At 42.2% G+C, this 121,896-nt stretch overlaps 7 protein-coding genes and 3 non-coding genes across 21 annotated transcripts in view; 3 read left to right on the top strand and 7 right to left on the bottom strand.

The window, feature by feature from the left end:
• gjc1 (gap junction protein gamma 1) overlaps positions 1-39,120 on the bottom strand; it is a 44,355-nt gene extending 5,235 nt beyond the window's left edge. Inside the window, exons 1-3 of one of the 6 annotated variants that reach the window (XM_051388373.1) lie at positions 38,373-39,120; positions 21,829-21,918; positions 1-464 (exon numbers count right to left, since the gene is read on the bottom strand). The exon at positions 1-464 is cut by the window's left edge and continues 5,235 nt beyond it. In XM_051388373.1, coding sequence (XP_051244333.1) covers positions 1-410 — 410 coding nt within the window. In that variant the 5' untranslated portion in view covers positions 411-464; positions 21,829-21,918; positions 38,373-39,120. Of the gene's footprint in view, positions 465-1,407; positions 1,629-6,702; positions 6,927-7,461; positions 7,762-21,828; positions 21,919-35,128; positions 35,160-38,372 lie in introns of those variants that run through there. The other 5 variants (XM_051388376.1, XM_051388371.1, XM_051388372.1 and 2 more) reach the window with 5 other exon arrangements.
• Positions 10,176-10,247, top strand: trnac-gca (transfer RNA cysteine (anticodon GCA)). The gene has a single exon. It is a non-coding gene; the product is annotated as a tRNA-Cys (tRNA).
• trnac-gca (transfer RNA cysteine (anticodon GCA)) lies at positions 14,678-14,749 on the bottom strand. The gene has a single exon. It is a non-coding gene; the product is annotated as a tRNA-Cys (tRNA).
• Positions 21,590-21,661, top strand: trnac-gca (transfer RNA cysteine (anticodon GCA)). Its single transcript has one exon. It is a non-coding gene; the product is annotated as a tRNA-Cys (tRNA).
• A 4,362-nt stretch (positions 39,121-43,482) lies between the features above and the next one.
• Positions 43,483-55,586, bottom strand: eftud2 (elongation factor Tu GTP binding domain containing 2). The gene is made up of 28 exons (XM_051388364.1): positions 55,429-55,586; positions 54,803-54,919; positions 54,561-54,723; positions 54,326-54,404; positions 54,074-54,149; positions 53,846-53,911; positions 53,714-53,749; positions 53,506-53,596; positions 53,320-53,402; positions 53,042-53,208; positions 52,821-52,945; positions 52,680-52,743; positions 52,486-52,576; positions 52,213-52,348; positions 51,869-51,996; positions 51,382-51,575; positions 51,183-51,294; positions 50,947-51,087; positions 50,577-50,678; positions 50,304-50,386; positions 50,000-50,086; positions 48,737-48,863; positions 48,049-48,136; positions 47,760-47,878; positions 47,355-47,449; positions 47,105-47,258; positions 44,201-44,308; positions 43,483-44,114 (listed from the first exon to the last, which is right to left on the bottom strand). Exons 2-28 carry the CDS (start codon positions 54,905-54,907, stop codon positions 44,019-44,021), a joined length of 2,916 nt encoding a protein of 971 aa, XP_051244324.1. The 5' UTR covers positions 54,908-54,919; positions 55,429-55,586; the 3' UTR covers positions 43,483-44,018.
• A 977-nt stretch (positions 55,587-56,563) lies between these two features.
• phospho1 (phosphoethanolamine/phosphocholine phosphatase 1) lies at positions 56,564-61,330 on the bottom strand. Of its 2 annotated transcripts, none has more exons than XM_051388383.1 (3): positions 59,333-61,330; positions 58,829-58,923; positions 56,564-58,429 (listed from the first exon to the last, which is right to left on the bottom strand). In XM_051388383.1, the coding sequence occupies exon 3, from the start codon at positions 58,302-58,304 to the stop codon at positions 57,450-57,452; it is 855 nt and encodes a 284-aa protein (XP_051244343.1). In that variant the 5' UTR covers positions 58,305-58,429; positions 58,829-58,923; positions 59,333-61,330; the 3' UTR covers positions 56,564-57,449. The 2 variants fall into 2 exon arrangements, with proteins under 2 accessions (XP_051244343.1, XP_051244344.1); XM_051388384.1 differs by having other exon boundaries at positions 56,564-58,255; positions 59,333-59,572.
• Positions 61,331-61,464: 134 nt separating this feature from the next.
• On the bottom strand, positions 61,465-77,997 carry znf652 (zinc finger protein 652). Of its 6 annotated transcripts, none has more exons than XM_051388365.1 (6): positions 77,797-77,997; positions 71,765-73,341; positions 69,689-69,836; positions 69,049-69,164; positions 66,955-67,099; positions 61,465-65,031 (listed from the first exon to the last, which is right to left on the bottom strand). In XM_051388365.1, the coding sequence occupies exons 2-6, from the start codon at positions 72,830-72,832 to the stop codon at positions 64,409-64,411; spliced, it is 2,100 nt and encodes a 699-aa protein (XP_051244325.1). In that variant the 5' UTR covers positions 72,833-73,341; positions 77,797-77,997; the 3' UTR covers positions 61,465-64,408. The 6 variants fall into 6 exon arrangements, with proteins under 6 accessions (XP_051244325.1, XP_051244327.1, XP_051244326.1 ...); XM_051388367.1 differs by lacking the exon at positions 77,797-77,997 and adding an exon at positions 77,550-77,696; XM_051388366.1 differs by lacking the exon at positions 77,797-77,997 and adding an exon at positions 77,541-77,696.
• A 912-nt stretch (positions 77,998-78,909) lies between these two features.
• Positions 78,910-82,661, bottom strand: phb (prohibitin). The gene is made up of 7 exons (XM_051388382.1): positions 82,501-82,661; positions 81,921-82,014; positions 80,907-81,068; positions 80,452-80,594; positions 80,226-80,342; positions 80,038-80,133; positions 78,910-79,900 (listed from the first exon to the last, which is right to left on the bottom strand). The coding sequence occupies exons 1-7, from the start codon at positions 82,576-82,578 to the stop codon at positions 79,688-79,690; spliced, it is 903 nt and encodes a 300-aa protein (XP_051244342.1). The 5' UTR covers positions 82,579-82,661; the 3' UTR covers positions 78,910-79,687.
• A 696-nt stretch (positions 82,662-83,357) lies between these two features.
• On the top strand, positions 83,358-89,329 carry si:busm1-163l24.3 (uncharacterized). The gene is made up of 6 exons (XM_051388362.1): positions 83,358-83,473; positions 84,492-84,675; positions 85,065-85,168; positions 85,264-88,038; positions 88,529-88,737; positions 88,829-89,329. Exons 2-6 carry the CDS (start codon positions 84,492-84,494, stop codon positions 88,914-88,916), a joined length of 3,360 nt encoding a protein of 1,119 aa, XP_051244322.1. The 5' UTR covers positions 83,358-83,473; the 3' UTR covers positions 88,917-89,329.
• A 57-nt stretch (positions 89,330-89,386) lies between these two features.
• On the bottom strand, positions 89,387-120,620 carry vat1 (vesicle amine transport 1). The gene is made up of 6 exons (XM_051388377.1): positions 119,949-120,620; positions 113,433-113,640; positions 102,143-102,313; positions 100,848-100,937; positions 98,890-99,131; positions 89,387-95,067 (listed from the first exon to the last, which is right to left on the bottom strand). Exons 1-6 carry the CDS (start codon positions 120,372-120,374, stop codon positions 94,795-94,797), a joined length of 1,410 nt encoding a protein of 469 aa, XP_051244337.1. The 5' UTR covers positions 120,375-120,620; the 3' UTR covers positions 89,387-94,794.
• Positions 120,621-121,896: the final 1,276 nt, after the last annotated feature.

Here is a 121,896-nt window from a genome sequence, read left to right on the forward strand (position 1 = left end):
CGGTGCTGCCGTGCTCCAAAGCAGATTTTCCTGGGCTTCCTGTGCGTGTAGCCCCCTCCTCCTGTTCTAACTGCAGCAGAACCACCTCCTCCTTTGGCTTCATCTAATCGTGCGATCTTATTCACAGCATAGCCCATGTACATGAGAGAAGGCATTGCCACCAAGATAATCTGGAAGACCCAGAAGCGGACGTGAGAAAGAGGGGCAAAGGCGTCATAGCAGACATTCTCGCAGCCCGGCTGGCCCGAGTTGCAGACAAACTTGCTCTGTTCGTCGTAGTAGATGGACTCTCCCCCAACGGCAGTGAGAACGATGCGGAAGACGATGAGCACGGTGAGCCACAGCTTCCCCACGAAGGTGGAGTGGTTGTGGATCTCCTCCAGCAGCCGCGTGAGGAAGCTCCAGCTCATGGTGTCGCTGGACAGTGGGGCAGACAGTGTCCCTCTCTCACCTTTTCACAGACTCTGGAGTAAGTAAAGGAGGAAGAAAGAGGGAGAAAAAGAAAGACACCATTAATGCAAAGTAGTAAGATTCGTGCAGATTTTTCTAGTCAGTTCAGTCCCTGAGGAAACAGTATTAGTTCTGCAAGTTCAGTGACAAAATGTGAAAAGGGGTGACATAATAATTGCTTTAATTAAAATAAGTGTTCCTCTCTGCGCTCAGGCAATCAATATATCTTTAATTTGATCTGTTGCTTCTTGCAGCACAAACACACACACACACTGAATTAGGAGCTCAGTTCCACAGTGAGCTTGCTGTCAAGTTCGGGCTTTTTAGGGAATTAGAAGACCAAACAGGGTGGAAAGAGGATATCGGTATTAAAAAATACCATCAAGCAGCACGGAGAAGGAGACGAAATAATCCAAATAGGGAATTTGCTATCATCAAATACACACACACTTTATTTAACAGCCTATCTCTTTTTGAAGAAATAAATCCTCTTAGCGAGCCTTCTTCTGTGTGAGGTGCAGTTTTCGGGATTGTATTAACTTGACTGGTTTGTTCTGGTTGAGAGGTAAATGGCATTGTGCTGTGCTTATGTGCATGTCTGTATGTGTGTGTGTGTCTGGGCACAGTTTAGGAAGAGGGACATGTTGCCTATGTAGGTTAGGTTTGGGCTCCAGGCAGTCCATCCAAACCAGCAGAATCAGCAGGTGGCCGGGCACAAACCGTTGGAGCGGGGAGTCAGACAGCAGACCCACATTAGCTCGGGCAGTGGAGCTGAACCCAAACACTGCTGTCCCTCAGGGCGGCTTTGGGGGATGAGTGTGACACCTCCACAGAACTTTTCCCCTTATGAAGCTGCAATGGTGCAAGGCTTATTGTCAGCTAGACTGAGAGGAAAATCCAACCATGAATACTAGCTTAGTTTGGGGTTTAAAGGGCTTCCAGGGACGATATCCTTACCAAGCAGGTTGAGAGCTTAGTCGGAGGGAGCTGCAGCGAGAGGGAAAATTTCACCGGAGGAGATGAGAAGGAGCTCCCAGCCCTCTGCTTTGTGTCTCCAGTAGAAGCAGAGAGGGCGGGAATGTTTTGAAGGAGGCTCGCGATGAAACATGTGTCATATTGATCACTTTGACCATATAAGGACATGACTGGGACGCAGGAGGTGGATGTCAGGAATTTTTTGTGTGTACATGCACTCTCCAGTACGCATATTACCGACATGCACTAAGAGGCCTGAGCTGTGTTCAATCCTGCAATCAGACCAAGCAGAAAAGTCCATGTGAGAGTGTTAACTGTGAGTGTCTGTGACCGACATGTATGAGTAAGCAGCAAATGGCCGGAGCTGAGTGAAAGGTTGCCACAAGCAAACAGAGTCATAACGGTGTCCTTCCATGATCAAGCTCTGTCTCTCTTTTCCTGCATTACATCACTGTATTTATTTACATAACTCTCACTGTGCTGCACAGTTTTCCTTCCAATAATAATATCCATATTAACTTACAGACACACAGCTGGCTGTTTTGCTTTAATTCTGCTCTGATTTAACATAAGTCTATTCTGTTGTTTAATGCTCTGGGTTAAGAAAAGTCTTTTTCTACGTTTTCTATCTACTGCATTTTTTTCTGTATTATTTTTATTAAAACTGCAATTTAAGAGGTAATTTATTGGACTTTATGGATTATTTGTTATTTGTCATACAGTATTTTTTGTATTGACATTTTTATATCAAATAAATTGTTATATCTATTCTGATTTGTTTAATTTGGGAGTAGATTATGAATTTTGTACATAACAATAACATGAGTAATAAGTGTGTTTGATTATATATTGCCTTACATTACATTTTCCTCATATAAAACATCTTTTAACTTCTTCTGAATCTACTCTGGGTGTATTCATATTAAAGGCAAAATATAATTCTTAACATATAGTTTTCTGCATGTTCTGTCTATATGTTCCAACTCTAAAACACCATGTTTCCATGTTTTTGAGGCTACACCACTGGCTTAAATGGAAATATTTTACATGTCTTGTGCATACTTTTATACATATTTCTTCAAAATTCACAAAACCATTGGATCTCTATTAGAATTTAGAAGCTCTGTGTGTTCGATAGGCACTGAAGACACTGGAGACCCAGCTGAATACAGTCCTTAAGGAAATTCCGTGTGTCCTTTAATTAAGCCTTGTATTAACTTTGTAGAGTTCTTAGGTAGATTGTGCACCAGGAACTGTCACACTCCCACCTGACCACAAGGGATGCTCCAGCCAAGGCGCACGGCTACTTCGGCTTAATACTCCTCTGCTACCTCAGCCACATATAACCTGGCATTTTGCTTTCTCATCCAATTTATGTCTGCAGGAGCTAGTGGGGCAGTTAGGGGTAAGGAGCTGACTCTGTGCATTAAGTTACTGGGGTGAGTCAGCCCCCCGAATAGCACCGCACAGACACAGCAGGCAGGCTTTCTGTCTCTCACTCTGATATAAACGATGAACAGCAAATTGGTGGAAATCATGTCCCACGTGAAAACATCAAAAAGCACACCATGTTGCTGAAGTCAGGAAAGGAAATAAATCTCCCTTCAGTGTAATCCCACCGTGATTTTATATAATAGGACGCTACTAATGAGTGTTGAAAGAGAATAACTTTCAGGATCAATGGCTCTATAGCCATCAGCCCAAAAGGTCACGACTGTGTAATCACGGGTCATCAAACTATCATCCTCTCTGATACATCTGAGCCTGTGACATTGCTCATAGCCCTACCAGAACAGTACAAGGTCAAGGGTCAACAAGATCAGTTCCTAAGGGGCGAACTCTCCACATCACGACCTCACGCGCCGAATCAAACAGACACTTACAGATACAGTTAGCGTCACTAGAGGGATCCCCTCAGTCACTGGCTTTCATTCCTCGGGATCCACAGAGACTCGCGTCCAGATATAGTACATAGACAGACTCACACACGTGCAACAGCCTCAAAAAGCATGCAGAGTAGAGCAACAGTGTCCCGCTACAAAAAAGCACCATGACTATGAGGAACACGGCACCAGGGTTAGCTGAGGTGCTCCTTATTCACAGCAGTGACTCATGATGTGGACACAGCGCTCCAGCTGGAGGGGGCCCCCGGGCTTGGGAGGGACACCAGGGGAATGAGCCCACTACGGGACAAACCCCTCCCCCCCACCCGTGCAGGGGACCACTGCAGGTGGATGAGGGCTGTAATTGTGTAACAGGGAGATGTGCTGTAACTGCATGCATCATCTAGGGGAGTTCTGTGCAGCAACAGGTGGAGGTACATAACAGGTGCACCAGGTCATGGTTTCTGTATCGGTTGGAGTTGGAGTTTTAATGCTATGTAATGCACATGTAGATGTATATATTAACCAGAATATGTAGTTATATTTCTGATTATTTAGTGGTGTCTTGTTATCTCATGTAGAATGAATAGATTTATTTTTGTGTAATTTAATGTATTTATTTATTTGGTGTTACTGCGTGATCTGTTTGATCAAGATTTTAAGGTTTTATTTGTCACATCCTCTTGCAAATGAAATGCAGGGTGGCATACTCGAGATGTTGTGTTAAAAACGGCTAGTGTGTAGAGTCTCTCTGTGTTGGACTGTTTGCCGGACTGTTAATAAACTGCACTGTTAATGAAGGGGAGTTTGAAATTAAAATGATTTGTCTGTATCTCCTCTCTCTCTGCCTCTAAACTGTTTGTCTACATATTACATATTCCTGCGTGGCTTTGATATATGCAGATCCATGTATAAACACATACGCACGCACACACACAAAGCCACATTTATATTAATAAACACAGGCTAAGGGCAGTTTGGATAATGAACATAAAGTAAAGGGAACACAAAAGCTCTAATGAGAGTATGTAAGGGTAGCTTTATTAGCCTCTGGATGAACTTTCATCAAGTGAAGCATACTAACATGTACATTTACAGACAAATGAAACGCAGCATACGTAAAACTATTATTGTACATAACATCAATGAACGTATTGTGTGGTCACTGAGTTATTGAAACATTTCATTGCTATTTTTAGGATTATTTTGTCTCTGCTTTTCTGCTAACCTCGTATAAACATCCGCACAGATGCGGCAGCCGCTATCTGTCAGTCAGCTCACAGCACAGATGTTCTTTTTCCACTATGAACGTCAGTACAGCACATTTTCTCAGTCTGCTTTTATCATCATGCTAATTATCAATTAGATGTATTTTACAGTTTTTAAAGTAATTGTAAAAGATCTTAAAAGCAGATCCAGTAAAAGAATCTGTCAGCGCTTCCTTCAGCCAACATTAATTTCACCCTGATCCTGCTGATCTGCTGCCTGTAAAGCACTCTTCATCTTGACTTTCCACTTTTATGTGAATATGATTGCGTCTTTGCTTCAGTACAGTGCTTTATGAGGCTTGTCTGCAACTTTTAATGATTTCGGCTTTCCCTGCAGTCTCTCACTTGAAAAAGATTGTCTGCATCACCATGGTGGTACAAAACATCCCGTTAAATGACCACTGAATTATATTAAGCCCTTCAGCATTCAGTGAGAAAACTTCGGCAACTACAGTAGCAATTACTTTTTTAGCTGTGTTCGCTACCATCACTTTGATCCTTTAAAAAGGGAAACAGGAACGATAGTGTATGGTTGATTGCTACTGAATCGTTTTGTCACATGTTCAGAAGTCCCATATGCAGTTTTGCCTAATGGCCACATGTTACAGTATTAAGTTGATTAACTTTTTTGCTTCAGTGCTTTTATCTCTCGCTATAGTATCTCAGAAAATGGCATGAATGTTGCACAATATATTAGCTTGAGTAACATAAAAAGAGATTATTAATTCAGGAAGAACTATTAATGTCTACTCTGGATGTATCGGCTTTTATTACTAAAACACCTGTTAACTCAAAACTTTTCGATTCACAGAGAAAAGGGTTTAGACATTTTATTGCTGAAACATATTCAGCAGTCAAAGTACAATTTTGTGGCCGACAGTGAGGCAAAGTCGGAAAGTGAGGGTAGAGAGTAAATGAGAGTAAGGTTAATTACACTGCTTTTTTTTACTTTTGATCTTAACAGAAACCCTCAACGAAAATTTAATCGGTGAAGCTCCCGACCAAAGGAAGTCCCAAACCGGCGGCGGCAGTTTGAAGCCGTCCTCACCACCGAGATTTTATATGCTGTCTTTAATCATAAAAACACCTTCATTGTGAAAAATGGACAATGTAGCTAATAATTGATTGAGATGAAATAAAAAAAATCTGGCACGATGAAGTCTTGTCTGAGTGACATATGTAGCCAATAGTTCTTCTTTTTTATTAATTAAAAGAATCTGACATCAGTGTAACCCCAAGCCAATGAGAGATACATGGATGATTTTGGTGTCTATAACATTATCTCATTAAAGTTAATGTCACAACAGATCGAGTCACCAGAAGCCCTAATACTCTCTTTTAGCACAATGTAAGCCACAGATATAAGAGGAATGACTGGGACCTCTGACTGTGTTCTGTAGGGGCCGATGTTCCCCTGACTGTCCTTATTTGAGGGTCATTCCCACAGTGCCCTGTGCCTCTGTTCTGCCAGCAGCATCCTCAGGCTTTACTGATGCCCTCCACCTTGTCCCACACACACACACTGCAAATCAAATTAATCTGCTCGCTGGCCAGACATCTGTGCACGATAACCCCCTGGATCGTCATATGTGGGTTAAATCGTGGCTGTTTTGATGCGGGGAGAGACCTCATATAAAACCAACACATTTATGTCACAAAAAGGTCACCAGCCTCCGCCTGTGAATTCACGATGTGAGTAGAGATAACAACTATAACAGCGGCGTGTGGAAGACCGACTGCCGGCAAATGCTCGGCTTAAAAAGCACAGGGGGTTTCTTATATTGTGGTTTCCCTTCTCCTACTCTGAAGGGGCTGGATAAGCTCCTTTGTTAGGCACTCAGAGATATTCAAATCACCCCAAAAAAAATAATCCAGCATAGCTAAAAGTGGATTTCTTATCAACACTTTCTGGTTGTCTGCTTTTTTTTGTGCTGCAACTTTGTTCAAAAGAGTCCTTGAAGTGATTAAAAACATGCATGCCAAAAGTGACTTTGCATTAAGTTGACTTCACTCACAAAGAAGGTTATCAGTGTTGTTAATCACATCCATTTCATAAACTAATCCCTACCAGATTGTATGGTGCATGTATTTACACAGACACACACAAACACAGACATGAAACTTACTTGCAGAGTGATCAATGCATGCAGCCATGAAACACAAATAAACTATAAATTCCAAAGTGTTGAGTAGACAGTTGCACCCCATTCTGGGCCTCTGGCTCATAAAATGTGTAGCAGAAGACGTAAAGAAATTCAAATCAGAAAAGCTCACTGGTGAGGGACAAAAATAGAAGCTGCTGAACATTTTGGTTGCGTGGTCAAACATGAACCTCGGCCTGTGAGAGACTCTTGAGACGAGGAAGTCTTTGCTGAGATGGATGAATGAGCTATTCTTCTTCATTTCGCAGGGGGGAGGCGGGTTCTGAAGGAGCATTTCTCCCTCTGTATTCGTGGGAAACTAAAAAATTCCCTCATTAACAGTGTCCGAAGGGAAGAAACGCAACGGCAAACCAGTTCCATATGTTACAGGATGAATCTCTGAGGCAGGAGCAGCCTCTCCGGGTGCATCTGTGCCTTTTATTCAGCTTCATCCCGAGAAAGAATACACGTAAATGATCTTTTTAGTGTTAGTGATAATAAGTTCTCTGAAAGATTATGAACAAGTTCAGGAAGACATTGCAATGTCTCCTTACTTAGGAAATATCTGTCCTTTGGTCACAAGATCTGGGGTTTGACTTCCTGATAGACCTGATCAGTTACAAATGAAGCTTATATCCTTTTGTCATCAGTTAAAGTCAATTTCAAATGATTAAATAAAAAATAAACAAGCAAATACAGTCAACAAACAAGCAGAGAAGTAAAGTGATGAAGCAGCATACTCACTCTACTCCTTCTCTCCCAAATGCCAGGTACTGTGTCCTTTGTCTCTCAACCTGAGGCCCCTCATCTCTGTCTCTGTCTCCTCGTCTCACTTAGCCTCCTTTACATACCCCTTAACCTCGGCTGACATCAAACAGCCCCGACCTAAAATCATCAGCGGCATCCCGGCAGCAAAAAAACTCAAAACAAAACACACGTCTCCACGGCCGCTCTCTCGTGAAGAGCCTCAGTGTGTGTGCTTAACCAAGTGTGAGCTCTTCCTGAAAGAGAGAGGAATGAGGGAGGCAGAGCATCTTGCCTCTCTCCCTGTGGTACTTACAATGGTCCTCACTTACCCCCTTATCCCCTCCAAACTGGGTCATGGTTGGGGGTGGGGATGGGTGTGCGTTTGTATGTGTGGTGGGGATGAGGATGAGGAGGAGGTGGTGGGATTTTAATACCCCTCGGAGGGCAGAAGGGAGGGGAAGTCTGGGACCGACAGACAGCTACAGGGTGGGAGGAGAAGGACGTGGTTTTGGAGGTGAAAGATATTCAAATCACCTCGACAGGACGAGGCTCAGGAAAGGATAAGGGTAGCAATTAGAAATCTGGCCTTTGTGCTTTCATAACACTGTTAACGAACATCCATAATGACGTTTATAAAGGTGCTTCATGCAGCCATATGACACCAGGAGACCCTGAATGAATAACTTAGTATTAGTATTTTATCAGCATAGTGAAAAGCTTTGTGATTGGTTGATGTGTGTTAAATTGAAGTAACCAAGCTCAGATGTTTTTAGTGAAACCAAACTCCCGATAGAAGCATCAACGAGATGATTTTTAGTCTCTATAAAACAAAAGGAGAAGCTGTTTTTGCAACCCCCTTACAACATGAAGCATGGGAATATGGGAAATGTGGTTTTAAATTCCGATACAAGCTAGAGACGGATATATTGGCTGATATTAGCTTTCTGGAGATATGGCATACATACATATGTCAGCCAATGAAGAATTACCAGAGTTATGTTTGCTATCGTTTAACAACAGTGATGCTATTACACATACACGTGTTTCTAGGGATGGCAATGACGGCCCATCACCATCAACTATTTTGAAATTTTGCACAAACTAGTTGCTTTATGCTGTATTTTTGCTCATACAAACATGCAAAAACATCCACAGGCATAAGTTGGATAGTAAAGTGTGTACGACTGATATGATTAGACTCATGAGACAGAAGTGTTAATTAACAGAATATTGGAAATATCTTGGATTTGAAGGTCAGGTTTGGTGAGGTTCTTCTGACTTTCGTAGTTGGGAATCCAACCTCCGGAGACTCTTGTTCAATTATAAAACCCCGCTCCGTACACATCTCGCTCATAATACCTAACTATAAACTTAACTTTATGTGACCTATATCAGGATCAGGATAAGTTATGTGCTTATGTGAAAAAATTAGATTGAACCATAAAAAACTTTTCTGTATTTTGTCTCAAAAATCCATTGTCAGATGGGTAATACTTACAGTATTCTACACACTGGCACTGACTTTCATACCAAGTTCAATGAGTCAACAAATAATTGATGCCCAACATGCTGCATGTTGTGAGTGCCAGTGGATTTGGGTCTCCAAACTGAGCTGCCAACTATAAAATCTAACGACAGAAGTTCATCAAGAAAGTTGTTAGTAAAGTCATGAGAGGACACTGTGAACTTTTTCTGAGATAAAAGTGGGGAAATATCCAAATAATCAGCTGACCCTGTGCTAAACAACCACATGTAGTTTCCTCTAGCAGTAATATGGACTGTTGGTCATAATCCTCCCCATCAGTTTCAGCCTCTGCATGCCCTTCTCACTCTGCTCCCTCCCTAATGCCCTCACATAAAGTCATAATCATGCCACGCTCCAAACAATGCTAAGATGTTCGTTTGATATTGTCCAAATCCACTCACCAGCGGTGGTTGCTCAAATTAATACTGCACGCTATCTCAGCCTCTTTTTCTTATCTGTGTCTTATGAACGGACCAATGGCTATCTCCACATTTCACAGATCATGTGCTGAGAAATCAGAGGCTATAAATCCTCTTTAAATTTATATTGTGTCGCTCAAAGTCCACAGCTTCTGTTAAATATGTTTTTCCTTAATGTAAAGCTATCGCAACGTTAGCATTTTTTTCAGAAATGTGAAGTTGATAAGTACTGATTTTTTAAAAACATTTTTGGATGTGTCATCTTGGTAATAACCTTGAATAATTTGACCCCTTTTGATCTGAGTGGTTTTATGGAGCACTTCAGTCTTCAGTCAGACTGATTTTTATAGGCAAGAGCACTAAATGTGATGATAATAATGATTATCCAAAACCATCACAGAAAAAACAAATTTGTGTTGGCCTTGCGAATACACACTCATAGTTATAACTACTAAAGAGTAATGATGGCGGCTATTTACAGTTAATCCCATTAAGGGCCTTCCCCATGTGGCTCTGAGTGACGGCAGAATAAAAAGTCCACAGTTCAGTTCTTGTTACCCCGCTGTGTTCAAACTCTAACTTGTGATTAATACACACTAAATCGCTATGTAAGTCACTTTTTTTTTATCTGTCCGTGTGTTTGTTTATGCCACAGTCGAGGTCGTGTTTGCAGACTCAGCCGGCACAGGGGTAGAAATGATTTATCGCTTTCATTTTCTGCTGACATAAAAACTCTCTGTTACTGTCACTGCTTGTTATGGGCACAAGGGGGTATAGCTCAGTGGCAGAGCATTTGACTGCACATCAAGAGGTCCCCAGTTCAACTCTGGGTGTCCCCCTTTAAAAAAAAGAACTTATAGTGCAGAAATATAGCCAGATGTACAATATATAATACATTAAAACTTTGACTTGTTGGCCAGTCCAATAGAAATTCTCTTTCTTGCTTGATCATCAAAGGGTCACATTGTTGATGCAGACTTTTCAGCAGCAGATGCTCCTTGGATGCAGTTCCACCTCAGCCAAACCAGCTCTCTTATGCTGACAGACTCAGTGTATCCCAAAATCCACACTACAGACTAATGCTAAGCAGGTTTTTAGTTTGTAAAAGTGACACAATGAAGTGTACTCAAACCAGACATTATACACACTATATATGGTAGATTTCTGAGCGTGCTCTTACTGGATACTATTCTCCCACAATGCAATGTATAAAGAGGGGAGCTCATAGCTGGGAGAAAAATAAATAAGCAGTGGGTGGATGTTTTTTGAAAAAGTGTTAACTCTTAAGGAAGACATTTAGCTTTTTGTGTTTGGGAAGTTGTTAAAGTTGCAGTTTGATGGACGTCGGACAAATTATATAACTTCCTGTGAGTATAAAGCAGTTAATTATGTTGATGTTTTGTATTAGTATATGTTGTGTGGGACTAGTATGTAGTATGGATTTGGGATACTACTGAGTATGGAAGTAAATAAAGTTACCATAATATGCTTGGAACCATCTTGAATAATGTTTGTGTAATACAATTAAAGAGTGCTACGCAATATTTGTGCAGTTCATCCGTATCAATATCACATACAGCATGCATGTAGAAATATGTATATTTATGCATATATTATTATTTTTGAACAAGCGTACACTGCTAAGCCTGTACATTATGATTATTTAAACTCAGAGTCAAAGTCAGAGTGGGGCAGGTCATGACTTTGCTATCCTGGGAAAAAAAGGCAAATGAGACACTGCTGGGAAGTAGTGTGGTCCCATTTCTGGACTAATAAATGACATGGTATTAAATCAGTGCACAGGCCCGCATACTTATCAGTCTCAGAGGAATTTTTGATACTGGTATTGGTATCATAACTCTAATTATTGCTAATTCATCATAGTTTCACTGCTAACACGATTAGCTGTTAAGACAACTACTATATACTGTATAACTATATTTAACCACGCTGTAGCTTCTCCTGCTGTCATAGTTGTCTCCAGCAGAGCCATATCATGATACCTTTGTCTTCAGTGCAGCATTACAAAGGCTGTTAATATTAGATGTCTGTGAGCTTTGGTTTGTGTTGTGATGATCTGCTGACTTCCTCCCAGAGACAACATCCGACAGAGACTGGAGTTATTCTGTTCACTCTTTCATCGGACTCAGCTAAGACTGATCAGATGTCACTGAAATATTCCCCAACAAAATAACAAAGTATGAAAGACAAACTGTTGGTGCCGGTTTGTTTGTGCAACCTGGTGACCACTTACTGTAAAGGCTCCCAGATTACAGGCATAAAAAACAAAAAAGACACTTATTTAGAGTCGGAGTTTGAATTTTTTGAGTTCATAATTGATGTATATTATCCTCCTTGGGGATAATGTACCATATAAAAACACATTCAGTGGGTGTGACTTGCCCTTGGTGAGTAAATCTAGGCCTGCATGAAGTGTGTATATTAGATAGATTACATACAGAATAAACTGTATACTTTATATAGTGTGGTTTGACGCCATGAGGATAGTGTCATATTATGTTGCAAAGAAACCTTTAATTTCACAGCACTGCTTCATATTTGCACCAACTTATCAAAACTGAAGGTCTTGTAAATCTTTAGCATTAAAAATTGTATATTCAGAATGCATATAAGCAGCCTTAAAAACTCTATATATCAGCATGTCATAAAACAGACAACTCATAGATGGATTGAGGAGATTGGGATTGCTTAACTCCCATAATCCTTCAGCCTGTCTGCATAAACCAAACGAATTTGGCTCATTTGACAGTGGATCATCCATGTAAGCATCAAAGCATTTTCAAGAAGAGGCTTGAGTGAAAGATTGACGTCTACTTGTCATTTTATTTTTTTTTACAATATGGTTCCGCTCAAGCCATTACAGCAATTTCTCTATTTCCGTTTGCAGACTGACGGGTTGCTATGAATGTGCATTAAGCCTGAGGCATTTCATGGAAAAGCTGTGGGAAGTAGTGCATCTTTAAAGATGACAACACAGTAGATTTGAGTGGTCCTCATCAACAAGTGAAGTCAGGAATTTCCAAGTTTACCACCAGAAAGTTTGAATAGCAACTAACTTTGACGAGACTCCAACCAAAACACTTCCTCACCTGCACTCAAGTTAACTTACTGTAACATACTCAGTGTTGTGTTAAATGAGCAATGTGATTTGTGATTTCCACCTCTAGTTTCAACATAAAGTATATCACATTGAGAGAGTAAAGACAAAAAGGGGGACTTTACTGTAAGTCAACACCTCCTACCAGTTCTGATGTTTAGTCAAACAGTAACTGAACCTCTTGACTCTGTCTGCATATGGTATTTCATATACAGAGTCGCAGGAGCAGCTGTTCCTATAAACTACGTGTGTGGTATAAATATTAAAGTGGCAACAGATGTAACATTACAGTGTCAGAGAGGCAACAAGTTGGGTGAAGCTTCCTCATCTCCTTTTTAAACCAGCTGTAGATTTAAGAGGTAGTATAGAATAAACTGCGATAAAGCAACCAGAGAGAAAGAGACGTTTTTGGTGTTAGGGTTGGGTGAGCAGCTTCCATTGGAATGAATGTTTGGATGCCATTTAGCCTCATTTCATCCACTGGTATAACTCATTGGCCAAGTATTTGAAAGCAGGCCCGGAGGTCTCCTGTTTAACTCTGTCCCTTTTCTTTACACAGGGATAGTAGGTAGGTAGTTTCTATTTCTGTGCATTCAAAACAAAAAGTGTGAGCAGACACAGAAGCGCATCAGTGAGAAAGAACTTCACTCAATAGGTTATTTCACTGACTGATACAAAGAGGTGAAGAGCTTCTTCTTTTATCTCAAGTCTACAGACTTTAAGTAGTTCAAATCTGAGTACCAATTTAGCTTAAATGTGGTCGGGATAATGACGGATTTGCATTTTTTTGCAAGTCATGAATTCAGTCGTGATTATGTATCTTAAATCTTAGGCGCACTTGTTCTAATTGTGTTATTTTGATTATATTCATTTATAAATACACCGTGTGCAGGGGCGTCACACAAGTCGTCATATACGGCAGCTTGGTCATTGGCCCAAAATATGATATCCCTCTAGTATCTTTTCTGGACGCACCTGCTGTCAAAGTCAGGTGCTGTACTATAATGAATAAGACAGTACACACATGGAGGTGGTGGGGTGGGGTGGCTGTTTGTGCCCCACATGAAAGCAAAAGTTAATATTTTCTTTGAAGTAACATACTGTACTTTAATTATTTCAGGTACGTAATGTAATCTAGTTCTTATTGTGCCTACATCGAAGGAGTAGTTTTTATGGCTACACTTAACCCAACTGTGACTGTTTCAACCACACCAGCTTTATTTGGAATAACAGGACGTTGCATAATTATTATTGCTAGAGGAAGGAACGAACTGGGAGTGAGAATGTGTTGACCTGTATTTGTTATGGACCCCTTCCCACATCCACTGCTATTTCAGTATCTCCTCACATGAGGGACCTGTATAATCAGTCCCCCTTTTTCCCCCCAGTCCCTGACCACGTTAATTATCTATAGCGCAGTCAACATGTTCTACCATACTGCGGGACAGAACAACTAAGTGATCAGAATATATAAAGTAATGGTGCATCGGTTAATTTAAAGTTTAAAATTCTTTGTATAAAAATAGTTCTGGGAAGTTAAAAAGGTTGTAAAGTTTCTTTAAGACTCCTTTACCTGTCTACAGCTGCCCTTGAAGTCACATCATTTCATTCTTCTCAGCCCTTAATCGTCAGCCATAATAATAAGCATGAAGGAAATGAGTCTGCAACATTAATTATATGTGAAACGTTTTACTGCCTTTATAGATCATTAAGGGCATCTTCCACAGCTTAATTGCTCACACTGTTGCTTCAGTACAAAACCACTTCAGTGAATCGATATTAGAGCAAAGTGCTCGCCGCAGGTTAAACAGCGTGTTTCCGATCACTTTATTTAGCACCCTGTAACTGCAGCCACTGATTAGAGCTTCAGGCAGAGAGGAGGAATTTATAGGCACAACTACCTGCAGTGTCGTGTGTGGTGTCTGGCTGGAACGGAAACCTGTAGACTTTCAGAAGACACTAGTACACACTTTTTGACACCTGTGGCTGTTACATAATGTTCTGTGTTATATGCCAGTGGTTCTCATTCTCAGTGTCAGGGCTCGGATTCCTGCTCGTTTCATTTGAGCCTTTCCAGCCTCAACGGAAAGAGACAACAGAAAATCATCAGTGAAATAAACAGCATAAAAAGGATCAGTATAAACTCTCCACAGGGGGCACCCAGATTTGAACTGGGGACCTCTTGATCTGCAGTCAAATGCTCTACCACTGAGCTATACCCCCCTTTGCATGGTGGGCTTGTGGAGGTGGCTTTGTTTTGTTTTATCTGGCATGACCTCTTCATCCCAGAGAGAATAGTATATGAATAGAGACATGTATGCTTCATAGGGTGATGGATGAATGGATGGATGGATATAGGGTCTAAAGATAGCACACCATAAACAATGTTTACTATAAATAGTGTTGCACTCTAATGAAAAAAACAATCTAAACAACCATATCATGCAGTCTATGGAAATCATCCTGCTGAGACTTAACTAATGCACACCAGAGGACAACAATAAACCAAGTCCAATAAATAAAGCTCACAGTGTAGATCATTTCTAAAACGCAGCACTTCTTTTCAAGTAATTAAATTTGATTAATTGACCAATGGCAAGACAATTCGAGAAAAGTACATTTTGCTAAGTGTGAGTTCACTGGAGGGTTCATGTATCTCCGTCTCATGTACACCAGTTTGAAACGCTTTGTTTCACCCTTAACTGCAAGGAAAGTCCTTGGGAATATTAAGCCCTTGTTGATTTTTGTCCGTAATTAGCATGGAGCAAATTAATTAACACGGGGTGAATCTACAAGGACATGTTCATTATCAAACACAGTGCTAAGACATTCGGAGGCTCACGAGTGAACCCACATATTCGAGATATCTGTGACTGAGAGGCGAGGCGATTCCTCCTTGACTCGGGTCTGGTTTGTTGTAGCTCTGATCTGAGGGTCTCTGGGTGAAATTCAGCATTAAAAAGAGCCAACCTGATACATGCATACACAGTACATGCAAGAGGAGTATAGCTCAGTGTTAGAGCGTTTGAACTGCAGATCAACAGGTCCCCAGTTTGACTCTGGGTGCCCCCTGTGTTTGTAGCCAATGTAAACAGTTCTCAGTGCACGTGTGACCTTGCTGTGTGTTCCAGCAAACAATAGGGGAGCTTATAGCTGTGTGAAAAGGGGCTTCAAAGTGTAGAGCTTTAAACCATATGAGAGCTGTAACACACACACACTGTCTTCTGTAGAATACAATCATGTTGGTGCATGTTTATTTAATCTCTGCTCAGTTTTTTCACGTACCCGTAGTTATGTATTTTAGGTACAATTTGTTGCCCAAAGACGGCAAAACAAGACTATAAGAGCCCTGTATCACGCCACCTTACGATAAACATACATTATCTTATATTGTTACTGTCACACTCATGTGGTTATAGCTCAGGAACATGCAGCTGCAGATAAAGAAGTCCCTTTTTAAACTCTTAGTAGCCCCTCTGTTAATAATACACAATCCTAGCTGTGAGTCCGTATGTGGAATGTTATCCTCGTTCGTATTTATCTGCTGCGTTGCTTTAATCTGGAGTTCGTTGGTTAACACACTGACCATGATTTATTTCCAGTAATGTAACTTCATGTAGAAACCAGCTGAAAACTATCAGAAGTGCCGATGTGGGACTTCCACAAACTATCTCACTCATGTCTGTAGAACATAACATCTACATGTAAACAGAACGTAAAAAGAGTGGAATTTCTTTCTGCTGTATAAAAACTGATCTCAAACTGTTTGAGTTAGTTACTTGTGCATTTGTAAAGGCCTCTGTGTCATTTTTCTTGTATTTTGAGTTTATACCAGCTTTATGTTTTTTATACTTGTTACATTTTTTACATGTTTGTGCTGAAGAAAAAAGGATACCATGTAGGGTAGTGTGGACAGTTTAAATTAGAAAGAACAAGTATAACACTTCCTGGCAGTGTATGTTGAACATCATCTACAAATGGAGCATAAGAAAACAACCCTAGCAAATGTGTGTTGTTATGTATCGCTATTAAAGTGGAAGATAGAGCAGCAGGTTGTAGCTCAGTGTCACAGACTCTGACAGCAGATCCAGAGGTCTCCAGTTCAACTCTGGATGGCCTCTCATCAGCAGAACTAATGATAACTTTCTGGCATAATAATAATTGATGATACTATTATGATAAATAGTTTTCCCTTGCTCAGCATTTGTTTGTGCATTTAATTTATTTTGCTAACCTTTTCTTTTGAACCCCATATAATTAATTGCTGCAGACAGATGACTACACGCGCTCTTTGGACCATCACATGTGGAGCAGCAGCAGCAGCAGGACTAAGCTGCACTTCATTTCATACTTTGACTCATCAGCCTTAAGATTCTCATCTCTAATTAGCGGGGAGGAGAGGAGTTAACCGGAGGTGAACGGATGCTCGGGCATCTCCATGAGCATGTGTCCATTATCATCCACAATAATGCAATGCCAAGACACACGTGCACACACGTGGAAGCTATCGCCTCCCTGGGGTCAGGCTCACCTGCACTCTCAGAGACTCATTAGAGAAGGAAGGAGGAAGGAGCTGAGGCAGGGAGGGCTGACAGAGGAGGAGTCTGAGGGTCTGTGTGTGAATGAAGGCAGTTGTTTGTGTGTGCAATGTATTGACTTAGTATGAGTATATAATATATGATGAATTACAGATAAAATATGTCCCAGTAACCAAGTTAAAGGGCATTGGTAAAAGCTAGAGCTCCTGGGGGAAAACTGCTCTGTGGTTGTGTCTGTGTATACATGTGAGTCAGGCTTAGAGTGACTCAGAATTAGATGTTTCTTGTTGAGTCTTCAGGCGGGGATGGAGCGTATTCGACGTGTGGATGTGTGTGTGTGTGTCTACATGTGTAGGTGCATGTGCAGAGCACCTTTGCCTTTGGTGACAGGTTTAGAGGGCAGAGGGAATGGGCGTGTGTGTTTATGTGTGTTTAAACCTATGAATGTGTGCGCTCGCAAACTACTGTACATGTGTGTTATTCTTATTCATATTATTCACATTCTCCAGGGAAGTGGCCAGTCTTTCATTACAGTGTGGGTTCACTTGTCTGACAGATCTGTTCCCGAGGCAACTGCTGCTGCTAAATATCACACACCTGGATGCACAGCGTGTGCCGCTCCCTCTCATTCCATGTCTTCTAAGACCCTATTACCATGCTAATAATATCCAACAAATCACACAGCACTTTCACCTTGATGAGTCTTCGTCAGGGGGGCCATACAGCACATACGGGATTAGGGATGACTTCATTTACCGCAGCGTATCTTTAATACCACAGGAGCTGAAAAGCCGGGCAGAGGGAAGACGGATGAAGGAGAGGAATGCTTCTTTAAATAACATCCCAAATATGTATAAATACCACAGCTGTTTCCAAAATGATCATCATGTGTTTATGCTGTGAAAGGGAGAATGTGAATGGAAGAAGTTGGATTTAGTAGGCCTTTGACGATGCTTGTACGTGCATGTTTGTGTGCATTTTTCATCTTATATGAGACAAAATATGAGAATTAAAGAGCTAGAAAGCATTTTGTAGTGGTTAATATCCTATGATACTTATGATTTATACATGTATGATGTATGAAAAATTATGTCACATGATATCAGTCACAGCAATTGTTTAGATCTTTTGCTATTAACATAATATAAAACGTTCTGCATTTACAATTTTAAGTTAAAGTAGAACATTTTTACCATCAAAAAGTCAAACAATAGACCTATATGAGATTATTATATCATATTGTATAAATGGTTTATTATATTATTGCAGCGTTATTATTGATGCAGCATTTTAATGTTGTAGTAATGTCTTGGTGGAGTATAAGTTTAATTTATAAATAAATATATTTATGGTTGTTGTTCAAAAGTAGGCATTAGCATTTTAACTCTTTTTTATATTTTCAGGAGTAAATCATTTTTCAAATTAAACTGTGCTTTCATTATTTATAGTTTCATCAGATTCTGTCATCGTCAGAGCTCAGATCAACTAATGTGCAATGATGCTCATCACCTTGAGCTCGGGTCAAACATAAAGTACAGGATCTTGGAGTATAGCAATAGTGATAAATCTTCTTTATATACTGTCATTTAATCTCTGACAATGTGTCGTATTTTATAAGATGATTTGTATGCTTTGTGTGGAAAATCTTAATCTGCAAATAAAATAAATATCAACAACAGCTGTCAAATAAATAACAATGAAATCACTGCATAGCTGATAATGATCATTAGTAACACAAAGCCCAGTCGATGCTCATATATCAAGGTTGTGTGAGATATAAAACATTAATCTCTTAATTGAAATTCTGGAAGTGAAAATGGCTGCACAATCATTTTGAAATGCTACTTTGGAGCTTAAATGATTTTTAGCAGCATGCAAAACGATGCAAATTTCAACAACCTTCACGTAGCAGATCTTTCATGTTTGATTCCTTTATCAGTAAATAAAGTTGAACTGGCCGTATAGGCAACGCTGCATTCACTGCCCTCGCCTGTGTGTCAGTAAAGGACTTTGGTAACCCACTTATGCAGCTGGATTTGCATTGAGTGAATTGAAGCGAAAGATTTAAATGGCATCAGTCTTGCTATTAAAGCAAAGCAAAACATCAGACAAACAGGGAGGAGCAGCTCTCTCTCTCTCTCTCTCTCTCTCTCTCTCTCTCTCTCTCTTCTGTGTGTGTGTGTGTGTGTGCGTAGAGGAGCAGGGGGAGTGCTGTCCCTTGCCTCCGCTCAGTGTGTGCAGCAGCTGCAGCTTTCAGCCTCGGTCTACACTGTAGGGGCCATTCTGCTGTCTGAAAGACTGATAGATACAAAGAGTAGAATGGTGATGAGAGATGACTCGGAGGATAGCGCTGATGGTGCGTTTCAAACACAAACTCATTCGCCCTCTGCATGTTGCAATTCAACATGTGTATATGAAGTGAAAACAACAAAAAAAAAACACGCTTACGGGTCAAGGATTCGCAGCGGGCTCTAAAATAAGGTTTGCGAGCTGTTTTTGGACGAGGCAATCCCGAAGGGGAACGCGGCCATCAAAGCGTGTGTCGATTTCACAACAGGCCTGAGGGCGGGAAAATCTTGACTGAATTTGGAGAGAGTAGTCCACCCCCTCCCTGCTTCCCTGATATTAGGTTCTATCCTTTGTTATCCTCTATCTGCGACACAGGGAAGAAACAAAATTAAAATACAGATGTTGACCTAAGCCTCATGCACACATATGTTACAAAGGCAAACCCCTACGAGCAGAGCGATCCCTTCTCACACTCTATAGAAACAAACAGGAATGCATGTATACACAAACACACAAAGGCGGCTCCACACGCATGGCGCCCACAGTCTAATGAGACAAACTCGCCGAGTGTGGGTGAATGGAGCGCCCTGTTTCAGCACATGGCACCGAGCGCTGAGCAGAGACAAAGCTCTCATGCAATATCCCCCATTCATAGTCTGGCACTGAGGGCAGAAAATGGAGCTCGCTCACTAGCCAGCTCGCAGTGTAGAGGTATTATAATATCTGAAAGTGTGTGTGTGTGTGTGTGTGTGTGTGTGTGTGTGTGTGTGTGTGTGTGTGTATGTGTGGGGGGAAGCAGTAGTATCCCCTCGTTCCTCACCATCCCCCACCTTCCTCCCTGTGGGCCCTCGCTTACCCGCCCCCACGAATCCCAACACACTCGCACCCTTCCGCCAACCTCCCTCATTCTGCTCTTGCTACTGTTCTCTGTCGACCATCCCCCCTCTCCAAAACCTCCACCTCCTCCTGCTCATCATCATCCATAAGGAAAGACAGTCTCTCTTTACACATCACATACACCGCCTGCCACTGGATGAGAATAATGGCTCATTCCGTGTTGAGTTGGAGGTCACGTATAGCGGCCTATAGTACGGTGCCTGCGGGACAGTAACCACCTATTACATCCCCACCATAACTCATGGAGAAAAAAGCTGGTTTTGAACGATATTGCCGTTCAGATTTGACCTTGATTACTAAATACACTGCAGGACTGCAACTAATGATTATCTTCATTATCAGTTAATCTTATTAAAAGTAAAAAAAAATGCCCAAAGTTATGTCTTCAGAATGCTTGTTTTGTCTGACCAACAGTCTGAAAGCCAAAGATATTCAGAGCAAAATCATATAACACAAAGAGAAGCAGCAAATCTTTACAATTAAGAAGCTCAAAACAATAAATATTTTGTCCACTGATCAAGTTATTAATTAATTAGTTGTTTCAGCTTTTAAACCCAGCTTTAACTTAAAGCCTCCAAATGGTACAGATTAGGTTGCCAGGCATATGCAAGGTTTAAATCGTGACTACTGCTTTATTAGTGGTTAATAAATCATTTATTAATGCTATATAGACTTCTAATAAGCCAGAAATCGGTGCAACGTTAAGCTGTTCAAGCTTTTAAACAGTTACTTACTATCTAGAAAAGTTAAAATAAAAAATAAATACATTATTAGGAACTTACTAAGACTTACAATGCCAGACTCAATGGATAACTATAATGAAAGAAGCTTTTATTAACAATTTACTAACATCTATATATGTATTTCCCTTTATTAATGACTGGCTTGCCTTCTATTTTTGCCGCTTTAACTGTAAGTTGTAAAATTATGCAGTAATGGAAGGTCACGACCCCCCAAGTTGGAAACAACTGCTGTAGGTTATGACCAAAGAGTGATTCTTTTATCTCTCCCTCTTTTAATTGAATACATTTGTAGTCCGGTAACATTTTCTATTAGTTCAAATTAAAAAGTTTAAAAGAACATCTAAGACATGTATCTGTTAATTGCCTGGTGGTTCCTTAGATTTGAGTCTGCAGTTGTAAATATCAATAGTCAGTTTTTACCTTTAATAAGCCTTCAGTTAGCTAGACAAAGCAAGTCATGTTAGTATAATAACTAACTATTAAATTGTAAAAATGAAAAAAAAAAAACTGAAACCCTTCATAAGGCATGTTTTAGTATGTGAACATCCATTTATAATGTGAGATCTGCTCAATCAGAATTAGGGAACAAGGTGGAAGGGGGTATAGCTCAGTGGTAGAGCATTTGACTGCAGATCAAGAGGTCCCCAGTTCAACTCTGGGTGCCCCCTGTTCCACTGTGGTGACATTAATACTTCTTTTGTCCCGTGCTGCAAGCTGATGCCAAATATCAAACAGTGCGCGGGGAATGTGGTGTAGAGAAGTGCAGCTCAGACACCTTCTAGCTCAACTCCAGATGCCCCCTGAATCTGTGTACAACTCAAGTACCACTTTTTACCTTGTGCTTTCCCACAGTCCAGAAGGTGGAGCTTTGCTCTGGGAATGGTGTTTATGTACATAGCTCTGTTTTGAGTGTCCATGGCAGCCACTGAGAAGCAAACAGAGAAGAGATAGCGGTTGCCAAACACAAAGAAATAACTACACAGTTTAAAATTTAAACCTGCTTTTCAGAGATGACACCTTTTTATCTAAAAGACTTCTATGTACTGTACTGTACCATCGAGGGCTATCCAACACTTTATGAATAACTAGCATAGATATAAGAGGGTGATATAGTAACATTTAAATGATTATGGTCTCCTATTAAACAGCACTTGAAGGAGAACAAAGGTGGCTCTTCACATCCTTTATTGGTGTTCCTCGTACAGGATTTCATATTTTTTACCACTAGCTCTTATTTTGGAGGGGCACGACATACAGAGGGCAGCTTTAAAACAAAGGAAAAGGTTAACAAAGCATTCAGTTCAGCACAGAAAAAGTAAAACAGAAGAAGTAATTAATGTCTGTTTGGTGTTAACAAATCAGAGGTTTCTCATGAGGGCGAAATGACGCTGCTTAATTTCAATGTAGCTATGACAAGAATACAAATGTGCAACCCCATCTTTTGTGTTTGTGCGGCTGTAGTCCAGTGCACACATACAGTACCATCTTGCTCTTATCCAATACAGGATTTTGTATGCTTTCACAAGAGGAGTGACGTAAAACAAAACGCTTACAAGCAGAGCAAAAGATTTACTTCAACACAAGGGTCAATTACTGTACGAGCGCGCACAAAAACGCAAAATTTCTTCATTTATTGATGAGATTGATTTTTTTTTGTGCTCAGGGGTACGTCCCTGCCAGCTGTTGTGTACAGGAGCTGATTAGAGAGAAGATTTATGACTGACCGTGAAAAATGGCTCTCTGAGCTCGGCTAGATTGACCTCAGAGGGAGGCTGCATGGCGAAAAGACAAATGGGTTAATCGAGGTAAAGCAGGGACAGAGGGAACGAGATGAAGGGGGACATAAGAGCATTAGGCTGCTCCTGTGCGGAAGCCTCGTTTTACTGTGAAGCTCATTGTCTCGAGCCAAAGCGGACCTGAGACCTGCCAACTGCGCTCATCCCGCTCTGCTTTTGTCAGGGTGGACTCTTTCAACGCTCACCTTACAGATGACAAACAGATTTAAAGTGAGGTATTAATAGAACATAAATCACAAACAGGTCCCTGAGGATGTAATACAATGCAACAACACTAATGAGTGACTGATTAACAGCTGTCCTATTAAAGTCGACCCTTTCTTGGCACCTGACATTTCACTTTAAACAAGTTAATAGCTTAACTTCCACCCCTCTAGCTAGCGTGAAATTGGCACTTAGAGCATCACGAATCATGGACTTCTATTTAGGGTGTGACAATGAGTCAATCAGTTATGAACACGCATGACTTCCTCCTGAAATTAATTAGCATTGTGTAATGAAATGTGGCTTTCGCCCTGCGGCAGCGGGCTGTTTGAGTCAGACATCTTAGAGGAGCATCGGCTGACTTCGGGATCTCAGCTCCGTGTTGCTGCGTCCGATGGCAGCAGCCCCACACACACATGCTGCCAGGAAGGAGAGCACACACAGGCCAAATGCCACTGCCAACCGCAGTTGAATTTGTTTACTCCAGATAAGTAGAGACATCCTTGCCATCACAGTGACTGAATGCTGAGAAGATGATTTTGGCTGAGCTACTGTAGAGGAAGGGGGGGGGGGGATGTCTGTGTGCTCAAGGCTCATGTTTGGCGTGAATGCATGTCCTTTAACACACTTACATGTTCCCTTATGATGCACGGAGCAACTCTATATTCTAATTAAGGTTATATTTGGGTTAAGCCGTTGACATGAACCCCTGATAATCTGCAACTGAGTCTCCCTGTTGACATGAATGATTCACTCAACACCAATATCCTTGCCCACTTGTGGTGTCTGGTCTGTAGGCCGAGCAGTCTGTCCCCTCCCTCTTGGGTGTCTCTTTCTTTTTGATTGCAATTTCTCATCTATCAATTTTTGCAATAATACATGGGAAAGAAAGTCCAAAGTATGTAATCTCTCAAGAAAGAAGTTGTTTCCATGTAATAAATATAAAGACATGGTGTTGTAAGTCTTTTATGGGAGATAACCTAACTAACACATTTAACGCTGAGTTTGAGTTTGTGCAGTTGGTCAAAAAGTGAAAGTAAAACAATTTTCTCACAGAGGAACAGGAATTATACAGTACCTTCTGTTTCTTTCTTTCCTAAAAATGTGCACCACATACATCAGAGGAGAATATCTCAAAACATTTTCTCTTCTTATAGCAGCCGTTTGTTTCATGCCTCGGGGGAATAATTAACCCTCTGCTGGGAGCTGGTAGGGGTTAAGCATCTTGCCCAAGGATGCTTTAGCACATCCTTCCAGTTGTGGCACACCCAATCACAAAAAAAACCTACCAATGTGCGGACAGACACTGACCCTGACCCTGTTTCTTTTGATAAGTCCACAGGACAGCATTTATATTTATATCTGGCCATGGCTGGGACATGAATGACAGGGGACAAGGATCTCCCAGGCTATTATACTTTAATATCTGGGTAATAAGTCAGTGCCAGTGCATAGCATTCATCAGCCATCATCCACTTTCATCTGACTGCACCATGGACACTATCACTGCACTGTACTCCCCCTGAGGAGCAAAGCAGGCTGACTGAGGACCCCAGCTGCAGGAAGGGCCAAGGTTTATCAAACCAAAATACTAAGAGACAGAGTTGATACAGAGTTCAGCCTGAATTCATTCAAATAGCGACATACATGTCCCTATAAAAGGATAGTAGTGTGTGGCAATAACCCTACTTCTAGCCATACTACTGTATAGATCTACGGATGGCAAAGTCGGTCCGCTTCAGTCCAGACTGAAATATCTCTACAGCTATTGGATAGATTGTCACAACATTCGGTAAAGACATTCATGGTTCCCAGGAGAGGAATCCTAATGACTTCCTCTGACCTTTCGTCTAGCACCACCATGAGGTTTTGGACATATAAAAAGGTCTTCACAACCACTGGATGGATTGCCATTAGATGTGCTGCAGATATTCACGTCCCGATCAGGATGAATTGAACTTTGGTGATTTTCTTAATATAATATAACAATAAACCTGCATAATTTTATGTTTTTTATGTGTTGCTTTCAATAATTGTGGCCAAAGTACATAATGACTTCCAAGTATTATAATATAATATGTGAATTATATTAAACTAATTTGGTGGCACATAGTAAGAGCATCTTTACTTTATACAATATCAGCATCTTCTTATTGCCCATTATTACTAAAGCAATTCTTCTAATGGGAGGTGGTAAGCGACGAGACGAATATGGAGGCGAGAGAGAGGCAGCCACTAGAGGAAGTGTATCTTTGTCAGCAGTATTGAGCTGAGCTTCTGCAACTGAGGATGACAGTCAGAGTTTGGATGGTTAATATGTGAGGAGAATTGAGTGAAATATATATATTTTTTTTCACATGCATCCTTAATTAACTCATGTGTCAGTGTCATGTGGCAGTGTTTGAAACCAACCTCCATCACTGGGTTTATTTTACATTTAAATATCACTTTAACAGTGTCACAAAAGTAGTCTCTCGAGGCATTTATTTCTTCATTTCTAGCATCCTCTGCACATCCCCGATCAGCATGCTAGCACTGTCATTGTGAATAGGTTAGCGTTTAGCTCCAAGCACTGCTGTGCCTAAGTAGAGGCTCATATTGCGACTAGCATGGCTGTAAACTCTGATCCTCCAATTATGAATAGGGCTGCATGATATGGTAAAAAATTGCGATATGATTCAAGATTAGTGGGAATTATTATTCTCCCTGAAATTATTATTTTCTCTCACATGTGCCTCTTTATGAGACATTGATTAGAAGAAGTTATTTTGATTATTCAACTGAAGATATATTTTGTTTCTACTTTTCCTATTTGTTTTATTTTTAATTATCTCTTTGGGAATAGAGTCAACGTTTAAATTATTTGGTATGGTATAGGAAGGTCTGTATGAATATCAATCAGCTAGTTGTACCACTGACTGAAAAACACATACAGTAACTGCACTTGTCTTTTGCTCTCCTCCTCAGTCCATATTTTTTATGCAGAAACACACTTCTTCTTTATTATTACTGGTTGAGGTGTTTTCTCTGTGAGCTGTCTTTTATTGAGAGTCATTGAACTGGTGTTTTGTTTACTGTTTACAGATCAAAACATGCCAGAGACCACAAAAAAATAAAAAGATTAAATGGAGGCTCAAAGAAATGTGGAGTCAAGTCAATGCAAAGCTGCCAACATTAAGAATTGATTCAGAATTACAGCCAAATTCAGCAGATGGTGAGTGAATTCAAACGGTACTGAGTAAATCAAATTTCCTACAAAACACTTAAAGGATGCAGAAGAGGGGTGGAAAGAAAAGATTGAAAAGGCATATGAGTGCTGGAGGAGAAGGAAACATACTGAATGACTGGAGAACAAAAAGAGCCCTATTGCAGCAATATGTTCTCGCCTACGGTTACACTTGTTCCAATGCAACTTTAATCATGCAATCACGCTTGCCATGTCAACTGACAGGTCTGGTTGTGCAAAAATGGGATTTTGCTTACAGTGACATTGGGATCTAAAACCCAGAAATGACAGAAGCCAGGCTCACATTGTCATCAGCACAGCCTGGATGCCGTCCAGATACAACGAGAGGAAAAGCAAAGAGAAGAAAAAGGACAGAGAGAAAATAATGGGGGGAACAGATTTAAATAGGCACAGGATCTGCACAAAAGCTATTTTGAGGCCAAGTGTAGACATAAAGCAATGTGATGTTTAATGTTCAAATCAGATTGTTATGGTCCTAATGCAAAAAATGCATTACAATACAACAACAGCAATTCAGAAATGATAGAAAAAGATGTGTCTGATTAAGAATTGCCTAAAGAAATAAAGTACACATTCTCTAAGCTGAGGGTATGGACTCCATAAACCGAATGTTGCCTGAGACAAATCCCTCAGGCCGCCTCACAGCCGAGGCGCCCACTGTATACAGCAACCTGATGAAATCTCCTACATCACATTAAAGACCACACAGTGCTGTGCTTACATTTGCCCGCATCAAGATACGGACACAGTAAAGTCACTTCTTGTTTAGGGCTATGTATGGCTTCTGTTACAATAAGAGATAAACATGAATATATAAAGTGAGATAATGTAATCATGTCCAAGGTTAGAGTCCATTGTTTTGTATTCATATATCATAATACATAAAAGGGTTTACCTGCTATGCAGCCAGCCTATACTGCGCTTTAAATTTGAATCCTTTTCATCAAATCCAACCCCACTTTTGATTTCTGACACGTAGTCGGCATTTTTTCTTTAGTAGCCAGTCTGTGATTATCTTTCTCTAAAGCAGTTTTTATTAGTAGTGGCGGAGTCTGCCACTCTGGCTCTAGATTCAGATGCCTACTTAAGCACGAGGTATTCACAAGAACTGATGTAGTGCAATGTCACAAAATTGATAAAAAGCCTCGCTGCGTACTGCTTTCTCTCTCTACAGTGTATCAGAGCTGTATTAAGTTACAGCTAACACCCTACTCAGGCTGCTACACATTAAAAGCATCCAAACTGCGAAACGGCTTTAATTGTGAAGCAGTCAAAAGAAACTTAATGTATATTTCAAAGAGAAGACATTTTTAGCATGTTGTTTTGTTGTTGCAAGGGAGTAATGAACAAGAAAGGAGCAGCCGCAGTGAGCAGCAGATGAGAGGTTGCACACTTCCAGTTCCTCAGTAAGGTAACCAACTTTACTTTACTGTATCCTGCTCATGGAAAAAAACATACCAGCATGAATTCAGATCATGGTTGTATTTTTGTTCATACAACAACATAAGATTGTTTGGCTGCACTGTAAACCGATACCTAAGTTGCTCTTCTGTTGTATTCGGAGAAAGAAGCTGCTCAAGGAGAGTTTGCTGTCGTATTAAAACGCTGCTATCACGATAACAAGGGATACAACTTTAGAGACAAAGTGAATAAGAACATGTACTAAAAGTAGTAAATCATCAGGGTTAGTACACCAGACAGGTTGGCTGACGTCAGGGGGGAAATGTGTGTATCTGCTCTGGGGGTTGGACAGAAAGGTGGGCTGAAGTTGAGGGGTCATGACTGCTCTTGCGCTACCATGCCAAACCAGAGGCATTAGCAGTGATGAGATCCAGAGACAATTGCAGTGTGCCAGCCGAGGAAGCTGCTGCTCTCCCCTACGGCGTGCGCATACAATCACTAAGTCATTATCATTCCCAGAACAAACACGCACTTTATGTAATCTTTATGTAAACGGTCTGTCTTAAGGCTTCTTTAGGGGAGAGGCTCAGATCCCTCGAACCCCTACACAAGACGGTCTGGTGCAGCAGAGGCCCAAACCAATAATAAACAGAAAGGAAAAAAACAGCACAAAGCTATTTAAAGTTGGGCCTTGAGCATTTGTGTCAAGTAAATCTTTTTTTCCCCGTTCTTTTTTTGTTTTAGACGTAGAGTCTCAAAGTGTTAGCCCGTAAGGATATCATCAAGGCTACACTAGTAGCACGAGAGCATCTGTGTGCGCCTTTGGGCTTTTTCCTACCCATCACACCATGGTGGGCTATGGCTCAGATAATCCTGAGGCCTTGTGGCCATGGAAACCCATTCATGTATGAATGTTACTTGTTTAAACATGACTCCAGGAGAAGAGACAGAGAGGACAGGACTGTCCTGGGAGACACATCACGTGTTGGCGATGTAACAGGAAAGGAAGAAGCAATAGGAGTCGTCCACAAATATGGAGACAAGAGCGGGCTGACAGGTTGTACTGTATGTGGGGGACTTCCCTCTCTTTGCTGGTAATAAAGCATCAGCAACTTCTGTATTCACCCGATTGCAATGTCATTGAATTGTGTAAATCAATCACAATCAAATCACCCTGTCCCCTGTCTAACAATTAATTTTATCACTGAATAATCTGCTGATTATTTCCTCAATTAATCGATTTTATCCACATTCACTGTGGTTCTCTTTGTCAAACTTTCTCTTGTAGCTTGCACCTTCTCAAAAAATAAAATGTGCTGCTTTTCTCTGTTTTATATCGTTATAAATAATTAACACTTTGCAGTTTTTTGACTGTTGGACAGATAAAATAGAAAATTTACAGACAGATCACTTTCAGGCTCTGGGAACTGGTGGTCTTGTGTAAAGAAATGATCACTAAATAATGAAAGGCATTGATGTTTAGAGCCCTAATGTGAGTTTCGAAGTAATACATTTATTAAAGTTAACTTATTTCAGTGGTAAATTAGGGCTGCAAAGATTGGTTTCCTCATAAATGAATCTATTATTTTCTTTAATCTCTTGTTCGTCTTGTCTATAAAAGGGCAATTTAACTTTTTTCATCCAACCATTAGTCCATAACCAAAAGACACTGGCTCATATCTTCACATATGACAAAGAAAAACTTCATATTGTCACGTTTGTGAACATTTGGTATCAGAGGATGTTGAAAAGTACCGGTTTGTTTGGAATAAAACTTAAAGCTAAAAAATATGTGATACTGAAGGACGGACAGACCTGTTATTACTGAACCATCTGAGCCACACAGTCTATAAACCTCTATTAGACTTGGAAATAAGTCAGAAAATAATCCCTTATTAGAGCGTTAACACCAGTCATGGTTACAAATTACATCTAACCTTAATCCAGACTCCTGCCTGCAACATATCCTTAAAACCTACCCTATTATTTCCGAAGCTCCAGTAAACATCCAGTTAAATCTAGTCAGGTATGAGGTTTCCATAGGAGACTGTATAAACACTTAGCATGACCCCAGAGCATCTTTGTGTCTGGAGGAACACGTTGTATATGGAACAGCGGCTATAAATAACCCTGTGCTAGCTCGTCTCTTTCTAGCTTTTTATTAGTGTCACCTCTCGTATTTGCTCAATTGAGCGAAATTATTCTCTAAGACATTTAAAGAGCCAGACCTCTGCCGGGTCACATGGATAAAACACAGTCAAGAAAGAGACGTAAGCTGGTGGGTTAAACATGGTAACATGACTCAATGTCTGTGGTATTATTACACAGCTAATTCTGTGATGAATGTCCTAAAAAAAACAAATTCATTTTTGTACTGGGAAAAAAAATATAGTGTATGCATTTATCATGGGCTAAATCATTAGCTCTGTGACCCAGTAATGGAGGTCATTCGTTTTTGCAGTACGGAGGGAGGGGGGAGAGGGTGGAGGGCCTGCAACAGCTGACACAGCACTGATGAAATGGGAGTAATATGAGCATTTGGTTATTGTTGCAATGAATCATCACAACATGGGCAACAAAAATACCTCCAAAAAAGTCTCCTTTCCAGAATTACATTTCGGACCTTACGTCATCCTCCCCGTGTCCTCAGATACTTATGGTTTTCTCTGCTCTGTGTTCCAGCTTTCTTCACATTTCTGCATGTTTCTGTACATCTGTGTGTGTGTGTGTGTGTGTGTGTGTGTGTGTGTGTGTGTGTGTGTGTGTGTGTGTGTGTGTGTGTGCCTCAGCATGTGGCGGTTTGTGCCAGGCAAGGCGGTGACAGGGTGTCGGCCGCGGTCTGTGAACCTGGCTGCTCTGCTTAGCTCCGCCAGTGACAGAGAGCGAGGGGGACATCGCCCGACCGTGGCTGCCCCAGCTGGGCCAATCAGGCGTGAGTGCTCGTGGACGGATCAGCGCATGCCTTCCACCGTGTGCAGCGCTGTGGCACAGATCCCCTTATGGATTCTAATATGTTCTCCACAGTGTCAGTGGCGCTCTGCTGATCACTCGTGAGTGTGTTTGTTCTGATAATGAAGGTGACTCTGTGTGTTTAATGAAATCTCTGCGCACTCCTTCACTGCACCTATGTTGATAGTGTTTCAAAGGATTACACAGAGCAACATGGCTGAACACTGTGGGTTTGTGAAAACTTTTTACACTTGAAATGGATCTCTGAAAGTTGAAACCAGTAACTGTATTATGGGCCTGAGGCGGATTTTTTATTGTGTCACTTTAAAAATATCCAAAATATCACACGTAATAAGTGTTCCCCCAGGATGTTGTTGTTACCAAGCTGGAAAAGTCTGTTCAACACCATTTAAACCTTTAAAACTCTCCCAGAAAAACTTAAAGCTTTCATGGGGTTAGCAGCTCTGGACCACTGCAACTGTTAAATACATGGGGTGTGTTCAAGCGTGTAAATTGAGATTAAATTACTTGAATCAAAACATCTGTAAAGAAAATAAAAATGTTACTGAAGCATTTATAAATTGGTGGGGACGTACATTCACCAACTACGGTCCAGTGTGTAACATTGGATCTATTGGCAGAAATTGAAAGTAATATTCATAGATATGTCTGTCATTGTGTTTTCTTTTGCCTTAGAATGAGCCATTTCTATCTAAAGAGGGAGAAGGTCCTCTTCTACAGAATCTGCCATGTTGAACCGCCATGTTTCTACAGTAGCCCAGAACAAACAAACCAAACACTGGCTTTATTGGGCCTTTTTACTCCACAACATTTATTTGACAGCTTTAGCAACTAGTTACTAGTTGAAAATCAGTTTATCACTGTACATCGTTTACAAAGTAGTTTAAATAAGTTCCTTTTCGAAAGCAACATTAAAGGCCTGCTGCTTAATGCATCTGTAATAACAATCCAATAATATAATATGCAAAAACATATCACTCACGGGGGCTAATCTGCAGTATAATGGGTACTTTAAGTATATTTTGTTAAGAATACCGTGGTAAGATTTTCAATACAGGACTTTTGGTTGTAATGCAGTGTTTTTAAATTGATATTACTTACAGTTAAGTAACAGAACTGCATACTTCTTCCACCAGTGTGTATCTTGAGGAACCTCCCCCATACAAGAGATTCAATTTCTATAATGACTTTTTCATGTTAAAATATTAAACTTTTTTAAGTTTTACCAATGTTGTTGTTTACTCCTGCAAGATGTAATGAAGCATTCAGTGTGACTGACTAAAGAGCCGTGAGAGTTACTTACTTCTGACATGTGGTGCCGACTTTGGTGTTCTGCACAAGAAGTGATGGGTTTTCTTTTTGTTTATACTGACTATAACAGAACTGTTCAGTTTGTTTATTGTCTAGTGTCATTAAAAGTGTACAAGACAGCAGCTGCACATTTGGACCCAAAGTATAACACAGAGCTTTAAAGGTGCACTTTTTTAATCCAAATGCAAACAACAAGTGTAGCTACGTCACCACAATTCAATCCAATGCGAGATTTTAACAGGACCAACAACAGACAACAACAAAATCTGAGTTATTAGTGTTTTCCAATGCTGCTAAATGTCATTAACTAGAGTATATAGATATCAGAGAGTTAATTTTCAAGTAAAAATGTAAGGATCTAATTCTTTTCTTTGATAGTTAATTAAAAATCTTTGGGTTTTAGACTGTTGGTTGGATAAAACAAGCTATTTGTATCCATCATCTTGCGCTCTGGAAAATGATGGTGGGTATTTTCCAATATTTATACATATGACGTTACAGACAAACCAATTAACCACTGAGAAAATAAACAGCTGACAACAGAAATGTAGGTATAAAAGTGAAATGCATCGATGTGAATATAACTGTAATTCATACACTCAAAAAATAGCAACATGAGGAATCCACTTAACCTACTCTGTGAACATGAAACGAAGCAGGGCGGCCACAGATGAAAGTGAAACAACAGGTATGAGTCACATGAGCACACAGTCAGCTGTGTAGAAGCCCACGTTACCTCACCACTACTGAACGCAGGAATGTGACTAAAACAGAGAAAAAGGTTGTGTCATTGGAGACTGACAGTTGAATGAAAGGCATTTCTCTGCCTTCACTCCTGTCACGTGGTGACTCCGCCCCCTCCGGTGACCCGAGGGAAGTGGCATAAGACCTGTCACCCCGAATCACAGCCTGGGCCACGACAGCCAAGCTCATATGTAAATGTGTCAGCATGCACAGATTCATGAGTCTGACATATCAGTTTGAATATGCATGTGCAACACTGACTGGAGCGTAAACATCTCTGTACGTGCAGGGCTCAGTACGTCTGTGTGCGTGTGTGTGTGTTTCCGGGCGCACAGTGTGTATGTCTGAGCTGATCCTGGTATGTTATAGTGACATTCCCGGTGGGAAGGAGCCTCATGACTGCTTTCATTTGCTAGAATGCCCATATCTCTTCATGAGTTCAGGCTGGGTGGAAGTGACATCTGATTTCATCCACACTCAGTGGGGTTCTCTCTGTCTGTCTCTATCTTTTTCTCTTACTCTTCATGTCCATGCTGCTTACACCTTCTCCAAGTGAGGATTCACTGCTTTTCTCTGATTCAGATCGTTGCAAATGATTTATACTTTTCAGTTTGTTTGACTGTTGATCAGACGGGATAGAACATTTACAGACATCATTGTGGTCCTCTGGGAACTTATGATGATACTTTGTCATTTATTTTAGCTAGGACTAATGCATAGAAATGATCACTCAGTCATGAAAATAATAATTACTTGGTTTGTTTCATATCATATGTCAATTTATTAAGGTAAACTTAATTACTTTGAATGAATAGTAAATTAGGACTGCAACTAACGACTGTTTTCATTATCAATTCATTTGTCTATTACTTTTTCAATTAATCTATTAGTTGTTTAGTCTCCAAAATGTCAGCAAATGCTTAGAGTGACATCTTTAAATTGCTTGTTTTATTTGACCAACAGACCAAAATGCCTTCAAAAAATGCAATTTATACTAATGTAAAACAGAAAAAGCTGCAAATTCTGACATTTGGGGACCTGAAACTGGAAAACGTCTGGCACTTTTGCTTAATAAATAAGTTAAAATGATTCATCAGCTATCAAAATTAATGGAAATTAATTTTATGTTGACAGACTAATCAATAGACTAACTGTTTCAGCATTATGCCAAATAATTGCAATTGGTATGGATACACTTTGAGTTTAATGTGTGCAAGTACAACACTATATAAAACTGTACAGCTGTTCACATGCTGTAGCAGTGCTACACGGATGACACGAATCATGGCGGTGAGGATTCCCTTTGTCACTACAAAAACAGACATTTCTCTTCCATTTTATGCAATTAAAGACTCAGAGATCTGCTGTGGCGTCACGCCGACACGTGCACCGACACAACTGGGAGCATGCCTGTTTGCGAAGGGTCAGGTCCGACTGCGGGGCTCGTTTTCCTGAGGAGTCATCCTGAGTCACGACACAGCCCTCCCCCGCTCATCGTAATATTTGGAGTCTCCCCTAAAATATCAGCCATTTTGGACACGAAGCATGCTCAGTTGTACACTACAAATGCACACATAAGACACCACATAGCAGACTCATCAATATCCCAACTGACTAAATTGGGGAAATACATGAAGGTCAAAATCTTTTGTCATTTACGGCTCACACCGTGAAACTCTTAATTTCTCAATTTAATGACAATTTAATTACAATCCAGTTTTAATCTTCACAATTATCTAAAGACACGCGGCACATCTCAGTAGTCTCATCAATTATTTTCATACCAATCTTACGGAACAAATTTCACTATATTCAATCTTCTAGATGAAACTATTCTCCCAGAAAATTACCACTTGCTCAGTCCAGAAATAATTCCATCACATCATCCAAATCCATATAAATGACATCCATACTGTACTTTCAAATGGCCCCATCAGTACACCCAAATCAAAGGTCCTACTTTTAAACAAGACGTTGTACTGCTAGGGAGTAAAAGTAGGTGTATTTGATGACCTCTAACAATCCCCATCACCTGGTAATTACACCTTCCCTCTGCTCTTACTTTAATGTCGTTTACAGGAACTGGCAACCAGAAAATGCAGAGGAGAGTACACAGTGTCAAGCAGAGGGAATCCAGACTAGTTGGCAGGCATAAAGACACAGTTTTCCCTCTGTGTGCTGCACTCTGAGGATTAAGGCTGGCAGTGTGCTCACATCTGCTAAACAAGATATAGACATAACACCTTGATATTTCATGTTGCATAAAGCCAGTTAAAGCCGCGGCGGTGAACGATCTCCCATCACCTTCACATATTCCTCAACTCATCCACAGCAGTCAACAATTGCTCACATATACTTTTTTGAGATGGCAGTAACATGTGGACTATGTTGTTGCAAAACACCTGCTCCTCATATACAAGTGGGTATGTTTTTGATGTAGTGGCTAAAAGCATAAAATTTACCTCTTACTGTACTGGCTCCACATGACACATTCTGAAGGGAAGAATTGGGAAAAACAGGAAGTGAATTACTCCAATTATTCAAAAGAGCTGCCTATAAAGCATTTAATTGACTTAAACACATCCCGCAGACATTTCACGTGACAATTATGATAATTGTAAATGCCTGATTTAATTGCAAGTGATTAACATAAGAAAAAAAAATACTTAAATAAAAGCATAAAGGTAAAGAATTTGATACACATAATATATTCTGATGATATTTAGAGATTAAAGGAATTTTATGGAGCAAATGAAGCAATTTAGGACTCAAAACTATCATCTGTGACTGACGCTGGTGAATACTGTATGTTACTGTATTGTGCACATCTGGCTGAGAGTGGCGGAGCTTTCATGCTGATGTTATCTTGACTGGTTAGCAACAAACACTGCAGTTTAACGTGGCAATAGGAACCCCAAACCTTTTTTTATTCCCATATTTGTACATGAATATAAGATAAAACCACAATGCTCTATGCATTCTGCTCCTGAAGATTGCAAGCAAAATCCACTGCACTCTTAATTCAATATACTATTATTGATTACAACCCCCAAGGAGTATTATTCTAGCTTTTAAGTGTAAAGTCAAAGAGGAACTGAATAATACATTCTACAATATATGGCAATATTGATTTTCCTTGGTTCATACGTCATTATGAATTCAATCGTATGGTTTTTAAGTATCACAAAGCGCTGTCGATGAAAATCATTGAACTGCAACAGTAAAATGCCAGACAATACAAACTCCAATAATATAATATATAATAGTATAACAAACACACAGGACATTTTTCTTTTGCTAAGTACAATGTGTTATTAATAGTTGTATATTTTTTACCTGAGTGACCTTTTTTAATTCAGTACTTAAAGATAATGATTATGGTATTTTATATTGCAGTATTGCTACTTAACCTTTAATAACCTACTTAAGTAAAAGATCCGAATACTTCCTCCACCACTGGCGCTTTTTCCACTTTTTAGCCAATTGTTTACATCTGTGTATGTGCTAAATTGTATTCTTCCATCATGCAATTTGTAAGCCAAGACATTACATTGCTTGCTTTGTCAGTGGTGCTATTCTCTTCTTATTAAAGAGTCACTCTTGGACACCTTTTCTTTGATGTACTATTTTCGTATCACTAAAGAAAACACAATGTCCTTCCTGTATACTATTGGATATGTTATCAATCAACTTTCCAGCCAGTTTAGCGGCTATGTAGCATTTCTCAGACGTTTCTAGGACGTCCTCTGATCATTTAATAAACATCCATGCACAATTCATTGCTCATATCTGCCAACACAGAAATATGCTGTATATTTTAAATGAAAAGAGGTCAGGAGCACATCGGTCATGATACTAACTGAAGTGATGGGGCATTTCCTTGCTGCCACACAGAATCTGCTCCTCATCTCTCTCTCAGAGCTGGAGTGCACAGGGGTTGACTTCCCCTCCTCCCATATTGGTACAAGTTCCTCATCCAATCCACAAGGGGTGAAATAACGGGGGGGGAGATGGTAGGGGTAACAAGGAGGGAGGGGTACCGGGCAACAGAGATGGACCGCCTCGAAGAAAATAATTTCACACAGAAAATGTTCATTGAATCTACAGTAGCTATGTAAGGATGTGAAATGCCAAAACCGCACTTACTGGATGGAAATGAAGAAGAAGGAATGGAGGGCAAATGGAGGTAGGTATGCTTCTACTGGCAGCTGACCAAAGAATAAATACATAGCATCCATATGTTATGTAGAAAGCCAGCATCGTTCACAAGCACTAAGCTCTTGAAGTTGGCAATAGCCCAATCCATCCCGATGACTTTACATATAGCAAGGATTTTCGAAAGCACAGAGGAGAAACTCATTATCGTGGCTCATATTTGAGCCACTGCTGCAGTGGCGTTGACAAATGCTCCACACAGAAACCAGTGTGTCATATTTCAAAGGCATCCAGCACAATGAAATGGTTTCTCATCAGGGTGAATAATGCCAGGGTGCTGGTCGCTCCTCACAGGTTAACCGCTCTCAATGGTGGGAGGGTTTCCTTTGATATATTGACTTCAGAAATGATGAGATAATCACTGAATCAGGGGATGAGTGTGTGTGTGTGTGTGTGTGTGTGTGTGTGTGTGTGTGTGTGTGTGTGTGTGTGTGGAGGGGCTGTCAAAGCAATAGTTAGCCCATTCTGTTGTAAGAGAGCTAGAGCACCATGGGTAAAAACACCAGCACTATAATGGACAAACCCAGGGTGTGTTTTTATACGCAGAGCTGCACAACACCAGCACATTTTGAAAATGATTTTAAGCTTAATTATTCACACCTGTAATGGTAATTGTTGGAAATGTGACATTGTTGTGTTCTTCTGGCAACTATTTAGTTTCATTTATTAAGCAATTAACCTGTTTTATTATAAAAAAAAAACTACTGCTTCAATTAGCACATTTGTCGTCCTATTTGAAATAATTCAGTTGGTTAATTCAACAGCTTTTGATAATGTGAGTCTGCACGCTGTATTACAGCACTGTTCAATACTATTCACTACAAAAAGCCCTGTAACTAAAAACGCTTTGTAGGCAAAGCTTTTCAACTCCGGTGAAATATATTCATTACTAATTAATCTCTAGAGTTTACCAATAAAGTCATTATAAAGTCTGCGTGTACTTCCACTAATTTGAGCAGCTCCTGCAGGATTTAACCAGATCCCGAGGAGAACCCCTGCACCGCCCATCTACACCATGTTCCTGCTGAAATGATTTGAGAACAAAAGATTCTGAGAGACTGTGGCTCAGTCTCAAAACTTTACGGTATTTTTAGGGCTAAAATTGTGTTTGATTTGAACCTGATGGGCGGGAATGTGGATCCCAAATTAGCAGCTTATGTCAATTAGACGCGCCGCTCAGTGCTGCTTCCCAAAAACCACGTTTGTACAGAGAAGTTGCTCTCTTGTTGCTCCCAGCTTGGCCTCGACCAGCGTGTTACACATGCAAAAATAAATAAATAAATAAATTGAGAAAATCCAATGCAAATTAAAACAGAAGAGAACCACAAATATGAAACCGTGGTCTGTGCGCTATGGTGCCAAATGGTGCGTCCGTGAGCCCCGACGTTCACACTCACCAGGGCTTCCATTGGGTTCGAAATGAGCCACATCAAGAACATAGGTGGAAATACACATCATTACAATATTGGGAATCAATAGACAGATCCTTACCGCTATGCGAGTCTGTGAAGATGCTTTAAGATATAAGATGATCCTTGTTTGGTTTTTTTTTTTTTTTGGGAGGGGAAGGTCGTTCTGGACTTGGTGTGGTCCAAACTTGAATCCCGCCGTTGATGATCTGCTCCGCTTCTCGGGAGGAACCAGCAGGCTGTTTCACTGATGTCTTTTTATTCTAATCTCATAGCATCACTACGAGATGTGTAAGCATTCTTTGTCCATGCCCGCCACACTATTCTGTCTTCGGTCGAGGAGACGTCGATTAAACTATGTGGTCTGCTGCGTAAAACCGGTGCCAAAATTCCTGCGGGCCCATTCCGTTACAGCGATGCTAGACAATAGTCTGGTCATTTTGGCACGGGCTGAACCTTCTCCGCTGCCAACAACAGTCGCATTGACTGATTAAAACCAAATCTTGAGAGCTAATTGGTTCATACCTCTGCGACTGGCTCCACAATTCGCTGATAAATATCGCTCACATGTGCCAGTTGTCTCCGGTATTGTCCGTCGGGTCCCTCATCCTTTTTTCCTCTTCGCAGGAGGAGTGGACAGTGGAGTTGCCGATCTGTTGATCACTGAAGGTCCACCGGTGTCTTTGTCTCGTATTTATCAGGAGCGGGCTTTCCGCCGTGTGCCACATACAGTCTGACACCGGCTGAATGAGGGTCTCGTTGACTGACAGCTGGATCCTCTGACAGAAAGCTCGGCGACCCGTCTTTGCAGGGGAGCTGTAAAGCAGGAGGTTGCGCGTACGCGGCTTTGACAGTGCGCGCCCCCGACAGGTCACACATCTTGGGTCCACAAACATCTGCCTAAAAGAAAGGGCAGTTACGCCTATTTTAAACCGAATCTTCCCTTTGTGTGTGTAGCTTCTATTGTGCAGCCTCTCATAAATCACTGTTATTAATTATAACAGTTTATTATAGCATAATTATACTAACTATAGACTATAAGATAGGGTAATAATCATATATTTTATAGACTAATATTTGCATAGTATTTATTAAAATATAGGATTATTCTGGTTTTGTGTGTTCGGCATCTGCTTCAGGTTTTACCTTCAATTAAACATTGGTGGTTATTCTGGTTTATAATTACAGTATTCAATCAGTCGAGAGGCTGTTTTATGGTACGCAATCTTATTTCTAGTGCAGGTTTTAAACAATTTATTGCAAATTAAAAAGAAAATGGGAGAGAAAGCAAAGAATAAAATGACATAAAATAGAATAAATACTGACACTTTCGAAAAAAAAAAAGATAAATTACAGTGCAGTCAGAGAGCTGCTGAAATAACAGAACGGTCTCTTCTATGAACACAATTGGCTTTGGTCCGGTTCCATCTGGTCTAGTTTGGTTTGTGGTGGCCCTCAAAGATGCAGTACTGGGAGTACTAGTTGTTCTCGTGGAGCCCACAAAGCTCGGATAGAGTGTAGATTTGATGAGTTTAGGCCCATTGGACGGAAAAACCGAGTGACACAACCTGACGACCCGTGACAGAAAAGGACAGATTTCACCACCAGGCCGCAAACCATATTCCAAGGAAACGACTGAAGCACCCAGGATCATTCAGTGGATGATGTCGGTGATTCCATACAGTCAGACGGGCTTCCTGCTGAGAAATGAGTGGAAATGATTTGGCTCATTCCAAGGTGCTTTACCGTCACTGCGTGAGGGCCCGCGTCTGGTCCCAATCTGCTTTTGTGGAAAGCCTCGAGCAAAGGGAGCACACATGGTTCATTTGGCAAATTGAAACGGCTATTTGATTTAGGTTTGCAGCTTGATTGTTCTAAAGCGGGAGGGGGTTGCTCACTAATTCCTCCACCAACCCTCTATTCTGCAGCCCTCTAAGGCATCCATGTATGTGCAGCCTCAATCAGTCTGTGAGTTAAACTCTCTGATCTCTGTGATTAGAGAGTGATTCAGTATTTTGGGTCCTTCAGGTGCCCCCAGGGTGCAGGAGTCACACAGTCATGTGTTTGTGTTTTTTTGTGCGTTCGCTCACAGCTCTGACCTTGCCAGACCTCAAATTGTCACTGACCTGCTGGGCGATGATGGCGCCCTCCCGTGTTTCCGTCAGATAGGCTACATCTGACTATCCAAGAGGGAGATGTCAGAACATATATGATGCTGGTTGCTAGATGGAGAAAGCGAGGATGGATTCAGGGCTGGCTTTAGAAACTTCTGAATGGGAGGGGGGGCACATTTGTAAAATGAGTAATAAATATGTTAAGACTCAAATTCAAAGCCTGGATTCTGAGTAATAATAAACTGTACAATATCAAGTCACATTTGTATTCAGGAGAGTCAATAAATGCCCACTAAATATTCTATTAAGAAATGACATCATCAAATAATAACAGCTGCTATTTGTAACTTCAAATATCCTACAGCCATGCAGAGATTATGAGACAACGGCCCCTGGACACAGACATGTAAAAGGCCCCTTCACCCCTCCTTCAAAGGAGCAAGACACTCAGACTGAAGCAGCAGTGCTGTTTTGTAGTCGTTTTATGTTTCTTTGTGGTTGTTTTACATCATTTGTGGTTGTTTTGCATCATCTTCTGGTCATTTTGCATTTCTCTGTTGCTATTTTGTCTCTTTGTGATCTTTGAGTGTCTTTGTAGTTGTTCTGTGTCTTTTTGTGGATGTTTTGAGTCTCTTTGAGGTCGCTTTGCATCTTTTTTTGGTCTTGTGTCTCTTGGTAGTTCCCGTATTCAATCTCTCTAGTCATTTGATTGACTTTGACTTCCTACGAAGGCTTTGATAAACCTGTTCAGAGATCAATCCATGATACTAACAAGTCAACTTCCTATCACTCCCTGGCTCTGGTAGGGGGGAGCAGCAGAGAGCCACCCCTGGATTAATTCTGACATTACCACATTCACATTGACTCAACCTTCATCATCTTCATTCAGCCCATAGATCTATTAATGAATTGTATATCTGGCCACTACTTCGCTATAAGCAGAGCGTCAGTGTGAAATTGCCTGAGTGGGCTCTCCCTGCTTGTAGCTTGGCTGGATGTTCTGGAGGGAATGGTCGGCTTGTGATGTTAGCAGGAAGAGACAAGTGTGATTGAGTCACAGACACATGACAGAGCCAGAGAGGTGTGTATGTGCAGAGAGACAGGACAAGATGAAGGAGAGGTAGGAGCAGAGGACAGATGCATTGCAGGGAAAGGTGACTGATGAGGTGGTTGAGAGCAGATGGAGGTGGAGATAAAAAATAAAAAAAAGAAAAGGTCTGATTAGCAAGAGGAGGGAGCCCCTAGCTGGCCCTATACAATTTCAGAGTCCTGCTCCTGTCTATATTTAGCACAGGGACCACAGATTGTAAAGAGTGCTCCGGGGCCTTGTGTTCAGACCGGCAAGAACTGCTGCCATCCGTCAGCGCCCGGGGCCAGGCACGATCCCGGCTCACGCCAGCGCAAGGGAGGAGTGATGGGACTGTGTCGTCTGAGTGCACGTTTACTTAACAAATGTGCAGAGTTGATTCTGTCAGAGCAGCAGATGCCTTCAGAGCGGAGGTGAGAGAATACAAACCCTGAAAGGAGCCGCACGTCAATGCCCTAATGAGTGGAGTGCCATCACTGCGCTTAGCTCTCCCTAATGGTGCGTTCATGTTTACAGCAATTCCTCAATCTCTTCATTTGTCCTTCCCTTAAGCACTGGAAAAGGGCAGAGTATCCCCCCATCACCATCTACCCACGTCTTGCCTCTCTGGACAGGATTGACATTCAGTCCAAATGTCAAAGCTGCTCAAGCCATTTTTGACTCTTCCTGTCCCTGTTTTTACCTTCCCCATCTCCACCACCTCCAGGACTGTTGGGGGGGTTGTCAGTGGCGACTGATGAAGGGCTGAGCAGTTCCGACACCACAGTCTTCTGAAGGTGTGGCAAGACTCACGCATCAAGCCGTGATGAAGTGTAGTTAAGAGCTGCTCTTTAGAGTGATTGTCCACTCGATCCATATCAGTCTTAAAGATAAAATACCACACGCTTTAAAGGCTGTCAGTTTCATCTCTCACAGAGCACAGTGGTTGTGGTCAGCCTGAAATCGTGTTGGTTATGATGCACGGCGACAGGTTTCACAGCAGATAGTGGCTCTCGACCCGCTCCTGCAGGATTATCCTCTTCTCGTCTGTACATTCGAACAAAAGGACTTTGGATGATGTAAACACTCGAGGCCCTTTGTACAGTGTGCACTTTTTGTTTAGTTTTCATCCCTTCCTGCCGGTGACATCTACATGGGTACTTTCATTCATGCAAACAGGACAAATGGTGTTACAATTAAGGTTAATAGGAATATTAATTTTTATTACCAAGACCACGATTAGCTTAAAGTCCTTCATCATCACCATCCACCATGCTCCAAAAGGATTCATATAAGTTGGTGTTGCTGGAATTGTCAATAATTAGGCCCAGGTTGTTTATTTCCAGTAGGTTGTGAATTTGCACTACTTCCGTTTGAACAGGTTATATTTAGCTGTGTATCTTGAGTTTTCTCCTTGCTTGATACTGATTGAATCTGAATCACAGCATGTGTTACAACTGGGTCAACCTGAGTCAAGAGACGGCAGCCATCTATTGTCTTTGGTACTTTTATCATATATTTTGGTCTTAGCTAAGCTACACCACAATCTTTCCACATACCCCTGGAGTACAGTTGTAAACACTCATTGGCATTCAAGAGATTCATAGACTGACTCAAAATACGGAGAAAGAGCAAACTTTTCATTTTCAGCTAACTCAGATGTCAGTAATAAGTTGCTTTAGTGACATCTGTCATCCTTGACATGATGCATCATTCCTCCATTTTCTTTTTTATTCGGTCATGTGTCCCTAACCTTTGGTTCCTCTCCGCCTGCCTCCAACCATCCCAAAGCCTGTCCATCAGTCACTGCCCACACAGCACCCCAAACAGACACACCACTCACTCAAACCATCAGCACAGGTCCAACTTCGCACTACTCTCGACCCACAGACGGAGAATTGAGTCCACGACGCTCCACCTTCCCAACTGACAACAACATACTAACTCCATCTATATCTCGGTTACTGCAGGAGCCCTCAATCAGTCTGAGAAAGTAGGGAACAAGAAACATCTTTCTTTGTATCACAAGGACTTCTTTTATTCAGACTTACACCAGATCAATGACATCCAATTACTTTTTTTTCTTAAAAAAAAGGATTCCAAGTTATTTTATTCTACAAAAACAATTTGTACATATAAAGAACAAAAATACAAGAAGAAAGATGTGACACAACAAACTTCTGCAATGTTTGACAAATACAGCTGCTTTCCAAAAGGAAAAAGCAACAACTCTCCTGAGACAGCAAGGGCTCTGTGTTTTCATGGTTTCCATCAACCCGATGAATGATCCATGTAACCTCCACTTTAAAAAATGATGGTCGGGAAGTTCCATTAAAAAACGGGAGACAAGCTAATAAAATAGCAATGGAGTCTTCAGAGATCCAGAGTAACCATCGTCTAACCTGAATCTATGAAAACCTATGCGTTCTGTGTTATTCTGGCCGGATTATACCCCAAATATCCTTAAAAAGCAGGATTTGCTGTTGAGTGACCAGAGGAGGTTTTGGTGTTGGGCTGCAGTTATGGTTTGCAGACAGTGTTGGCCGTCTCACATGGGGTAGTTCAGCACCACATCCTGTTTGGCCAGCTCCAACAACATAGGATCGTCGAAGAACTTGCTGATACTCACATCCTCGCTCAGACCCTGCAGAACAACAAGCGCACGATATTAGTCATGCAAAAAATACCTACGATACACTAACTGACAGACAAGGTGGACAAAAGGCTCACCTTGCGCCTTCGGGTCTTGATCATGAACTCTCTGGCCAGGTGGGGGGCAGGTTGAGGCTCAAGAGGCCTGATCACAATACTCTTGTCCAGAGGGTCACCGGGGACGATCTGAAAGGAAAAATAAAATCTAGTTAACCCAGAGAGGAGAGAATGGCAGCTATGAATAGTCCACAGAGGAAATCTCCCCTTTTGTATCCAGCCAAGCACAATCTGACAACATGAAACACATCAAATGTTGAGCTTTAACAAACTGAGTGGACACTTCTAATAGTGGCTCTGACCTTTCACTTAATATGTGATTCAGTTGCAAGTCTGTCCCATTGTTACTGAGTCAGGAGTGCGTCCATCAACATGATGGAAAGAGCAACGTGTACGAGCTGTCACTCCTTCAGTTTGTGACCAACGCAGCAGCAATGCGGTGTGAGCAGGAGTTAGAAGAAGTGTTCGCATGGCTTTTCAAATGACCCACTAAATCCATTATCTTAAGGAACTCATAGTAGGACCTTCACAAAGGGAGGAGGAAGAGGAAGAGGGGGCTTGTTGGGAATGCTGAATCTGAAGTAAGTAGGGTAGAGCGGAGTAAATAAGACATTCCCAGCCGCAGGGAAAGATTAAAACTGGAGGAAAAGGGGGAAAAAATAATCAATAAGTGGCTGAAGCCCAATCAACAGATGGATGGGAGCTGCTAACAACAGAAACTCAACACTGTGGCTGTTGGCATGCTAATACTGGCATAATCATAGTAATGAGGGAGGCACAATATGGCCTCTTTAGTTTAATGGGGCGAAAAACACAGCTCAGGGACTCCTTGGTTATTCTTCTTTTCTAGGACAGTTGGGACTTGATTGTATCAGGTATAAACTCTGTAGCTGGCCATTAAGAAAGTAATCGGAGGAGAGACGGTCAAAGAGATTGGTATGGTACCCCGGGGACGCACATGATGGTAACAAGAAGCCTAAATAGCTGAATTTTAGGAATAAGGACCAATAGTAGGAAACTGAGAGAATGTACCAGCCATAAAATTGCATCATGGATTTGAGCTTCACATTTTAAGCAGGATCTTCACCTTCGTCACCTCTAGCAAAAACGCTAACCTCTGTGACTTCACGTATTCTTCTGGTTAACTGTGTTGCCACAGCTCTAACAACATGTAATCAGATGTTACTTACGGCTAAAATACAGACATTGAGTAGAAAGCATTAATGGTAGTAAGCTGCTTTGATTCGTTTCGCTGACGCCGTGATCGGTACGGTGGACAGCGAGGGTCTAGTCGCTGCTGGTGCACATAAAAAAAAAACACAGCCATGTAAACCTTGCCGCACGCTGTGATCCCAACCTATTTACCAACCATCTGGCTGGTGACCCCAATTTATTTTCCTGCCAAACCTAAAATGTACCAACATCTGGCAACTGGCGGGTGTTCATTTCGCTGATGCTGTATGTCACGAACTTTAAAAAAATCCCATGACACAACTACAATGACAGACAATTAATAATACATTTCTATACACTTCTCAAGCCCTAACAACATTTGTGTGAAATACACGCTTGACCCATCTGTGGTTCTACAAAATAAAAATCTGTCACTTCTCATTTATTATGCATGTCCCCAAAGGATCACTCTATAGCTACGACAAATATTGTTTCCAGTGTTGGACAAGCATGTAGATAAATAATTAATGTCGGGTTTCCTGTCTAACACTTCCATTTTGACCTCAAGGGGATAAAGCACAAATTAAGACGATAAAACATATTCAATATTTGCACTGAGGGAAACCTTTTTTTCCTTCCACACGAGTGAGTTTGTTGTAAAGTATTAATTCTCCCTAAGTGGAGTTCATTTTCACTGACACAGCTCTGCAGAGTGCAGACACAAACACACGTCAGACATGGCAGGCGGAGACAGAGACAGCCACATTTTAGTTAAAACTTAATGACTCAACACTCCACTCTAGTCCACATCAAAAGCAATTTAGCCAGAGTGGCAGACATGTGCACGAGGTTGGTCACTCTGCTGCACAAGCTGCCACTTTTGTGTATGCGTGAGTTGGTGCATGTAAATAAACGTGCAACAATATTTGTTCATGTTAGTTTGTGTAAGGGTGACAGAAGGACAAATCTGATTTGGCGTCTGAATAGGTTTTTAAAAATATATTAAAAACAAATGTGTAATATTCAGAGTGCTATTCATAAGAGATGTAATAAATTCCCAGTACACGGCTTTCTTTGAATTGTTCTAGCTGCTATATATTCATTAAAAGATCCACTATCGCTTGAGAGGAATGGTTGTATTTTTTTTTTAAGTCTGCCTCAAAACTTTACTGCCATGGGCGCCCGGTTAGCTCAGTGGGTAGAGCTGGTGACCCATGTACCGAGGCTGGGTCCCTGCTGCAGCGGTCCAGGGTTCGAATCCGACCTGCGGCCCCTTGCTGTGTGTCATCCCCTCTCTCTGTCCCCCTTTCCTGTCTCTATCATAAAGGCAATAAAAAGCCCCAAAAAATACTTTACTGCCATGTCAATATGTAATACTTAATTATGAGTTGCTGGAAAACATCCTCCAAACTGGTCATGAAGAGATCTCCAATGGAAGCAATGAAGGTCAAAATCCAACATACCATTAAATATGAAGCATCATGGTGTTTGAAAATTAATTTAAAAAACATTTCCATTCCCACTAAAATAACTCCTATCGCAATATCTGTCAAAATAATAGTAATATGCTTTTTTTTTGCATATTGTTCAGTTACAGTGTTTTCAATACAAAATTCCCCCATTGTCTCTACCGACAGTGTTTCCTTAGAGGGTCAGTAAAACAAAGAAAGAAAGAAATTTGGTTAAAATCTGATTTGTGCAACATTCGGTTGGAAACCTGGCTGATATCAGAAGGAAAGCTGGTCTGTGTACCTGCCAGTGGTGGAATACAGACAGAGCAAAGGCCTGTCCTTGTGTATGTGTGCGAAGGTCAGTCTCAAAGCCGAAGGAGTCGATGGCTGGGATGAAAGCCTTAATGGTGTAGAGAGGAGATCCAGGAATAGGTGCATCCTGGGTAACATGACCCCTGTTAAAAGACAAACCAAATGTTTAAAAACGGGAATTCCTGTATTTAAAAAAAAAAAAAAATGACTCGATATTGGGATAAAGAGAGTATACAAACCTTCTTCGAGCCAGCACTGTGTAGACAGCAGACACACAATCAGCTGGAGCCTGAACCTCCACAAAGTAATAGGGCTCCATCAACCTCGGAGTGGCCTATGACACAAGGAAAACCACAGATTAGAGTGAGGACAAAAGCCTGGAGACACACTAAGGCTAGCCCAATGTACAGCTGACCCATGGATTTCTGATAAGCGCAGTGAAAGAGCCAAATGAGAGAAGGAAAGAAGCCAAAATTGTGAAGCGGGAATGTTATCGCACTACAATTAAAAAGAAACGCACGTCAGCAAAATCCCAAACCGTAATCACGGTAATGGAACATTAAAGAAAGTGGGGAAGAAAAAGGAAGCCTGGAGGAGCTAATGGAAGATGAGGAGAAGAATAGGCTTAGAGAGGATGATCTCACCATGAGGAAAGCGGAGTACACCACTCTCCTGGCTGTAGGGATGACCTGGCCTCCTCCTCTGTGGAGGGGCTCCTGAGCGATGACAGCGTCCAGGATCTTAAACTTGACATTCCTGATGGCTGAGGGCAGCAGAATGAATGAGTTATGGTAACTTAACGCTAACGAGGATAATTACATTTTCCTCGCGCACAATACATAACGGAAATATAAGAGGAAACTCCAGCACCAATGGCAGTACAGAGAACAAGGGTTTATTCCTATAACGTGATCCAGGGAAGAGAGAACTTACGCTCATCGCACAGAGGCCCCTCTCTGGTGCCCCACTGGAAGCCCTGAACGATGCTGTCTTTGACTGAGCCGAGAAGCGCCTTGTCCACCTAACGAGGAAAAGAAAGACACCACGAGTTAGGCACAAAAACAGTTATTACAGCGGTACTGACCCGCGCTTTCATGAATGGATTTGTTCCTTTTTTACCATCTCAAACTCAAATGTTTTATGATGTGCACATCGTTTGAGGGGGCAACAATGGCCTATTTAGTGTTTACGTAATATCAATTATAAATTATATAACTATTGTTATAGAATCAGAGACGTGTTTGGCTCTGGAGCCAAAATAATGACTCAACCATTACTTGTCACGCAATATTGTCAAACATTTTCAGGATCCAGCTTCTCTCGTGTGAGGATTTGCTGCTTCTACTGTTTGCAAATGGAATATTTTGGGGGGGTTTGGTTGGTGATCTAATAAAATTCAGTAATTTGAAGATAGCACTTTTTCGGACAATGGGATGTTTTATAGAGTAAATGTTTACAATTGAAGACATAGTCCAAAATTAAATTAATTTAGTTTCCCTGTTACTTTATGTTTTCCTTATTCAAATGTACCAATTGTCAAACAGGATAATAAATATATCTACAGACAAACAAACAGCCCTACTTAGCTGTGATTCGCCTGCCTGGCTGGTACAGAACTCACCTCCGAGGGCAGTGTGTCGTCTACAAGGATGTTCGGTCCCGTGGTGTCCGGTCCGAAGGCCCAGATAGACCTGGCAGCCAGCAGATCCCAGTCGTACTTCGTCTGGAAAAACTCTCCCAGCTTCTTCCTGCGGCGAGGAAAAAAAACAGCCACCGGTTGAAAGGAGGTCTGCACGTTATGTCAGCTGGAACATTAAGGAGATTGGTTGATCGGGGGGGCAGAGGGGTTAATGGAAGAGGAGGAGTAGAGCGAAGGTTCGGTTTAATGGCGTGTGAAGTGTGTCACTTCTCTGGCATCGCTACTCCATGCTGGCACCGCTGGGTCCAGATGGCCTGACGGATGAGCCGAGCACTGACAGGAAGCTGCTCTCAAGCAGGACACACACGTGCACGCATGCTTGTCGTGTCACAGCGACGGGGAAAATTCATGCATGCTTTTAGTGCATGATTCAATTACTGTGAGTGAGCTGATCGATATACCGGGGAGGGCTTTTAATGAGCACACACTTGGACAGATGGCTGTCCTTTCTCCTTTTACAGAAATCCTCCACTGTGTATCTATATTGCAATTTTTCCATAAAGATATACATCAGTGATTAACATTCATTTTATATTTAGCATTTCTTACAAGATTTTCTAACGTCCTTCTAAAGCTGACCAGGTGAAATAGAAATCCATGATTGTTGTCTCAAGTTGACTTTTAAACTTTAACACGTTATTCTGTTAGTTTTCAGAAAATCTGATCTAAATTAAACGAATATCAAAGGAAATTAAAAGACACACTGACAGATTTACTGACTGTAATTTAATTGTTCTTAAATTGCACAAAATGATTGTCTTAAAAATTAAAATTGATGGTGGGCACTTCAAAGAATGCACACCTCTTGGTCCATGCATGATAAGTTGCAATGGATTTAAGAGGAATATTACCCACACACCCAATAACTGCACATTTTAAATGACTATTTCAGCCCTGGGTACTTCTATACCTCTGTACCTTCTTCAATGACAGCATTTAATTAAAGAACCAATCATTATTCTTACTTGCTAGCTCATTTATCTTGACAAACCGAGGGAATAATGAGAATGAATGATCGGTCAGAATGGCTCTGAAATGTGGGGAAATTAATAAGGCTACAACAATATCAGACTGAACTGGAGAAAATCTATAGATACATCTAACATGAAAGGGACATTATATCATTTAAATTAATTAAGAGAACTGCAGTTCTATAGTGTGACGGTAATATCTTTTACATCATACCTGTTCCACGTGATCTGCACCACTTCGTTCTCGATGTCCTCAGCCAGACCCTTCTCCAAGGGCTCAGCAATCATGGTGATCTTATTCCTGTCAATCACATCACACAGCTGTCAATCACATCATTCTGGGCAGGGGAGACACTCGGCCAGAGGGAAGGACTCCGAACAGTGCACACATTTAACTCCCTGACAGTCTCAAAAATAGTCCATGTTAGAAAGAGAGGTGAATTTTAAATCACTCAAATCTAGCACTCGCTTCATTAAATTTGTAGATAACATCTACAAATGTTATGTCGCACACTCACTTTTTGTTGGGCGTTTCAGCAAAGCACTTAAGTGACGATGTCTCTACAACTGTTTCACAGAAAGTCACAACGGGGTCAGCAACCTGTGGATAGAGATAAGCATGATTACACAGAGAAACATTACAGTATACTGTTATCTGCCTTTTAATAGACTGAAATTTCAACTACAGCTGGGCAGTAATTAAATTAGCTTCTGATGTTTTCTTATTTTCCTGCACGAAGGGAAGCTAAAAGATTGTGTGATACAAACAAAGCAGCAGTGAGAGAAATTACTTTAATGTCGATCTCAGAGTACATCTTTCGCAGGTCGTGCATGACACAGTCCAGGTAGAGCTCTCCTGTCCCCAAGATAACGTGCTCTCCAGACTCCTCCACCTGAAAGACACAAACACACACATATTTATTGTTGAGATCAGTTTTTACCTTCTATATTTGTCTTTCCTTCAGGATATTTGTATTTTTTTAACCCAGAAAGAAAAAAAAACGTTTGTAATCTCAGTTATTACTCAGTAGATTATAATTAGTAGATTATTCATATGTAAATTAAAATCTCTGCAACGTACGTATTACAAGCCCAATACCTTTTCTAATCTCACTGCATTGCACCACTGGACCTACTTCTGTACTTGTTGTGGTGACATACCTTTGTGGTGAGAGATGGATAGCTCTTGTTGACCTTCCTCAGTCCGTCCAACATTTTCGGTAGCTCTGATGGGTTGACGGGCTCCACTGCAATTTTTATGACTGATGCTGTGTTGAACTTCAGCGGCCTGAAAATCTGAGCCTGTTAGAGAAAGTGAAAAGGGTAAACTATACTGTTTCTAATACAATATTTTAAAAAAAAGAAGGTATAAATGGTATTTTTCTATTATGTCTCACCTCTTCATTCCCTCTGGGCTCTGTGATTGTGGCGGTCTTGACAATTGGCTGGTCACAACCTTCAATGAGAACCCAGTTGCCAGCCGGCACTCTGTTCACTTCTATTTGGTATCTAGGAATGCAGATGGAATAGTAACATTTAATACAAACAATGACTGATTACTCTACAAACGTGGCTAACCAAACCCCTGCGGCATACCTGGCAACTGAGATCCAGAGACGGCCCACAGTGCAGACCTGGGAGTCCTCCTCATCTTCCAGGGTGTAGTTCTCTCCTAAAACCTTGACAGGTTGGCCTGCCTGAATGGTCCCGCTCAGCACCCTGCCAAACGCATGGAACTGAACCCCATCCTCTGTGCTGTACATCTTAGTGGTGTGGCACATCAAAGGACCCTGAGGGCGAGAGACACGGGGTGAGCAGGAAAGAGGGTTAAGAGAGAGGGACAGAAAATAGGGCAGGAAAGTCTTACCACAGTTTCTCCCTCCAGAAATATAAAGAGGCAGTAAGACTTTCAAATGGAAACTGTGATCAGTGGCTGCACTGTTTTAAATTGGCTTATTAAACAGCTCGTTCAAGTCAAGCCAATTAAAAACAGGCTTAATTTGTTTGAATGACACTATTGATTTCTCTGCCTTGACTAGGAACATACTGCAGGAGACTCCTGCTCTGTCTCCATTATACTCACGTCAGGGTCGCACTCTGCCATGGCCTCCCCCAGGTCTGAGTCCAGACCTCCTGCGTATGTGTGCTCTATCTTGTTCTTAGCACCCTCTTGTGGTGAGGGGATGTGATGTATGCACATGTCCACAAAGCCTGCAGGGAAGAGATTCATGTCTGGCTTTACATGTTCACGAGGCAAGACCATTTATCTTCAGATTAAGATTGTAATCTTGACATATTGCGTAAAGCTGTAAAATGGATACGGTGCCTCTGTAGTATTTACAGTTATTATTTATTTTTTCTATACAAAATGATAAAATACTTAATCAATAGCACAAATAAAATAAATCAAAACAAATGAAACCGTACCAGTGAACTCTCCGAAGAAGCGGTTACAGACCAGCCTCAGCAGGGGTCTGATGTTCAGCTTCAGTTCCTCTTTACTCAGGTGGATCCCCAGCTCATCCAGAACTCGGGGGAGAGATGTGTCCACATCCCCAACCACCTAGACACAAAGAGGATTTGGGTGAGGATTACACAATGAGGTTGGCAACTCAGCCTGAGCCTGATGGGGCCTGAAGGTACTGAGCTAGCTGTGTAGCCTTGTTACACATTTGGAAAATATATATATATATCTCTGACCTGTGAGAGGATCTTGTAGAGAGGCTCCAGAACAAATTCCACAAAGCTGCGCTGAGAATTACTGCTGGGAGCTTTCTTTGTGAACTTGCGGCTGAACAAAAGAAAAGACATTGACAAATAAGATTATGTTAAAAGAGGAGAATGGCTTAGCACGTAATATTAGCATTCTGTTGAAATCCAAATGAGTGACTCACGTTTTGGGGTTGAAATAAATGTCTCCCCAAAGCCTCTTTGAAAACTCATTATAGTTGATGTCACCTGCAAACACAAAGAGAGGCGTTAGTTAATACCTCACCAACTGTTTGTGAGAGCATTGTGCCGAAGAGCTGTCTTACCGTAGGTGTCTGAGTAGATCTTTGCAAAGGACCCCAGGGTGAAACAGATACTGTACTGAGAGCTGGCGAAGCACACGTTTCCAAGGAGGGGAGAGACCACCAAGTTCTCATCTGTGGAGTATGTGCTGAAGGAGGACAAATAACCAAACCATGAAGTCTCACTTGTAGCGCTGCATCGCGCTCTCCAGACAATGTGGACATTATGGATTTTAAAGCATTACCTGAGCAAACCATTGACCTCATCCACAATGTGACGAAGTTTATAATAAGCGTCTGTGGGAGGCAGTTTGAGCTCCACGATGAGCCGGTCCACCTTGTTGATGCAGATGGTGATGGCCATACGCTCCTGGACTGCGTGTTTGATCAGACGCTCTGTATTCAGCATCACCTGGGCAGAGACACGCAGAGGTCGGGGTTATATGGGAAGCTGAAGAACGTCAACATATATGCATAAGTGCAGGATTGGGAGAAGACCTAAATAAATAAATAAGTGACTCACTCCTTCTGCTGCATCGATGAAGAGGACAACACCATCTGAGATCCGGATGCTAGACGTGACCTCGTCAGAGAAGTTGACGTGGCCTTTGAGGGACACACAAGGTTTTACATCACTTTCTGCTATTAAAACATCAAAACCCCAAACACACACATTCAGGAATCAAAGCATCCAGCAGACAAACTATACCTGGTGTATCCATGATGTTGAACAGGTAGGATTTGCCTCTGGAGTCTGGCAGGACCATTGTGACAGGGGTACTCTTGATACCAACTCCTCTCTATGGAAAAAGTACAAGATATAATATAATTCTAATCCTATTATTTCAAAAGGTTATTTCCTTAAAATTATCATTTCTGGTGACACGGTCCTGCAACCTCCTCACCAAACCACTCACCTCCTGCTCTGTAAAGAGGATGTCTGTGTATCGCAGCTGGGGGGGGGAATCAAAAGTCATGTTAGTTTCTGTTGTCATACCCACAAGTGTAATAAATAATACTGTGTGTTTATTATTACAGTCAACACTCACATCCACATCATCTCTCTTCCTGATTTCTGGGTGCGTCTGTTCAATCAGGCAGTCCACAAAACAGGTCTGAATGGAATAAACAAATTCATTAAATCCCCAAATGCTCCAAAAGATTCATTTTAGAAACACGTGTCCTCTTTTGGCTAAATGCCACAGAAGAGCCTCGACTGCAAACCCGTGGCTAAAAAGAGAAACTGAGCCAGAAGCAGCCGTCGGGCAGACGCTAACCTTGCCGTGGTGAAGGTGACCACACAGGGTGACGTTACGGATTAGCTCAGGACCGTCCATCAGATCTGCAAGGAATCTGCCAACAGACAGGAGGGAGATCACAGCTTGAGAGACACTCAGTGAACACGTGTAGATGGAAGACATGAACTGAATACTCAAGATAAGTCAAGTGCTGTTAATCCAGCTACCACCTGGATGAACGATCGTATAAAGAAAACAAACATCATGCACATATTGCTGCAGATGACTCACTCCATGTCGTAAACAGTGGCAGGTAACTCCTGTTCCATCAGGGTGAACTGCTTGTTCTTCACAGGCTTGATGATGGGCTCTGGAGTGGAGAGAAAACAACAGCGTTTGTGTGTTTACCTCAACTGCATATGACTTATTAGCATCACACACTATTATAAACATGCGAAAACATGTGGATGACGTAACCAAATCCTACTTTAATGTAAACTGTGGTGCTCTTTTCTTTGAATCTAACCTGTAAGAGGTTGTGTGTCTTCCTCTTGAACAATCGTTTCCACTTCGGGCCCGTAAACCTCCTCCGCTGTAGGATAGTACTTCTTGTCCTCGTGCAGGACCACCTCCATACCCGGGACATCTTCATCCGCATCAGCAGGCTCGTCGTCCTCATCTTCATCACCCTGCGCGCGGAGAGAGTTACTGTTGCCGTCCTAAAAGCACTACCTTACAATAACTGTCTGTACTGATTTTGAAGAGTACCTCGTCAACATCTCTGTCCTCTGCATCCAGATCATCTTCATCATCATCAGAGTCCAGCTCTGGACCGATGTAGTTTCCAAACTCGTCGTAGAGATCAGCCTCCATCTCAGTAGAGAGCTGAAAGAGGGCTCATATATTTATATATATATATATATATATTCACATCTTTCATTTATTGCAAACACAATATCTAAACAGGATCCAACATTTTATATGAGACACACATAAAGTTAAAGACCTAAAGTCAGCTACCAGCAGTTGAGAGCAAGTGAGAACTTCTTAATTCTTTCTGTTTCTGACTCTAACCGGTCAACAACATGAAGTTTACCACTACAGCCAATGCTAACTCCGCATGCAGCATAAACACGAACAACCGGTTTTAAAATAGATATTTATTAAACTTACAGAAAAGTTGCGTCGGCAGAAAAAAATCTGACTAAAATCTGACTCAAGTAAAAACTCGTAGATGATTAAAAACTGCTCTTTTTCTTGTGTTAACGATACAATGAGCGAGCACAAAGCTAACGATGCTAACGATGCTAACGATGAATGACCGGCGACGTTTTAAAGCCTTTAAGCTAACGATAGCTTCCCGCGCTGAACTAACGTTACAGCACGTAACTTACCTGTGTTCTGTTTTAATGCACTCGGCGAAAAATATTCTCAAAATAAGATAAAAGTTTTGGGGAAAATCTGTTCAGAAGAAAAATAATGTCCTAAAAAACCGCCATGCGTACGAGATACGACGTCCGGCTTTCTTCTTCTGTTGCTCTGAAAGGTGTTGCGCGTTCGACGTTGCGCTCACTATCGCCCCCAGTGGTGGGCCGGGTACGCGTGAAACAGACTATTAGACAAAGTATCGAGCTTTTAATACGCAAATATCGCGAAAAAAAGATAGAATTTGCCACCAAATGAAGTTGCATATTTAGTTTATTCTTAATACATTCAATATCTGGCGCCTCAGTCGTGGTAATAGTAATTCACCGCTTTTGGTTTTATTTTGAATGCCTGCACCGGAAGTGTTAGTATACTATCACGTCTGCCTCTTGACGTTCGTGTACAAGTTTTAATTTAAACGGGTTCGCCGAAAGGTTGTGAGTATGTCCTGCATTTAACTGCATATACAGCGTAACCATGTGACAAATTAAATTAATAAATTACAACACGGTGCGAGAATAGGCATGAAATAAAGTGAAGGTAGCCGCGATAGCATGCTCTGATTTCCGGTAATGCCTTTAACAATAAAAGCCTTTAAATAGGGAGCGCTGTAGTTACGCACTGTGACCACTGGAGGGCGTTAAACATTCATACATAACATCCATAAACTCCAGTTGGTCATAAAATTAATAAACCTGAAAATAATGCGTTTGGGGAACAAGGCAGTTTGATTACTAAATAAAAATTAAGTCGTAGTAGTACCTAGTATACTCTATAAGTAGGCCTAACAGAGTATTTTATTAGAACCATAAACTTATAAACTCATAAATCTTAAACTAAAAACCCCAATATGGATAAAACCAGGGACTTTATAAGCAATAATATGACTTAAACCAATTAACTTGTGCTGGGTTGATATAGAGTTGTAGTATACATTGCCTAAATTTCAGATAAGTGAAGTATTAAGTATTTGTAAGAAGTACTGATGTTCAAATATAAACTGTCCTTTCTGTGACACTGATTGATGATTATCAGGGAGATGGTTATGGATTATTGAATTATTGATGAGGTGTAATGACAGTATAAATTCAGACACAGGCAGAGTTTCAGTTGATGGCTTTATTCCTGCTGGTGTTTAATATTTCCTTCAGTAGGCCTGGCCTACACCGTAAAGACACAGACCGATAAACAAGTCCAACAAACAAACACACTCTTACAACTTAAGTCATACATTTCAAAATCAGACATATATTCTCTGAGAAATTGATAAAAATAATCTGTTGAAATGCCCGTTTCCACCACATGGCAGTGTACTGTGTTCATTTATTGAATCAGAATCAGCTTTATTGGCCAAATATGTACACATACAAGGGATTTTACTGCAGGTTTTATATTGCTTTCAATGAACGTATACAAGAATAGACATAACAAAGCTGAACAAATATAGATAGGAGTACACAGGACTGTTTATGAGTCTATAATTTAATATTTCATATTCAATAAAAAGTGCAGTTTGTAAGAAAACACACTTATAATTGTTATTTGAGCGCAACCAGTCACTTGGTTGACATAATTGTCCATAACAATTTTAAATATTGCTAATTAAAGCAGTCACACAGATTCCCCAGCTGACCCGGTTTAACACAGAGTCCCATTGAAGGGAATTTATTATGCAGATGCCCTCAAACTGCAAAGTTATATGCTTACTAATCTTTTTTTTTTTTTTTTAAACAAAGCATTGGATTTGTCATTGAGTTCCTGTCTTTGGGTGACAGTGGCAGGTCTCCATAATCATTACCCTGCTGATGTTGAAGATAGACACTCTTTACTTTGCTTTTTACTGACAGTACAGATGATTTTATTGCCTTGAACTTTACTTTCTGGGACTATTTTACCTGAGAATATGACTATTAGTGTCAACTGGCCCATTAATGGTCTCCTTTGCCCCCCCCCACCACCTCTGTCTCTCTGTTAGTGTGTGACCCCCCCTCTACTCTGTCACCAGCTTCCTCAGCCGCTGCACCACGTCCTCCGCGCTCACCCACGGGACCGTGACCGCCTTGAACTCCCCGGGCATGGCTTCGTGGGTCTCCGTGATCAGTCGGTGCATGGGGAAGTCCCGCCGCGGGAAAACCACGTCCCGGGGTCCGAAGGAGAGCGCCGGGCAGAAGTCGTTGGCTCCGTCCCCAACGTAGAAGAGCCTCTGGTAGGGACGGCCCCTCTCCTGCGTCCTGCGGGCCACATAGTCCCTGACCACCACCTGCTTGCACATGTTGTCGGGGCACCGCGGGCAGTCGTGGGAGTGGAAGGGCTTCATCACCAGCCGGCCGTCCTTGTTGAAGGTGGCTGGGTTGGTGAAGATCCGGTGGAAGAGCTGGCGGGCCCCTGCGCGCCGGAGCCAGGACTCGATGAAGAAGGTGTTGGCGTCGGACAACAGCACCACCTCAAAGTCCCACTGGGGCCGGGTGCGGAGGAACTGGAAGAGGGTGATCATGCCGGGGGTGGCCGGTAGCTTCTCCATCACGTTGCGCATGTCGCTCTCGGTGACGCCCTGCTCCGCCAGGTAGGCCAGCACCCGCTGCATGTACTCGTTGTAGCGGCCGGGCTGGTAGGTGTCCTTCAGCCAGCCCGGGAGGTGTTGACCCGGGGCGGCCTGCACCACCATGTCGTCGCTGGTCTCATCCACGATGGTCTCGTCGAAGTCAAAGAAGATGAGGAAGCGCTTGTCGGAGGGGATGTGAGTGGACTGGGAGGCCATGATCTCCGTGCGTCTGGACCTTGGGGGCTCCCCCTCGCCTGGGGGATTGGGTGGAACATAACAGCAGGTGAAGATTGAATCCCCCATGATTGACTATGCCACACCTCTTACTGTTGCACCAAAGTGGCACCAAATCTCCTCTCCTGCTCTCCCACTCTCTCCAGCATCCCACGCAAGGCAGGCCACAGTAAGGTGGAGGCTACCGAGGATTTCTGGGAAATATCAGTGAATAAATAGACGAAGGATTGGGGGTAAAAAAAAAACAGGATCAGATATAAATGTAATGGATATAATAATCTGAACATCAGATAGATGAACGGGGTATGAAAAAGCCCTAAAGAGAGCAGCCAGCAGCGCGTTCCTCTGAACAACATGTGAAGGACTTTTCTACAGAGGTAGTGAAGAGGAGGAGGAGGAGGAGGAGGAGGGGAGGAGGGTGGGCGCATCCTGCTGAAGCATAAATGCAAATTAGGGAGATAAACATGGATTATATTCGGATCTGAATGAAAACATGTAGCTCTATGCAGATCCTGCAAGCAAGCAAGCACATTTATCAGATCCCATCAGCCCCCCTGTCTCACAGCCTGCAGGGGTTGTTGCTGCCTGTGTACCTCTGGGTTGTAGGTGGTGTCAGCAGTGGATATCCGCTGCTCTCATGTGTTTCTCTGATCCCCGATCAGGGCGCCTTCAGGCTGGCTTTGTCTGTCTGCGGAGGAAAAACAACAAAAAAAAAAACACACAATGAAGGCTGAATTACATCAGACAGTGTGTGTGACAGCATCATGCCTCAAAGAGCAGCCGAGTTTAAAGATCAATTCTTCAGCAATGCTCACAGGTAGACTCAGAGCCCCTATAATAACCTTATAATAACTTAATTAATCCTACATGGAGATTATCAATATACATATTTATTTATGTATAAACAGAAATAAACGACTACAATCAGGGTCTGTTTGGGAAAAAAATAAAATGTGTCAGTCTGCCAACTTCATCTGCAGATTGCTAAACTAACCTACTTTCTCATAATCCACAACAACCGGGAGCATTGTGCCTCAGATCAAACTTGGAGGAATAAATTCTTGCAAATAAAAAATAAATAAAATAAAAAGAATTACTGTGTCGCTGGTTCCGATCTTCCCGGTGTCGGTCAGCTCCGATCCGGTTCCACGGAGAGAAGAGGCAGAGTTCCGCCGGTCGGCCGGTGGGACGCGCACTTTTATGTGACAGTCAAAACCACCGGAGCCACTGCGGACGTGACCGCGCCTACAAAGTCCGCCCCTTTAATAGCTGCCTACTGAGCGCGTTCACGACACTTTCAAGTGAGAGAGGAGGGAGGGAGGAGGGAGGGAGAGAGGGGGGAGGGAGGAGGGAGAGAGGGGGGGGGAGCAATGTGGGAGGAAAGGAAGGAAGAAAAGAACGACTGACAGCAAATATTCTGTTTCCTGAATCTGCAGTATGACAAGTGAATGTGTGTCTGTGATCTGTGTCTCTGGGCAGGTTACAAACTCCTACTGCTCTCACCCACCGCCCTCACCCACCTCCCAGTGGAACATTTGCAAAAAGGTGAGACACACCGGTGGAGAGTAAACACTCCTGGTACCCGCTCAGAAGAGAACCGAGGGAAACATGTGTCTGGGAGGGCAGTAAACTTTATCCAACTAATGCTGTTCAGTGTCCTGCTGCTGCAAACCGTTAAAGACAGTGTAAACATGTATTTCACACACACACACACACACACACACACACACACACACACACATATATATAAGTGCTTTCCTGACAAACTAAACAAAACAAACACCCTCCCTCAACAGGATGATAAGGATTTGGGTCAGTGTGCCAGTACAGTGGAAAAACACCCATTCTGCTCCTGAATCTGTGCTTGACCTCTGACCTCTATTGTTAGGGAGAAACAGGGAATGGAATAAAACCGCAGCTCATCCGAGAGGCCGATTGGAATAAAACAAACGACGCACATCAAAAGTTATATACAATTCTTAAAAAAAAATCTGAAACAACTCTGTGTTTCCACTAATTAACTACAGAGAAACATTAGCAGTCGCAGCGAGTTTCTGCCACAGGACAGCGGTCCCAGATAAAACCTCGCACACAAACACACTGATTAATGAGGCGCACAGCAACTTTCAGAGCGGCAAACGCTCGCCTGAAAAACACGGCGTGAAGCCCTCCTCTCCTTATCTGCCCGCTGACAGACGCCCTCCCTCCTCTACACCACAAGGCGTAATGACTAACAGCTGGGGTGGGCTGACTATTTTCAAACCCAAATGGGAATGGAGATGTACAGACGGTGTGTTATTATCTCCTCTGCTCATGAAGTGAGCCTCGGTACCTGACCACCCACTCACCATCAGTGAGTCACTCACACTTTTCTCTACCCGTCGGCCCCGCAGCCACCTTATAGGATTGTGTGACTCACTGGTGCGCCACTTAAAACCACCCATGGTGATGGAGGGCACACAGCGTTTTAGGAAGCATTCCAACAACAGTAAATGTCTTAATGTGCCCTCAGAGGAGGAACACTCTGTTAATGGAGGAAGAAAAGCTGGTTGAGTTGGAGGAAACAGATATCCAGGAAAGGATGACATTCTTGTTTTGACTCTCGCTTTTGATATTTAATATAAGCAGGTTATGACTTTGTCCACACACAGCTGCTCCTCTAATGGTATGATATTACCATCTAATGGCTAAACAGAGGTTACAACAATCCAATGAAACCTACTGCAAGGCTTCCTCGGGTCATCTGCACAAACAAACATACACTCGATTTAAAAAGAGTCAAATGAATGGGGTTTTTTTTTTTTTTGCTCATAATGCGTCACAGGGGAAGAACAGGAAGTGGTCACAAAGAGAACCTAAAACCACGCTTGTCAAATAAAAGCCTTGGAAAGCAAAGGTCAGGGACTGAACCTTCAGTGTCGTGTGTAGCCAGCAGACGTTGTTTGGTTACAGGCGTTATTGCCAAGAACCCAGTCACCCAAAAATAGTAAAATTTAGTAAAACAGCACTCAAGCTAATCGAGTCTGTGCAGTTGCAAGACTCAGCTGGAATTTAAGCTGTACAGCAAAGCTTAGTGTGAAAAGCTGAAACTGAACCCTCTGACCCGCCATCAGGAGCACGTCGTACACAATCCTTCTTGTTCTACATTTAATGTGTAATCAGCTGTTCTTGATTGGTTAACCGGCCGTTCACTGTGAATCTGAAGATAAAAAGGAGGCACACAAATATGTGATAATCATGGCTACTTGTTTTTACTTCTCAAAGTTAGCAGTCAGTTAAATGTACATTATCAAAAAAGGCCCAACTTTTTCACTTCTCCCCAATCTCCAGATAACATACAAAAAAAAAAGGACAAACGAGGACATTATAAAGCTGCACATTTTGTACCAGATACAATAATAAAATACGCAATGCTACATTAAGTGGTTAAAAATACAAAGGGGAAAAAAGTATATTGATTTTTTTTTTTTAAAACATCTTTAGAGAACATACAATGTTATTTTTCTTAACTAGCCAAGAATTTTTTAGTAGAAAGTGCATTCTATATAACAAAGAAAGGAGGAGGAGAATCATTCAGCAAACTTAAGAAGACGAAACTGGACATGACGAAGAGAGAAACTCCGTGAACGAACATAACAGAAGAATGTATTTCAGACATAGCTTGGAGGGGCTAGTGGAAAGTCGCCAAAGCAGGAGGAACATCGATTTCACTTTGAGGGGGGAGGTCCATATCGGAGCCAAAGCGTATTTCTTTGACAAAAAGAAAAAAAAGGAAATTAAATTTATGCACATACTTTAAAAGAAATGTCCTGCGTTTGCTAAGGTCCCTTCCACACTACCCGCCTCCGCCCGGGATTCTCCTCCTTTCCTTGCCTAAAAAACATCCACTCAAAGTAATCACCTCCACCCTTTCACATGCAGCCATAACTGCACTCTGTTCCACAATGCATTGTCAGTCCCTCGCTTCCCTGCGCCTCACCCACGCAGCAGTAAAGTGCAGAGAATACACACAAATGAAAAGGCTTTAAAAAAAAAAAAAAAAAAAAAAATTATTACAAGACAAAAGATCCATACTGCAAAATGCTGAAGCACAGCAGTGAACCCGAGGGGGGCCGGATGATAAGCAATTAATGCAGCGGTATTAAGACCCACAGAAATGGCAGGATAATTGCAGGTCTCAAATCAAAAATAGGGGGGGCATCCTAAACTACTGAGTTTAACCACTTCAGACTAAATTCTGTTTGAGCGGTAGACAGAATCATGTTAAATTTACTGCTATTATCCAACTCAGGTATCCCCAAATACACATATATTGGGGCACACTGTGTAAAAGCAGCTTTTGGTACAAGAGCACTGGGGACAACCAGACAGACAGACTGGTAGAGACTAATGCATGCACACAATCTCTCTCTCTCTCTCTCTCTCTCTCTGTCACACACACAGCTCAATGTTGTTCCTTAACACACATCTGATAGCCGTCAGACTGGGTGAAGGGCTAACAACCAGGCAATCCAAATTCATGCCAAATACCTGCCAATCATTTATGCTTCTTTTAAAACAAATAACATTCACACCATCGGCTATTACATTTATAAATGTAATTTCTTGCGCTGACTTGATCACATGTATGCCTATCTATACAAGAATTCAAAAAGTATAAGAAGTCGTATGACCACTGCCTTTTATCCTGACATTTCCTATCATGTGCTGACAACAGTATATCTACACTGCAGAACCATTCATTAGCTTAAAACGGAGAACATTAAAAAAAACAACATATGAATGACTCATCAGCCATTATTCTGCGTAGGCAACATTCAACAGGTTTAGACACGCGTTTGCCTGTGTGGATCAAAGTGTGACAGTATGATCAAAGTCAAATAAAACAAAACCTCTACATTACGACGACGCCCCACACCAAACCGTGGAATATAGGCTGAAAGGAATATGCATAATTGCCTGTTAAGAACTATGATGAAAAAGGTCCCAGGTGTGTATACTGTGTGTGTCAAATGACCTTTAACATGGTAACCCGTATCATTTAGACAGCAGCGAAGGAAGGTGGGGTAAATCCTGATGGGGCCATGTGTCTGGCCCCTCACAGTGGCAGTATTTGACAGTCATCTGTTATCTAAAAGCATCTGTTGACCAACAGTACTGAAAGCTGAGGTTGCACTGATCACAGTAAGTAAATCAGTGACCATATGGTCTTTTGTGTGTGTGCTTGAGTAAGTGTGAGGGTGTGTTTGTCCTGCATAACTTGAGTTTCTTCATCACAAAATATCTACTCAAACCTTAAATCCATTGTAGAAAAGCCAGGCTGGCAAGACATGTTCTGTATGAGACAATACATTGTAATTTTGTAATATTACACTTCTGAAAATAAAATGAAAAAACAAAATTAAGAAATATTTTATGTACTGGAATGGAAAGCACCATTTAACCAATATATGAATCTAGACTATGTCTAGATTCAACTAACCATTTACAAAACCTTTTTTCCAATGTCCTTTACAAAAATTCCTCCCCGCCTTCTTACTGTAACCTATGGCACTGCGTCTTGCACTACTGCTGTTGCCCTTCTGACAACGCCTCAGCCGTGGCCTTAGGACAAAGAAAGGCTCAGGTAGAACCAGTTACAACATTCAATACACATTTCTGTGGGGGTCGAGGCTCTGCAGTACAACTAGGAGGACAGGTTGAGTATTGCAATGGGGAGGACCTGCACAAAAAGCAAAAGTTCTGACCAATGTGCAACCATAAGTCAACTTGAAATAAAGAGGAAAGTTCAATGAGACTGATCTTTGATGATCCATGAAGCCCAGATAATACATATGTTGACTTCCATCAGCAGCTTTTGATGAAGAGGAGATACTCTACACCCATCAATGTATGGATTGATCTTTTTGTGTAGCTTTCCTAAGAAAATGTTCAAGAAAAAAATTCTAGAGGCTGTAAAATCTTTGTCAGTTCACCAGGGTATTTAAGTATGGGTCTTACTTAAATATCATGTGCACTGAGTATGTATCAGTCTGGTATGTTTAGCTTGACTTAAATCTATTTGAAAGGAGCACCCTTACATCAGGGGCCTAGCAACTGAGACTGAGGCAGGACTATGAGAAGAGGAGGAACAAGGCGCAGTTTGGTGTGGGCCTGCAGAGCTGGAGCACAGTTCAGTGGTGCTGAGGGGCTCCAGGGCCTTTATCAGAGGGAGCCATGTGGTGCAGGTAGCTGCTGTCTTCATGCCCACAGTGGTTTAAGGGCTCACTCTTGAAAAGGGCCGGAGGTGGGGGCAGGTGGGAGACCGGGGGCACAGCCAGGTGGTGGTGGGGGTGAGGTGGGGCGTGTTGGGGTGCGTTTGAGAGGTGTTGCTGGGTTGTTGGTTGGTGGGGGTGATGGTGAGAGGGGGTTGAGTGGAGCTGTACATGGGAGAATGTGTGTCCCACAGGGCCTCGTGGAGGCATGGGCCCTCCTGTCGGGCTGAGGCCCAGGGGTGCTGAGGTGGTGGCCGGGGTGGCAGCCGAGGGGCCGGGACCAGAAGAGGAGGAAGAGGAGGAGAAGGTGTTGGCAAAGATGCGGACAGGCACAGGTGGGCCGCTGGTCTGCAGAACCACAGGGCTGGTGACCCGGAAACACTTCTCTTTGTGTGCTTTGAGCATGTTGGAGAAGCGGAAGCGCTGGCCGCACACTTCGCAGGGGTAGGGCTTCTCCCCAGTGTGGGTGCGGCGGTGGCGCTTCATGTTGGGCCGGCTGGTGAAGCTCTTCCCACAAATCTCACAAATGAAAGGCTTCTCTCCTGCACAGATTCAGAGAATAAAAGAGTGATGTGTGAGGAATACAGAGACGGTATCAGTTAACAAAACAATTGCGGCTGCACAGGAAAAATAATACGATGCATTAGAGTCAAATCCTTTGTTGTCAAATGTGATGGTTACAAAATCTAAAATAATCAATTGATTACAGCTCTATAAATGACAAAGTTAACTTTTTTCCCCTTTAATCATTTCTCTCGTCAGAGAGCAACAGTTCTCTTTTTTAAAATGCAAATAAGATGCCATCTTGAATTGAGGGTCTTTGCTGTTAACCCACCCACTCCACAGGAAGCTATTACAATTCACACTTTGAGGAGAAGAGATGTGAAAGTGAACAACAGCAGCTCCGTTGGAATGCCGCTCTCATTAACCTCCCTCCATGGAGCCACTGAATGTGCCTGCTACCACCCACACAGCCATCTATTAACAGGCTGCTGAGGGGCTCTGTAAATGCCTTATTCTCGCATGTTATCTGCGAAGCTCCTCCAAACCAACTGGATATCAAAAAGGTGGCAGCTAATGTGCTTGTCTTCTGTACATTACACGAAGAAATCATGAAGAATCTGTGTGCAGTAAACCAAACTTTGGGAGTTTGTGTTTAAAATGTGTGCTGCCTATTACAGGGCACGACTGGGTGTGTCTCCTCCTGCAAGAGGCTAAATTGGTTGCTAGCGGCAGGGAGAGGAGAGGGTAGTGTAATTACACATCACAAATAGAACCGTGAGGGCCAACGGAGAGCTGTGTGTCCACCCACGACGGGCACGGCTGGAGAAAAATGGTGAAGGACGTACAGGCTGCACTGCTCAGTTTGGTCTTAGAAATAGCAATGCAGCAGGGACAGAAAATCAGAGGGATGTAATACAGCATGTGTCTGGGTAGTCATTAAAAGCCGCAATATATGCAAGGCTCTGCTTTGATGTAGAACGTCCCTCTCATTACAAAAACTGGGCGAAGTCTCCCAGCTTACCACTATAATGTTCATCTTGGAAAACTCTCATCTTTCCTTTTTTAGGGTGTATGGAGACTGGCTGGCTGACTGAGCCCAGGGACATTGTTGTTTAGAAAAGAACTAAAGTATCGGACAGTGGGCTTAAATTATATCTTTATCTATATCTATATCTATTCCTGTTCACAACTGTGAAGATCAAGTAAAGATTAAAAAATTACAACTTTGTATGAAACATAATTTTGCATTCAATGCCACAGACGCTGAGTCATCTTGTTATTTGTAATTTACTGTGATATTTAAATACTGCAGAACTGATGCCAGAAAGGCGAGATGCCTGTCCCAAACATAGTAAGGATTTTCTGAGTGCTCTCTAGTTCTGTTTAGTTTTAGTCAGTATAAAAAAAAAAAAACAGTGAATAATTTTTCTTACACCCACAGTTTCTGTGATCCCATTCTTCTTTTAGACTGGGGAGTTGTGTAATTGTAAATGTCAATCAAATTACAAGAAATTCCATTTCCTATATTTATTCCCATGATAGCCAAGGAATGAATTCTGTTTAAGTTGGTTCTTTTTCTGTTTCTGTTTGACCAGCTTGTGACATTTTTTACTGTAGACTCAACCCGATAGTTCCTGGGCCATTGTAAGCTACAATCTGTGGAACAGGAACATCTTAGTTGGCAGGAACAATAGCTTAGGAACTAAATTTAAAGCTAGTTGTTAGTCGCTCTTCCAGTCACTACATGGGTTAAGTTTATGGTTGGTCTACAAAGCCTCCCAGTTACTGCGGTCGAAAGAGGGCTTCAAAACTAGAAGTAGGTTTCTGCAGTCAAAAAGCAGGTTAAGTTTCTCACTTCCCACAAAAGGATCCTGACGAAGTTCCTGGGGTCAGACAGATACCAATTGTTCTGTTTGCAAGATGATCGGTGCAGTAAGAGAGCCAAACTTATCATTTCTCACCTGTGTGGGTTTTCATGTGCTCATCAAAATATTGTTTCATGTTGAAGTCTTTGCCACACCATTGGCACATGAACTGCTTGTGTCCGATGTGAATGCTCATGTGGGAGCGCAGCTGGTACTTGTATTGGAACCGCTCGTCACAGTTCTACAACAGAGGCATTCAGATAGTATGCACATACCAGGTCAATACACAGGCATGCACACAAAAACACAGTGCAGACAAACAGAACTCTGAATCTTTAGCATACTTCTCTTTACTTGTTGAAAATTGTTTTGTTTAAAACAAACAATGGCTCATAACAGATTTACTCCTAATATTATGTATATTTCTGTATCTTCTGAGCATTAAAAAGTATATATGTACAAGTTATGTGATTTTATTTACATATAAACTGCTGTCCTATAACATCTGTAAGTGAACAACTTTTACTTTTCACTTTAAAGAGGTTACTGGGACCAGCCTGGTTAGCCAGGCAAGTGAGGAGTGTTTTAGTTTTAGTTAGATTTCACTATTGGATATAATTCATATATGGCAGAGAAATCTGTTTTCTCCCAAAGTCTAGCAGTGTTAACAAGATTTCTCTTAATCCCTAAACCTGATAGAAGAAGGAAGTTTCTCATTTATATGTACATGATTTTAAAGAAATGAGGTTACTGCAGCAAGCCAACAACAGTGTGATTATTTGGGCTGCATGTAACCACACTGTATGTTTGCATTATGAGGCTTTCTTGGTCAGGTCTTTTCCTACAGTCAGATATTTATAATCTCAATGACACCACTCGACTAAATAAATAACTATGGGGAAAAAATCCAGCAGTTTCCAAGACCACTGAGGAGAACAGGCTATACATTACATACACACCCTTAATAGCCATGTAATCATATGTTACACTATGGGACGACTTCAAACATTTGATTAGAGCAGCTCCACCCATACACACATGTTCCCTGTGTGCTGTCCATTCGAGAAGCTATACATTAAAAAGGCCTCGGGTGGGAGTAAAGCAGCCCATCTGTCAAATTCATCGGAATTAATCAGGGAAGAGATATGATAATCAGCTGTAACTAACCCTGTTGAGCAGAAATAAGCTTTGAAATTCTCACGCACAACGTGACAAAATGCATCCATAAGAGAGGTCTGTTGAAGCCCCAAAACACGGAACATTTAGTTCTACATTTATCTTATGTTCCAGTTAATTGGTGAACACGGTGTGTGTGTGTGGTTTGCTAATATTTGACATGGTCTGCCTTTAGCTTCTATGTATAGCTCAGACAACATAACTGTCCAATGAATATTTAAAACACAGAAGGATGCCCCCGCCTGCTCTGAAAGACATCAACTGGCACATGGCACAAATGCTGCTCTGCTCAAACTAATGAGTAAAAACTACCTTGGAGGTTCCTTTTGAGGCACACAAGGACAAATTCATCAAAACTGTAACCTTCAGTCACTCCACTCAAACAGCCAAGTGCTCTTTCAGGACTGAATTCATCTCTTCAATAAAGACATTACAAAAAACTCCATTTCAGTATGTCAACATTACCGGTATATAGGCTCTGACATATTTGTTCAAGGCTGTTTTAAGCAGGAGTGTAAATTAAACCATGACTGACAAGAGGAAAAGTCAATGTTCAACTGTGGAATTTAGGCTGATGGAAATGCTTGTCTGGCTGGGAACTGTAAGGCTCAGAAAACATGTGAATGGTTGACAGAGAAAACAACAGAACAAGACAAACAAGCTCCAAATAGCTCTAATATTCCCCCTAGTGCACACAGCCAACCACATGTGGATGACACTAAATACATGTGTACCTGCATTACACTGTTTAACCTGTTTTGCCTTGGATTTTGTTTTGTTTTTTTAGTTAACTTCCAAGGGGAGGCACTCCTGGTCACTAGCTGTATGGCCTTCTACAAACATGTGTATTGTCTGTGTAGCATTGGCCTTACTTGCAGCGAGAGGTCACTCTAAATGCAGGTGAGATAAAAACATTACTGATACTGATGTGTCTCAACTAGATTTAGACCCAAACTGTATTTATCAGAATACAGGTTATCATGTCTTAACAGGGACACGCTGTGTGAATCTTACCTCACAACGGAAGGGCTTCTCTCCAGAATGCTGGAGCGAGTGAACTTTTAAAGACATGCTGCGTTTGAACGACTTCCCACACGTCTCACAGGTAAATGGCATGTCCTTAGTGTGAGCTGGGTTTGGGGAAAAGAGAAGGATGAAAGAGAGGAAAACAATACTGAGACTGAACTGCATACATCAGGTAATATATCATAGATAATATCAAGATTTCAAAAAGGATAGCTGTGTATGAAAAGAGAATAATACACTAGTTTATTAATCAATCAGATTTCTTTCTCTGTGAGAGTAAACTGAAGATCTTTGGGTTGTGGACAAAACAAGACAGTTGAGGACGTAACCTTGCGCTTTGGGAAACTTGATTGATTAAACAAGAAAATTATTGATAGATTAATATCTGCAGTTGCAGCCATATTAACAATGTTAACTCTATTAACCCTCAAGTGACAAACTGTGGTAACTTAAATTATTGTTAAGTAAAATAAAATATGTATCTGAACCTACAAACAAAAAAAAGCAGAGGCAGAAAAAACTTTCTTATTACTGCTGTCTGAGAGTCGTGTGGTGGTTCACAAACCAATTATGGTATATTAAGTGATGCAGCACAATAGGAACTGTGGAAAAAAAGGCCTCCACTTACCAACCATGTGCTTACGGACATGAGCCATGGTGTAGAACTTCTTCTCACAGATTTCACATGAGAACTTCTTTTCTGCATAGCCGTGCACAATCTTAATGTGCTCATGCAGCGACCACAGCTTCTTAAAAGACTTGTTGCAGGAAACACACTAAAAAAAGGACACATAGAAGTAGAAACAAAACACATTGAGATTAAGCTTGTTCTTGCAGATAAAATATCATGAGAAACAAAAACCTGAGGGCCATGAGAAAATAAGTTTCATTATACTCCAGCTCCCTCTGCTGGGGAAAAATCACAGGTCTAAAATCCTGAATTCCCTCCGATGATCTTCTGATGACGTTCGAAAGACAAAACAGCTTAGATGCAATTACAGAAGAAAACCATATTTCATCAACGTTAAGTCAGCTTGTTTATGTGATTCCTGATTAAATAATAACACTTGTGAAGTATTAGACCTACTTGGAACACTAATTCACGTTGGATGTAACTAGACACCGATAAATTGCATAAATTACAGAACTATTTATTACACAAACATTCAAATCAGTATAAAATTACAGCTTTAAGTTTGTGTGGATCAATCAGTATCAGCTTTGCACATTTGGGCGCTGTCATTTTTTCTCTGCAAAACTGTACAAATTCTCATCTGGATTCAGGATTATACAACAAAGCATCAGCATTGTTGTTTTGAAGCCATTTTTTTCTGTGTTTGGGGGTTGTTGTCTTGCTGGAAATGGATCCAGGCAGTTCTCTTGGAGGCATACCCACAGTATCACACTGCCACAAACTTATAAAACACCAAAAACCAAAGCATTTATAATATGATGGCCAGGAAGCTTAAGTTTGGTCTCATCATATCAAAGAGACTTCCACTTTGTTTTATGTCTCCCACATGCCTTCTGGCAAACGCTAGCCAAGCTATCATGTGAGCTTTTTTTCTAACAGTGCCTTTTTTCTTTTCCACCACCATAAAACTGGTGAAGTGCCGGAGAAACAGTTGTGTATACACTGTCTCCCATCTCAGTCATGAACCCTGGAGCTCTCTCAGAGCTGCCATAGGTCTGCTGGTACCCACACTAGTGCTTTTATTACACAGACATTCTGTTTTGGAGGACGGCTCGTTGAAGATAGATTTACGCTGTGCCATCGTTTCTTTAAACCAGTTTTTAACATCACCTCAGAGAGATATTCTATCCTTCAATACTTCTTTACTAATTAATTTTGGTATAACTAACCAGTAGTCAAACCTTCCAGATACAGGTATACTGAACCAAACAATCAGAGTAAAAGAGTGTGACTACTTAGGAAGCGTGTTATTTTGTGAGACTTGATTATCTTTTTCTGCTGATCAGTGTATTTCACTGTTGTTAATAAAACATGAATATGCATAAGGAAGTAATTAGTTTTTTATGGACCCTGTATTACAAAACTTGTAAATCACTTTGTGTGTCAAAAGCAGTTGGCAAAAGGTCGGAAGACTTTATCCCACAAACTCAAGATGCAAATCAAGTTCTGCAAAACAGGGAGCTAAATTAAGCTACTCAAAGCAGCCAATGACCCTTGGGTATTAATACACTGAATTAACCTTTTCAGTTTTAGAGAAGTAAAACCAAACTGAACCCACTTATGATACCATCAAAGGCAGCAGATGACAATATATTCTTTTAAGTTTATTTTCTGCAGGTTATCAGTTTAAGTTTGCACTTTAAGTTTGAAATATTAACATAGTAATATGTAGATGTATATTGCATCACAAATTGCTTCGCCCAGAAACAAAATTAACTTTTTACCTCACACTTACACCAGAATCTCATTATTGCTAGTTTTATGAATCAAGTATAATATATAAATTAAGACAGATATATGTGCAATTTGAAATGATTTTACTCAGTAGGCAAAAACAGTTATGCCTGAATATCAGGTGAACACATTCAAGGCACCCAAGATAAATCTAAAAGCAAATTGTTCTTGGCAGCTTCTAAATGTGTATGTATATCAAGATGTTATGAAATAATATGGTGAACACTCAAGAGTAATTAAAGAGATAAGATATGAAACTGGAAGGTTTTGCTTTACCTGGATGTTCTTCTCACAGTCGGTCTGCTGGTGTAAGGCCAGCTCACTCTCCAGGACAAACTTTTTGCCACACTTGTCGCAAATCTGCATTCGCCTGTGTGTGACATTCATGTGCTTCTCCAAGTACCAGCGCGTGTTAAACACTCGGGGGCACTTTTCACACGCCAGCATCTCCTTCTCCTCCACCTCCACTTTCCCGCCTGTCGCCGTGGAACCGGCAGACGACGGCGCTGATCGGGCTGACCTGCGCTTGCTCTTTGGGGGTTCCATGCGCTTCCGCCGCCCCCTGGTGGTCATTCCAGCGGTAGCAGTGCTGAGGGCTGTTCTGAGGCTTTTCCTCCGTGGCTGGCTGGGAGCTGCAGTGCTACTAGCACCCCGACGAGGCCTCTTTGACCTTGTTCTTCGACTCTCAATCTCATCCTCCTCCTCGTCTTCCTCCTCTTCTTCTTCATCGGGACTGTCCTCCTCCTCCTCCTCCTCTTCTTCTTCTTCTTCTTCTTCCTCCTCCTCCTCCTCGTCATCTTCATCACTGCCAGCTCTCTCAGAGTCGTCTGCTGTGGTTCCAGTTTTGCTGTCCCCCTTGGATACATGAAGTGTCTGGTTGTTCAGGTTAACCTCAACAATTATCTGCTCACGCTTGAAGCCCTCCTCCTCCTCCTCCTCCCCATCCTCCTCCTCCTCCCCCTCTTCTTCCTCCTCGTCGTCATCATCTTCAGTGTCGTCAGAGGTGCCGTCATTGCCAGCCTGGGACCCCTGCGTCCCCACCTCCTGTCCTGCTCCTCCCTCTCTGAAATACTGCTGATGTTGCTGTGGAGTCACATGTTGAGTGGGCAATTGACCAATATTCTGATCTCCCATGGATGTCTTGGCTGCCATTTTATTGTCCACTAACACAGAATAAGGCTTACCACCAACCTCCCTCTTATAAAGCTTGCCTGTCAGGTCCAGGTCTGGGTTGGGTGAGTGAAAAAAAGACTGGGACACTGGCACCCTGCGTCCTTCCTCCTGTGACATCCCGCCAAGGCCAGGGACAGAAACCTCTTCCTTGAGGCTCTTGCAGGATTTCATGAAGAGGGAGAGGGAATGGAGGGATGGAGCTGATGGCAAGGCAACAGAAAAGAGTAACTGCAATGGTGCCAAGGTAGACTAGCCTACTCTACAAGGAGGGGCAGGGGATTCCACACCAATCCCCCACCCTCCTTCAACTGAAGAGACAGGAAGGAGGGGATGAGGTGACAGATAGTCAACCTGATTCAAAAAGAGCATCCATGCTGTCCAAGGTAGGAAATGCAGTTGGAAAGACATACAATCTGTTCCAAGTTTTGTTCCATATGCTTAAAAATCAGACTGCAGAATCAAACGCTCAGCGTCTTTGATACTGAACATTTGAAGCTAAATTCCTCTCGAGATCGTATGTAAGGTGTAGGCAGCTGCCAGATTCAGTTTCTCTGAAGGCGTCTGCCCTGCAGGGTGCCGGTGTCTTCAAACTGCAGAGCAGGTAAAGATGAGCTGAATGCCAGACATGGAACTGTAATGATTTCTGTGTATTGTTTGAAGAGCCATTTACAGCGCATTACCTATGAAATCAGAAAGAGAAAAACAGGGAGAAACACAAGATGAGATTAGAAAAGGTGCTCTTCCGCTGTCTCGTGTCGCTACAGAGTCTGAACTGAAACTAAAGCTATATTGTCAAGTTTAACACTGGGCGGCACATTTACCCACAAATGTTTCAGTGTCGTGTGTAGGAGTCAAAACCGCAGTCTTCTTCGCAAATGAATGTGAGCTCAATTTCAAAAGCTGAATATTCTAAATATTTCCAGGCAACAACTGAAATACCTCAATCTAAAATATAATGCAGAGATGGTTTGCTTTCTGGATTGACACATCATAATACATCTTGTCAATTTCAGAGCATATTTATAAGAGATATACAACAATAAACTGTTAGTACTCACTGAGAAATATTATGCATAAATAAAATATGTAAAATATATGTAAAAAAAATTTTTTACATGAGCATTAGAGGAGAAAACCCATGAAACGCTGGATGATAGCTCAATACGTATTGCAATTCAGTGGATGTATTTAGATAGATGCAATCAAAGTACATCACCTACAATCTAAATCTCCAACAGTAAATAAATAATTGCTCTTCACTCAATCATAGTTATGTTTCATATATTTCCAGTGCACCAAGTTTGTGCAATAAATAAAAAGTTATCTGTGCACTTCTGCAAAAAAAGTTCACACCAACATGACGGCAAAACACTGATTAAACAAAAGATTGTTTTTTTTTTAAGCAACACACACCAACTTGCACACACACCCATTGACTGTTAGAGTATAGTGTAACCACAGCTCAGGAGCATGTATTGCAAATTTAACCACAGGAAACTGTATTTCAACTTTTCAATGAAGCCTAAGCACTGCACAGTTTTGGAACCTAAAGTAAAAACATCATGTTTATGCACGTTAAAGATAAAAAAAAAGATAGTATTAAAACAATTCAATCTATTTCCTACGGGACTCGTGGCTTTTATGGCGTTTGTATGTTCTTGACTTTTGCTCGTCGACTATGCTGGGGTGTCCCTGGCTGACAGTTTGTTGACCTCAAACAACCTTACATACAACTTGCCATAATGAGTGCGCACCAGGGCGGTTTGTTCACTAGAAAACCTCCCTGAGCAAGAAACGAAAAACACATTTCCTTTCTTGGAGATGGCAAACATCCTCTCTTCTGTGTCTTCAATGTCTTATGCTTTTATTTTTATGAACAAGCGATACTTCACCATCTACAAAGAAAACATGAATGTGCCAAGTGGGACTTTAATATTCAAACATACCCCTACATGACCCACAATGGGTACTTTGTTCTAGTCTTTAATCTATAGCCATGATTAACATGAAGGGTTTGCATGAGAAAAGAAAAAAGTGTGCAAAGGATGAGATCAAAAGTATCATAAGTGCAGAGCTATGAAATTTTGGCAAGCATGATAAGCTTTTAATAAATACAATTATTGATCACAAAGAAAAGGGCATCCTTTCTTCCCCTGTTGGTGTCTTCATTTTACTAAAGTGGAGTCCTACTTTATTACTGAGGGTTCAATACCAACTCTTATTCAAACTAAACAGAAGTTGCACTTGCTTGAATTAATCAGTAATAAAATTACTTTGTTCACTGATTCATTTATGCGTGTGTGTGTGTGTATCTCAGTTGCCAGTCTACTCTGAATTTAAGTTCAGGTTGTCAATTAACTCTTATAATCTCTCTTCGAAAACCTAAACGGTTTTTCCTGCCACTTCATCTCACTAGACTGTAATAAAAAGCATGCAAGAATGAAGGCAGAGCTAAGTGGAGCTAAATTATGTTTAAGTCAAACATGCATGAATATGTACCTACCGGTTTTGCAAGCTCACATGAAAGTAAAATTTGACTATCCACACATATAGACATACCTGTCTTCCTGTGCATGCTGACTCTGATCCTTTCTGAGAATTGGACAGCAGCTCTGAGAGCATTAATACCACAGGGGGAGGGCAAGCTCTGCACTGACAGAGCAACTCAACTCACATGGCAGTCTTAGACACAAAGCCTAATAGATTATCCTGCGTCTGGATGACAAGAGGAATATAAATTGCATGAGAAACCACTGCATGAACCTGCCCCAGTGGGTTTCTATTCCCTTTCAAGCACATGCATGTTTAAAATAAAAAGGTCTATGGAGTAGGAATATACAACATCTAACTTTAATTTAAAACTAATCAAAAATGCTGAATTCACTGTTCAAACAACGCACATGTGCACACTGTGGTTATGTAACCCATAGAGTAAAATTCTTCCATCCGCTTATCATTATCAGTGATGAGTCATTTCAGAGTTTCACTCACAGTGAAATAATGCAGTCCTTTGATGTGGGAATCAAGTAGAGCGCAAAACTTCTCAATATCACTGGTAATTGGTCTACACAATCACCTTGTCGGATTAGAGGTCAAACCTATGGGAATGATGATCATATGTGCCTTTTTTTTTTTTTTTAAAGATTGGACAGCTTTCAAATATGAACTTTGCACCCTGATGCATACAAAGAGAAAAGTGCATTAATGAGACATCTGACAGCCCATTAAGTAATCCAAAACATGCCCAGAAATCAAAGTTTACTCAACAATAACCACTTCATAGCTTCCCTTAATCACGCTTTAAAGACGCGATGAGAAAGCAAAACTAATTTCCATATAGGGTAAGCCACAAAGCCAAGTCATATACCGGATAGATGCTACTGTGGCTTAACATTTGAATGACAGGATGGGAGCTTTACTGCAAAACGCACTACACAACACTTATACCAACAGCATTAAATGGTGCATGGGCTTGTGACAGTGAAAGAAGATGAGACCTCTGAAGCAGTCAAAATGTGTCACGTTTACCTCTTATTACACCGAGCAGTGCTCCTCAAATCCATGCTCGCTCTCAAGTCTAGACTTTAATGAGCTTTCCCTTTCGCAGCTTGTAGAGGACCGTGTGAGGGTTCACATTCCTCACTCTGTCCAAACTCATAAGACCTTAACCAGCTCACTGTGTGGTGCACTGCAGGGGTGCTCCATGCCTCTGTAGGTATTTGGCCCTAAAGCCCATAATCGGGTCATGGAGCAGTAGCCTACCTAGTGTTTTTGGTCTGGTATAAATCATCTGAGCTATCATAGAAAAAAAGTGGGAGAGTATTATCTCAGCAGCAAGCTCTCCCCATTAAGTTTTGTTATTCTTATCACAACACACACAGAGAGAGAGAGAGAGAGAGACTGTGAAGCCTGACAGCAGCGAGTGTATTGATGTTCACTGGTGGGATATCTCTACTCCAAATAGGGGACAGATAACATGGGAACACTCAACGTGGCTCTTTTGCTTTAAAATCTGATTCGCACTGTAAAAAAAAAAAAACATGAAATACAAAAACGACCAGCAAGCTTTCACTATTTCTGGTAAACGAGGTCACGAAGCGCGAAACCAACATTATACATCTTTTTTTAAATATATTTTGGGGAAGTATGACGAGATTTATAGTGCGGCAGACTTTCCTCTGAACATGTTGATGAGGGGGCGATCTTTGGAGCTACATGACACACAGGACTAAACACTTGCACGACGTAAATAAAAAGGGTTAAAAGACATTAAAAAATAAGGCAACACAGTGCACCGACCAGCAGTTTACACTGTGCAGGCCTGGACAACTTAGGCTACTCAGCTAGCTAGCCACACTCCATAGGTATTAACCTGCATACACATGAACAAGCTAACTTGGCTACATTAGCTCAAGGTGCAGCCATTAGATATTTTAGTGCACACAAGAACAATCGTATCACCATGCACAAGCTTTTAAAAAAAAAACCCCACATACAAGCGTTTGCTGGCATGCATAAGCACACAACAACATAAACGACTTTTTTTTTTTTTTTGGTTGTTGTTGTTATTTAATAAAAATAATAAAAAAAAAACGACCTAAAACCGCCCAGATTGGTCCGCTAGTTAGCTTCAAAGCTAGCAGCAACGTCAGATATTCACCGTTTTAAGCGTTACACTTTAATGTCGATGTAGTTTTGGAGGGGGAAGTGTGACAGTCAGCGGACCCACACGAAGCTACAGCGAAGAGCCGATGTCAGGCTTTTGTTATCAAATCTATCTTTCATTAAATAAAAAATTAAATAAAAATAAAAACGCCTGCTTTCCTAACACACACACACACACAGAGAAGAGAGAGAGAAACTAGCTGTACTGACGAACCCACTCAACTCGACACTGTCACAAAGTCAGTGCTAGCCGAGCTCACGGACGATTCTCAACGGTCGCTCCGGCCACCGGTTACCGGCGACCTGCGTCTCCTCTCCCCGCTTCCTCCACCTCCTCCGACCGGGCAGCTGCCACGCCATGTCACCCCCCCCCCTCCCCCGTTAAGTGCCATTAAAAAACAAACCAGAAGTTATAACGCAACGTTTTTTTTCTGTTGTTGCTGTTTTGTTTTTGTTTCGGGGCTTCTTACCTCCTCCTCCTCCTCCTCCTCCGTCGACAGCGACCTCCGTCTCGCGTTCGTGCAATCAGAGTTGCACAGATTCGGGGTTGCACGCGCACTTCTCTCGCTCGCTCTTCGCGTGGAGAAAAATAAAAAGAGAAGAAATTTAAAAAAAAAAAAAAAAAAAAAAAAGAAATAACGTGTGCGGGGGGGGAGGTTCCTGCGTTTTGATGTGCGTTTTTTTTTTTTTTTGGGGTGGCTTGCGGTTAGATACCTGCGCACCGGTGTCTTCAGCCCCCGCTACGTGGCCCGGCCAAGCTCTCTCGCGCGTACCACCACCGCCGTCCCGCGCTCATCCCAGGCATTCAGGGCCCGCTGTCTGTCTGTCTGTCTGTCTGTCTGTCTGGGCAGGCGCGCGGCAGCGTGTCTGGGTCTCCCCTCCAAAACCAGACAGGGCACAGCGCGCGCGTGCACGTTCAATATCCTTGATTGATGAAATAATAATGAGACCCCGAGGAGCGTTTTATCCTCTCGAAGGAAAGATCTTTAAAGAGTAATGGATTTAAACTATCAGCTCTCGCTCTTTATTATTATTATTATACATTTTCAGTTTTTTTATATGAAATTTTTTGCTTTTGGTCTGGACACACGAGGCGTCCCAGTAAATTACTTTGTGTGACCGTATTTTCCATATTTGAGTGATATATTTTGCTATTATCTGCGACAATGCACAAGAAAAACATATTCGATATAAAACAGCATTTGAAATGTAGTGATGTTAATCTCAACCAAACCCTTTTTTTTTAAATAAAGTAATATCATATGGTTATAAAATATTTAAAAGAACCCCCATCATCAGTTGTAGAGGTTTTCATTTCTTACCAAATAGCCATTACCTATAAAATATATATCAGTAATTACCTTTAACTCATCAAAGATACCAAAGACATAACTATTGCATCCATTAGGAATCATAATGGAGAAACTATTAAGGAATCAACAATGACCAGTGCTCCTCTTACAGCAGTTTCAAAAAGGGGCATGCAATTATGATGCACCCTCCTGTGGTGACTATAATGATTACGCTCACTAGAAAATACTGTACATTCACTTCTGAGGCCTTGAACAACGAAGCATGACCACTGGGAGGTAGAAAGACAATTTTATTGTTAAGTCGAGCCATCTCTCAAACGCAGGGCTTACATTTTTCTCCACGCAAACTCAAGACACAGCGACGACTGTAAAGAACGACGGATCATCCTCTGCTGTCTGACCAGCACATTCCAGTTGATTAGAGGGCGCCAATTTTATTCATGAGGAAATTATTTGCTTGAAAGCAGATAAAGTCCAGACATTAAATCCCTCTGGCAAGTCAGAACACACAAAGAGAATTTAAGTCAAATGAATGACTAAGCTATAGTCGGTTATGCGTGTGAATCCAAAGCAGAAACTTTCATTACAGATTTGAATATACGTAGTTACACAATTTGAAACTCTCTGGCACAACAATATCAGAGCAACTGCATTCATCATCCTCTCTTTTAAAAAAGGAGTCACTTTTCCCTTGATGTTACAATCACTGTTGCTTTCCACACACCCAGTGCTCTTAATCACAATGTAGCAAAGAGAATTTACTGCATTGTCATTTATTTTCAAAACAAAGTACTATTATATATTTATAGGTTACCCTCCACTTCCTCACACATTGGTGAACTTCATAATTATATCCGTTACCGGCCTCTCACTTTGTCTCCCACCATGCTGCTATCAGCAGAGCCCAGTCCAGAGTTGGTTAGAGAAAGAGTGGGAGGAATGTGTGTGAAGTTGGGAGTCCTTTATTGAATCCTCCAACCACCCCTTCTATGGCCCTTTTGAACAGCTGATGACAGTAAGAGTGGGGTAGACATGATGTGAGATGTTATCACTGGGGCAGCTGGAGCAATGTGCCCTGTCCCGAGGGCAGGTAAGTGACGTTGCGGGAGCGGGAAAGCAGTAAGGCGATGTCTTCGGCTGCCTCCAGCTTACGTAGCTCTACCAGACCATCACCAGCCTCCTGTAGGGAGTTGGCGATGAGCAAGGCAGCCTGGGAATCTCCCTCTGCTGAGATGATTGCAGCCTGCTTCTGTTGCTCTGCCTAAAAAAAAAAAAAAAAAAGGTTAAAAAGTAGATTTTGTGAGCTGTGTCAATTCACAACCCTCCACCTTTTCCACACAAAGACTGTAGATACTTTTTCTGAATGTAGAAGTAATATCGGGATGTTAAAAATAGTACCTTTTCTACAACAAATCGGGCCCTTTCAGCTTCCTGCTGGGCCACCTGCTTCATCTCAACAGCCTCTGTGAATTCCTTGCCAAAGGTCAAGTGTGTCTGAAAGAACACAATACCATTGTTTCGTCATGTTAACATTCAACAGAAAAGATTAATTCCACATTGTTTAAAAAAAAAGAAAAGCTTCATACCAGAGAAACGTCATCCAAGATGAGGCCGAAGGTGTTGGCTCTTTCTGTAAGGTCCTCACTAACTTGCCGAGACACAAGCTCTCTCTGGGTGATGAGCTCACCAGCGTCAAACCGAGCCTGTGGAAAAAGAAAAAGTAGCTTATGAGTCCATTTCTAAGCGCACTCCGACTCATAACAAAAACTTTCATCTGTTCATTCGTAATTACTCTTCTTGACTGATACTCACTACTACAGCCTTTAAGACCTCTGTGGTGATGGATGGCAGCACCCTCTCATCATAGTCTTCACCGATACTGGTGAAGATGCGCGGCAGCTGTCCGGTCACCGGCCGGAAGAGGATACGCAATGTGATGTTTACATTCTGCAGATCTGCGGGGGCAAGGATTAAAATGTAACTTACAGCACATAATAGCCTATAAGTAAGAGATTAAAACCTCCTGTGTACAGTAGGTTGTATTTTAATGTAACTTCTGCACAGTTTGTTGACAAAATGCTAACATATACAGCATGGTTACATTAGGATGTTAACTTTGCCAGGTAATTCTTTTCTTTAAGGAAGAAATATGGCATTTCTTAGAGGCTAGCAGGTCAGAGAACCGGTAGAGCCAACTCAGTTTTAAGAGACCAGATTGTGTATGAACAAAAGTGACATTACAGCAGTTCAGAGGATAATGGATGTACCTTTGCTGCCTGTGATGACAGGCACGTTGCGTGGACGGGAACGGCAATCAAAGATGATAGGTTTCTGAACCCAGGGAATGAGGAAGTGGGTCCCTTCACCAACAACAACATCTTGCACTCCTCTGAACCGGTCAAATATCACAGCCCGGTGCCCTGCATCAACTGTAGCAAGGAAGCAGGAATAGTTAAGATTACCTTTATTAATCCCCTCTTTTTTATTTTTACACACATATTTTATATTTTCACACGATGAATTGCACACTCATGCATATGCGGGGCTTGTCATGCAAACATGGAGAGAGATGGTGGAGTGATGGGCTGCCACGTTAGCAGCGCCCCATGAGGAGATTTATTTTTATTTTTAAGAGTTAGTCTCTCTGCCGAAAGGTTTTTTATATGCAGCATTTCTATAGATTATAGCTCTATTTCTATAGATTATAGCTCTATTTCTATAGATTATAGCTCTACAACTGTCGAGTGTTTTTCTTTTTAAACCCAAAACCCATATTGGTTGAAATCACATGAATTATATGCTGAAGAGCTATGCGATCTAACATGGTGGTTATCCAGTTTATTACAGATATATTTTAGGAAAAAACACATTCATCTGTTTGATCAACTTAAGCAGTAAGAAACAAATATAAAAATGCAAAAACAAACGTACGTAACAAGTTACAATAGTTTCAAAAAGACCCTACATGAATAAACTGTGATGAATGCACTAGGAGTTAGTAACAACTAAACTAAAGCTGCATTGTATTGGACTGGAGGATTTCAACATCTGCAATGCATTTCTGCTGCAGTTAAGTATTAAAAACATCTTAAAACAGCTGTAATGACATAATAATATTAATAATAATAATAACTTAATGAGTCAGTCTAGTTAGGGGTTTTTTTTTAGACTTCTTGACTGAGTGCTACAGTGTTCACATCAGGGACATCCCTCATCAGTACAGTAATAAAATGAGGTGAAGTGAAATAACCAGGTTAGGTGTTCAACCGATCAGCACTCACCATTGAAGAGTGCAGAGTTCACAACACCTCCACCAATGGCAAGGGCCAGCCCCAACTTCCCAATAGACTCAAACAGCTTGGCCATGACAGCAATCTATCAGCAGCAAAACAAAAACAAGGTTAAAACAATTAGTCAGCATTACTCCTACGCACTGTAAACCATGTGAGCCTGTCTGAATCCCGTCTACCCAGTAATAGTTGGCCTCGGCCTTGTGCAGAGGGATGCCAAGGCTGTGTTAGCTCCCTGCACTTGCATTAGGTAAGCAGACTGACCGGGAGCACTGAAGCTTAAAGAGGTGTACGAGAGGTTAATGAATGTACGTGTCCGCAAATAAACGGAGATCACATTTAAAAACCCCAACAATGAGCGTGTGTCGGTCACGTTACGCGTGTTTCCTCTGGCTCGTGTTCGCCTCGCCTCCCAACACTTTCTGCTTCTTTAACGTCATTTAACGTCATTTAACGTCATTTAACGACAACAAGTGGGTAAAGAAACGAGCTCAGTTTGCTGTGTATGTGTCGCTACTGCTCCACGGTGAAGTATTTTCAGTGTCACGACACGCGGCGTGTCGTAACTCACCTCGGTTCTCGCTCCGTTGTCTGTGACCTCCACCGGACGCGACGTGCAAACACATGAGATATCTGCTCGACGGCGCATGCGCAGCGCACGTAGCAACGTAGCATCCGATTGGACGAAAAGGGGAGGAGTTCTTCTTCTCTGGCTCGTTGTTGAAGTAGTCAATGTGCTGATGCGTTACTGCCACCTATTGGTGTTAGAGGCTGGTTGGACCCTAGACTGTATAATAGATGCTTGATTCAATAGATAAATAATAAGAGATAAATTAAGTTTGTCACCTATAAAATATTAGGAATAAAATGTGGTTATAAAACATATACACATAATGCAAGGCCTGGAGGACAATTACTATACTAGATATTTATAGTAGTCTTACTATGAAGTAAATGAGGTAAGTTATTTGATCTGTTGTTAAATTGGTCACTCTGTGAGGCTAATCTCAGCCATAATACAAACATTTTGTATTTAGGTCAGGATGGGTTAAATCAGGAATCTTGGAAATTGATATGGCTGGGTATGGTCAGTAGAGCTCCATTACAAAATACTCCATTACAAGGAGAAATCCTGCTTTTAAAATGAAGTTCAGAAGTGCTTAAAGTAGGCTAACAAAAGGAAAGAATAACTCCTGCTGCAGAGATATTATCCAGATAACTGACACATTATTATATATGATCTTATTAATGCAACCATGTGTACATTTGAAGCTGGTTGAACTAGTTTTAACGACTTTATATTCAGTTAGGTAATCCAGTGACTCCCAGTTTAGGGGTTGGACGCCCTCCAAAGGGTCGTGGAACCAGTTTGGTGATCTATAGATATACAGTATGTAAACAGACTAGCTGACGGCACTTGGTCGCCCCCTTGCGCGGACCTGACAAATAACATAATAATTTGTAGTTTCACTTTCCTTCCATTGCTTGAAAAGTGTGACGGTCTTTGCAAGATAGCGAGAAACCAACGGTGGAAGCTCTGCAAGGTCAGTAATCACCACGAATCTTTAAAGATATCCCAGGTATTTGGTGACGGACAGTAACAGCGCCGTGCGCAGAACAGACGATCCGTCGGTGGCGCGTTAAGCAGATTGTCAGTTTAGATTCTTCCGATTTCACTTCCTTGACACTCAGCTCTGCAATGTGGCCTTCCTTGTTCGCTCCACACACTCGTTTTTTTGACATCATGTGTCAATAAACACTCAATATTCTTGCGCACATCGTGCAGCATGGCTGGCAATAAGACTGGAAGAGTTCTCAATCGAACATAATTCATGGTGACTTTCCAATCACAAATCTCTATTGTGAGTGTAGAAAGCAACATGTGGTTATTAGAGGGATGTTTGTTATTCGCAGAATAGTTGAAAACACGATAACAACTAACTGTAGGTGGGACGGAGGAAGAAAAAGAGGAAGGGGCGTTAACTTGACCATCTGTCACAGTATGCACATATTATTTCCCATTTTCAGTTTTGTATGTTACACGAGAGGATTTTAACTAAAAGAAGGGTGGAAACATGTTTTATTTAACAGTGCAGAGCAAAAAATCCCAGTAGTAGGCCTAACAGATTTTAGATGAGCAAATATCAGTCGTAATAGTTGTGCGTAACCTGTCAGTGTTTTAAAGAACCAGCTGTAGAATAATGGGAGACGCCTTAATTAACTTTAGATGGACAATTATGTGCTCAGAATTACCAAAAAAACTCTAATTGGTGATGGCACCTGAAATGGAAGTTTTTGAATTATGTTGATGTAGTGTCCTAGTAACCCCCAATAGAGGGTGTTATATTATCAAATATGTCTCTCTTCCTATTTGCAAGGGTGGGGCCTTTGAATGGTTGCTTGATACTTTAACAGTGACAGCTTCATGAAGGGATTTTGTGTTTTGGGCTTTTTCTCATCACCCTGTTGATGTCCATGCTCACCCTTTTGTGCAGAATTAAGACATTTCTGTGTTGCAGCCACTCTTTTTCTTCCCAGCAGTGATTTTGTTTCTTCCAGCAGATGGCAGAGCCGGGCAGGACTGTAAGGGTGAGCGGTCTGCCCATAGACACAGAGGATAACAGGCTGAAAGACAAGCTATGTATCCACTTCCTGAGATCCAGGAATGGAGGAGGGGAAATAGACTCTGTCACCATTATCAAGGCAACGCCCGTCTCTGCCCTCATCACCTTTGAGGACAGTAGAGGTCAGTAGGGTCAGGATGTGTGCATGTCTGTGCATATGAAGTGTAGGGGAGGGGGATTTCACTGAATACTTAATTGATTTTATTACAGAGACATGTTGCTGTGAAAATACTATTAACTATATTATTCTGTTAACTACATTAACACTGGGGTCTCACAATACAACAATATTGAATAGTAAATATTTAATATTTAAATAATTTTCATTCTAAAGACTCCAAAATTTAGTTGCAATAATTTGCATTGTATTGCACTGTCGGCTGTCACCAGTGATTTACACTGAGCTGGAACGTTGCCATGCAAGTCAGTGGAGTAGCCAATGGTAAAAGAGCTTAGTCAGGATGCCTCACAGACTGAGATTGATTTCCCTCTGGTGAAACCTCTCACACAGTGGCACAGCGAGTTATTCAACAGAGCCGGCACATTCTGGAAGTGGATGGGAAGAACTATAAAGTCACTGTAACTGAGCATCGGGAAAGCCTGGACCCAGACAAGGTATATTCATCTAGAATGTTAGGAAATACTGTATGTCAACAAATGATGAACATACAGTCAAATCAATGAATGTCTCTCTTTTTCCACCATTATAGGTCATCCTAAATTTATCAGCAATGATCGACTACAGCCAGCTTCCTGGGGGAGCAATGGCATTGACAAGCCTCCATAAGAGCTACCCTGATATTCAGATAATCTACGATGCTACTGAGGAATTGTATACATTGCATGGCGCTTATTCCAGAGTCCAGGCAGCCTTGGCACAACTGCTTGACCATCCTGGAGGCAAACAATCAGCAGAAAACAAAGACACAAGTCAACCTGCCACCAGTGGGTCCAAGTCTATTCAGACAGCACCCAAGCCTCATACTCAGGAGTCAGAAAATCAGAGCAGGAAACCTAATAGACAACGAGAACAAAGAGAGAAAGTTCACATTGGTAGGCCTTCTGATGAGTATGAGTCAGGCTCACATAGAGACCTGACACCTGGTGGTTATGGCTGGGATGATACTGGGCAGACAGAGGGTGCAGCCATGCAGCTACCTGGGCATCCTACGGCGTCTGAGGAGGACTTCTTCCTAATCGTGGATGCAGACATGTTCCAGTATTTGCAGAAACACTGCCAAAAGGAATACCAGCGTATCCTAAGTCAGTATGGTGTTGATGTGGTGGATGTGACAAATCACGGGTTGACTACTCTGTTTCTGCAGGTTGCAACAGAAGTGGGGGAGGATGGTCAAGATGAGGAGTGCCTGACTTTGGCCAAAAAGGCAATAAGTAGGCTTTATCAAGAGAATGAAACCAAGATCCGTCGAGCCCAGCTCCCTAAGAGTATCGTGTCCCCCAGGGGTGGACTGCAAAGGGCGATGGAGAACTTAAGTGTCAGATTTCCCAAGCTTCTTATGAACGAAGATGACCAAAATATTTACATTATCGGGAGCAGTATCGATGTGTCTGAGGCCAAACTGTTTCTCCTGGGCCACAATGAAGGGAGGGGAAAAAAAGAAGATGTAGCCAGTCTTTTTAGATTTCCTTCATATGATTCAGGTTCATCAACTCATGCTGATGAGCAGAGAGTCCCCCTCCCCACATCTTCCCCGGTTGATTCTGTGGATATTAGGATAGACCAGCCGTTGAGGTCAAAGGAGGATGAGAGGAGAGCCGATGGAGCCAGAAGGTATAAACTAGCAGCTCGGTTTAAGGATTCTGGGCTGCCTGCATTAGGCAGTCGGCCAACTGACTTCAGCTTACGAGGGCTTTCATCTCCCAGTAGACAAACACGCCGTGGGCCAATGGTAGGGCATGATGTACTGTCAGAAACAGCACAGATTGCTGGTGAAAGAGCCTCCAGAGCATTAGCCCAAAACACCGGAGGGGACATCTTGTTTAAGAGTGGAGATGCCTTGCCTTCAACTGCTTTCATGCAGAATAAAACCTCTTTGAACTCACATTTAACTGACACTCGACCCAAGAGTTTAACATCCCCTGTTAGCACAACTCAGTCCAGCGTGTCAGGAAGTACTCCACTTCCACCTGCTGGGTCTTCCACGTTGAAGCGAGCCAGTAGTTTCTCTGGAACACCTCAGGAGAAGGCCCAAGTTATGGGTCAGAAGAGTCAAGACGACTCTGGAAAGTCCACAGTCAGAACCAGGGCCAGGTCCTCTAGCTTCAGTAACCAAACAGGGAGGGACAAGCAGGAAGTCTATAATGCAGAGATTACAGTTTCCTCTGTGGTGTGGATGCACATAAAAGAAGCCTACAGCACCCGAGTGGATGACCTGACTTCTGATGTCCAGATGAAAGAGAGACGCTCACAGGGTAGTAGTGATTTGACCATCACCTTAAGAGGGGCGAGCTCATCCAAAGTGAGTTCATGTCAGCTGGGTTTACAGAAACTGGTTGCTTCGGTTAGTGCAGACTTCGTTGTGCAGGAACTGCGCTTGTCAGAGCTGGGTATCACTGACAGAGCAGATGAAAACTTACAGGCCTGTTGTGCTGAGGTGCGTAGCCGGTTCAAGAAAGTTACCATTCGGTTTTTAGAGAAGAGATTATTTGTTCTTGGTCCAGAACAGTTGTGTTCTCAGTTAGCTGCTACATTGCGGGAGGTATTTTCTGGAGATTTAGCCCAAATACCTGAACAACAGGTCTTCTCTACCTCCAACTGGAATCCATCCACACTATTACAAACGAATGAGGGTCAAAGTACTAGTCTGCGCAGTAATACTCAGGTGATGCTGCAGAGCCAAACAAGCAAAGCTAATGGGACTGGTAGTAGTCAGGAAAGGAGAACAAACCATAGGAGTGACTCCCGAGAGACAGAGCATGTGAATGGATCTATTAGCCAGCCGTTAGTGAGGAAAGATCCTGTCATTAAGGAGAAGGTGAGAATTGTAAGTACAGTGGAGATGGATGGACAGAAGATGTTTGTCAGTCACTCTAAAACCGGAAGTGATGAAAGTGCAAGACATGTAAATGGTGTTGGGTCAACAACAACCCGGACTGATAAAGACTTGGCCCTTCATATGAAAGAGAGAACCACTCATTCAACCCAAAAGGACACTGCACAGCAAAGACAAACAGATATCCAGGACACCCCGGCAGAATCCAGGTCAAGTCTTGGGGGCCTGGGGTGCATGTGTGTGTGTGGGGAGAATAAGAAGTCGACGATTAGAACTAAATGTGGGGCTAACTTCTGCTCGGAGTGTCTGGAAACTGTACATGTCCAATGCAAGGTTTGCCATGAGACAGAGCCGACACCACGGGGCATCCAGGGCAAAATGAAATACTCTAAAATACACATTAGCGTACCAGGTCATAAGAAAGACTCGGCTATCAAGATCACTTACCTAATTCCTGATGGTATCCAAGAGGTGAGGGGCTTATTTGAAACATATCTGATATCTCTGATCTCTGACTGTTGTATCTGATAGAGGCATTTCACAGAATTTAATGGAGTGCCCATTCATCTTTCCACCTGAAAGACATAACACATAATATGGGCAAAGCAATGGCTACTCAATTGGTGTCTTTTTACTGGTTATTGTACACTAGTTTCAGTGAATCCTTGATATGTTTTTCTAATGTTTTACTTAACACCACTTAACAGAAAATTATATTATTCTGTGTAAAGCAATTACAGAGCACTCATGTACAGCTACAATTTTACCCAATGTCAACTTTGATCAACTTAAGACCTGCAAGAATGGCCTGTAGAGTACTGGAAAATACACTGTGACACTGTAGTGTTGGAAGTTACTGATACTGTTGGTGCTGCTTTAATAACAAGACTTATATATAGAAATAGAAAATGATACCTATGAGACTTTGTTCACGACTGTGGTCATTGCTTTTTCTTACCAGGAGGGTCACCCTTCTCCAGGAAAACCCTTTAAAGGAGGGATGTTTGAAGCCTTCCTTCCTGACTGTGAGAAGGCGAGGAAGCTGCTGCCTAGGCTGGAAAAAGCCTTCGAACAGGGACTCACCTTCACATTGACAAAGAAAGAGACAGGGGCCAGTGTCATCTGGGACTGCATCCCACACAAGACTAGCATACATGGGGGCAAATCAGGGTGAGTGAGGGCAGTGGGAATGTCCAACAGAGCTGAAGGCCATGCTAGTCCATGTATCTGAGATGAACTGTCTTCTTTTTGTCTCTCCCAGGAGTGGTTACCCAGATTCCACTTACTTGACTCGCTTGTCTAATGTCTTGACTTCCTATGGGATTGAGGAGCCACCAGCCGAGTCTTGAGAACAAAAGCAATCTGAGGAGGAGTTCTTATGTAGTTTTATATTTAAAAAAATATTTTATGTGGTTAGAGCCACTTGCACTATATTTGTATTATGATTTGTACCAGGTTATATTTTTATGTTTGAAAATCACAATGTCTGATAATGTATATAGAAACTTTTATTTTTTTAACATTCCCTTTTAACTGTGACAAATGTGACAACCACCATTGTTTTTAATTATTTCCAATAACATTCCTGAACATTTTCTCACAGTTTCATGCACAATATTCTGTTTTGTGTTTATAGTACTGTATAATTACACCTTCTGTACCATCCTGTACCATAGTTTTAGGAATCATGTGGTTTTGGGAAAAAAGGAGGTTATTTGTGGAATATTGGGGAGTAAATAAAACATTTTTTACACTGTCAAAACCTGCGTTGAGAGAATTTTAGAAAGGGCACCGAAATAAAAAAGCACATTTCCTGACGTTTTGTTATGCTTTTTTTATTAGTCCTGGAAAACATGTAAGGCATATGGTAACATTACACACTGAAGCGTTACAAGCTCTAGAGGCCATGTGGACAACATGGCACCACGCAGTAAACCCAGAGTCAAGCACAGAAGCAGCATCAATTCAAAGGGTTTAAAAAACAAAGTTGAGACGAGAAGAGTGTTTGCAACCAGGAAGAAAAAAAGAAAAGAAAAACACAAGAAAGGACAGAGTAGAGGAGAACTCGCTCAGAAATCAACCTGTTGGGTATGCCTTGTAGAAAATTACCAGTGGTGATTGAACACTAAAAGGAAGTGTGTCGTGGGATGGATGTGAAGCGAGTTTCTGAAGCATTCCCAGAGATAGGTTAAGGTGTATCATGAATGTACCAGCTGGCCATGACAATGCCCATGCTGAAGGTGAGGACAGGGAGTCAGGTGGCACAGGGGGCAGTGGATTGGCTTCAGTTGGCAAATTCACGCGACTGGAAGGGCATTCTCCTCCCTCACACCACACCACTACATGACTTCTAAACTACTGAGGAAAGAGAAGATGAGCTGTACATAAACACATGCCTTATTTTCTGGTTGACTACACATGCATCTTAGTACTGTACATGATAAGCCCAGCTAGGATGTACTTTCGTAGCATCTCTGCAATGTTTCTGCGATCTTGCTGCATTGCAATACCTTAAAAATAAATGCGAAGGAAACAATAGCTGCAGGCAGATGTGGCTGTTTGGGTTCTCAGTGTGGATGAGTGAACACAGTGGCTCTGAATTTGGAAATAACCCACTGACAGAGCCTCTCCTTTTGACTTGGAATACTAAAGCTTACATCAAACATGGATGTGTGAAGGAAAATTGGTGTGGAAGTTTGTGCAGTGAACTGTGACACACAGTGAAACAGAAAGATGTTGTGTGTGTTAGTAAATGCTAAATTAAGTGGTTTCTTACATGAAGAAAACTGCTGTTTGGAATGACCTGAGAAACCATATAAAACAAAGAAATTCACCTCAAAACTAAATGATGGGTGTCTGTGAGGGGCTTCAGCTATACAAGACAAGACAGACAGTAGAGTAGCTATTGGAAATACTACACTCATTGTCTTAGTGCATTTTTCAGACCTAAAACTACGAGTGTTGATTAGTAATATCAAATCTAAAACTGCAAATGTTCAGAATTTATTTTTATTTTTTACTTTGAAACACTGTTTTTCTCCTGTGCATCTCTGAGTTGGTAAGTACTCTTGCATAAGTGTCTGGAATGACTGGGAAACCATTTCAAGATGACATACACTGCAGCTTCATCGTGGTGGTGCTCTCAGGCAGCAGGCCATCCGCCCAACTGATTGAGTTCATCTCAAAGGCATCTTAGCCCAAAAGAAGCAAGGGGAAAATGTTAAAAGAAAGAAAAAAAAGATTCTAATCTGTTTTCCACATGCTGATGCATGCATGCAATTTCAAATTCCAGATGTCAAAGTAATGTTTTATTTGCTATGTATGTGTATGGAGAGAGAAAGCAGTGATATGGAGAGGCGTTTTGGCTGGCTGCTGCTGGACTGCGACTGTTGCACCGGCCAAGTGGCTCTGCGGATGCAGCACAGGAAAAGAGGAACGTCTCTAATAATTCTTGAGTGAACTAAGATAGTTGTAAAGCGGAAATGTTGTGTCTGGGGCAGGCGAGGGCTGAGCTATGATCAGCCAATAAGCTGGGGTTTTGCACAGCTGTGTTACACTATTGGCATCCCTGCACAGCTGTGTGAAAACATCTGCTCCCTCACTTGCTATACAAGCCGTTTGGAAATAAACTGAAAGAAACAGAAATCCATAGAGAGGAGAACCATGGAGCTTTGGATTTGGACGGGTTTACAGATTTCCGTGAATCTATATGTCTTTTGGTGGAGTTTTGAACCGTTAATGCACCATGTCCACTTCCTTTTCACTGCGATGCTCATATTGTGGTTGTAAACACTTGGGAGGAATCAACCTGTTGTGGTCGACATGATGTGGTAAAACACAGTGAAAAGGGTGTAAATATGGAGGGAGGCGCCTCGGACTGAGGTAAACTGTGTGCAAGGAGAGAGGCACAGTGCAGGCCTACGCTTGAGCAAGACTGCAACCAATCAAAAACTACAAATTGTGTTAAACCTTTTGTAAACTGCTGCAAAAATTCTGTCAGCACCCGTGAGCATTTGGGATACAGATCTGTCACACTAGGAAAACTCTTGCATTTTCATTTTTCTTCAAGGTTGATGGAAATGCATCCAAAAACAGAATTTTCTTCATATTTTTTATGCACTGTTAATATTCAAAGCATCGACAGAGGAATATACATACAATTTGGCACACATGGTTCGGACCAACAGAAAGACTTTATCACATTTAAAAGGAGTGCAGGTTGGCAGGTCCCCACATAAAGAGTATGAGCTTTGAACTTTAAACCCTTGGATAACAAAACAAACAAACAAACGAAAATATAAAGGTAAATTAAAATAACATATTAAGTAAAACATCATTTTTTTTTTTTTTTACTGAAGCGTTTGTTTCTCACATGGCACTCAGAACAGAAGCACCGTCCACAGGTTCACAAAGGGAGCCCAGCAGATTAGAACAGAACACTAACCAGAGGCTGACAGGACACAGTCACTCCCCACACCAGCGTGGCCGTCGCACTCCAGCCCAGTTCACTCTACCCTGCTCCACATTTTACTTCCCACAGTCAAGGATGGATGAATGCTTTGATTTTAGCTGCCACCCAGGAGAAGTTGGCCCAGGCAGGGACTGGCAAGCTTAAAATGAGGGGACCTTTACATGAATGTGTGTGTTTCTATGTGTGTGTGTGTGTGTGTGTGTGCCACCTGTGCTTTCAGTGAGCTTCAGCAGATACACTGGGAGTGGATGATGGGAAACAGGCTGCAAACCTGGAGCAGAATCAAAGCCTGCGTGGGACTGGAGTGCGACTGCCATGCTTGTAAGTGCATTAAGATCAGCGAGCAGAGTGCAAAATACTAATACCAACTGTCCTCATAACACAGGCCTCTTATCAGACAGGAGAGAGAGAGAGTAAGAAGGGAGAGTTGGGTGGGAGCTACGTAATACTGTAGCAGAGTAGTGTGAGGGGGGGGAAATGTGGCAGGGGTAGGGTGGGTGCTTTTAAAACCTGACAAACGACCTGAGGACACACACACATCTTCACACACAATGGCACACCACACACAGCACATGAGGGAGGCCACTCATGCTAACACAACAACTTTTTTTCATTTTTTTTTTCAAACATTTTGTTTTTCGTTTTTTACAAAGTCACTAGTCACCATCTGAGTCTGAAACATTGAGGCCGGGCTCACGGACAGGCGGGCGGGAGGACGGGCAGGCAGGTAGGTAAATATCTAAGGTTTAAAGTCGATATCCTCCTACATGAAAGATTTAAGTCCACCCAGTGGGATTTTTGATGAAATACTAAGGATTATACTTGAATGGCATTACACCAGTGAGACAAAATTCATACTGGCCATTAGGGGGAGCGGTGCACTGTTTTAACCAGCATACTGTTAATTGCACACATTGTCAATACTCGATTTGAATTTCAGACTGGTTTGAACAAACTGTTTGGTAGTGCAAGACTAAAAGACCTTAAAAACTGCTCCACCTCTTTACTTTATTGCCTAAAATCTCTAATACATATTCCACCTGTTGAAACACTGGTCGACAGCACCGACTGTTGGCAAATATAGAGTTAGGGAGGCAGAAAAGAGAGACACAGGGAGAGGGAGTCAGAGAAACAGACCACAGTGCCTTCTCTGACGAGCCTGACGCCTGTTGCTATGCCGACCATAGAGAGGGAAATGGAAAGAGGAGGGAGAGAGAGAGAGAGAGAGAGAGAGAGAGAGAGAGAGAGAGAGAGAGTAGAGTAGAGAGAAGAAGGGGAGGCGAAGTATGGACGCCAGCTTGAATTGAATTCTCCTCTCTCAGGTCAGGGTGATCGACAGGCCAGCGGTCGCTGTGAAAGGAGCAGAATGCCATGGAATGCCTCGAGGAGGATCAAGGAGGAAGAAAGCCTGATCCTGAGGGAAAAGGACTGGTATTCACCTTCTTAACTTGCTCATTTCAGATGCTTCACTGTCTCAGCATGACAGTGCCTCTTTCATCACATTCAGAGTGTGTATGTTTGTGTGTGTGTGTGTGTGTGTGTGTGTGTGTGTGTGTGTGCATGTGTGTGTATTTGTGGCTTGTTTGAACAGAAACAAATTCTCTCTTAATTGGCACTGCGCACTTCTTGCCAACAGTTGGTCAGCTAGAAAAATCTGTAACTAAGGAGAAGGAAGCTGAGCAATGATTTCTGCCTCCCTATTCAACACTGCACAGAAAGGCTCATTATGGGGGAAATTCATATTCAGGCAAGTGCAAAACTGCTGTCACTGTATTAACTTCGCAGAAATGTTGTGGGAACGCACGCATTACGGAGCCGTTTCCCCTCACGACTGATGAAGAGGGGCACAAGCTAAGGCCGTATAAATGATAACCAGTGTTAGGCCTTTGTTGCATTAACACCATTGTCTGAGCTGTCAAACATCATGATCAAAACCATGATGCAAATATCTCCAGGAGAGGTGGGGTGCATCAGCCAATCACAGGCATCTCTGACTCATCCTCAGTGACATAACTAAGCGTTGGACACTAAGAGAGCAACGTGTGGGTGGGTGTGGTTCTCCGTTTATCTGCCTGTCTTTTGTGCCTGTCTGTGGGTCCGGCCCGTGGATGGGGTGGGGGGTGGAGGTGGTGTGGGAGGCGGGGGGTGTGGGGGGTGTTGGGGGTCGGGGGGACTCAGCACAGTGAGGGGGGAAGAGGAGGTGGCAGGTGGAAGTCAGAGCAGAACAATTTAGCACAGTGGGAGTTGAGGTGCGGAGGGGACATGGGGGTCGCGGGTGGGGCCAGAGTGCGAGCAGGGATTACGGTTGTCAAGGAAACAGTAATTTGCCCCAGGCCTGGACTGTACCCACAATCCTCCACGGCTCTCTTGTCATTCCCAATAGCAAAAATCTTTCGAGTGTTGCAATAAGTGTGGCGCTTACAAGGTGTTAAAAGTGATTGGAATTTTTTTTTTTTTTTGCGTTGAAGGCAAGAAAACGGGATGGGGGGGGGGTGGAGCCAGGCCTGAGTAATCACTGTCATTGAGGACTCGAGAGGGTGAGACGGAGGGGGAGGGATGAAAGATCGACAGTGGTGTGATAATATTGTAATCTGCCCTCCTAACTCCTTCCCATCCTTGCTTACCCTCCGCCCCCACCCTCCCACCCCATCCATCTCCATCTCCATCCTTCCCCCAACCTCACCATCCCACACCATAACCCCTGCTCCCAGGACACAAACTCCCTGCTGGTCTGCTTGACTATCCATCCCTCCCTCTCACTTCTCCTCCTTCTTGACCTCTTCCTTCTTCTCCTCCTCCTTCTTCTCCTCCTTCTTGGGCTCCTCTTTCTTCTTGTCGTCCTTCTTCTCCTCCTTCTTGCCATCGTCCTTCTTCTTGTCATCCTTCTTCTTGTCCTCCTTCTTCTTGTCCTCCTTCTTGTCCTCCTTCTTGGGCTCCTCCTTCTTCTCCTCCTCGGGCATCGGCTCTGTGGTGAGGATCACTTTGCCGATGTTGTTCCTCTCCTGCATCTTTCTCATGGCATCGCCCACCTGGGGGAGGGATAGAAGGAGAAAGACATGATGAAGGAGTGAAGGGTGAAAGGAGGACGAGGAAGATTTTAAATACACTTGTCATTGAGAAAAACCTATTAAGGGTAGTAGCCAGCTTCTCCTGCACCAACACATACCCACAGCAATATGAGCCTCCTCACATTCTGTGCCTCTAATCTTTTGTTTTGATACCACAGTCTGGAAACACATTTTACAGGCTTGTGCGCCTCAAATATCACTTTAATATGCAGTATATGAGAAACTACATTTGTTCAGATGAGACTTTAATAATCTTTGAGGGGAAATGAAATTGTCGCAGCAGCATAAGCTAAGAGGAAAAACAGAGGATAACAGAAGGATAACAAAATAAACGATGCAAATCTGCAAACAGATACTTTCTGTTTTAGAATGTATCAAGTATATAAATATAATGAAATGTTTATGATTATAAATAGGCAAGAAAGTACAAAGCTCTTTTTCTTTTTGTTGCATAATTTTATTTAATATCCCATTGCAACCAAACAACACATTTATTTTAATGAGAAAATGATATCATCTCTTCATTAAAAGGTGTTCGTCGTGCATTTTAAGTGAAGGACAGAAATGAGGGGGGATGAGGCAGATTTCCTGGAGAGTGAATGATGGAGGGTAATGTTGGATGTGAGACCTTGGTTCAATCCTGGACTTGTTTGGATGTCGGTTCTAGTAGGTGCAGTTTAATCGTGGCTCTAATGTCAATTCTTATGTCATAATTGTTGTAAAATGAACTTGTGATGTTTTCTTTTCATTAAGCAGTAGCAGAAATAGGACCAATAAAAGGATTCATTTTCACTCCTTCCTCACTGATGGAAGAGACCACCGCAGATGTAGCAATCAATAAACCACTGCTATCAGATAGTGTTACATCTTAATATTAAAGGATAGGGTCACATTTTCTGAAAACCCTATCCACTGACATGCCCACATATGCAGCTAAACGTTTTTAATCATTGTACAGGTTCTTCCTGTTCATACCGGCTGTAAAGAGATCATTTCCTAACGCGATTCCAATGTAGGTGTTGGGAGACAAAATCCATAGTCTTTGTTCTGGTTCTTGTAGATAATATGAGGCTTCAGCAGTATGCGTTAAAGATACTAAGCAGCTACCTTCCAAAGTTACACGTGGTTTATGTTTTTATCTCTCTATTGCAGGTCATGTCGTTAAGTGAGACAAAGAGGGACTTTTGCTGTAAACCCTGAAAAGAGTTGCGTAAATCAGACGGCTAAAGCATCACATTCATTTCAGCTCAATTTAAGAATGGATTTTTGTGGATTTCCCTCTTCTTACATTGAAATTGCTGTATGAAAAGATTTATTCATAGCAACAATGGACAGGGGGAACAATTTCAGCAACCAAAAACCTTTTCCATTTACATATAGGCATGTGAGTTTTTTCGCATGTTTCGGAGCCACCGTAGTTTCTCCTTTGCACTTGGAAGGGGAGATTTGAGTTGTGATCTGCAACTAGGTGGATGCTACTAAATCCTGCACACTGGACCTTTGAGATAGACTTGGAAAAATGTGAACCTATCCTTTAAAGGCTCTTATTCATTACAGGTTAATTGCCTTTGACACAGCACTTATCCGGTTAAAACTGTGGTAAATTTACAAGTGGCCAATTTGACATCAATCACTGAGATCTTTGTACAGAGTCCAAATTTGATCAAAGTACATTTTCTGTAGCGTGTGAAACAATGAGATTTTTTGTGACATAAAAGCTGAAATTAATGCGTTTACTTCTGAGGACAGACATTCTTGTGTTGACAGCTAATCAGCCAAACCCCCACGGGTGGGAGGTGATGGATCGACCAACTTGGACCCACTGACTGTCAATCATAACACGAGAGGAGAATCCCAGCCAGACCAACCTCACCCTCCTTTTGACCACCGAGCTCTGTCCACTGTCTGTTCCTGCCGCCATCACTTCCCCCTCCCTCCATCCTCCAATCCCCCTCATCGTGCAAAGCAGGCAGACCACCTAACGACCAATGCCACGGCAACAGGGCCATCTCCTAGCAACGTAAAGCCTGGCTGAAACGTGGCCCTGGCGACTCAGACACATGGGAAAGAGGGGGAGTGTGGGAGTTCGAAGTGAAGGGAGGGGGAGGGAGGAGGGGAGATAGGGAGCAACTGGTGTCCTTCAGATGAGGAGCACGCCTCAGCGAAACTAAAAGGGAGGGAGGGCTGAGTCCAGGAATTATATGAATTATCTTCAATGTGAATGAAAGTCACAGTGAGAGCGTCTGAGGCTCTTTTTCGACGACTCCACCCACTTCCACCCTTCACTCTCTAAGATCTGTCAACCTCTGGCTCCCAGGCATCTCGGACTCAAGTGTGCTATTTGCGGCTACAGACATGACCATTATCCTCTAGGGTATCAGTGCAGATGTAGATAATGAAGCAAGGGAAACCACAGGAGGGAGGGATAACGCTAATTTTTAAATATTGCCCAAGAATTCAGATTTTTTTATTGAGTATTTGAGCAAAAATAACAAAAAGTGACAATGGAGGAAGGGCTGTAGTGGATGGAGTCAGGGCGTGGCATTTGTACTCATGTCGTAATAATTGATCACTTATCGAATTAAATATCTCCCAACAGTGTTTTGTCTTTGATGCTACTACAAGCGTCAGTATTTAAAGACGTGCACTTGATACTTTACACGCCGACCTCTTCAAGCCAGACTGAGATATACCTTATTCTCTCCTGTTTTTCCACACTCCTTCCATGTCTCTTTCTCATACATCAGGGCCCCTCCCTAAGACAGACGCACACACTGACTAAAGGATGTCACCATAGCAACAAGAGAGAAAAAGCAAAAAAGATGCACTGTGAGGAGGGAGAAGGAGAGAATACAGCGAGATGGAGAGAGACAGAGAGGGAGTCAATAACCTAAAGACAGAGAGAAAGAGTCTGATATAAAGAGCAGACAGATGGAGAGGCAGAGAAAGAGCGTCAGATGGCGGAGAAAGACAGCGGGTGTTTCTCTCTGGCCACAGTCGCACAGGCCAAAATACTGACCAGCTCCGACTTTGACAACAGAAGATGTCAGCCTCTGACTCCCTCTTTCTCTCGGTGTTTTCACACTCTCTATTCATATCTGTTAGCAGTGTTAATTTTGTCAGCAACAATCTGATTCTGTCTGGCTGAGTGAGTTATGCTCGAGGAGACACAGTGCTTCTTGTGGACAAACTTTGCCTGTTGAATGTTGAGCCTTATTGAATCCGAGCCACACCCAGCTCCTGCAGATCGCACTGCAAAACACATACAGACCCTACTGGCATTCACATAAGTTCTGGGTGACTGGGTTGTAAGCGCATGGCATAAAAATGGATGTAATTCAGGTGTAAATGCATCCCTGTCACAGTGAATCATCTGGACATGCAGACTGAGGTGCACAGGGGGGCTTTTAGTCCCACTAACAAGCAGGCATAAATGGACCTGAAATTCACACACAAAGGCTGTGTGGAGATACAAAAAAAACAGCAGTTCAAATAGTAAAATACAGGTAAAAAAGATATTTTGATCAATTGAATATATGCTGTCAGCATTTTTTATCATGATATATATTGTGATAGATAAAATTTACTGGGCAAGCTACTACATTACATTGCCTGCAATGTCATTGTCAAATATCATCAAAAAAAACAATACATCTTCATATCTCCCAAAACTAATATAAGAAAGACACTGTGAGAGAATGTGGCAACCACTGTTTTGATGGCAAATAGAGAATGCAATCAGTCACACAATAAACAAAAAGTGAGCCAAATTTAGACACAAACCTGCTCAAGGTGCCAAGTAGAGTCAATGCGGGGCTTGATCTTGCCATCCTTGTAGAGATCCAGGACGGTGTTCATGGCCTGGGTGATGAGCTCCATCTCCCCGTCCAGGTAGCCCAGGTGGAAGCCGCACACCGACTTGTTTCCCTGGATCAAGCTGAGCGTGTGGATGGAGAACTGATGGTACCAGTTCTTGGCCACGGCAAGCAGGTTCTTCTTCTGGCCCGCTAGCATGTTAGCCGCACCTGACAGAGAAGGAGGGTAAAATCCCTATAATTTAAATCCCTATAATTGAAATTGCATAACTGATTTACTGGAGGGCTGGTTTATCTTCTACCAAATTTCAAAATTGCCAGAAAATAATAATTTTATATAATCAAGAATTTTGATCATTTGCTGGTTTCTGCTTCTTAAAGTTGTCTGTTTTATGTCATTGTGAATGGAATATCTTTGTTATTTATTTATTTTTGGGGGTTTGGACTGTTGGTTGGAAAAACAAGCAATGAAAACATCATCTTGGGCTTTAGTGGAGTCTCATTTTATCTAATTATATGACATTTTATGGGCCAAAAATAAGAGCCTCATTAATTATTTGGCAACATGTCAAATCAACATTAAGTCCTGCCAGGTGCCTCTACTCATGAGTTCTGGTTTAGATCTTTGCTCCGCCTCTCTTTCTCTGTACACTCACACTCTCACCTACGCCTTCCACCCTGAAAACCTTTTTAGCAGTTTGGCTCTCACTGTCACCACATCCCCTTCTTATCCCCTCCTTCTGTGTTCACACAGCCTCCTATGGTCTCACTGTCTCTCTCCCGGGGGAAACAGGGGACACAAAGCATGCTCTGAGAGAAGAGAGGGACCCAGCCTGCTACATTCAGACACATTCCAGGTTTCGTGTGGATAGAACGCCCATTGTTCCGCCATTGCATACTTCTGATAAGCTGGAAGAGGAGCAGCCAGCACCGAGGGACCGGGAGGGTGGGGTGGGGCTTGGGGGGGGGGGCTTCTGTAGGGGTGAGAGAGGGTGAATGGGCAAGGGTGGGGGGCACCATGCTGGGTAGTGGGTTTTTGTGCAGCATGCAAAGGAAAGGCCCTGTTCTCCATGGATGCCGACCCCGCCCACCGTTGCATGCATGCTGGTTCCAGATTGGCATCGCAACAGAGCAAGGGTAAAGGCCTTCCCACGGATGACACACAGCACACTGAGGACATGGACTCTCTGCAGAGAGGTCACACTGCCCACCAGGAAGCAGCTTTATTCTCTGGCAAGTTATGGGAACCCACAACTATTTCATGTACAGTATTAATTTGCGTATACTCCAGGAGTCACTAAAAATGACGGCAGCTGCTTTTTTCATTTTTGTAATAAAGTGAAGTAATATTATTAATAACGTATAGTTTCAGTAAGAATAAAAATGCATTCAGGAATAGCCTGTTCGTGGTTATTTTTGTCAGCTGCTAGCTTGTGCAGGTAGCAAGCCATGAAGTCATTTTATAAGGTGACCTTACCATGCTGTGCAGCGCTGCCCACGAGCTTGACTAAACACGTTTGGTTTTAGGCATTACATAAGAAGTTCTGGTAAATTTAAAAATGAACAATCTGGAGAAGCTTGGTTGGAGAGATACATATAGCCTCGGGGGAAGCTCTGCGTGAGAAGTCTTTTCCACCGCAGTTACAAGAAGTTTGTTTGTGGAGGTTGAGGCTTCATTTTTATTTGACTTTGGCTCATAAAAGTGGTTCTGAAGCTGATTATTTTGTGTGGAAAATGGCAGTGATTGGTGAAATTGGAAAGCATTCTTCCAGACTGACCATTTTAAGCAAGTCTATTTGCGTTAACTCTTGCCTATTCTTGCCTCTCTGACTCCTGGAGGGGCTGCCTTGTATCCCTAATGATTCAAATATCACTGCTCAGTCTTGGCTCTAAGCTGAAAATAAGTGATGATTTCCCACTACTTACCATAGGTGATAAGTTTGCCCATAGGCTTCAGCAGGTTGTAGGCCTTATGGGTGTCTGATCCTCCGAGAGGGTCCAGTATTATGTCCAGACCTGGAGCAGAAGAGAGAAGAAGGGGACAGTTATCACTGATCTGAATTCAGTCAGAGCAGCCTGCCAAGTCGCCTCAGCAGCCCCCTCCGCATGCCAGAGTTCACTAGGAGTAGCGAGTGTAGCCAAGTTGTGCCATGTTTACACGAAGAGGAACCAATGAGAATGCCAAGAGAGGAGAGGAGGAGAGCGGGTGAGATCTTACTTGTTTTATGTTTTTCATTCTTGTCAGTGATAAGACAAGAGGAATAAAATCTCCCTCCGTCGTTGTCCATTCCAATCATTGGTGGAGAGATTAATAAACCAGCCTCTGAACAGATGGTAAAGAACAACCTAACTCTGAAGATTTCTTTGTGGCTTATTAACGTCTGGCCATGCAGGCTTGGACTTAATGATGTTCCTTTGAGCCTGAGGGGACTCCGCAAATTGGGCTACCCCTCCTTGCTCCGCTAAACCCTGGTTCTATTGATTGTGGGAGGCTCACAGCAGGACTCTGCCTTGACCACAGCACAGATGAATTGACGGAGAGCCAAAGACAGAGGGAAAGGTAGCGAGCAGGGCTGCACATTGATCCAGGCTTCTAATTAGATACATTCTGTCCAAAGTGTCAGTTCTCGCTCTCTTCCTATCTGTCTCTGTAATGTCTATCTGTCTCGCTCCATGCTACAAAGAACAGAGACGGGTTTTAGAGGGGACTATGAAATGAGCCTCCAGCATAATAACAGTCTCCATCCTGCTAGGAACACAGCAGTAGGCGAAAGAAAAAAAAAACAGGAACTGGACGTTATTTCATTTTGCTGAAAAGCAGCATTTTGTGTGGCCCTCTTAGCGAGCCCAGGGCCACATCTACATAAAACTCTGCAGATCCATTATTGATGGTGATGAGAATCCAAACAGTCGCTGCTTAGTGAAACACGTTTGCTTGGTAGGAAACTGTCAGTCCAGAGTACATGGCAGCCAGCTCTTCTGAGAATTGTGACATGAGAAAAAAGTGTATGAAAATGTCTGTAGTTTGTTCAACACTGATCAACGAATGCTGCAGTAGCACAGTATTGCTTTGTGCCACTGGGAATAAATCAATCTGGACTATTTGCTTCATGAAACAATCTCAGTAATAGCATGATTATAGTTCATGTATTTCCAATCCCTGTACAAACAAACTCCAAATTTAGAGCACTTATCCTAGTGCAGATGGCCAAGTTTCTCACCTTTCGGACTGATCTTGCGGACTTCCTCCACATAGTCCTTGGTGCGATAGTCGATGGGATGCGTGACTCCGCCCTCACTGATCGTCTCGTGCTTGCTGGCTGATGCCGTGCCGAACACAGTGACGTCCTTCACTGTCTTGCACAGCTGAGTGGCAGCAATACCCACACCACCTACAGGAAGAGTTTATAAATAGTTATGAAATATACATTTCAGGGCATGACTTGCAATGGATTCTACTGCAAAGACTACTGACAAGGATTCAGATTCAACTGAATATGATTGTTCAAAGCAACACCAACACCTACATAAAACTCAGCTGAACAGAGCAGTTGTCAAAGGCACACAAGAATTCCCATTCCACATGTATAATCTATGGCAGGTAAATGTGATTTGCATTATTTATTGTGCCAGACAAGCCAAGTCAATAACAGCGTGGATGTGTTTTACTCGAGGGTATGTAAAGAGCGCATTAAATACAATCACATTACCCCGACTGGCCTGCAGAGAATAGACACCCACACACACATCCAACTCTGGAGAAAGTAGCCATTGTAGCTCAAATGACACATCTCATTTTTTTGGTTCTCTTATTCAAGACAACCTGTCTAAAATTCCACAGGACAAAAAATATAGCCAAGGTATCTGTTTTGGTAGGAAAGGAGGGCTGGATGACATTCTATCGCAAATTACATAAACACAGATCCTTATAACCGTGCCAGCTGAAATCACAATGTGCTACATTGTCCAAGATAACTTTTAAAGACAAACTGCTGTGAGACTGTGCGTTTCGGTAGATATTTCGGATATCTGTGTTTGTGTTCACTGTATTTGAAAGTGTGTACATAGTTGTGGCAAATGCCTCGGCCAATGTTTGCTTAGGCAGCCAGAGCAAGAAGTAATAGGTTACTGATAAGCAGTGGCTTGTTTGAAATGGAGGCTGACTTGAGGACTTGAACTGAAAGGCATCCATAAAGGTCATCTATGCCTGACCAAGTAAAGAGCACGTCTTATCTGATACCAGAGAATAAAGCAACACAAAGCAACATGTGCATTTACATCCATTTTTAATGGCATAGCTGAGCTGCCAGAATGCCGGACAGGTTTGGATTAAATGAATGATGAAATCATGATTTGTCTGCTTACATAGGCAACCAAACCCAAACATTTAATATGCACACCCAGTAAGATAATCAGAAGGACAGGAAGCAGGCACATGCACGAGAAGGCCTCTGCACATTTGATTAGACTTGTGCAAAAGTAACCAAAGAGGAAGATCTTTTTTTAACCTAGTACATTTTGGATTCTATCACGTGATCAATAAAAAAAATTGTCTTCCTTTATCCATGTAATGAGAAAAAGCACACACACACACACACACACACACACACACACACACACACACACACACACACACACACACACACAACAAGTTGCTGTCCTATAAAAACCATGTCTCTCCAAAATCTCTTTTTACAAGCTCAGGAAAGCAGCGCTGTTTTCAGCTGTGTGACAATGCATTTTAGGAAAATCCATTAGGTTTTTAAATGGTTTATTTAGCTTAAGATGAAGGAGAATTGTCTCAACCCATGAGGGTACACTTAATCCCTCAGTTTATCTGACAAAATCCCCAAGGCCAGATATACAGTAGATGGTTTCCTTGGAAAGCTATGTGCTTCCTGTATAGTCTATTTTGCCTACTCAATGTAACTGGACAAGTAATAGCTTATTTGTTAGTTTAATTTATTTTATGATGTTTGATTATGTATATCTAACAAAAACGCTTTGTCAGAATTATCATGTCCTTATATTTTTTGTATAGGTAGAACATCCGATGACACTGATGCACCTCTGGTCCCTTTAGCTCAGCAGAAAAATTATTCTGAGCCAGTGAACCACTCGAATAGCACAATTTCCTCAATGACATCCTGGCAGCAATATCACATAAAAATAGCACTGACACTGGCCAAAAAAATGCACTGAGATGTCATAACAAGATTAATGACAAATCAAATTATGTATTAATTTCTGACCGCATGAGAATGAAAAAGTTGAGCCTTTTATTTCTAATTTTAAAAAAGTGCTTTGCCACAGAAAATGGTCCCTTAAGGAAAAAAGAATACAACCCCTTCCCTTCCCACAATTTCAGAATACAGACCAAAAACATTTCTGATCTGTGGTTCTCGTCTGAGAGCTTACATCCATGAGAGATGAATAAACGGCTCTGCATTACTATGATCACGCCTGCTGACACAGAGGGGAGAACTGATGAGAAAACAATATCAAGGCTGTTTCTGTTGGATGTGAGTGTTGTTGCGGCTGCGATATAACAGCACCATCTCTCCTTGTCCTCAGTGAGAAGTTTGTGTTGCCAAGGAAACCTCGGCCAAATTGCCGGCAATGACTGAGCAAAGGGAGCCATTTTGTTTCATTGACTGCTCTTCCGTCGGGCATATGAGAGATTCTCACATAAGAGAGTTTGATGGCAACCACAAGTTTTTCCATCAGTTTTTATTTGACAGACTGGGTCATACCTGCCTCTCAGTAGCCACCACTCTTTGGATAGAAAGCCACCTGTATGCATGTGTCAATGTTTTTGAATGTTCAGACAGCTTAAAGAGCAGTAGATTTATGCTATACGGCGAAATGTGATAACAAATGTACCTATCATGTACAGTAAAAGCAAATGTGCATCTGTTTGCCTGTGACACATGTTTGGTGTTTTACACAAGAACATGAGCAAATGTTTATGTGAGGTAGAAGGGAAGTTAAAAGAAAAAAAGAAAAGGTGAGAAAATGTTGAATATGCATTGTCTGAGTGGGGGTTAAGAGCTGTTTTTACTAAATGGCTCTAGTAGCAACCCTCACATACAGGTGTGAAAAAGTGTCCATCAGGATGATGCATCCATTAATCCCACGTACTTACAGCCAGCCACTCACATATTAATATTTAACCAACGCTGCTGTCATAAACACAGTGATTCTCCTTCTGTTTCTGCTTTATGAAGTCAGTGAGAAACAACAGAAGCCTTTATTTTGATCATATTGCTGTCTTTTTAACTTAAAGAAACAAAGAGTTACTTTCCAATCTGACCTTAAACCATTACCTAGATGATACCTAGAACCAAAAATGCATTTTATATAACTTACATGCATTTCTAATCAAAGAAATATGGTGCCCTGGGAGGAAGAAGGTACCTGTTTTTGAATCCCCTGAGAACAAACTCCTGATCTGCCATCACAAGACTGCTGAGCCATGCCAAGAACCCCTCACTGCCCCCCACCTCTCTTCACAAGCACACACACACACACACACACAGTCACACACAGTCACACACATCCATACATACATACACAGATCACAAAGGAGAGAGGAACAGTCCTGCATGGCTACTGCCAGTATCAGCTAATCTTCACAAAAATGCACAGAGATTAAAATATTAACCTTTCATTAACCCAGTGCTTCAGTTCTCAGTGTGTCCTTGCTTTCTTGATTTATAGTTCTCCGTCTATATCTACTTCTTCAGACCATCATCTCTCTCTTAGTAGGGTTAAGTGTGATTTAAAACCATCCACTAACACTTACCCAATGCTCGGGGAAAGCAGCTTGAGCAAATTCTTGCTGCTAATTGCATTTGTTCTCCTCAAGATTCAATTGAATTGTTTACACTTGGAAATTAGGAAACGTCAAAAAGCGTCCACCTATCCATTTTGTTTTTCTCTCTCTGGATAGGACAGGATACACAGTGGGGTTTTGTCTTCCCCTGAATCCTTACATACTCGCATTTTGGCACAAATTGCACTTGGCTTCCATAACATGCCTGTTAGGAGAGAAGAGGAATTTTCCCCAAAACACAGTGGAATCCAGACTGACACTGAGGCCACTGTTATTGCTCCACACCCAGAGTTCAACAGCAGGGGTGGGTGGGGACATCAGAAATGTTTTTCAGATTTATAAAAAAATTAATGGGATGGATATCACGTCTTCCTTGTCCTGATTAATACATCTCTCAATCTACTTTCAAGCTGCGTCCTGACTGACAGCTCATGTTTCTTGTCTAAATAAAAATGATCTCACATCTCATTTGTGTGAGCCAGGCCATAATCTCAGGTATTAGTCGGTGGACGGATGGTGGCCATATGGCTACTGTCAACACCGGCGAGATGAGTGGTCCCTTGTCTCTAAGCTCTGTGTTGTTTTCTTGTGCGATTTCTTCTGCATTTATTTCCACATTTCCTCAAGGACTCTCGTCTTTCTTAACCTATCATTAGCCTGTGGTAGTGGTGGCTGACAAAGAATGAAATACAAACGTGGACCCAAGTATCTCTTCTTACCCAAACTTGCTGTGGCCGTGTTACAACATCAACAAGCTGAACCAAATAAATGAACATTTTATTGCTACTCTGCAGCTCAGAGTTCAGATACGAGCCCCGTAACAGTGATAGGAGCTGTGGTTGGCTGTTTGTGAACGTGTACTTCTGAGGTATTGCTCTGCATTATGTAACCTTGGTGTTTTTCTAGGATGACTGTGTAAGTGTGTGTGTCTGTGTGTCTGTGTGTGTGCGCACTGTGGGCCTGAAGAGCAGTTTAATGTGCTCTCTCTGATGGTGAATTTCTCTCTGTGCAGCATAGAGGAAGCCCATTTTTAGTTACTGGGTGAGCAAATTAAAAAAACATCCTTTGCTGTGTGTGAAGGTGGTCCCTGTGATTTCCTGAGTAAGCAATCACACAATGCTAACCAACACAAACACAGAAACACAGCATGCAAAAACACCGATAATATGTATCAATCAATATGTACTGACACAAAATGTATTTCTAACATAAACCACTTTCCTTCCTCCCATAAACCTGTTTGCAAAACGAAACACAAGCTGGTGCACAGTTGTTATGCTGGAGATTCACACACACACACACACACACACACACACACACACACACACACACACACACACACACACACACACACACACACACACACACACACACAGAAGCAGGTGTCCTGACACAGGTTTCACATACACCTGCGACTGTATGTGGTGGTTAGGGTGGGGGTGGGTTGGGGTCATTTGTCAACGGCTGCAGCAATGAGAGCGCGAGCAAGCGATGTGATTGGTGGGTTAGGTTGGAGGTTGCCCTGGTTTCCCTCTCCTATCAGTGCAGCTGATCTGCCGCCGGCGATGCCAGGCCTGGGGAACACAAAGACGGTTCAACCACGCAGCCCAGACTCCCGCTTAGTGGTCAGACTGAATTAGCATTCTCTAAACTAGGGTAAGACCTCCTGAGCAGACAGACCGGGAGGAGAGGAGAAGAAACCATTTTCAAGGCACATCAGACTTTTATCATGGCTCCCAGGAACAATGGGTCTTTAAAAGTGAGGTATGTAACTACATTTCAGCTAATGCTTAAGTGGCAAGGGACTATGTTTGATGGTAAATAATGAATGAGAGCAATAATCTGTGACAGAGTCCTGGGAGAAATAAGATAAATCTATTTTTCTTTTCCTTATAGCTCACAAGCTTCTTGTAGCCATCCAACCTCAAAAAACCTTTTTGCTTCTAATTTTCAATCCCATCTGCAGTCAGCTGTGCACTGACGGCTCACATGCCCGAGGCCCTGCCTGCAGGTCTGACAGCAGTCATGAAGATCTACACCAGGATCTGGCTCTCATTCACCAAACCCAAGAGATCCAGCCACCTGTTCCACTTTTTTACACATTTACAGTACACTTACAACAACACCACAGTTTTCTAAGAAAGTGGTACAGAGATGTTTAAAGCCAGAAATGCAACTTCCCTTTCAGACACAGCTAATTAGACTTACTGAGTAGTACTGTTCAAGAAGATAAGTCCTGATCATGGTTTGCATAGACAATGTGATGTGACTGACAGCACTACCAAAGCTGAAATGGGTAGGAAATTTAGCAGGTTGAATCATCCACACAAAAGATGAGTAACTGCAGAAAATAGAAAATATCTTGTTGATAAAAAGTCAAATGTTTAAGGTTGTGTACCTAACATTTTAAATAGAAGGGTCACCTATAAATCCCAAGGAGCACTTCTGTAAGAAACTGAAGTCTGTTGTTTGTGCCAGTAACAGTGAGTCAAGATCAGGTATCATAGAAACCTGAGCAATCTGCAGTACCAAATAAACACACTCCCACAAAGTTAAAAAGATTAAAACTGATGTTCATAACATCAGTGTTTAAATATTGATCATGAGGGTATTATTAAAAGAAAACAGGAATTTAAACAGGAATTTACAACAGTAAAAAATACTTCCAGAATCAGCAGCTCAACTCTGTAGATTACTATTAATAAGGACTTAACTCAGCTGTGTCTGCTGTCACCCATCACCCTCAAGGTTGTACTGCACTGACATACAGCAGCTGGAAGCCTCTCACATCAAGTGTTTCCAGATAGTCTTCAGTGTAACCTGATGTAAGTCTGTCCTACACACAGATACCACAGCAAGAAGCAGCTGCATAAGTATGGAAGCCACCATAATTGGCTGGTGGGAAAAATAAAAGTTTTAATAACAGCCGGCTTAAATAGCACAGAGGATATGTGGAATCTAACACACAAACCTCAAACACACTGCTGTGGAACTTTATGAGAAGAGGTGATTGATAACATATGCTATTTAGTAGACCAAAGCACCTTACAGTGCTATTAGTGAGCAGTGTTCTTCAACATTTTGGCAGCGTTGGCGCCAAAATGTCACAAAATCTTGACGCACTGGGGGAAGTGGCTGAGTCCGTGAAGCAAAATCATCAGATACATTGATGACACAGGCTCCTGAAGAACCACCTAATTCATATTATGCATTCCACATCTGCAACACAATGCATGACACTTGACGTTGGCCTGCAGTCACTCGAGAGCTCATAAATAAAACAGAGGTGGACGTCATCGTTGGAAGCAGCAGAGCCCCATATGTATGCAGGAATGTGTAGTGTGGGTGTGGTGGCGGGGTGGCTGGCTAGGGTTCATAAACATTAAGACCAGTTCAGGAAGAGGTCAGAGGAAAGGCTGTTGGCACAGTGGAAGACCCACGAGATACATCCAAATGTCGCTGAACTTCCCCCCCCCCGGCCAAGCCCTCTGGGGAAAACAAAAGGGGAAACGTGCGCACGTTCCCCGATGACGAGGAGACGAGCACAGATATGGAGAGGTCATGCAGAGGGAGCAGAGGTTATGGAGGGCCGGAGGGGGAGGAGGAGAACGGAGGATGCAGATGTGCGGTGCGGTGGAGAAGGGAGGCACGATGGGAGGAAATACAACAAGCTATTGTTTGGAGAGAGAGGACAGGAGCGGACCCACGAGAGAGGCAGCTGAGGACTATTCACCAGAGTTTACTACACACACACACACACACACACACACACACACACACACACACATAAAGGCATGACGGCTGATAGTGTGTAAGCACCAGTCAGGCGTTCTGCACTGGTCACCTGATCGTGATGGGTAAAGGTCAGCCTACTTTTCAGGAAATAATGTTCTTTATGGAGAGCTCTTAATGAGTTGACATTACCTGCAAACACGGAACAATAGAGAGGCAAAAATACAAGAGGATGGATACCCATCATCCCTCTGTAAGGGCCCTCACTATAGAGTTCAACAGCTTATTTGCCATATAGAGCTGTCGTTGTTCAAGATTTACAACAGTAGTATTTAAGACCAACACATGTATGATCATCAATCAGTGTGACCAGCTTTAAAGTTATGTTGTTATTTCTGTTCTGTCAGAAATGTGCTTATTCACTCTGCGTTAGATAAACAGTGATAATACTCTATATACTAGTATGTACTAAAGCCAGCAACCAGTTAGCTTAGCATAAAGACTGGAATCAGATGGAAACAGCTAGCCTGGTTTTATCCAAAAGTAACAAAATCTGCCAACAAGCACCTTAAAAGCTCACTAATTAACACTTTATATCTTATTTATCTCATTTGTTTAATCTGTACAAAAACCAAAGTATGAAAGCCATTTAACAGGAGTTTATGTGCCAGACTATTTCTTGGTCCGAACCAGTAACTTCTTGGATTCTATGCTGGTTGCCTGGCAACTGGTCCTGGTCCTGAGCCAGGAAAGCTGTTTCACCCTGTTTCCAGTCTTTATGCTAAGCTAAGCTAACCAGCTGCTGGCTGTAGCTTCATGAGTACTGTACAGACATGAGAGTGGTATTGATCTTCTCATCTAACTCTCAGCAAGAAAGCAAATGTTTTCCCCAAATGTCTATAACTATAACAATATTATATATTACCTTCAATATTTGCTTTATATTGTAGTTCTGTTTCTCCGTACTACCACTTCTGTCTATCCTGTTAAAGATGATAATGTCATATGAATATTATTAAAATTTCTAAGCATTTAGAATAAATTATCTGTTTAACTTCAGGTTCCAGGGGCTTTAGAGACAAAGTAATCTAAAAGTAATTGAAAAGAGGATGATTGTTTTCCTAATGTGATTAAACCAGTGGATTATATCTTTATCATGAGAATGAACAGGTCAGCCATAAGACAGACCAAGTCAGGATGAACCCCTCAAGCATTTAGTAGAACGATGCTTTGATGAAAAGATTCATGATAGTAGAATAAAATTTATATTTGGCTTCTGTGATAAGAAACCCTATAATCTAATAAGGGCATTCAATAAAAATTACACTAGTTTAAATCACAATTACCAAACCGTATACCCTGTGACTGAGGGTGAAAAACAAATCACTGTCTGTCTTCTGTACCACTGTTACTCCTCAGTTGTGCTAATAGGTCCAGTTAATCTCACGTAAAAGTTTAATATTTTATCAGCGCGCAACATAAACTGATCTAGCAGTGCTGTGCAGGCATGTTCAGCACTTAAAGTCACTGCTTTTTAGTTGGTTATATGACTATTTATGCAATAATGAGTTGCAAAGTCCTGTAAGAGAGCTTGATGAGGTGAAGTAAAGCCATTTCACCACACACTAATACTGTGTGTGGTTAAATGGGATGTTCACTGGAGCTGTGGGCAGGGTCGAGTAGTAACAGAATACTTGTTAATTACTGTTTCATAATCGAAAATACAATACATGCTCTGTATTCTAATGTGTTACTTAGAATTGATTTTGACTCCAAATACTTCTGAAAAAGGAGATAAATTCTTGGAAAACATTTAAAACTGAAACAAGGAATTTTAATTGAGGCAACAGTGGTGGTGTTCCACATTTTCATGTGACGCATTATAGTCAAATAAATGACATCTGAATGGATTAGTTGGTTGCAAACCAGGGAATCTCACAAGGTTTTATCAAGACGATAAGAAAAAACTTTTTTCGTGAAATACGGCAAAGTATTTACTTACTCAGGCCTCTAAAAGATATTCATGGGAGATAATCATAGATAGGAAAATCTCTTTGATCTGCTCACAACTCAGACATACGTGGCCTGAGGATGGGCTGTAAAGAGGGGTTGCAGGTAAATGTAGCTTCACATTAAGCCAATATAACGCCCTTGTAAATGTCAGAAAACATTGAATATGTGCCCCTTAAATCTTCCCAGAGCTCAAGGTGATGTCTAGCAGGAATACATGGTTTAAATCTAAAATACTGCAAAAATAACCAGTTCTAGTATTGGAATACATTTAGTAAATAATATATCCCACCCTGTTTGCAATGTCTCCCTCTCTAATCACATAGCAGACTCAGTAGTGGGACCCCCCCACCCACACTCAGCTACCAGCACCATGTGAGCCATGCACCCCCACAATGCAGGGACGCGGTGTTAAGAGAAGGATGTGCACACCTCTCACCCTGGTAACACCTTCTTTCACAAAGCGTACATCTATCATGTACACCGCTATTAACAACAGCGCTTTAAAAGTGTCAGCAGAGCAGTGTTGTAGAGCATACAGTATGATAATGATTTACACATGCAAAGAATGACAGAGTGCAGTGAAGCAGACTGTTAAGCAAATGTTTTTGTCATAGCCTCAGTAATGTGCTTTTACAATCCTGATGTCCGGACAGCTGGCGAGCCAAGACTGGCAGCCTGCCTGGAGAAACCAGAGACGCCGGCTTGACCAAACCGTCTTCCACAGCATTTCTCCTATAGCAAACATACTCTGCACAGAAAACCTCTGGTGAGATGTTCACAGGGGTGAGTGACATCAGCTTGATGATATGGTGAACGCAAACATTTGGGATTCCTCTGTAGACCACAAGTCCCACAACTATGAATCTGTTAGCCGTCATTCAGCTCTGAGGAAACTGCATAGTTTAATGCTAACTTTACAAATTCATTCATTTTCAGTTTTATTAATACCAAGGGATATATCCACCTGGGCTGGCAGTCTCCCCGTGCTCTCTGACATTTTTTTGTCTCCCAGAGAGAAAACAGGCTCAGGTTTCATTATGTGCTTACTTCTCTTAGCCATCTACACCCACACACTGTCCCAAATGCCGAGGGATCCCATTCTGACGCCCTCTGAACAAAAAGAGTGGGAACGAGAGGAAAAGTGAGAGCTGTACACCAACAGATACCGAGAGAGAAATGGGGAGAGAATCATTTCTTTTGGCTAATGCAATCCCATTCTCTCCAGCTGGCCTTATTGTGTAAACACAGCAAAATCAAATGCTCTCAGGCTTAGTGCATCACACCCAAAAACAGGTGCTTTTACTCCCTATATCCCCATCTTTCTCCCACCCACTCACTCTGACCTCTGACCCTACAGTCCAGGTGGCAGGTGCTCCAGTATCAGTGCAGTCCTAGAGGGTGAAAAACACTGAGCCATTTCTCATACTAATGAACAGTGGGACCTTCTCCAACAGCCATAATTCTTATAGAAAATAAATGCATGAACAGGAGGTGCAGAGAAGGAAGAGGTCTGCTACAGTAAACATTCAAGGCCCTCTCTCAAGCTTTACATCTTTGCATTGAGCCTCTGCAGAGGATTTCAAAATTATTCTCTATAGATACTCAAAAGATTTGTGGTGTAATACTGAATTCATTTATGTGGCTGCTAACAAGAGTTAGCAGAGTTCAGTGCTGGCCTGACACATACTGAGATGAAATTGATTAAATGTGGTTTTCAGTTGATTACAACATATATCTATATTGGATTTTTTAGATACTGTGACAAACAGGGTGAAGCAATGTTTGTCTTAGTTTGTGAATTAAATATTAACCAATGTATGATGAATCCAACCTTTAATGAAGAGTGATGCATCCATTCACAACCTAAGACTGACACAAAATAAAAGGGTTTGTCTTATGAGCATATAGTCTGTTTGCATTTGTCTCCTTACCTGCAGCAGCATGAATGAGGACGCTCTGATTGGGCCGCAGGTTGCCGAAGTCAAACAGCATCATATAGGCAGTGATGTAGTTCACAGGGAGGGCTGCTGCCTCCTCGAAACTCATGCCCTCTGGTATGAGGAAGGTGTGGCTTGCCGGCACTACCGCCACCTCCTGCCACAGCCCGAAGCGGTTCAGCACCATCACCTTATCACCGACCTGGAACAGAAAGCACAGGAAGACCCGTCCTGAGAGGAAGGTAAAGCAAAGGGCTCTCTGTCTTTACCTATTTCCAGTTACTGAAAAGAATGTAACCTGAGCACTACAAGTTGTAACTAAGAGCATGTGAGCAGAGAAGCAAAGAGAAGCTGTTAGCTTATAGTGATGGATAAACAACAGTTGAAAGTAATAGTAGTATAAATGCAAACGTAACCAAGCTCATCTAAACTCTAGTTTATCATCCACTAGTATATCCACGTTTATAGCACCAATAGTTAAAGAATAAGCAGTTGGTGGGTGGTGCTGATGAAGGGGTACTGGAGTTTATCTCACAGGGCTGTCGGAGTACGACTGACAAAAAAGATTGGGAAGCACTGCAGAAATGGAAAAGTAGTGAGAGATTGTTTTCAATTATCCTTTCCATAACACCAAAGCTGGAAGTATCACTACGCCAATTCAGGCTAAATCTTTTCTCCGGGTCAATACTGTTATCTCCAAGGCGAGCATTGCAATGTGCAATGTGGGCAAGATTCGAATATACAGTCAGTTTTTAAAACTATTTTATTAAATTAAAGATAAGTTCTGGTGTATTTTAATAGATTAAGTTCTTCAGCTTGAACAGGATCCACAAGCAGTCCAATACCCCAGGAGGATTCAGTGATGGAGCCCAAAGTGTTCTGGAGCATCCTGCCATCTGCAGCCTCATGGTTTCTCTGCCGCAGTGGGAAGGATGCAAGCAGGAATAGTAAGAGCAGTGGTTTTACTGTTTTGCTCACAACAATGGCAGACCTGCAAACATGCAGCCTCCTTGTCCGCCGAACCTCCAAGAGTTTGCTCTTGAAGAATGCAAGCAAACAAGGAACGCGATAAACCACAGCAGAGTAAGAGTAGTCACCGTATTGACTCTAAGGAAGGAAATAATGGCCTACTTTTTTTCCTTTTGTTTAACAGCTTGCTTCGGGATTGGTGCCAAAGTACGCTAGCTGTTTACCGATCTGTGGCAGGGGTTAGCTGTTTTCATATCCACATCTACAGCTGTGGGTTGTTTGGTTCTTTTAAGTTACAGCATGGAAAGGAAGAAGAAAAGTACTGAAAGATGCTAATGTTATAAATGTGTGGCTTCCAGAGATCCATTTATTTCTATTTATTCAGATTAGCTTAGGTTTGACTGTAATGGACAGAATTGTTTGTGTGATAGAAAAGCATCAGAACCACTATCCTGACGCCACAGACTTCATTCAACGTGCCGCGCGCCACAATCACCATATTGTCTTTTTCTACTCCCACACTATCCTTATCATAGCAGGATCCTGCGAGTCACAACCGTCTCTTTCCAGAAGGATGAGCCACGACGTAAACGTACCCCCGGCGCCTTCACTGACCAATCAGGAGAGCTCACTCGAGGGACACAGGAAACAGAGACGACTGCAGCATTATAACTCTCTTCCTGTTTTCTTCCTCCCCCTTATCCACCCCGCTCGACACAGCTCTCCCTCCCGCCCCGTTTCCATTCTCCTCACTTTTTCTCTTCCCTTCTTTCTCTTTCACTTCCTGACTCCTTTTCCTCTTACAACTTTAGAACATCTTCCTTCCCCTTCTCCTCCAGTCCCTCGTCTCTTCCTGTCTGCGTCTGGGTCTTGTCTTTGACGCTCTCACTTTCCTCACTATTTCTTCATCCTTCACTGTCTTGTTCTGTCCTCACCATCCTCTTTCTTTATTCTTGTGAGGAGCGTCCCGTATCCCCTCTTCCTCATCAGCGAGACAGGACAATGGGGCCCATCTTCTCCCCTGGCCTCTCTCCACTCATCAGAGTCCCTGCCAGATTCTTCCCCATGGCTGAGCATAAGACAAGCTCTCTCCTCCTGGGAACAAACCCTCTCCACCCGGGCCTCTCTAATGGTCTGGAGGGAGCCATGCGCCTCGCTGTCTATCCACTCCAATTAGAGAGATCTCCCTCTCTCTTTTTCTTTTCATATCCGCATCTTTCTGTCTGAGGCAGAGTCATTTGGTTTATTTTCAAACTATACTTTCACTTTTTCACCATGGGCACTTCTCTTTCCCTTTGTTATTCATGCTGACCCGCTCTCACCCATCTCCATCTTCCTCCCAATTTTTTTTTTCTTTCCGATTTGGATTCTTCAAACTCATCAGCCTCGCTGGTTTAATTGGGGGTACAGTGTGGCACAAATCGATAGACGGGGGTGTTCAGGTTTTTACAGGAAACACACACAAATGACTCACACATCGCCTTCAAATGCATCTGCAGCTTTTCTTCCGCGCCCACGTAAAGCATGTGAGTTACTGTCAGTCACATAGAATCTGGGTAGGAACATTCAAGGCCAAGCGAACAAGCCTTGTGACAGTTCTGTTACAACATCTTCACACTGTGACACACCACACACACACACACACACACACACACACACACACATACACTTGCATTTTCTTTCTCAGCCTTTTATGCCAGTGTATCAAATGTACTCACAGTTGGGGTCAGGAGTGCGGGGGCGCTTAACAAAGACACTTCCAGTTAACTGTATATGAATAGACTTAATCAGATGGTGATTCAATTTTGGGGTATGCGGGCCTCCAAGTCAGCTGCTTTGTGGCTTTGAGCTTTGATGATCTCAGCAAAAAAAATTATCAGAGAAGAAAAAAATAAGGATGAACTCAAATTTCTGATGCAGTGTTCCTGAGTCAGGTTGAGGCAAAAGATGAAGGTTAAATGTTAACTCCCATAGGGCCTGCATGGCTCCTGTAGATGTAATTAAAAGGAAACACAATATCTCCCTGGTGTCAGTGTAGGCGTTATTGTGCTTTAACACGGTTTGTATGATGTTAGGATAAAGGCCACGCCCTGCTCACATACAGCTAAATCGGTGACAGGAGGCTCTACATGCTGCTTTTTGCACTTGACTGCACCTCTGATTATGCAAATCAGCATATTATGCTAACAAAGTACCGTTATTCTTCATATTTTTGCTGCAGCTTGATTAATATTAAAAACCTTGACGCAACTCTTCTCTTTCAATTTGAGAAATTTCCAGAATTAATCAAGAAACACCACACAAGCTTGGGGAGAAAAATACAAAACAGAGACATCTGATTTTCTTTCTAAACCAGCAGTTTATGGCAAACTGTCAACAGGCCATGTAGGGTCTGAAGGCAGGCTCTAAATGTTGTGATCGTGGTGGAAAGGACATGTAGGATGAAAGGGCAGGGCAGGGAGGAAGGTATAGATGTCCTGAAAGGAGAGGATGGTAACAAAGGGAGGGACTCACTGACAGCATGATTGACAGCGGAAGAATCAAGAGATTACACAAAAGAAGGAGAGATAGACAGAGGGAGGGAAGGAGGGATGGAGGAAATACCAGAATGACAATGTGGGCCAGAGGGAGGTAATTGAGAACATATGGGTCAGATCCTACCAAAACTCACCGAGGGAGAGCATTAAAAATGAAAAAAAAGCAGGCCAGGAGAAAAAAGTGCTGATGTTTGGTGTCAGGGGAGCTCGTGATTTGTGATATTTCCCCTCTTTCCTCGCTTACTCACTGTTACACTCTTCCCTGCATTCCCTCTTAGGTCATTTCGGGTGAGGGCACTGTAGTCTTACTTCATTCAACTCCATTGTCCCCTTGAGGGATGCTTGTTTTGCAGCCGTTATTGAAATACAATGCGAGGCATGGTGGATAATAAATACATATAAAACAGAAGAGCCAGCAAACAGCAAAACAATAAACAAGCCAAAGACAGGGAGGCTAGAGGGCAACAAGGGTGCAAGTGCTGCCTTTAACATTAACAGATTTGCAAACTTATCAACATTATAGCATCTAGTAGAGAGGAATTTTAATTACATTATATCCAGGGACGGGTGTTTTTCTATACTGGTACCTGAGTTTGGATATCAAATCAATATTTTTTCAATACCTTTGATTAATAAAAACTTGTTTTTTTTTCTCATTTAACAAAAAAGCCAAAGTTCTCAAATGCCTCTTATATATGTTTGATAACGCATGCACTTACATAAAGTTCAGCACTATATATAAAAGCCAGAAAGATCAAATAAAAATCAATCACCCTTAACCACTGATGTTTATGTTGCATTATCGCATTAAATGGAATGAATGTGTGCACAGCTTTTTGTACATTATATGAGGAGCAAACTATCAGACCAGCCCGTTACTGTATGTCTTTGTGTGCACGTGTGTGAGAGAAACACAGATAGATGTGCAGACAGATAGAGCTGCAGTGAGTGATGAGCCTCCCAAAAAGTCTGTGCCATCAGGGTCAGCACATTCCCTCTGAGTTAGCTGCCAAAAGATCTGAGAGATCTCCATCCATTAGGAAGATTGGCTCTTAATTCTATAACCTAAGGGCTGCAAGGGGAGGTGGGAGTGCGAGGCCTTGATGACATGCTGTGTGTTTGTGCATGTGTGTGTAGTGTGTGACCTTTAAATCCAATCTACATTACTGACAATTGGGAAAGAAGCTATAAAGTATTTTAGAAACACAGGGATCTTAACCTTCTGTGATATCTGGCTGCTAGTGGCTGACCTATCACCAGTCTTATTACTCTGCAAACACTCCCCATCCATATGGAGGTACACTTGACAGACATATTTGCCACTCCCAGCCAGATGCACTGATCCTGTACTTGCATCACACATGGTGATCAGCCTGGCGTTATCCACAGACATTAACTGGCTGATGTGAGGAAAATGTGGTGCTCTTACAACAAATAGTGTGAGTCATCTCTGGCTGATGTGTTACATTTTGGTTTTGTAGTTTAATTAACTTACAAAAGGCGTTAACGTGGTGATGCCATGCAGCCATCAGGAGACAGACATATAGGCCTGTGACTCATCACGCAATGTAAGAGAGGGACAAATAAATTCTCTTCAATCGTCACTTCATTCCTCGTGGTTGAACATGAAAGAAAAGTCTAAGATGTTTTTATTATTATGGCTCTTTAATTGGCCCGGCTTCATTGTCTGAGAGGTTTGAACTTTAATCCTGATATATTGATTAATGTTGTGAACACCACAGAGGCGATAGGCTGCGCGTTGACAAAGAGGGCGAGTGATCCTATTTCTCACATCATGCTGTCTGATGCGTCGCGCCTCGCCCTTTCCGCTCGGTGAGTCTGTGCGCCACCGTCGCTCCCGGTAACAAAAGGCGTCGGTGACTCCAGTCTCCGCCACCGGAGTCAAGTCAGCCATATTAATAACTGCAGCATCTGGCCATCGTCTACAAAATAAAATTCCCCTTCCAATTAATATTTTTGCAAACAAACGATATATAAAATTGGAACCGAGGTGCCTTTTTATTGTTTTTCATCCAAAACGTTTGGGCAAGGTGAGCTACAACTGCAGACCTCAGCCTACATGTGTACTGTATATGACCACATTTTGCACCTCCAGCAGCCTACATTATAATTAAACATGTTTTAAATACTCATCATTCCTTCTTGAATTCTGGTTCATGCTTATATTTTCATAATCGCTTCTTTTGCCTCGTTAAAAAAAGGCAAAGGAAACTCTCTGGTGACTGCTTTCATTTTGAAGGCATTGCGGTCTGGTTTCCGGTCTTATTGTAGCTACCTTGACGCAGCTCTCCGCGCCTTGGCACACATCAAAGCGCAGTACAGCGTAGGTGCTGCAAGGGTGTAAAGCATCTCGCGGATTATAATTTGTTTATTTAGACTTTAGACTTACAACACACTAACACGTTGCGTATGAACAGTGAATCCGTCTCCAGACCAGCAACTGTTCTGGTGCACTTTAAGTTGCTCAATCTAAGTGCGCACAGGCAGCGCAATCTGAAAAGCGGGGAGACAAGAGGGGCGACGCCTGCTGCTGGCTTCATTGTACCCAACTCGTGTCATTAACACACTTTGGGCTTCTTCTACAGAGACGAAATACAACAGGAACGCATTGACTAACTAACACTAAGGCTTTTAAGTGCTGTCTCCCTATTACGCACGAGTGAATGAATGGATGGATGAAGCCATGACAGCTTTAATATAAACTATAGGCCGTAATCTATTATTAACCTATTATTATGTTAATTGCCCTCCCCAATAGGCCCTTTACATTAAATTCATAAAGTGATGAAACTGTTTAATACAGAGTACAGCACTGCCACCACTCCCTGAGTAGCGAGCAAAGCCTGACACGCCCATATCCAGATGTAGCTGTTCAGCACCAAAAAACGGAGACAAATATTCATCACTCAGACAATAAAACACACACGGTCAAATCAGACTTCAAGTTGTAAAAAAAAAAAAGCTGAGGGGCACGTGTGCTTACTTTTCTGTCCGTCACTTCTTCCCCCACAGCCTCCACCACCCCGGCGCACTCCATTCCCGGGGTGACCGGTGGGGACGGCAGCCGGTCGTACAGCCCCTGCCGAGCCATCAGGTCCGCGAAGTTCAGCCCGCAAGCCTTGACCCGCACCAGGAGCTCGCCAGCCTTGAGCGCCGGCTTTCCCTTCTTCACCTGCAGCTTCACTTTATCATAGCCCCCGTAGCCGGTGAGCACCAGGGCGCGGTAGGTGAACGTCTCCTCCTCGGGGACCTTCTCGGTGGTCGCCGCAGGGGTAGCCGCTGCCTCGGCAGCAGCAGCAGGTGGGGACTCCGTCTTGGGTGGCTCGTTTTTGGGCTCCTCGGCGGGTTTGGTCTCCTGCTTCTGGTCCACGGCGTTTTGCTGCTGGGCAGGTGCGTCCTCTCCAGACATTGTGCAGGGAGCTGCGAGACAGTGATGAGTCTAGAAAAATGAGTTAGATGATTTTTTTCCCCCACTTCTTGTGCTTCCGTTGCCGTGGGCGGGCTTGTTGTTTTACTTGCCTTGCAAATAAAAGAAAATGCGAGAGTCAGAGCTTCTTTTTCAGCAGTCTTGCATGGAGACACAAACCCCGACAGAGTGGGCTGCTCAGTGGCCAGTGGCTGTCAACGCCGCGCTCTGACAGAGAGAGTGTGAGTGGGACGAGACAGAGGCAGGCTGGAAAACCCGGAGAGCTAATGAAACCCAGGGATTGGCTCGTGTGATTGGATGGGTTTGGCTGCTTGGGTAGGGCTATAAGATAAACCTATATTGCATCAAGCAGAGAGGTGATTTGCAAAAATGTCCATTATAGCTAAAAGGCAAATAAAGCTGAAGCCAACCCAGCAAAACAAAATCTGTTGATTACTGCAAGTCTCACACACATTAAAGTGAAACTATTGTAATATCATAAGAGTATATGCCAAATAAAGAAACACATATTATTACCTCAAGAGACAAAATAAGTCACTATAAACTCAGCACTGTATATTGGTTATTCATTTTTGAGCTGTCAGTAACATGTCTTCAGAATATAGTGCACTTCTGCCCCTCAGATGAGAATAAATAGACACAATTAATGAATTCAGCAAGTATTTGCTTATTTCAGTTTACTGCTGCTTGTTTAACAGTGAGGTTTGTGGTGCTGGAACAGTAGGAGGCAGAGGAAATGTCTGTTTATGCCGCCTATTCTACAGTAGGACTAGCAGGAACTTTGGGCCTGCGTCTGGCTCATTGTTTTAACTTCCCCGCAAAGGCAGCTCAGAAAAATATGAGTTTGTGTTTAGGTCACGCTAGTTTTTGATTAAACGATATAACCTGCTTTGTATGATTCAGTTTCAGTGCAGGCAGCCAGAGCCATAGGGCGGGATGACCTGATGGTCAAAAGCTAGCACACACTGGACAGGGCCACTCCAAATCCAGAGCATTTTTGGAGAAAGTCTTGGTGGCTTGGGTGATACAAACAAATAGTTAAACTTTTGTGGTCATAAATGCAGCTGACAGTGTCTCTTATATTTGTCACACAAAGAAACCAGAGTCTATTCACATTTTCCAGCTCTTCACAGCTGAGAGACCAGCCCAGTGTCCATTCAGAGAGATGTAACCACAGCAGGAGTGGTGAGACACCTTGTGGCCGTAAAGTGCCACTCAGCACTACTGGGTCCAAAGTCAGCAATGTCCCAATCAATATCCCACAGGGGCATAATGATATACGATGCAGGCGTTGATTGATCTGCCGCTTTGACACAGGCAGAATGTTACAACGCAGATTGTCTGTTCTTCCTCACCAACCGCACTGAGCCACTTTGAATACACATCAGTATGCTGTGGGTGCTCACAGAGTGGCTCTTCTCCTCATTAGCTCTGACAGGGCCAGTATGGTAATATACCAGCAAGGCACCGTCAGGAAAATGACTTGGACTGCAGGTTGGAGTCT

Source organism: Dicentrarchus labrax, unplaced genomic scaffold (assembly GCF_905237075.1).
Source record: "Dicentrarchus labrax unplaced genomic scaffold, dlabrax2021, whole genome shotgun sequence".
In the NCBI taxonomy this organism is placed as follows: Eukaryota; Metazoa; Chordata; class Actinopteri; family Moronidae; genus Dicentrarchus; species Dicentrarchus labrax.

Bases quoted from the DNA above. Each gene is read 5' to 3' on its own strand.
- eftud2 (XM_051388364.1), bottom strand. From the start codon at position 54,907: ATGGAGGCTGATCTCTACGACGAGTTTGGAAACTACATCGGTCCAGAG. The intron at 53,750-53,845 runs GTGAGTGTTGAC...TCCCCCCCCCAG, and splicing joins GGAAGAGAGATGATGTGGAT to CTGCGATACACAGACATCCT. The intron at 44,115-44,200 runs GTGAGCCTTTTG...GTTGTTCTGCAG, and splicing joins TCAAGACCCGAAGGCGCAAG to GGTCTGAGCGAGGATGTGAG.
- phospho1 (XM_051388383.1), bottom strand. From the start codon at position 58,304: ATGGGGGATTCAATCTTCACCTGCTGTTATGTTCCACCCAATCCCCCA.
- znf652 (XM_051388365.1), bottom strand. From the start codon at position 72,832: ATGAAATCCTGCAAGAGCCTCAAGGAAGAGGTTTCTGTCCCTGGCCTT. The intron at 69,165-69,688 runs GTAAGTGGAGGC...CCCCAAACCCAG, and splicing joins TGTCCGTAAGCACATGGTTG to CTCACACTAAGGACATGCCA. The intron at 65,032-66,954 runs GTGAGAAATGAT...GAATCTGTGCAG, and splicing joins GCACATGAAAACCCACACAG to GAGAGAAGCCTTTCATTTGT.
- phb (XM_051388382.1), bottom strand. From the start codon at position 82,578: ATGCGCCGTCGAGCAGATATCTCATGTGTTTGCACGTCGCGTCCGGTG. The intron at 82,015-82,500 runs GTGAGTTACGAC...TGCTGCTGATAG, and splicing joins ACAACGGAGCGAGAACCGAG to ATTGCTGTCATGGCCAAGCT. The intron at 80,134-80,225 runs GTATGAAGCTTT...GTGTTCTTTCAG, and splicing joins TCTTGGATGACGTTTCTCTG to ACACACTTGACCTTTGGCAA.
- si:busm1-163l24.3 (XM_051388362.1), top strand. From the start codon at position 84,492: ATGGCAGAGCCGGGCAGGACTGTAAGGGTGAGCGGTCTGCCCATAGAC. The intron at 88,039-88,528 runs GTGAGGGGCTTA...TTTTCTTACCAG, and splicing joins TTCCTGATGGTATCCAAGAG to GAGGGTCACCCTTCTCCAGG. The intron at 88,738-88,828 runs GTGAGTGAGGGC...TGTCTCTCCCAG, and splicing joins ATACATGGGGGCAAATCAGG to GAGTGGTTACCCAGATTCCA.
- vat1 (XM_051388377.1), bottom strand. From the start codon at position 120,374: ATGTCTGGAGAGGACGCACCTGCCCAGCAGCAAAACGCCGTGGACCAG. The intron at 113,641-119,948 runs GTAAGCACACGT...TTTCTGTTCCAG, and splicing joins AAGAAGTGACGGACAGAAAA to GTCGGTGATAAGGTGATGGT. The intron at 95,068-98,889 runs GTTTGTGTCTAA...TCCCTCCCCCAG, and splicing joins CTACTTGGCACCTTGAGCAG to GTGGGCGATGCCATGAGAAA.